A 144,179-nucleotide genomic window follows, 5' to 3' on the forward strand; every position below is an offset into this window, starting at 1 on the left:
CGACCCGTGGAATAATGCCTGACTTGGGCTTGCAGACTCCAACAGTCTTTCTGGAAGCCGGTCTTTCACTACTGCCTCCATTCTCCTTTTCTTTTCTCGTTTCCTGTTGATTCCCTTCCTGATCCTGATCTCCGCTTCTTCCAGATGTCCCCTGACTTCGGGCTTCTGAGATTTTGTCCAGTGGTTTTTTGAAATGCTTCTTTCCCGCGTCCTGACTTCCTCTTGTGACTGCTTGGCTGTAGGAGGGAGCAGCACTCCCCCCTGCGCTCCCCGCCATGGTACCCTGAATCCAAAACCCTGTCTTCAACTCCAACCCTAGCTTCTCCGGTCCTCACTCCTTACCGTCATATAATGTTAACATTTTGACTAGGTAAAAATAAAATTATTCCAAAAAAAAGGTGAGCGGGCTTGGCCCAGGCAAGTCACTCCTCGCGACTAGTGAACGCCCTCGCTTAGGTTTGAGCACAAGACCTCACCGTCTTAACGAGTCTGACTTTACCAACCAGCTGCCTTCGCCGACCTTAGCCAATATCAGGATTCTCAAATGAGGTTTTCACATGAGATTTTATTTTATTTTCTCTTCCTTTTTTTTTATCCTACTTTACTTGAAAAAAAACAAAATCTCTTTCAAGTATAAGAATACTTCCAGTGGAGCCATGTGCACATCAAGGTGACAAATAAACTGATGTGGAGGCTTGAAATATATGCTTTGACATGTACTTGAATTTCAAAGACCAAATGCTTTGACTTTGACATTATTAAGCATAGTTGAAGAAGAGAGTGATGTTCCAGCTTGTTGATTTTCTGGAACCAACCCTCAGTATAGCTTTGATGCCCTTGGTTCGCTTGCTCATCTGGATCATTCTTCATGTCTTCTTCTACCATGACATTCAAATCTTCCTCATTTTGCAGATTATTCTCTTGAACACATGGAGGATCTGATGGTAAACATGAGGGAACTTTCTCAATCTCTGATTTTGATGTCTTCTCTTCATCAAGTGCAACCCATGATTCTTTGGTCTTCTCATTTGAATCTTCTTTTTCTGAATGTTGTCCTTCAATGACATCAAAAAAATCTCTTTTTTGCAATAGTCTTCATGAGCTAAGATGAATACCATTGAGATCAAGAGAGGATGTTAGGAAGTGTTGTACCTCAGCGTTGTAAGTGGGTTGAGCTACAGGTAGTTGAGTGGGAGTGGATCTTTGAAGTGGATGGCAGGGATAACATGGAATTGGGTATGGAGGATATTGTGGATTTCTCCCATAAGGTTCTTGCCAAACTTGTTGACAAGATTGGTCTTGGGGTTGAGATGGCTAAGGTTGCCAAGGAAATGGTGTCTTCCAATTACTTTGAGATGGATGTGTATAACCTTGAATTTTGAATTAGGTTCTTGCATCATACTAGGTTGACTAGGCTGCCATGGTCCTCTTGGAGCTACATAACATAATTGCTTTGGTGATTGACTTTCTCCATTGTCCTCTCTATAAACTTCCTTCAACCTTGGTAATGATGGGCAATATTTAACAACATGTGATTTTGCATGGACAACACAAATATCAACATCTTAATATCCCTCATTTTGCATTCTTAACATTTATACTTGTTTGCTTAGATTGCTAAGAATTTCTGTTTTAAAGTCATCAAACAAATTTCCAATTTTAGCTTGACTTATTGATCTTGATGTTGATTTACTTACTCTTGCCCTTCCTCTTGATATGTGTTTGCATGTTTAATAAATTTCTTCAAATGATAAGTGTTATACATCACCTCTACTCATGAGATCAAGGAGATCAATCCAGTCATCCCTAATGGTTCTAAGTAAGAGGGTTTTTAGTGTGTCAGATCACAAATGATGTAATTTTTCCATCTTAACATTATACATGAACCTCTCTATTAGATCCTCAAGACTTTCATCTTTTTTTATTCATTCTAAAGATTTCTTCTTTAAGATCATGATTTTTATATTTTTTCTAGAAATATCTTTTGCATATCATTCCATGATCTTATTGAATTAATCCCTAAACTCATGAACCATTTAAGAGATCTATTCTTCAATGTTGTTAAAAACACTCTCAACTTTTGAGTGTTTAGTAAGTAACCATAAGATCTACAAAGGATTTCAAATTCAAAAAGAAAGGTTTCCGAATCCTCTGACCTTAGACCATGAAAGTTTGGAAGAAGAGATGGAGGGATGTTCTTCATGTGCACACTAACATCAGTATCTTGAATGGGAAATCCAAGAGGATCTTCCTCATTGTCATCATCTCCATCCATTTATCCTACCTTCTCTATCACCTCTTCTTCTTCTACTTGCAAAAATGAATGGTGATGTGGCTCTTATTGCACCACGTGATCAAATGGGGGGGTTGGTGTTGGAGATTTTTTTTTAATAAGAATGCTAATGCAATGCAATTTTTTGTTCTTGAAATGAAAGATGCCTAATGCAATTTTTTGTTTTTGCATAAAGTAAAAAGAAATGAATCAACTAGGGAAGAAAACAATGCATACTTTGACACCTCCCCAACAACGACGCCAAAAAGTGATGAGCCTTAGTATTGCAACAAGAATGTTGCAACTCCCAAGGCTACCAACTTTAATTATCAACCCAAGGTTCGTACAAACTTAAGAGGTATCGACACTATATGTGCAACATACAATGTGTCATTCTTTTGTTGATTTGATGTAATGGAGTGAATGTCATGAAATCAAAGCAAAAATGGAATTGTTACTCTATTTGCAAGAAATGGAAATGCTACTTGCTCAACTTGTAAATGCTAACTAATCAATTCATGAAAGGACAAAGGTTAATCTACTTGCAGAAAGAAAGTTATTTTATCTTGCATAATTCATCAAACTACCAATCAGAATTGCATGTACCATCTACCTAGTTCACACTTGCTTGTAAATTAGTAACCTACTTGCATCATACTTGTGATAAAGAAACTAAGTCTACTATGTGTTTTGCAGTGAATAAAAGGAAGGGTTGGAGTGGCTTAGGAGCTTCCCCTGATCATAAATCATAGTTGGGGGTCATTATTCATCTAGACTAAGTCATAGTTGTAGTGGGGATAAAAAATGATGAAGGAAAGTGGTGTTACATATTTGCTACAGGAAGGGACAAATTTGCTACAAGAGGAGACATAATTGCTACAGGAAGCGATAATTCACCGAATGACCAAGTAAATCAAATGAAAATGGGATGGGACGATTTTTTTTATTGAGTAGGATGTCTTAGGTCTCCATTCCAAGTGGAATCACTCCAAAATACCCTTGTTCACATGTGCCAAAAAATAACAGAAAATTAATAGTCTAAAATCTGGAAATTTGAGAACTAGTGAGCTAATTAACCTATCAAATGGCTAACTTAATCAAATGCAAATGCAATGGGGTAAATTTTGTTATTAACTTGAATGCTTTAATGATCTAATCCAAGTGGAATCAACTCAAATGAAGCTCATTAACACGTTCTAAAAAACAACAGAAAATTGCTACCATTTGCTACAAGGGATTCTAGAAATTTTAGATTTGTGAATAAGTAAACTAATCCAAGTAGCTCAATGATGACTATGACCTTTCAAAGTTGTTCTAATGATGAAATCATGCTTGTGACTTTGTAAATAACTTGTAGAGGAACTCAGTTCAACCATTTAACCCAATCATACAACAAAAAATCATCAATACTAAATGCAGAAACAGGAAAAACAAGAACAAGAGATGCATGTGAATAAGAAGTGAAAAAAAGAAAAGTAAATTATATAAAAGGGCTCTGAGGCTCTTGGGATGGCCATGCCGAATGATACTTAGAGTTTTATGAAGGAGAACAAGCTTTGGAAGTTAAAAATGACACCAAACTTTATTATTTGAATCAATCCAAGTACATCCTCGCTAGAAATGAAATTGGAGCACTAAAAATACAAGTTTTCTCCACAAGAAGATTAAAAAATACATGCCTCTAGAGGCAAATTAGAATTTGTACTTATACAAAATGATGAGGAAACATTCTCCTTACAATGAAGAAGTTTTCCCCTCCAAAATCCCTCAAATAGTGGATCTGAGTCCCAACACTAGAAATCTGCATTAAATGATAGGGAACACATTCCTAGATTTTCTCAATCATTGGAGCTCTAGAATTTGTGCAATAATTTCATAATATCCTGTTGATTGGACAATAAATCATCTAACAATGTGCTGAAGGATGGTTAGATGAGCCTTAATTTATGTCTAATTTGGAAGTCTATCAATAAGCATCCCATCGTAGATGGATTGGTCTTCTTCCAACCAATATGCAAGTTGGCCCTAGCCTAGGCTCAACCTAGATACAAAAAAAAAAGATAAATGAAAAAAAGTAATGATAAATGTATGAATGTATGAATTTAGAGAGGTAAAGAAGTTAGTGTTCAAAATTTCATCCATTGATGTAGACGAGAAGACAATAATACGTTGACATATTTATTTCTAAACTATTAGATTAGGGTTTATGATTAGAAGATGAATTGATCCACTACCTTTCAACGTAGGTAATATCTATTGGTGTAAAAATGCACTATGTTTCTTTCAATGTAATAACAATAAATAAAAGTTCATTACAACCAATTTTATATCTTAACCTAATAACAACTTTAACAATCTACATTTTTATTTAATAAAACATTTGAACAAGTCTATATACTCCAGGTTTCCTCTATATAATCTCATGATGAACATACAAGAACATAATCGCATGAAACAAAATATGGCCATAAAATAAGTTGTTGATGGTACATAATGGGGTGGCTTCCACTCGGCCTAAATGTCTATAGTTCTTTTCCTTAAATCCAAACAATATGAGTTATGGCCATAGAATAAGTTGTTGATGGTCCATACGGGGGTGACTTCCACTCTGGTTGGATGTCTTTAGTTCTTTGACTGTTAACATGTTTTTCTAAATCCAAAAAATATGAGCTCTTAACCAATAAGACATAATTTTAAGCCATATTCTAAAACCAAAAGATCATTTTAACCGAAATAGTACTTGGAAGTAAACAACATATCTCAATCCATGAGGCATAGGCTAATTAGATTATGCGGGTTTTAGTTGCTAACATATCATAGGTTCATATTTTATGAGGAGGGGTTGAGAGTGAGAGCTAATTGTGGGGGATAAAAGCTATCTAAAGGGTATCCATGCTCAACACAATCTCACACATTTTTGATAATACTATCTCAAAGCTGTGCAAATTGACAATTGATCTACATCCACTCTTAAATAGTGGGAAAATCTATTGGAACTCAATTGTCACACCAATAGTAAAAACAACCATCACTAATTGCTATTCGTTAATACAAGTTGACTCATCACTATCATTCAAGAAAATTGATCTACATCCACTATATAAACTAGCTCTCACCTAAATTCAATTTTTAGAAAAAAATATAAAAAATAAAATAGAAGTAATATCACATGGATCATCATTATGCATTAAATATCATTAATGCTACCATAACGAATCATATGTTACAACATATTAACCCTTTTGGAATCGAACGTCCCGATACATTTAAAAGTCTGCAAGTACAATGCAAGTTCGATAATGTTTTGATTTCACACAAAAGGATCAACTCGTATCGTAGCGCATCAAGTTCCAGCGTCTTATCTGATCAAGGACAAGGCAGAGTGACGGTCAATACTGAAGGTAACTGCAATCTCATCCTTTGTCCAAGTTTTACAATTTTTGTTCCAACAATATGCATCAACAGAACATATACCATAGGATATGGGTTTAAAAGAGATCCCAGAAACGACATAGATCATACCCTACAGCAAAACAAGATTAAACCTGAAATATATGGAGGTCGATATAAATCCTCATTTTCAGTTTAGGATTCGGCAGCCCAGTTTTTCAAACATATAATTGGGATTACGAAGGGATGTTTCTGATCGAAGAGAAAATGAGCTTACAGTAAACAGGAAGAAAGCTTAGGACACTTTCCAGGAGGCTTTCAAGCTGCATTCCCCCCAGGGTTTTCGGCGGTGCTAGGCCCATGTCCCATGTGCAACCATCTGAAAAACACAAGTTCGCTCATTATTGGCACATGTGAAAGGAAAATGGAACCATTATTTAGGAAGTTTACTTTTCTGGGAGCATAATTACGAGGTTTAGCAGGTGCAGGAGTATGAGAAGTTGGGTTCGCCAGTTCATGAGTATAGGACTATATCATGAAAATAGAAATCCATAGATGATTAAAATAGAAGGAAAAGATGTAAATTTCCATCCTAAACAAATTCGGTTAGTTCTTCAGTTGAGGATGATTCTTAGGTTTCTCTTACGTTCCTCTCGGGTTATCCCCGAGTTCGTAACAGATACAATTCAGGGGCAAACTCTTCGATCTTGTGGTATATAGATGTCAAAACAATGTTGGTGATTTTATTTACAGACCTTGCCAATCTAGCTAGCTATTGCAATCAACATCCCAGTTTGGTACCTCACTGTTTTAACAGTCAGAAAGATGATATGGTTTATAGCTAGAAAATTCTGGCAGCCTTTTGTTAGATTTTGCACAATCCAACAGCGGGTATCTCATTCCAAGCAATAAATTACTAAATAAACACACAAGTGAGTTCCTAACAAAAATATTTAGCCGAAACAATTAACTATCTGAATCACAAACAAATTCTGCCCAACAAATCAATTCATCATTAATAAAATTCAGAATTTACTTGGGCTCTTGTCTTGGGATATCGACCCAACTGAGAAAATACATATTAAAATATTCTGGATCTAATCCGACAAATGTGCTGTCTTTTGCAGATCCAAATTTTCAGCCTCTCTGCACTCTCTCAAACCCAGCACGTACTTACTGAGACACTGCTCTCAATCTTGTGCTGCCGCTTTGTGTCTTCTCCCTTTTCCTAGCCTTGCTTTTATAACTTTATGTGGAGCCAAAACTCTAACCGTAACCTTAATCTCAAAGTGATTGACAGCCAAGATTAGATCTCGCCTCACATGATGAGATCAATGGCTGAGATAAAAACTTACTAAAGTAAATTACTTTACTTTTCGTAAGTTTCCATTAGCTCAATAAGCCAACTTATTAATATGTGTTTTTTTCTAAGTTAAACTTAGGCTAAGTTACATTAGCAACTTGCTCAACTTAGGGCAAGTGTTCTAAGGAGATGTGGGTGACTTCTGCATCCTTAGACATTGGGCTTGTGCAAAAGTACCTTCCTGAGTTACAAAAAATCAAAACTCCCTCTTACTAAGGGAGGTACTTCTGCAAGAACCTCCTCCATTTGGATCTGTTTTCAGTACCACCACGTCATCTGTAGCTGTAGCTGCTCCCTCTGAACTGGAAGTCTTCCTTGATACCTGCTTCAGAATCTGATTTGAAGACTTGTTCCTTCCAACCATGCTCCTAGGAGGATGCTCCTGAGCATTCGTCAATGTTATCTCATACCGACTGGTTTTGATAGATATGGAAGAGGCCTTCTGCCCATCTTCCAGATTAGAACACTGAGTCCCTAGGATCAACTTAATCTTCAGAGCTTCCTGCTTAATCTCTATCACTAACATTGATCCTTGATCCAAGAGCCCCTTGGATTTGCTTACAGGTTGGCCCTGCAAGCTGTACAACTTACCCTTCCTAAACCAAGGCTGACTGCTGTGTCCTGGACAATTCTGTCTGAATGTATGAATACTTGTCCCTTCTAGAACTCAACATCATACCATGCGTCCTCCAAAGCTGAGACTGAGAGCAAGTTTGTCTTCAGATCTAAGACGTATAACACCTTTGCCACCTCCAGAGATCCTTCTGATTCTAGCTGGAATAACACTGTTCCAACCCTTTTCATTACATGTATGGTACTCATACCAACTCTCACCTGCATGTCTAAATCCGTCTCTGAAACACTAAGGAACACTTCCCTCATTCCTATCATATGGCGAGATGCTCCACTATCTACGAACCATGCATCACTATCCACAAACCAAACAATTTTAACACTAGTGCCAGAAAGATGAGCAACCACTAATGGGAACTCCTCAAACTTTGTTGAAAAATCATTAATCTCAGCTGATGCTGCTGTTGATTTTTGGGTAGCTATGGGAGGTATTCCCGAACTACACAAGTCGACCTTTGAAAGAGAAACAAAATTAATTTTAAATTATAAATTTTGGAGCACATGTAGGCCCCAAATGACAGGTCTGGCCCACAAGTGAAATGGTGTGACTTTTGGTCAAGGTCACCCCACTTTATCTAATATAAATACAAGTGTGACTCCTCCACTTTCATTCATTCATTCAACACAACAAATAATCTATTCTTCTATTCACATGTGCAAAGGAGAGAAAGAAGAAGATTGAAGTTTGACCAACATTGACCAACATTGATTGAGGCTTTTTGAGCCCTGTTTGACTTGTGTCGATTAAGATTCTTTTGGGCAGAAATGATCGAATTATGGGCGGTGTTAATCGAGATTTTTCTTGGCAGAGTTGGCCTCTATGTGGAGTTGACCGAGTTTCTGGGTCGTTGTAGGAGGCCGAATTTCAACCTATTTGACTCAGTTTGTTGAACTTTTTGGGCAGTCGCAGGAGATCGAATTTTAGCTTGTTTGACCAGGTTGACTTATGCTGAATTGTTGGTTTGGGTTGACCAAGTTTGACTTGAGAATATTAGATTGTACTTTTGTTGAATCGACAATTTCTCCTAGAAAAGACTGCTGGGTTTTCTCTCGAGTTTGGGTTTCCCACAGCAAAAGTTTTGGTGTCTACTGCACATGGCTTTTCTACTGTGATCTTTACTGTCCTATTGCATTTACAATTGAATTTTCTGAAGTGTAATTGTTTAATGATAGTCTGGAATGTGCTAAAGTAATATCATATATCCTTGGAAGTAATTATCAGTTGCATAAAATTGTGCTTGTCTAAATTAGCACTAGAAAATCAACAACTGCAAGCTGTGCTTTCCCTTTGTCTTTCTTTTTGTTTGGATACTGGCTCGCATAATGTCTTGTCTTATGACATGCAAAGCACTTGATTTTGCTCATGTCCTTCTTCTTTCTCTCCTGAGAGGATCCTCCCTCTGTTCGTTTTGGCAGCTCCCTTGCCCTTTCTTGCATGACTCGAAAGAACAACGTTCTCCTCATCTCTTTCACCTTTTACCTGGCTGCCATGAAGGCCCCCCTCACGAGTCTTCTCCTGGGTGAAGTCATTCCACAACCTATCCTAGGTTGGGAGATTCTTCCATGCCATAACTCCTTTAACAAAGGTACCCCACTACTTTGTGAACCCATTCAGAGTTGTCCTTACCAGTTTTGGGTTTGACACTTCCTTCCCTACTGCAACAAGCTCATCTCGTACATGAGATATTCTTGTGAGATAAGAAGAAATGGTTTCTTTCTTTCAACATCTTGGTGCCACTGAATTTCTCTGTCATCACCATCTTTTGGTTTTGGTCGTCGCTTTGTTATAACTTGGCTTTCACGTCCTTATTATGGGTGGCCAGAAGTGTTGCATTGGTAGGAGGGATCTGAGTTTGTGCTACAAACTCCTAGATCTCGTTCTCTTCTAACACCAATGCAATCCTTTCCATCTAGATGTTGTAGTTGGATGACCCATCCAAGCAATCTTAAAACCTCAGATCGTTCAATATCCTATCAAACTGATTAAATCCTGCAAAAAACAATTTGATGAAGAGGATCCTTTCACCCTTGTTCACTGCACCTGATGGCAGCCTGGTGCAGTCCTTTCTTTATCGCCAACACAGTTTGTTCATTGCGCTTAAACTTGTCTTCTTGTGCCTGCTCAACACTGTCCCGACAACACCCGTGCTATTTGGCTACAACTTGCGTTGATTGATCTTGTCAGCCTGTGACTGATCCTTGCCGACAATGTTCTATTGTTCTTTGCTGTCGATCCATGTTCTAGCTGCTGATTTTCTGTGGTGGCTCTGTTTGCTTTGTTTGCCCCCTTGGCGACCTCACTTGTGACACATTGAGTGCGCTACGGACTGAACACGGCCAACTTTGCTGCCATTGCCACTACGTTAGGTATGTGTGGTGTTGTTGGCCAAGCAGCCCTGGCGGCTACCAACACTCTGCAAGCTCTAACACCTGATTGATCTATCCTACGCTTACCCTGTCATGGCTGTCGAAGGTTGCACCTATACGCCTTTGTTGGTTGTCTCTGGCTTTCGTATGTTGCAAGATTCTCTCGGCCCGGGGCTTCTCATGGCTTTGTCAACTTGTTCCTCAACAACGACAATTATTGATTCTCTTTAACTTGCTTTGTTACTAGTCACTCGACTTGATGGCCCTGTTTCTTAGCTCGGTGGCATTGTGGCCCAATCCCACGACTACGTTATTGGCTAGACACCCTGCAGTCTGCCTTTGCGGCCATTTCTCTGTAGTGATTGGCATCTCTTCGACCCCACAACCTTAGCCCAACCTTGGTGTTTCCTCCATAGTTGATCGACCCCATAACCTTTCCTCTACCAAGTTTCCTCCGCCTGTGCCCTCATGCCCAACTATACCACCACCCTGCAACTTGTTAGTTGTATTTGTGGCTGTTGTGCTGTGTCGACTGACAAGTTGGTCCTCGTGGTTGCCGACTGTGCCGATTGTTGAGTGCTGTCAGGCCTGTCAGCCACGACCCCCACTATCCCCTTTTTATTATTATTTTATAATCATGCTAAAAATTTTTCAGCCTAGAAAAAAGAAATAATTACTCTCGGTCGATCGATTTATTTTGGCCCTTAAAAAATTCCCATTCATATGTTTGAACCTGACTTCGACGATCTGATATGTACCCGACACCTATGGTTCAGAGATCGATTCAGAGTTTTGGCTCTGATACCATGTTAGATTTTCAACAACCTAGCGCTTGATATCTGATTCCAGGCAATAAATTACTGACTAAACACACAACTAGGTTCCTAACAAAAATACTTAACGAAAACAATTAATGATCTTAATTAAACAATGTTATTGAAACTGAATTGGTGATTGAATTGGAAAACCCTCTGAGCCGATAAAAAAACCAGACCAAAAACACATAAAATATTCAAATTTTAAAGAAAAACATATATATTCATGTGCATCCATATGAATCCAAACCATTTATATACAAATAAGCAAAAATTCTCATTTATATAGCATGTAAGGGTGCACATAACCAAAATAACATCGAGTGCAATCCATCTCTGAACCAAAAATACATCAAAAAATAGGCTCTAGATGGCCTCTAGCATCCAAAAAAAATCATGCTACAACAAATACCTACATATCATCAAAATCATTGCCTATATTGGGATCTTAGTTATCAATATCACCCTTTAAGCATTAAAATAAGATTGAAAAACCTAGATTGTCAAGTTAAGATTTTGTTTGAGTGATTGCAAGGCCCCCTATTGATTAATTGCCCACGGAAGGACGAAGTAGCCTATCCAACCCGTAGGCTATAGTCATTGATAAGGGGAAAACCCAATTATCGAATGTTTGGGGCAACATTGGTTAAATTTTGGGGTAGTTGGGGTTAAATGCCCAAATTGGGGTTTGCATGTTAAGTTATGGTATGTTCTATGCTTATAACAGTTTACTTCTTTTTCTTATTATATTCCACCGATTAGCAATCACATGTACATAAAGTAAAGTGCAGATAGAACATTAAACGATCGACAGAAAACAAGCCAAGACAAGAGACACAAGATGTGGTGGCTAGCCAGGGACAAACCCCACAATGTGTGGGGAAACCCTTTGATCAAATCTTCTTTTATCTTCAATAATTCAGCAGAGAGAAATAGTACAATAAATCTTATTCATATCAGCGGTAGCAAACCCTAGATCAGTAGCATCAGCATTAGCAGCTTCATTATCAAACTAGGGCAGACCATATCTCACAAACCGACAGTCGGATTGACTTCATTCCACCACCAAAATTTTCGGCTTCTAGAGGAGGTTCAGATGAACCTACATCACAGTTCAGATGAGGAGATCTTCTAGGCCACGCAAGTCAATCTTTACTTCTGCAGTTGCAGCTTCAGTTTCAGCAGTTTCCGGCTTCAAACTAGGGCAGTCGATATCTTGCAAACCGTTCGTCGGATTGACTTCATTCCACCACCAAAAGTTGCGGCTTTCAAAGGAGGTTCAAATGAACCTACAACGTAGTTCCAAAGAGGAGATCTTCTAGGCCACGCAAGTCAATCTTTACTTCTGCAGTTGCAATTTCAAATTCAGCAGTTTCTGGCTTCAAACTAGGGCAGTCGATATCTTGCAAACCGTTCGTCGGATTGACTTCATTCCACCACCAAAAGGTGCGGCTTTCAAAGGAGGTTCAGATGAACCTACAACGCAGTTCCAAAGAGGAGATCTTCTAGGCCACGCAAGTCAATCTTTACTTCTGCAGTTGCAGCTTCAAATTCAACAGTTTCCGGCTTCACATGTGTGAGAGAGAGAGACCCATTTCAGCGCAGTAGAGAAGAGACTCATATCTGCGCAGTAGAGGGAGAGAGATGTGATGAGATGAGTCCAAATGAGGAAAAGTCCTCTTATATTTATACACAATGTTGGTGGGTGAGTAGATGCGACTGTTGGGCTTCTGAGCCTACATGAGTTGTAGGTCGGCTTGATAATAATTCCATAATCAAAATAAATTCATATCTCCATGAATACTTATCGGAATTGGATGATCTTTATATCAATCCTACACCTCTCGACGAGAGGAATCTAGTAAAAATATTATTAGCCATGAATAAGATGACCCACATGAAGTTTTGCCCTGGTTGCCAATTTTAACACTCCCTCTCAACCATGGAGAACTTCATCTGCAATCTGTCTATCGGTCGTTACTATTCATCATCAAATGCACTGCCTTGTACAGCCTGACCCTTGCCTTGCTCTGCTCTATTTTGCTTGTTCTGCTTTGACTTGTTCTGCCCTGCATTGATCTGTACTGTTTCGTTCTGTTCTGTTCTGCTCTTGCATTGTTCTATTCTACTATGCTTTTGTCCGAATTATGAAGAAGAAGAAATGATCGAGGATATATCATACTGACTCAAAGTCAGTCTTAGAGTATGTACCACTGGTCCCAGACCAGTCTCAACCAACCCAAAGTCAGCGTCATAGTGAGTACAACTCCAATGGTCCCATACCAATATCATCCTCCACTGACTCAAAGTCAGTCTCAGAGTATGTACCACTGATCCCAGACCAGTCTCAACCGACCCGAAGTCAGCGTCATAGTATGGTACAACTCCTACCACTGGTCCCAGACCAGTATCATTGATCCCAGATCAATGGAGGTCATCCTAGCGTAGGGAGTACGGTAGTTACAACGATGCGTCCATCGGTACTACTATGGTCCCTAACTTCATTTCCCTGCTCATTGATCAGATGAGAGGTACTTCCCATGAGTCCCAGACTGCATGGGTAGGATGCCTCGACAGGAGAACTAATCAATCCTGTCCTCACAGGAGAACACATCAATCCTGCTACAATTGCCATGGAGAACACATCAATCCAGGCCTCACAGGAGAACTAATCATCCTGCTACACAGGAGAGCGAATCATCCTGTTCCACAAGAGAGCGAATCATCTTGTCCCACAAGAGAGCGAATCATCTTGTTCCAGTGTGCACCACCAGGGGAGGGTGAGTCACCCTGTGGTCATATGTTGCTCTAGTAGGAACCGCAAGACCTCAGAGCTCCCAGAGCTCAATGTATGCAACATGCAGGACCCTTGCCGACTCCAAGTCGTTTGGGAAAATCACAGATTAGATCTTTCCTCGGGGCTTTGACAAGGTGTATCAACCTGTACATCATCTTAATGTGATGGAGCTTCCTTGCTCATCGACTTACCATATCCCAGATGATGTCTATTTGCTGGAGCAATTGACGAATACGGGATTCCTCAATAATCGAATCCCACCTCTGGTTGTTACAGAGAATCACAATGGTATCCAATGTAAATTCAAACAGCTCACTGAAGAGCTTTCGCAACCAGACTACCTCACACGAGGTTATGCTAGCAACAATATATCCTGCTTCGGCGGTGCTCAAAGCCACCGACTTCTGCTTCCTGCTCATCCAGGATATCGAAGCAGATCCCAAGGTGAAATAGTACCTGGAAGTGCTCTTACAGTCCACCACACTGCCTGCCCAATCAACATCAGTATATCCAAGTAGTCTCACATCTCCGGCAGTGTATCTTAATCCATGAGAGATTGTGTCCTGAAGACATCTCAGAAGATTCCTGGCATCAATCCAGTGAGGCTCAACCAAATATGAGCTCACAATGCTAACTGCAAAACATATGTTCGGGCGGAGGTTCACCAAGAACATCAATGCGAATGAGTTTTTGAAACTCAGAGGCATTTCCCAAGTCTGGTCCGACATCACTACCATATAACTTCTAAAAGTTAAGATCCTCGAGGTAGTCACTGGTTTGCAGTCCATCATACTGAATCTTTCCAATATATTTACCACATATTTTCCTTGAGATAGGAAAATTTCCCTTGGCTTCTACCACACTTCAAGTCCTTGGTCCTTCATTTCAAATTCAGAAGCCATCTCCCTCTTACATTTGTGAATGAGAGGGTTTGCACCTGTTAGAAAGAGGTCATCCACATACAACACCAGTATGAGAGGCTTGTCATCTTCAACCTTAAAGTAAAGGTTAAGATCAGCTTCACTCCTAGTGAATCCCAGCTTCATCAAGTAGCTATCGATCCTCTCATACCATGCTCGAGGTGCTTGCTTCAGCCCATAGAGAGCCTTCTTCAACCTGCATACATGAGATTTTCAATCATAAATCTCAAATCCTTCAAGTTGCTCCACATAGACCTCTTCTTTGATAGAACCATGCAAGAACGCGGTCTTGACATCCATTTGATGTAGGTTCCATCCTTGTGAAGCCACAAGGGCTATGATCAAGCGGATGGTCGTATATCTGGCAACAGGTGCAAATATCTCATCATAGTCTATACCTTCCTTTTGGGAGAAACCTCGAGCAACAAAATGAGCCTTACACTTTTCCGTACTTCCATCTGCTGCATGCTTTATCTTGTAAAGCCATTTGGAAGTAACAACTGTCCTGTCCTTGGGTCTGGGAACTACTTCCCAAACATCATTCTTCATGATAGACTCATATTCTTCGGTCATAGCATCCTTCCATACTTGATGCTTGACGGCATCTGAGAATGACGAAGGCTCATTTGTATGATCGTGCTCATGATGGTCAGGTATCCCTGATACCTGTTAAGTTTCTTACTTTGATGGAAGGTTTCTCAGGGTACAACATGTCCTTCAACATCATCAAGTATCCCCCTAAGCCATGAAGGCCTCTTCCTAGAAGAGGAAGGCTCATGTGGATGAGGATCAATCGAATCCATGGGTTCTTCTACATCATGCATTGATTCATCATCCTTTTCTTTCGGTTCCCTGGTGTCGGCTATTTGAGAGCTACTCAAAGTCAGCAGATTGTCCACCTTGCTAAGAGCCATATCTTTGTTAAAGGTGACATCATGACTAATCACGACTTCCCTTTGACCGGTGGTGAACATTTCTTCAGGAGTTTAGGAACCCAATGCTTGATGAGGGCATCGATTTTGTACATATACGGTGGTGATTGTAGTTTCAGCCCATAGAAACTTCAGAAGTCTTTGATCATGTAGCATGGCCCAGACAGCTTCCATCATCGTGCGGTTCTTCCTTCCCACCACACCATTTTTCTCAGGAGTATGTGATGTAGTAGTCTCCCTCTTAATGCCAACCTCAGGTATGCCTGAGTGAACCAATTGTAATATATCAGAGGTCTTGCTTTGGCTTGAGGGGAATGGTCCCCTTTTGAGCTTTCCTTTGGCATATTCCGGACATACACCTTCTTTCTCTACTTGGAATTCGGGCATCCCTGTTACCATCTGTCTTACATCGGGTAGAGCTTTGTAATGAAGGTGGGCAAACCTCTGATGCCAAAGTTCGGACTAAAGAGTTGTGTCACAAGACATGACACCTAGCGGACTTCCATCGACCTGATATAATGAATCAACACTAAACCCAAGAGTAAAGGCATCTTTAACAATATTTTTCCATATACATACCTTGCCATTGCTGAAGGTTACCTTGTAGCCTCTGTCTTCCATTGCCAAGATGGACACTAGGTTCCTTTTGAGGTCAGGTGCATTTAATACATCCTAGAATTTATAGCCTTCTTGAATGCTTGTCCTCTTCCTTGATTCCCAACTCTCCTTTTAACTTTGCTGTTGAATTTGTCATTCCTTTGATTGCCATTAGAGGGATTTCGAGATGCACCACTGCATACTGTACCATGCTTCTCTAATCATGATTATCATCATGCTGCCCATGTCCATGATTTTATCCATCATAATGCTGCTCAAACTAGTGTGCATCATCATCATGCTATCCTATATGTCCATGATCTCATGTTGCCCTTTATGTCCATGATCTCATTCATCATGATGCTCATGATCTCATACATAGTGACTTGCTTTATCGCAAATGTAACATCGTCGTTTTCTTCTAGTCTTAGGTCCAGCCTTTCCTTTTGATTTAGTCCCGGAATTATTTCTTTTCTTTGCATGAGAAGAAAAAGCAGCAAGAGGACCTTTAGGCATGGGCATTTCTTGCACTTCTTCCCTTGTTTCTTCTTGAATGCATCTAGCCATTAATTCCTCGAAACTAGGAATTACATTATTGTTCAGAAGAGTAGTCCTGAACACATACCATTCAGATGGTAATCCTCCGAGAGTTGTGAGTGCCAGTTCTCTGTCAGAAATGGTTTCCCCAATAGATAGGAGATCGTTCTTGATCTCGGTGATTCTTAAGAAGTATGCTTGCATACTTTCATCTTTACCCTTCTTGATTTCCCTCAAATTATTTCTAAGAAACAAAACTTGATTTGCATCATTAACTTTAAATAAACTCACCAGTCTGTCGTAGATTTCCTTGGAGGTGTCCAGTTCAGAGATGTAGGCCACCAAGCGCTTTTCAATAGAGTCCCGAATGATCTTCTTTGTTTTGACTTCTCCATTTTTCCATTTGTTCCAGGCAGCAGCAGATGCATTTGATGAAGGCTCAACAATATTGCCTCTTACATGGTCCAGCACTCCTTGATCTTCAAGGGTTAGATCGATAGACATCTTCCATCCGTGATAGTCAGCTTTCTCAAGGAGCTTGTCTTCAGCACGAAAGAGTGTTGAGGACCCCATAGTTCTTTTAGGATAGCCTTGCTAATATTCTCTTCAAAGATTGCTCTAGCTCTTGCTCGGGCTTTGTCTTCACCTCAGCTCTGATACCATGTTAAGTTATGGTATGTTCTATGCTTATAACAGTTTACTTCTTTTTCTTATTATATTCCACCGATTAGCAATCACATGTACATAAAGTAAAGTGCAGATAGAACATTAAACGATCGACAGAAAACAAGCCAAGACAAGAGACACAAGATGTGGCGGCTAGCCAGGGACAAACCCCACAATGTGTGGGGAAACCCTTTGATCAAATCTTCTTTTATCTTCAATAATTCAGCAGAGAGAAATAGTACAATAAATCTTATTCATATCAACAGTAGCAAACCCTAGATCAGTAGCATCAGCATTAGCGACTTCATTATCAAACTAGGGCAGACCATATCTCACAAACCGACAGTCGGATTGACTTCATTCCACCACCAAAAGTTTCGGCTTCTAGAGGAGGTTCAGACGAACCTACAACGCAGTTCAGATGAGGAAATCTTCTAGGCCACGCAAGTCAATCTTTACTTCTGCAGTTGCAGCTTCAGTTTCAACAGTTTCCGGCTTCAAACTAGGGCAGTCGATATCTTGCAAACCGTTCGTCAGATTGACTTCATTCCACCACCAAAAGTTGCGGCTTTCAAAGGAGGTTCAAATGAACCTACAACACAGTTCCAAAGAGGAGATATTCTAGGCCACACAAGTCAATCTTTACTTCTGCAGTTGCAGCTTCAAATTCAGCAGTTTCCGGCTTCAAACTAGGGCAGTCGATATTTTGCAAACCGTTCGTCGGATTGACTTCATTCCACCACCAAAAGTTGCGGCTTTCAAAGGAGATTCAAATGAACCTACATCGCAGTTCCAAAGAGGAGATCTTCTAGGCCACGCAAATCAATCTTTACTTCTGCAGTTGCAGCTTCAAATTCAACAGCTTCCGGCTTCACATGTGTGAGAGAGAGAGACCCATTTCAGCGCAGTAGAGAAGAGACTCATATCTGCGCAGTAGAGAGAGAGAGATGTGATGAGATGAGTGAGTCCAAATGAGGAAAAGTCCTCTTATATTTATACACAACGTTGGTGGGTGAATAGATGCGACTGTTGGGCTTCTGAGCCTACATGAGTTGTAGGTCGGCTTGATAATAATTCCATAATCAAAATAAATTCATATCTCCATGAATACTTATCGGAATTGGATGATCTTTATATCAATCCTACACCTCTCGACGAGAGGAATCTAATAAAAATATTATTAGCCATGAATAAGATGACCCACATGAAGTTTTGCCCTGGTTGCCAATTTTAACATTGCACTTGCAACCCCTCGTATTTGAGAAAACCCCATGAAGAAACCTATAAGTAAAGGAGAGTTGGAATCACTTTTCATCATTGATTTGGATTGGATATCTCTGTTTTCTTGAGCTAAGGCTTTGAGGGTTTTAAGACCCCTTCTTCTTGATTAGTTTCGGTGGAGGTAATCCCACCCTAGCTAATCCTTTGTCTGGTTTCAGTGGAGCTGATCCCCCTACCTAGACACTTTTTTCTTTTCTTGTTCTAGCACATCGAATCTTCTTGGAAACCACTCAAGTATGTTTGGCTAAGCAAGGTTGAAGTTCTGTGGGTATTTTTTAGATCAACTAACACTGTTTTAAGGCTAGCCGAGGTTCTTCCTTGAGGGACTCCTCCTGAATTGTCTCTTCAAATTGATGTCAAGGTATTCTATAACAACGGTGGTAGTACAAAACTCAATTTGAGTGCAAGTTAAGGTCGACAACCTCTTAGGGTACCCATAGACCAGACTCGTTTGGAGTTCGTTGAGGACGGTTGAAGCACAACAAGGAACCACAGAGTAATGCAAACAGGCTGAAGGCTCGTCTTGAGGACAACGACTTAGGGAATAACCTTTCTGAGGTTGTGACCAGCCACAGGAAGATAATTTGGACCCTTCTGCAACATAGAAGAAGTTCAAGGTCCAAACTGCATGTGGTCAACCCTACCCTAAGACGTGTGTGGCAATGGATTAAATATATCAGCATATTACGAATCGTTGAAGATTAAGGGAATCAGACCTTTGTAGGGGTGAACGTAGTAGACACCTAGTCAGTTAGGGCTTCCTTAGCTTAATGATAGGCTATCCTACTCAAGACTATGCAATGATAAAGGAGTCTGTCAAAGAACTTGGGACAACGGTGCAGTTCTAGTAGACTTGGTAGTACATACAATTGTTTAGTGGCAAAATTAGTGGTCTATTTGTTAGTATTACATAATTGATTATGTGGGACATAGTAACTTGTTGATATATCTAATTTTCACTGGTGGATTATGGGTGCAGTGGGTAGTCAACCCTAAATTTAGTGTGATTTGTGACATTGCAAACAATATTGGTGGAATTCTTGATTGGATACGAATCATGACTCTATTTATTGGGCAATCAACCCTAAATTAATGTGATTCCATTGAAAAATTATATTGCTGTTCAATCTTTATATTTGTATACTAAAGGGAAGCTGCTGTTTATCAATGTGTACTACTGTTAATGATTTATTGAAGAAACCCCTAGCCAAAATAGAAACCCTAAGGGCAAAAATTACCCTAGGACATTACAGTGGTATCAAAGCTGTGCATCTTGCCAGGTTGTGAGTACATGAGCCTTGTATGCTTCTAGAAGATGCCAACAACGTTACAGTAAGAAGAAAGAGGATCACCCATAATCCAGCTATGGGGGATAGGGGAGATCAAGAAGAACTAGATCCTTGAGATCTCTTGCAGGTGATGATTCAAGCATAGTAGCAAATAGCGAATTTGCTAGCCCAAGGATAACAACAGATGATGCAACTCATTACCTAAGCTTTGGGAAATCTAAACCACATATGCAACAATACTGCTAATGTAGGTTACAGGACTAGTCCCGAGGGGAACAACAACTACAATCCTAGATTTTTTTCACAATCCAACACAAGAACCAATGGAAGTAATCATAGACCCTTGCTTCCTAAATTTTTGGACAATCAAGCGACAACCAACCAAGGAACAACAAAACAAAACGACTTTACAGAGTATTTTTTAGAATATGTAGCTTTGGGAGAAGATGTTTGAGCGTACATGACGTTCAACGAATATAACAACATTAAGTACAGGAGCAAGCCCAAGGCACAATAAAATCATGAATTAATGCGCAAGGTGGGGAAGTTGTCCATTCCCTCCTTTGATGGATCAACCAAAAGTTCAGCTAGGGCTTATGTACAAAAGTTAGACACCTACTTCTGACTAAATCCCATGCAAGAAGCAAACACTATCCAATTTGCCACACTACATTTGGAAGGGGAGGCACATGAATGGTGTTACCATGGATTGGTCACCTTGGGGCACTCCAACATAACATCTTATGTGTACTTCACCCAAAGATTGATAAAACATTTTGATCAGAAGGATCCTAAGATACATTTTAGAGAGTTGGCACAACTCAAATAGACTAGATGTAGAAAATCCACGAAAGCCTGATCTGCTAATATGAACAATCTAAAATATACTTTCTTTTCATATAGACACAAAATTTATCTACTAAAATTTGCAACGAAATAAGAACAAAAATAAACACACCATCACGATAATCAAGGCACAACATTTTCTCGGGAACCCAATTGGGAAAACCCTCTTGACTTTGCCCCGGCCACCACCCGTGAGAGCCAAGACTCCCAACGCTCTTAAAATGCCTTGGAAGGCCACCCATCGCGCCCCAGCCACCGCCTTGTCACCAGATGGGAACCCTAGCACGAGCTCGAGTAGCAGGAGAAGGAGAAGGCGGGGAGAACATGCTCTAGACCGATGCTGCCCAAGAAGCTCTGCACAACCCACACCAGGATGCTGACCCTGTGTATTCCACAAGGATGACTCTACTGTCACCGCCACTCACCAAACCACCAGTCACACTAATTTCCAGGCCAGGCTTCAGAAATGGGGAATTCCACCCAGGGACACTGCCACTCCCAGCTCCGAGCTCCTCTCTCAACCCAGCCACTTAAACATGCTAAAAACCATAGAAAACCGAAATAACAATTTCCCTCGTTTACCAGCGTCCACACAATGCAGGCGCAGTAAAGCCTGAGATATCTTGGGAAAAAAACTCTACTGAATTCACCATACCAAAAGTCATAGAAGAATATTGAATACCACCCTTCGGCGCTGAAGGTACTCCGTTGGTGCTTACGCTTACGCGTAGGATACCACCCAGGATCCCAACACCAGACCAAGACACAAATGCAAATGCCAACCTTCCTCGCCATCCTACCCGTTAACCTTACACCACCCTCGTTCTCCGAGACGAAACAAAGTCTTGCACGATTGAAATAAACTCTGCCAGCACACCTCCTGTTGCGCCGGTTGAGATGAGGGGACCGGGAAGCCAGTCGTCTGCCGGCGAGCCATCTGTTGTCATTCATGGGACTCGGTTGCCACGTGCTGTGAGGTTCTCACCCCCATCGGGGAAGGTCAACAATATTAATTAAATTACTATAATAAAATAAATAAAAATAACTAAAAATTTAGGGTCAAGTGAAAAAAATAAAGTCTTTTTAACGTTATTATTAAATATCTATAATATCTCCCCGATGGGGGTGTTAGACAATGGGAACCATGCGTCACGTGACGAATGACACTTGGCATAAGGTTTAAGCGGAGGAGGGCAGGCATACAACCCCTCCATCACACCATGTTAATTTCTGTGCATTCAAATGTGTGAAACATCCTCCTTCATCTCTGTGTTACAGATTTGTACTGTCACAAGGATCAATGGCGCCGACGCTAAACTAGTTAAGTAGTTTGGTGCATGAAGTTGTTTGGTTAATTTTTGGCTCATCGAGGGTTGTGAATTTTACCAGTGCTCTCATCTCTAAAGGTCGTATGGATATGGTGGTGGTCCTCTGTTTATCACTCCTCCTGCGGGCTCAATATGGTAACAACTCTTTCCCTATTGTTTTGGGTGAAACTTTTCCTCTCACTCCCAAGTTGGAGGGTACGTTGTTTGAGGATCTGGTCGGTTCTAGGCGTTGATGTTTTGGGCCTGCATGGTTTATTGCCTTGACATTTTGGGTGGTGATTCTTTGTTTGTGTGTGCAAGGTGTTTATTGCTTTTATAAGTGGTGCCCAGACTTCTGGTGGTGGCGACTTTGTTCGGGTGGCAGTTTGGGCATTGACGTTATCTTGGCTTTCTGGAGTAGGCATTGCCTAGCTTTTCCTTCCAGGGGCCACTGATAAAAGAATTCCATTCGGCGAAACCCAGTGGCTCTGGCGTCGGTCAGGCTTCTGGAACTCTAAATTTCTAATTATTCCTGCGCAGCTGGGAGGTCTCCTTCTAGCCTTTCTAGGCGTGGGATTGTCTGCATGTACTAGCCTAGATTGGTGTTTGTTTAGTAGCGAATTTAGGATGAGGTGACCTGCGACGTTGGGTTACCTTTCCTTCTCTGTCTGTTGTGTGGAATGTTGGGTTCCTGGTGGAGGGTGGCTGATTGGTAGTGTGCGTCGTTTCTGGGTGTGCGGTGTTGGGCTTATTTTGGTGGTCCTTGGTGTGGATTGGGGATAACCTTGAGGGTCTGGGCTTCATCTCAGCCATCAACATGAAGCCAAGTCTGCGTTCCTCACGTTCCCCTGTTCAGGCTAAGGCGGAAGCGTCTCACCTCGGGGAAGGGTCAATTGTGTAGGATGGCGTTTGGGGTGGCGGTGTGAACGTAGGTGGTGTTAGCAACAGCTGAGGTGTTGGAATTGTATGTGGTGTTGGGCATGGGGGTCGTGGAGTACGTGGTGGGCGGAAGTCTTCGGTTGGTTCTATGGTTGGTAGGGCCAACAGGGTTCTAGTTCAGAGCAGACGTGGAGCAAGCGACGGGCATAGGCCAACGAGACGTGGCCAAGTCCCGAGCTCACGGGGCAGAGCAACAATCCAAGTGGTGCGGGGTCAGTTGGACCCTCATCTGCTAGGAGTGATGAGAGTTCCAAGTCGCTCCAGGCAATGGTTCAATCTATCATAGACTTGTTGGAATCTCATGATAGGGTTCTAAGGGAGGAGAACGAGGAAGTTATGTCCAAGTAGGAGCAAATCCACTATTTTCATTGCCAGGTTTGCGAAAGAGTTGTGGTTGTCTGGCGCGGGCAAAATATGTTCACTGAGAAAGTCGAAAAGCTGAAAGCTTTGCTTGCCCACTTTGAGCAACATGTCAATTGCCTATACCGTCCTCCTACTCCTCGAGGAACGGGGCCAAATAATCTTGCTTCAATCACTTCAGATGACTGATTATGGTAACCAGTGTTTTTCTAGTTCTTTTTGTTTTTTGGTATGTAAGGCTTATAAGGATGTGGATCTCTCCGTTGCGCATTTTGCTTTTTTTATGTAGCATGGTAATAACATTAGTCAACAAACCTGGTCGGGTTCAGACCACATGCATTTTGACATCTTTGTAGATGCCAGTGTTGGGGGGGAGCCCACTCCCCCCTCGATCCCTCTCCCAATCTGCGCTCCTGGCGGGAGCAACTTGGGAGCGTGCTCCCAAAATCACTCCCAAAAAGGGAGCGATTTCGGGAGCGCTTGGGAGCGTGCTCCCAAAATCACTCCCAAAAAGGGAGCGACTTGGGAGCGCGCTCCTGAAATCGCTCCCGAATAGGGAGCGACTCGCGCGCTCCCTAAAATTTTTTTCACTCCCTGCCTTTTCGGGAGCGTTTTGCCTTTTTTGCAATTTTTTTTGTAGTAATGTTCGAAATGCAATTTTTTTTGAAAGAAACAAATAATTTTTTAGTGGGGCAACTTAATGATCAAGTCTATGTCCCTAGTATTGATATGCTATTCATGGTAATGTTAAATTCTTAAAGTAAAAGTTAAATTTTTAACATTACCATGAAATGACTCAGGATGTTTGAGAGTGGTTCCGGCTCATTGGATTTCATATGGAGAAAGTAGAATTTTAGATTTGATTCAAAATCCAGCAGACTTATCAGTTTTTTAGGATTTCAGGATTGGGGGATTGCAATGTTTCCATTGAATTTTGTCATGTATTAGGGCATGGAACTCGTATTTAAGCAAGAGCACCAATCCCTCTATGTACTTTGATGTTAGTGACATTGGTTTTCGAACTCCTCTATCATGACCCTCCTAAAAATGTACGCATCACTCAAACAAAATCTTGACTTGACATGCTATGCTTTTTCTATCTTATGTTAATGCTTTGAGGGTGATATTAATGACAAAGATCCCTATACAGATACAGAGGTAATGACAAAGATACCTTTGGATATTAATGCTTAGAGGGTGATATTAATGACAAAGATCCTGATTTTCCAACAAGACTAAAAAATTAGACATTTCTCGTGGTGGCAAGAGGCCCAAGCATAAGAAATAGATAATAGGTTTATTTCTCTTTTCTAGTAGTTTTTATAACTATTGACTCTTTCATATTTATTATGATATTTTTTAAAACAATATATGACAATTTAAGTTTGAAGTTGGCAATTTTAACTCATTAGTAATGAATTATGAATATGATCCTTCATGAAAGTTGAAAGTTGTTTCATTTCATTTCGTTTTATAACATTTCATTTCATGTTAGATATTATTTGTTGTAATGGTTACACTTAGCTTACAAGTACAACTTTGGTGGTCAATGATGATAAATGTTATATATTGAATTTTGAAAGCTTGAAACTTTAAGATTGATGAATCATGAGACTCGATATGTTGTATGTTACTATGTTACTAACTGGTGGACATGGTTGATGAAGATTATAACTTCTAGTCTCTAGATGATTGTTGTTATATGGTTCAATCTATGTTTTTTATATCTAATTCATTATTCTACATGTTTTTGTTGACATATATGTATCAAAATATAAAAATATATATATATTATATAGAAAACGCTCCGGGATTCGCTCCCAAACCGGGAGCTTCTGAAAATGTTGCTCCCGCTCCCGTTTTCGCTCCCGCTCCCCGCTTTCGCTCCCGGTCCCAAGTAACACTGGTGGAACCCTTCATTGGATGAGCTAGGGTTTTGAGGTGTTCTTAGATACTCCTTAGTTCCTTCCTTCAAGATGATGAGTGGGTTAGTCCTTCTTGATGATTTCCTTGTGCTCGACCCTTATGTATCCTTCTTCAATAATGATCTTCAAGCTGCCTTTTCTTCTTGTCGTGGTCACCTTAGCTCTGATACCATGTTGAGAAATCTAGGGTAGCTAGATTAAAATATTTCTCTTACTTTGATAACTGCTTGTGATGTCTTTTTACTTAACTTGATTAGCTTCTTCTTTAACTTGATTATTATTATGTTTTCTATCATCAAACAACTACCAAACAATGAAGATCAAAGAGACAAGAGGACACAAAATGTAGGCTGCTAGCCAAGGCCAAAACCTCTCCTTTTGAGAGGAAAACCCACAAGAATTCTTCTCTTCTTATAGAATCTTAAAATGACGAATTCCAAGACCTATGACCCTTGACCAAGAGCCCTCCAAGACCAAGTCAATACCCCTCCTTGAAGAACTTTCCTTACACAACTTACAGCAACAAACTTTGACCTTCTAGCTATAGCTTCGACCCCAACAACTTTGACCCCAATAACTTTTCCAGCAACTTCGACTTGCCTAATAACTTCCAAGTTCCAACAAATTCGACTTGCCCAACAACTTCCAGCAACTTCGACTTGCCCAACAACTTCCAGCAACTTCGACTTGCCCAACAACTTCAAAAACCCTAACACAAGAGAGAGAGAGAGAGAGAGGCCCAAAAACTTTGATCTTTCTTTTCTTCTTCTTATCCTTGATTTTCGTCCTTTTCCAACTTCTTTCTTGAGGAGATCGAACTTGCTTGTTGTGTGTCCAAATGAGGTTGAGTTCCTTCTTATATATAGGCTTTCCAGGTGTACGAATTGCTTCCTTGAGGCCTACTTGATCTTTCATGTAGGTTGACTTGCTTGAGGCTCCATGACAATGTCTTGGAGGGTCTTTGACTCTAGTTTGACTCAAATAATTTTTCTTTACAATATGTAACATGCCCAAAAGGGTCTTCCATACATGACAATGAATCTTATGACCTGTTGACTCAAAGACAAGCCCTAGAAGCACTCAATGGGTGCTTCTACTATGTACCTGCAATCCTTACAGGAGGCCAGGGAAGAACAATTACAACCAAGCAAAGAATTCAAAGACAAGAGACTAACACAGTAAAATAACACCGATAAGGATAATAAAATAAGAGAGATATCAAATACTTATCTTTTGAGAAGAATGTCAGCTCCCTCTTAATCTTTTGACTTCTTGCATCCATTTGCAATTTTATCAGCTTATCCATGTCATCATCCTGATACCATTCCATTCTTGCAAATGCTAGGGTTTCTTCTTTCAGCGGAAATGATCAACCCTAGGGTTTTGTACACAAACCCTAGGGTTTTATTATTTGAACCCTTGCTATGGTTTACAAACCCTAGATATTCCAATATCGAAAACCCTAGAATCTGTCCAAGACTACCAGTCTTCCAAACCCTAGATTTCCTTTCAAGTCCAACAAAAAGTTGCCATCAAGCCTCAATTCCTTAGTCGGATATTAGATTATGTTGAGATCAAATTGTCTTCATCAAACATTTTGCTCAACATGATCTGATCAAGTTGTGTACTTCAGTCTTTAGTCTTTGAAGAGGAGCTCGTCTTTTAGTCTTGTCTACCTAATTCAATACTCCCTTGACATAGCATAAGGTCTATGTAGCAACTGGTGTTGATGATTTGCAATCTTTGTAACCTCAACTTCCATTCTTTTGTAGATGCACATCAATACATTAGAACTAGATTCAGTTAGCATGTCTTTATGACCTTGACCTGCTGTAGATGAGACATAGTAGTATAAGGTCTACAAAATGTCTTGACCTTATCTAGAGTTCTGGATCCTACTGCTATTCCTTTCATTCAATCTTCATGTTATCATGGATTCTTCCCAGCTCCTCAAAGGTGAAACAAGGGACAACCCTATAATGATGCTTATTAGCTTCAATGCTCCTTTTATCAGTCTCATAGCATGTTTTCATGTCACTTTCAGACTTCATTGCAACTTGGATATCTAGTTTTCAAGTCCTCATCATTGTAATGAAATTATTTAGTTTAGGCAATATAACAGATCTATGAGGACCGTAAAGACACATACTAGATCAAACCTTTTTTCAGTATAGTTCTAAGAAGAGGGATCACTTTGCTTTCTTGACAACAAAGATCTCTTCAAATTTCTTTGGTCTGCGTTCTTCAAAGGGACACTAGGTTGGCTTCTTTGCAATCCATCTCTTCTAGATCACAGGTCGCATAACCTTCTTTTATGCATAGAACAAAGATTCTGAAATTAGATTGACTTAAGGATTCAACTTCTTTAGAGGTATAGAGAAGACTTACTTTCACCTCTGAGACTAAGACTTCAAGGTTTGTTTCAGTAACATGTAGTCTGTGAAAATTCGCACTTTTTTGAAGTTACTCGACTTCTATCCTTGTAGCTCTCTGAGATAAATTTTGAACTTCGTATTGGTTTATCTTTAAATAAAGATGCTCTCAAATTCTTTTGGACTGAATCTTTTGCAGTAACACACCAGCTTGGCTTTGCACGGTATCCAAAGAACACTTTAACCTTGAATCGTAGTAGCTAAAATTTATTGTTGCCCCTAAATTTTTGATGCTTTCCAAAACAGTAGAAAAATTCGACATACAATACAAGCTCGGATCCTTAAGGGACTTGATCTTTAGAATCATGATAATACCCTTTGACAACATAACTTTTGCCTTTAATGATTTGAGATAACTTGGTTGATATACTCTCAGACCTCTGAAATTCTTTGAGGTGACTTCAGTTAAGAGTTCCTTTTGCAAAGTATTAGCTGAGGATTTTCTGAGAAGACATTTGGCCGTTGTCATATTTATGAGATTTTCGGTCTTAGCCACAGAGGCTTGGACTTTCATCACAAGATAATATCCTCAAAATAAGCTTTAATAATTAAAACCATGTCCTAGTAGTATAACAAGGATGAGTTACAAACCCAAAAACAAATGGTTGGCAGGCTCTTCCATAAATTTTAAATATGGTCTGAAGTTCTTTGAGGCTCCTCGATCATTGAGGAGGTAATGAGGGTCCTTGGATCATTAAAACGATGTCCTATTTCTCAACAAGGACAAACTTCCTGAGATTCTGCCCGAGGAACCATTACAGAGATAAGACTTCGACCTCCATGAGATGTTCGGACCATTTATAACTACACTCCTGAGATTTTCGAATCTCCCGTAACTCACTTTTGAGATTTGAGATAATTATTGGTCCGATGTTGTTAAGCTTTCCAATAGAGGATTAGGATCTCACCGTTAAGAAAGAATCACGATTCCCTTTCAACAATGAATAAGATGCAATTTTGACCTTAAACAAAGGTTCAGATAAGGACTTCTAGAGGTTGGGATGAGAGCTTCTTTTTCCTCAAAGAAGGCAGGGTTATTAGGGCTGTTCTTTCACCAAACTAAATATCTGTAGCATGTTGAAATTTACATAGGTCTTCTGAATCTATACTGATAATTACTTTTACTGAATTACTTCTTTTTACAATCTTACCTATCTTTTCATTATTAAACAATTACACAAAAGACATCAACCATTTAACATCTATAACAGAAAGATCATGAATAGACAACCACATAAAGGACTCAATAGATTACCTTGGGAAAACCACATGGGGTAAAAACCTAACAACCTTTTCAATAAAGAAATCTTCAATTCAACAGAGATACATCCTAGTCAATAACTATGTCAAACCTCGTCCATGGTCCAACCTCCTAGTCAAGTCAATCAACCCTCATAATAGCCTTTTGCTCTTCTCAGAATTTCGGTCCCTTGCTGCCCTTCTTCACCACAAGAATTCAACCTTCTTGCCTTAGCCCTCGTTGCCTCAGATGATGATCCTTAGCTACCTCAGAAGATAACACTTCGCTGCCTTAGAGTAGGACTTTCGTTGGCCTTAGAATAGAAATTTCGCTGGCCTTAGATTAGACTTTCCTTGCCACCTCAAAATAGGCTGAATCACAGAATATAAGATGTCCGAATTGCTTGCATGAAGAGGGATGAAATTATGCCTTTATATAGGTTTTCTTGAGGCCGAATAGGTGCGACTTTATAGGAGCCGACTTAAACTTTTTATGGGGCCAACTTGACTAGGTGGAGGCTCACTTCTTCCTTTTGGAGCGAAAAATTAACTTTTGAAAATTCAAATTTTCTCTTTTATAACTGACATGAAAAGCATGTCTTTTTAATATTTTCTTTTTGACTCAAGCATGATAAACATGCTTACAAATACATTAATGACTCAAATACACATTGTGAAGACTGACCATGGTTACAAATTTCAATAGTTACAAGGCTTTAACTTGTGGGCTTGGGCTTATAGTGATGTCAAAATGTTGCAATAGATATGTAGGTACCCCTCTAGTATAATGGGTAACATGCCAAAACCCTTTTCTTCTGGAATTTGTCCCGTGGATATGGTCCACTTGCCATTTTGGGTTTTTGATTACTACATTTTTTGTGGAGCGCTTCATCTACTTAACATCTTGCACATTCATTTGTGGAGTTGGTTTCCTTGGGATTCACACAAGTGGATTCGTTGCATGCATCTTGTGGACCTCTTGCTATTTTTTGTAGGAGGTTGTTGTGGAGCATTCTCCTAGGAGGAATGTTTTATTTTATCTCTCCTTCCTCCCCCCAGGATCGTGCAACCAGATTCCATTATATCTCCAGAGGACTCAGATGGTGATACAGTGCCCTAGTTGCCCCCCTCGCCGTCGGTTATCAAACTTGGGCATTGTTGACGTCATGGACCTCATGTTCAACTCTCTCTCCCTATGGGCTTTTCACCGGGTTGCTGATATGGTTTTATACATGTTCTTGCTTATGAGAATGTCCTAATATTCGTATTTTTTTTCATTACTTTTTTAACATACATATTTTGTTGTATTAGATTTAGCTTTTCTAGGAGTGGCATTTGTACTCCCACATTGTACTCTCGTTGGATGTACCTCTAGTCCCACTGACGTACTTTTGTGGTCATTCGTTGGACATTAATAAAATAATCTTATCTTATCTCATGCACCTTTGAGGGTGCACTTTTGTGAGATCTTCTAGGTGGACCCTTGAGCACGTCCCCCTAGTTTTAACATTATATTATTATATTTTGCATGCATCCATCTTGGAGGGTGAATATCATGTGGGCATCTTGCATGAAGAACTTTCTTTGAGACCTTTCATGTTATCTCTTTCTTATTTTTGGGAGGAGGATGAGTTTTCTGGGAGAGGATTTGGTCCACATGTTGTAACATGGTCAACCATGGATTGAGGAGGGATCTAACTACTCAATCTCAATAATATATCTTTGACTTGTCATGGAGTTAATTACTAACTGGCAAATAATGATTTTTTATTGTATGTGAGAAGGGACTCTTCTATAAATAGGAGCTCTCTCTCCATTGCAATGGTCGTTATGATTTTGGGGTGATGTTCTCTCCCCTTGGGCTACATTGTACATCATTTTGGCAAGCTTAGTGGAAGATGGGAGGTACCATTTCTATCATATGTGAGGCTTAAGTTTTGCATGCTTTTAATTTTGTTGGATAATTGTAGGCATCTCTTGTAAATAATGTTTTATGAAGGCTTTGTAATGGAATATTTGCAATTTGGATAGAAGTAACGTGATGAGGTTCTCCTTCTTATTTCCTTTTGCTGTTATATTTCTTCATATGTTAATCCTTCACCTATCAAACAAGTGGTTGTTGTAATTTATATATGATTATAGGGCAGCACCTTCATGAACTTCTTCAAGAATGGCATCAATAGGGCTCTCCAAGGGTTATTTATGTAGTTATTTCCAGCACTATTAAGGCTGATTATGGCATGCTATTTTTGCATCCCTTTTCCTTCTTAATTATTCACAAAACAACCCTTTTTAGAGTGATGTTCCTTGACTCCATTTAGCCCAGATATGGATTGGCATTTGGTCATGGGGTTCATACTACTTTATCGCATAATTCATTCTCCATTTTACTACTACCATACATTTCATATCATATGGGGGTGCTAGATTTTGTTGTAACTAGACCCAATTGTTGTTGTATATAACATGCTTTCAACAATGGAATGGGAGTTGTGTGCGCTATGGTGGTAGATAGCGGAACACATAAGAGATATTGCATATGCTCAAGTGCGAACCCTTGCTGGCTATTGTGTGCACATAACCAGCTGACTATCTTTACTTTCTTAATAGAAATTAACCAGCTAACTTATATAAGATCTGTGCTCTAGAACAAACAACAAAGAACAAACAACTACCAAGTTAATTCTAGCTAATGTGATAAACTTGAGAAATTGCACATGAATAGAAATATTTCTCTCTGTAGAAAAGCCAATAAAATCATTTAAGTACTTTTGAACAAGAATAGACACAAGAGCTGTCACTTGGTCTTATAGAATGGCACTTCAATGGTATCTATAGTTTTCTATGTTGTAAACTTCGCTACTTGGGTCCACAAGTTGGTAACCAAGTATGCTTGCTTTTACCAAAACATCCACTATTTTACGGTATTGTCGTACGAGTCAACATGTGAAAGTGTGATATAGGTGAAGAAGCAAGCAATGTTAAAATTTGGGTACCAGAGGACAAGTGGTTCCCTAAGGCTTTGATCTTTGGCCTAGGGAAAAGTGTCCAAATTTATTTTTTACTTTTCTCCTAAAGTGACTTTATAAGTGGTAAAGCCAATTTAATTTAAAAGTGGTAAAGTTACATTCTAATTAAAAATTGACTTTATAAGTGGTAAAGTTACATTTTAATTTAAATGTGACTTTATTAAAGTCAATGAAGAATTAGAAAGTGAAAAAGTGACTATTGAAATAAAAGGCTAAGTGGGTGAGTTAAAAAATAGAAAGTGAGAATTAAATGCACATTTATTCTCATCTTTAGATCTAAATGAATCTCAACCATTAGATTTTAGGGTAACCCAAAAGGTCATTTAGAGAATAAAATGAGAACTTAGAAGAGAAGAGGAAAAGATCAGTGCCTTTTTTCATGAGCATTTGAGAGAAAGAGAAGAGAGAGCAAGGAGAAAATTTCTGAGCAGTGAGGAAGTGAAGGAGAGCACCAAAAAGACATTTAAGCAAATATGGGCAGCAACATTTATTGGCACGCATCCCAAGGCAAAACTGTACAATATGGCAAAGGCACAGATATCGAAGAAGAGGGACAACACAAAAATCAAGGAAGAGGGACAGCAGCAAGGGCATGAATTTCAAGGCAGATTTGGGCACGAATTTCGAGGCAGCTGTACTGCTGAAATCCGTACGATTCGTATAACAAGTTTTGGGCACGTTTTTCGAGGCTGGCCGTACAACATTTAATGCTGTTTTATTGCTGGAAAATTTCTGTTTTGGCTGTTTGCTGATTGGCACGATTTTTGAGGCGGAGTTCAAGCACAAAAATCGAGATAAGTTGTAATTTGTGGTTGTTGGAATTTTTACTGTGTATTTCAGTTTCTCTGTAAAAGCATTTTCAGAAATAAAGAAGAGCTCTCAAACTGGTTTTCCCCAAGAGTTGTAGGGGGGTTTTACAGGGTCACATTGATAAAAAATCACTGTGTTATTTTCAGTGTATGGCTGTCATAATTTTGCTGTATTTTATTTCTGCATTTTCAGCAGTTGTGAAATCTCTAAATAAGTGTTTTCAGAAAATTATTGTCATTTCCAGATTTTAGAATTTTTATCATGCTTGGATTTAAAAGCTAAATGCATGGAGTGATAAGGAAATCTGATAACCGGAGTGGGGGTTGAAATTTCTTCAAGCGAGTTTGGTGCAATACAATTAATTACAATACACAAAATCAGGGTGTGTGGGGCTTTCATCCAAATCCACTCTAACCTGGCTCAACACTAATTGACCCCACCCCGTGTTAGTACATTATGTTAATGTTTGTTAAAGTTCATACTGATCTAACTTTATTATTAATGTTATTGGCTATAAAATTTTTGTAGGCCAACATATCCATAAAATGCCAGATTTGGTTACGAGAATAGAGGACTCCTCCTAGATAGTGAAATTCAACAAACTTATCAATTGGAAAGTTTTCTTACTAGAGGGAGCAGATCATGACAAATCCAGGAGTCACGCTGCATTACTTCCATGCAGGCTTTGGCATCCATAGAGGTGAACATAAAGACACTCTTTAGTCAAATTATGAATGCCTTTGACATGGTAGCTGAAAGGTTCTCGTGGTTCTCTAACCCAGGATTTGATCATGGTTTTAGATGAGATCCTACCTACAAAGTAACCCACCATGGCATGCAGGAAATATTCAGAAGAAGCTGATTTATACTCATATAAATTTTTAATAGGACATTGAAACTTTTGGAATTACCTCATGGTGAACTTTGTGCACAATATTCCTCATTTTTTTGGAGGTGCTTTTCTCCCTAGTGGCTTTGGTAGAATGAGCATCACCCTGAGGTTGAGCCATACTTAGGATCCCGTTCCACTGTTGGGAAAGATCAAATGACATGACTGCTAACTAGCGGTAGAATAGGTTTAAAGCACATGACATGAAGGGCGATGAAAGGAAAATAATGATGACAGGACTACATTCACAACTCAGAGCTACTGCAAGCTCATGGCCTTTCTACCAATCCATAAGCATTCAGGAAAGTACATCCAGGTAGGAACACTTAGGGTCATAGAGGTCAAATAAGATGGTAGAAGGAATCGGAAATCCTGCTCTATAAATCGGGTTGCAAAATACATGGCTGTAGAAATCAAAGCTTTGTAATCTGTACTCCATATTGTGTGAATACACATTTTGAGTTTTCTTTGTTTTTCTGCATCAGTTCTCTGTCAAACTCTGTTGTTGAAGTGAGTGACAGGCATGTCAATATTGGAATGCATATACATCTCCCAAATGAAGAACTGATTCATCTCCCAACTAGTGGGATTAAAAATTTGATTTTTCTATTTCTATATTGCTTTGCCTTCTTATGTATAATTTAGAAATAACATTTATTTTGATTTGACATGTTGTTGTTTCCTTATTTTTTTTTGATAATATCTGTTTCAGACAATATATATATGTTTTAAACTCCTTTGCTGACCTGCCATGATAACTTAGAACTTGACTATTGTTGTACCTAGATCTACACTAGAAGTTACCCATTGATATAGTGTTCCAAAGGGATGTGTCCCACAGGGTTGGAGGTGCCTCTCCCTTGCTCCCCATGCCCCCAGGATAAGGGGGTGCTTAGTGAAATGTTTCACTATGCTTCCCTTTTTGCGAAAGTCCCCGAAATGCACCCTGAAACGTTTCATTGAATTGTGGGATACATTTCACAAAAAGGGAGACTTGTGGGCAACCCCCTAACCTTTTTTTTTTAATACCAAAATGTATAAAAACTTAAAAAAGCATAAAAAGGTTTTAAAAAACAGTAAAACTTAGCAAACAACTAAACTTAAATTCACCTTTAACCTATACATCTCTCTCTTTTGGCATTTACAAGTCATTTAGAATTTGACTTTCAGATGAGAGTGAGCCACGATTTACCTTCGTTACTCATAAGAGTGTCTCTGATTCATAGAGTGACACTCCCATTTACGGTTCTAATGCTTTCATACAACAGATGGATGTAGAGGACCAATCAATGGCAGTGACTCCTTAATGCTAATTTGATGTTGATTTCTTTTAGCTAAGTTTAGTTTTCATTGTTCATTGTTAACATTCAGTTGAAACTTTTGACTTTAGATATTGATGACTGAGCCTTTGACTTTTCATTCTTTACTATTCTTGTTGAATTTTAATTTTCAGACTTCATGGTATCTACTATTAAATCTTTACTTAACACTATTTGGAATTTGAATCAATGGAGTTCATTTTATTATAATTTCTAAATATGAATTTTTGATGTGCATGTATTATTGTTTCACTGTGAAATATGATATAACAATGGTGATTGATGAATCGTGCTTCTGTCGTTTACATATTTGAATTTAGTATTTACATTGCACAATGATGAATTTACATGGGATGAATTGTTATTGTTGGTATTTTCTTTATTTTATCATTATTTTAGAGATGACCCTCCCATGCTAGGGAGCCTGACACCCACCTGCCCCCATGAATTTCCTTAAAATTTTGGGGTGTCTTCACATGTCCCCATTGTGCATTTCCCCACTCCTGCCTTCCAGAAACATGGGGGAACATTGCTGATATATGACCAAGTAATTTTTTTACCTGTTTATGTGACTGCTTGCATTTGTAAATTGATATAACTTATTTTCAATTTAGCACAGTGCACATGGAATTTTTCATAATGACTTGTTCATGTTTGCGGCATACTTAATTCCTAAATGGGATCACTTTAGTCTAGTTTTCAATCAATGCAGTTTAAATATTTATTCGTCTTCAATTTTAAATACCCTCTAGGAGAAAAGTGACTGAATAACAACACCAAAGAGACAGTCAATATTTGGAAATGTCGGTTTTGTTCTGCAGTAGAGGGACTTTTATTAGAGAAAGGGGTAGCCTGGTAAGGGTTAGGATCACATGCATCTACCCATCAGGTTATGGTCTATGTTGCATTGTTTGTGGATGTTACATGGCCATAGAAATGAAATTCATAGACACAGATTGGACAGTATCAACTCCTGAACACTATATCAATCCTGCTTGCTCCATGAACTTGGTAAAGGTTAATTGTGTTGCACATATCTTGCTCTATTAATTTCCTTTTACACCCCATGAATAAATAAAATAAAATGTTAGCCCCCCTTTGTTGAATGGTGTTGTAATTGATGCCAACATCAGTCTTTGAATGCTCTTAATATTTGTCTAGTTTGCATCAATTGGAAGCTCCAAAGGACAAGAAGCCCTGGAAATCTCTAGAAACCTTGCACCTGTTGAAGATTTTGAGGATACAGATCAATTAATTTGTGTTGGAGACCATCATCATTGGATAAACCTCGTCATTCCGATTCTAACGGTATATAGTACGTCATGAGATTCGTCACGGTTTGAGAGATATGCCCAATAAAAAATGATGCCCCCATTTTGTGGTCAAAATCCCCAAAAGGAGATGATGTGGCAACATGCTATTGGCCAAACTATGGCATAAGGATGCTTCTTTGAAATTAAAATTTAATTTTTGAAGACAAGAAATTTTATTTATTCAAGTTTACCTTGGTCCAAATCTTGGAGGGAAAAGTTAAATTCAAATTTAATGTGGTCCAAAATGAGAGGGAAAATTTGGCTTCAATGTTCAAATTTTAAATTAAAATTGTTCCCTCCTTGTTGGTGAAGTTGGCCCTCTAAGAGGCCTATCCTCCACTATATAGGTGTGATTAATCCTCTTCAAGATCACCAAGGAAACTCGTATTTCTCTATGAGATTATTCGATCCTGTGGAGCAAGGCTACATCTCAAGGAGGTCTGAAACCATTTGGCATCTGAACAAATCTTCATTGCTGGTGGGTTTATTCTCTGGAAATGATCTCTGTATAAGGGTTTCTTGGTTGGGATGCATGAGTGTTACATTATTTCTTGACAGGACTATTGAAAAGGCCTATCTTTGGCATAACTGAAGTGATTTATTTTTGTATTTTTCAATTTTTTGGAACAACATATCGTCTCAAGGAGGTTCGAATTACTGAGGGTTACAAACCTTGTTACATTTGTGATCAAACCAAGGCTGGTCAGAACTGTTTGGTGATCAATTTTGGTGCCAAACCCGAGCTAAAGTCTGGTGAAGCAAAGCCGCATCTTGTTTATCTTCCTTTCAAAGAGTGTGATTGTGTCCAATTCTGAAGCAGTTTTTAAGGGTAACGATCAACCCCATCCAAGCCCTATATTGGTCTACTTTTGTTGAAGCCGAGAACTTCTAGGGCTTGTAATCTGTGCATTGGTAAAAAATCTTGAAGGCCCCTTTTGCATAAGAATTGGAGAAAGGACTGTTCATTGATCTACAATTTGTCATTGTTTTAGGCTAAGGGATCTGCTGAGTTTTTATGTCATATCCTATGAAGAGCAATTCATGACACTGTGACCAACAAAGAAGAAGGTGAATCGGTTTGGTTGTGAAGAACTATTCTGGATTAATCATCAAGATATTCTAAGCAAAAGTCGAGGTATGGAAGGTTATCCTTGAAGTTTATTGTGCTCAAGTAGTTTCGGCCCTGTGTTAGGGCATATTAGAGGTGCTTCTGTAGTACAGTATGTTTCTCACTGCTTCATGCTGAAGTTGGAGATAGTTGTGGTGGTTCTGTAAGCCAATCTGAAACCTATTCACACTTGGACTATGACATACCCATCAAATTGAAATCAGACCATGGCCTTCTCAACAGTTTTGTGGCACGATAGAATATGGCACTATAACATCTTCTTCCAACCTAATTTTATGACAAGTTTTGAGTTATGTTTGTGGCATTTGAAGGATAGAAGTTACATAATATCTGTGGCAAGGGTTTGATAGTTTCTCTGTGATAGATTTGAGAAGATCTTGAGTCATTTCAAACAATTGAGATCTCAAATGCTGCATGAAGTATCTGGTAAGTTCACTAGTGTGGAAATATCTTAGCTATATATGGTCTGATCAGATGGTCATGACATATTTTTGAGGCATATTATGAATGATTTCTGAGGATCATTTTTAGTTTCTTGTTCGTTGGTTCATTTTCACGGTTTTCTATGGCTGATCCATGCCCTAACCAATGCACTGATATTGGATATTGATTCTTTCTATCAATTTGATGTGTTATGGCACATATGAGAGTCTTTTCTAGTTCTGTGACATTGATCCTTTATTAAGCATCATCATTAGGTGCAAAAACATTTCTATGGTGCAGCAAATCAAAATCTATAATCCTAGACACCTCACTCTTAAGGCAGAACTGTGAAGCAACTTTGTGACCTGATTATTGAGACTGATAATGTGTTTTGAGGTAGCAGACCCGTGACTACTTGCAAAGGATGACAGTGGCATTAAGCATCAACAGTATAACAACTTCTTGAAGAGTAACATTAGCAACAGTGGCATCAGATAGAGTTGGCAAGCATCAAACAGAGGTCAAGAAAAGAAGGCGTACTCGAGCAATCAGTAAGTGATTGAAGACTCCAATTAAAATGGTATGTTTATTTATCAATGGCAGCAGTTTTTTTAGTTGAAATTTCTGTATCCTCCAATAGTTTGTATTTGAAGAGTTTGGTTAGTTTGAAGTTGGGCATCATTATGCAGTTTGATTTTTGTTAAGGTTAAGTTGCCGTGAAGTTGGGTTTTTAATATCTTGTAAGCAGACCATTGTCTTTTGTATGGGAGCCTACATATATACATGTCAGATCTTGTTGCAAGTGGCAGAGACTGTAGAACGGTAACAGTACATTGACAAAAGGTTTTAGTATCATTAACAAGAATTACAGACTGTAAGATATTTGCAGAGATTGGACAGTAAGCAGAGTGCAATAATCAAGAATAGTGATTAGGGTTTGCTTTTGATGTACAACTTGAGCAGAAGCTAATTGGGAAGAGATTGCATTATTGGTCACTTTTGTATTGATATTGAGCACATGTGGATCCAGCCTGAAAATTGTGAAATGTGGTCTGCCGACTGATTAGGGTGGTGCTAGGGCAAATTGGAGTTTGCACAAGGCGTAGGAGCGTCCTTCCAGTTGGAGTTGGTAAACAGCGTGTTGGAGCATCCTTAAGGTGAGCTTGTAAAGCAGGGCATTGGCCCGTCCTTCCAGTTAGAGCTGGTAAACCAAGGGGTTAGAGTCTCCTTTAGTTGAAGCTTTTGACCTAGAAACAAATAAACAAAGCATGAAACCCATGCCTAATAATAATTTTTCTTTCATAAACAGTTTTTCTTTTTCTTTCTTTTGACAAATACGTTACATCATGACTCAAACACAATTATGAAGACCGACACTAGTTACATTCTCCAACACTCAAACCTGGGTTTTCTAACCTGGGTTCCGCAGATCCGAAGTGGAGAGATAAGGGTTTCATTATTAATTTTTTTCTGCAGGTGTCTTGGCCCATCAATTCTGAAAGAAAATTGATTTTAGAGGGTCAAGGTTAAATTCCATCCACCAGGGCAGCCGCTAGCCATCTTCTGCCTTCCTCTCAAGGCCTCAAGGGCTAGAAGCAGTTATTAGGCTTCTTGAAGCCTTGATCTCCTCACATCTTCCCCATAAGCTTGAACAATCTCCGTACTTGAGGCAGCCGCGGGCTTATAGACAAAATCTTTGGGCCAGGGTTTGATTTCAATATCTATTTGGCTGGCCGTAAGGATTATTGATCATTTTTGGGAGGACGCAGGCCCTAAAAAGGCTAATCACATTCCAAATCAGGGTTATTAAGGGTTTTAGCCCATAGAAAATTTTGCAAAAATTTATTTCATCACTTTTTGGCATCAAATCTAACTTCAGTTTGTATTGCAAGCTCATTGAAGGATTTCTGAATGCCAAAAGTCTGATTACTAGCCTCTTTGGGTAGCCTCAATGGTCATTGAGCCTTTTTGGGCGGGGCCAATAAAATTCGTTGCATTTGATCTCATGCTAATCTAAACTTGTTGCAGGCCTAAGTAAATTTTTTGCAAGGGTTTGACTTGAAAAATTGTCTCATCAAAGTTGTTTATAGACTAACCTTGGCTGATTGCAGGCCTGACATCCACATTGGCTAGCGTCTTTTGGCATCTTTGGGGGTTGGAAGATTGTTATTGAAAGTCTGATCCATCAATCCTCCTTCTAGTCCTGGCCACAAGCATCTCAAGATCTATTTCTTGTCATATATAATCTAGGGCTAACAAATTCTTTGATTGCAGGGGCAGCATTGCATTTTTCAAGGGTTATACACTTATACTACTAATTTGGGGCTTGGACTTGCTCATTTATGATTTGCAATTGATATACCAGTCATTGGAAGGAGGCCGCAGGGCTTAGAAGCCTTGCTCCCTCTAGCTGTGAGCCATTTGGCGACCTTAACATCAAACAGGTCTGAGACATAATATCTGGAGGTTTGTCACAGAACAAGGGTAATAAGAGGCTTGAAACAACCAATATTGGTCACACATTAAAACACAGAAATTTAATTGTTGTTTTTCTATCCTTCATCTTGTTTTGTAGTGACTGATCTAGCTAAGCTGTGAAGTACTGCATGAATGTCAAAAATATCAGATCCGAAACGATTGTTTGCAGACCCCAATCACATAATAATACACATAATAATAAGCCCTAAAGCACTAAGGAATCAACACATAATAATCATAACAAAGTTAACAAGTGTTTGGTTTTTGTTCTTACATCATTGGTGACTGATTTGATATGACTGTCTCATAATTTGAGGACTGATCTTGAGCTACAGCAAACTGATCTCTTCCTAACTGTGGCTACAACAGTCTAATTTCTTGTTGGCAGTGGTATATTTGAGGTCTGGTGTATCCTTTCTATCTCTGAAGACTGACCATTGTGCATTTGAATAGCTTGGAGAGGTGGTTGTGCTACTGGTTTCTTATTTGTTCTGTCATCTCTTCAAAGTCTTGGGAATAGCCTTGTCTCTAGTTAGTTCATCTTGTTTGGATACTAACCTTTTCTTGTTCTCATTGATTAGACAGGACTGCATTTGTTAGATCTAGTTTCTTTGAGTTGTTCTAACTTCTATCTCTTTCATAAAATCACTGTTAGCAATCTCATTTAGTTACTTGTGTTGATATCATTTCAAATTCACTTGAATTGCTACATCATATAAGTGAGGTGCATCCTGATAAACACCACAACTAAAGGCATTGGATATTATTGTTTCGTTGAGAAATTTTAAACTTGCTTCGCTACTGGAATCTTGCATCCTTGTGTTCTAAAGTAATATTTCATAAATCTTTGGATACAAGTTCACATCGAAGTATCTTAGCATAATTGTGTCTCATTGAAGCAAATCTGATTTTGTTAATATCTGCATCACACCTAGTTTAGTCTGTCTAACTTTTTCCTCTTCCCGCAACATTGTTATTATTTTGACTTGAGACATCTATTTGCAAGTTTCTTATTAAACATTGTTTAAGGCACTGGTCTATTACATTTACATCTTGTATCTACCTCATAATCTTAATTAAATCCATCTTATCATATATTGCTCATATATTCACACTTGCTTCAATTAATAATCAAGTTGCATTTATAGCAGTTGCCTTGCCCGTAGATCTCCTGGACTTGTTGCTTCAACAAGTTCCCTCCATTAATCATTCTTAGGGATCAGAGTGACAACACATACTTAGAGCATTGCGCCTCAAAGTTAACAGCTTGCGGGGTTGGAAACTTTTCCCGTACTTAGGTGTACAACTTGGGTGGCAACAAATCTCAAGGTTGAAAGAGGAAATGTCAATACACCGGAAGTTGAGCTAAAAGAATTGGAGGTACATGTCAAAAGCCTCAATAAGAAGACTGAAGAATAAGAAATATCATCATCAATCTTAAGGTATAGTTGGAAGAAGCTAGAAAAATTGAAGATTTGCTCAAAAGAGAACTGGAAGAAAGCAACAAGGCAAGGGGAGGTCTAGAAGCAAAGATAGTCTCTCTACGAAAGGAAGTACAAAAAAGGAATGTCCAGTGGAACTTTGTGAAGAGTTCCAAAGTATTGGATGAGATAATTAGCAATCAAAGACCATGTGACGATAAATTTGTATTAGGTTACAAACCGTCTCATGTTGAGAATGGCTCAAGCTCCATGACAACAGAAAAGAAGTAGAGCAGAAAAGTTGTGCAAGTGTCATCAAGGGTTCCATTGTAAAAGAAGATCACACACTCTCAAAAGAGAATAAGAGGAAATAAAATCACTAACCTGTAGTAGAAAGGACTCAAGATGAATTTCACAAAAGAGCTACACCATTGAGAAGATTTCCCCCATCCAGGCACTCTACCATATTTCTTGGTTATTACTATTCATGTAGTAACTTTGGGCACATGGCTAGGGATTACAGAGGTTATGACAGGAATGACTATCAAAGTCATTATCAATACCCGAGAAGCACGTTTGCAAGAACATGAGGCAGATACCTAGTTGCATCATCATTTAGGTATCATGTGGAATGCTTCAAATGCCACAACTATGGACATATGGGTTGTGACTGCAATAGCATGATGAAGTCTTCACTGAGAGAAAACATCAATTTCAGGAACAAGGATGATTGGAAAAGAAAACCAGAACGAGAAGAACAATTAAATAAAGGAATCCCTAAGACCACACTTTCAGAAGTTGAAAAGACACAAGACCATGATGAATTTGCAAGTGAAGAAATCGAGATTTAGGATAATGATCTTGAAGCAACACAATTTCATGTATTATTCTAAATGATTGAGCTTGACGACTCCCTGTCCTATGAATTTTGAAGAGGGAGTCTATGCAACAATGGTTTCACTTTTGAAGATCTATCCTTTTACAGTTGACGGATGAGAGATACGAAGAAGTCAGAGCAATATTCAACATTATGGGTAGATTTGTGAAGAAGCAGGATTGTAAAAGGTCAACTGTGACAAGCCATGAGAAGCTTGGGGGAGAAGCAGTCAGAGAAAGAAAGATATATTGTAGGAAGACAAAGGAAGGGATTTCGTTAGGGAGAGTAACCCTTTGTCATTGATTTCAAAGGGGGAGAGAAATAAGGAGAAGAAGATTAAGGCATGGACTTAGGGGGAGTAGTGATCATAGGGGTGTATGTGTTGCCATCAATCACAAAGGGGGAGATTGTTGAATGGTGTTGCCATTGATGCCAATATTGGTCTTTGAATGCTCTTAATATTCGTCTAGTTTGCATCAATTGGAAGCTCCAAAGGACAAGAAGCCCTGGAAAGCTTTAGAAGCCCTGCTCCTATTGAAAATTTTGAGGATACATATCAATGAATTTACGTTAGAGACCATCATCATTGGATAAACCTTGGCATGCCGATTCTAACTGTATATAGCACCTCATGGGATTCCTCATGGTCTGAGAGATATGCATAATAAAAAATGATGCCCCCATTTTGTGGTCAAAATCCCTAAAAGGAGATGATGTAGCCACATGCTAGACTATGGCATAAGGACGCTTTTTTGAAATTAAAATTCAATTTTTGACAAAATAAATTCTATTTATTCAAATTTACCTTGGTCTTGTTGAAGAGTCTAGGGTAGTTTGCATTAGATAGATTCTTCTATACTTGATAACAATTTTTGAAATGCTTTTAATATTTATCTTATCTTGATCTTCTTATTATTATGAGTGTGTGTGTTTACTTCATCAAACTGCTACCAAAACAAAGAGACAAGAACACAAGAAGTTGGCATTCTGCCAAGGCCAAAACCTCTCCCTCTTGGAGAGGAAAACCCACACATAATTCTTCTTATAGAGATTCTAATTGACGAACACCAAGACCATTATACTTGACCCTCTATGCCACTCCAAGACCAAGACACCAATCCTCTTCCTTTGTTACCACTGAGATCATCATCATAGCTACTTCAGGATTGCTCCTTTATCGAAATCTTCAACGAGGTTTCGACATATATGACTGATGTCTATCCTTAACTTCACTGAGATCATGACTGTCTCATGGTTGCACTCTTAACTGAGATTATAGTCTTATGACTGAGTCTTCATTGAGATCATATTACTACACTCTTGAGACAGAGTATCTACCCATCATGTTTATGCCGAGACTATTTATGCCACTGTGGTTTACTTCAACAAAATCTACTCCTTCACCGAGACTGTGCCATCAAGGAGGAGGCTCTGTCATCATTTCCAAGATCCTGTGAGATATCTCAGACAAGTCTGAGATACTGTCTTCACTGAGCTATCCGAGATTTTCTGTCTTACTGTGCCATCCGAAGTCCTGAACTATACCTCTGAAAACTTCAGAGATATCCGAGATTTTTTCCTGTGTTTTTGCGGATACCTCAGCTGGGTATATATAGGAGTTATGACTCCATTTGAGCCGACTTATCCAGGTGAACCGACATGTCATCTTTTAATTATTTAATTTATTTTTATGCAGGCCGACATGATGTTCTTTTCATCGCTTTGCTTGCAGACTTCTTCTTTGAAGGATGGTGCTTGTCTTGGAGGGCTACTAGACACTAGGTTGACCCATTTTCATTACATAGATGCTCAAGTAGAGCTCTTCAATATAATTTTGACTCTTTGACTTTCCTAGACCTATGGAATGAGCAAGAAACTCATTCATATTATTTATAAAAATAATAATTCTTTTTCTTGACAAGTACAAAGATCAAAATTACATTGACAAATACCGAACCTAGTTACACTTTTCTTCAACAGGTCCAAATCTTGGAGGGAAAAGTCAAATTCAAATTTGATGTGATCCAAAATGAGAGGGAAAATTTGGCTCCAATATCCAAATTTTAAATTAAAATTGTTCCCTCCTTGATGAAGTTGGCCCTCTAAGAGGCCTATCCTGCACTATATAGGTGTGATTAATCCTCTTCAAGATCACCAAAGAAACAAGGAAACTCTTTTTTCTCTCTGAGATTATTCAACCCTGTAGAGCAAGGCTACATCTCAAGGAGGTCTGAAACCATTTGGCATATGAACAAATCTTCTTCTCTGGTGGGTTTATTCTCTGGAAATGATCTCTGTCGAGGGTTTCGTTATTGCTTGACAGGGCTATTGAAAAGGCCTATCTTTGGCATAACTGAAGTGTTTTATCTCTGTATTTCTTTGCCCTGTGGAACAACATATCATCTCAAGGAGGCTCAAATTACTGAGGGTTACAAATCTTGTTACGTCTGTGATCAAACCAAGGCTGGTCAAGACTGTTTGGTGATCAATTTTGGTGCTAGATCCGAGCTAAAGTTTGTTGAAGCAAATCCACATCTTGTTTATCTTCCTTTCAAGGAGTGTGATTGTGTCCAATTCTGAAGCAGTTTTTAAGTGTAATGATTAGCCCCATCCGAGTCCTATATCAATCTACTTTTGTTGAACCGAGAACTTCTAGGGCTTGTAATCTATGGAATGGTGACAAATCTTGAAGGCCCCTTTTGCATAAGAATTGGAGCAAGGACTGTTCATTGATCTACAACTTTTCATTGATTTAGGCTACAGGATTTGCTGAGTTTTGATGTCATCTCCTATGAATTCATGACACTGTGACCAACGAAGGAGAAGGTGACTCAATTTGGTTGTGAACAAATTTTCTGGATTAATCATCAAGATATTCTAAGCAGAAGTTGAGGTATGGAAGGTCATCCTTGAAGTTTCTTGTGCACAAGTAGTTTCGGCCCTGTGGTAGGGCATACTCAGAGGTGCTTCTGTAGTACAATTTGTTTCTCATTGCTTCGTGTCGAAGTTGGAGATAGTTGTGGTGGTTCTGTAAGCCAAGCTGAAACCTATGCACACCTGAACTATGACATACCCGTCAAATTGAAATTAGACAGTGGCCTTCTCAACAGTTCTGTGGCACGATAGAACATAGCATTGTAACATCTTCTGACCTAATTTTATGACAAGTTCTGAGTTATGTCCGTGGCATTTGAAGGATAGAAGTTACATAATATTTGTGGCAAGGGTTTGATAGTTTTCTCTGTGATAGATTTGAGAAGATCTTGAGTCAGTTCAAACAATTGAGATCTCAAATGCTGCTTGAAGTGTCTGGTAAGTTCACTACTATGGGAATATCTTAGCTCTATATGGTCTGATCAGATAGTCATGACATATTTTTGAGGCACATTATGAATGATTTTTGATGACGATTTGTAGTTTCTTGTTCGGTGGTTCATTTTCAAGGTTTTCTAAGGCTGATCCATACCCTAACCAATGCATTGATCTTGGATATTGAAGCTTTCTATCAATTTGATGTGCTATGACACATATGAGAGTTTGTTCTAGTTTTGTGGAATCGATCCTTCATTAAGCATCATCATTAGGTGCAAAAACAATTCTATAGTGTAGCAGATCAAAATCTATAATCCTAGACACCTCACTCTTAAGGCAAACCTGTGACTACTTGCAAAGGATGACAATGGCATCAAGCATCAATGATATAACAACTTCTTGAAGAGTAACCTTAGCAACAATGGCATCAGATAGAGTTGGCAAGCATCAAATAGAGGTTAAGAAAAGAAGGCATACTCAAGCAACCAGTGAGGGATTGAAGACTCCATTTAAAATGATATGTTTATTTATTAGTGGCAACATTTTTTTAGTTGAAGTTTTTGTATCCTCCAACAGTTTGTATGTAAAAATTTCTGTTTTCCCACCCCGGTTTTCAGTTTCTCCTTATTTCTTCCATGTAGTTAAATGCCCATTCCCATAACCATACATTTAATAGACTGAAAAAAATAAATATTGCTGAAAACACAAATTCTGAAAATTTTTCAGAATGATGGAAATTGCAGAATTAAAAATCAGCAATTAAAAACAGCCATTAAAACACATTAAAACATTGATATTTTTGGTCAACTTGACCCTGGAAAAACCCCCTACAACTCTTGGGGAAAACCAGTTTGAGAGCTCTTCTTTATTTCTGAAAATTGTCTTTTTACAGTGAGAATTATTCAGCAAAAAATCAGCAAGCAAATTTACAACTTATCTCCTTTCCCGTGCCTCACAGCAATCTGGAAATTACAGCAAACAGGACAGCAATAAATGCTGTATGACCTCCGTTTTGTGTGCAGAAAAATCAGCAAACTGCTCCTCGATTTTTGTGCAAAAATCTGCCTTTCACTATGTGCTGAATCAGCTGTACAAATCTGCTCAACTGCTGCCTTGGAATGTATGCCAAGCTGCTGTCTCCTTCTCCTCCCTGCTCAGAAATCTCTCTTGCTCTCTTGCTCTCCTTCTCCCAATCTGCTCATGAAAGAATGAATGACCTTTTCCTCCTTTTCCTCCTTTAATATAACTCCAAGTGACTTTTGGGTGATCCAAGTGACTTTTGGGTGATCTCTAAATCCAATGGCTGAAATAGATTTAGATCAATGGTTGAGATTAAATGCTCATTTAAATCTCACTTTCTATTTTTTAATTCACCCCACTTTAATAAAGACCCACTTAGTCATTTATTTCCAAAGTCACTTTTCCTTTCTAATTTTTCATTGACTTTATAAAAGTCACTTTAAAATTAGACTTAATAACTTTATCACTTAAAGTCACTTTTAAATTAGATTTAACTTTATAAAATTATAAAGTCACTTTAGGAGAAACATTAAATTCTTTTGGACACTTTTCCCTAGGCCAAAGATCAAAGCCTAAGGGAACCACCTGTCCTCCGGTACCAAATTTCAACACTCCCTCTTACCGAGGAAGGTGTTCCTCACCACACCCATCTTGTCTCTGAAGTAGACATGCTTGCCCCGTGGTAAGGCTTTGGTAAGGATATCTGCAACCTGCTCATCAGTGGAAATATACTCAAGCTTCACAGCTCCCTTCTGAACATAGTCTCTGATGAAATGATATCTGATCCCGATATGCTTTGACCTGTCATGAAATACTGGATTCTCCGTGAGTTTAATGCAACTCTGATTATCACAGTAAATCACTGAAGGTCTCAACGGCTGACCAAATAAGGCAAACAACATCTTGCGAAGCCAGATGGCCTCACAACTAGCTAGACTGGCTGCCATATACTCTGCTTCCGCTGAACTCAGTGCTACTGACTGCTGCTTCCGGCTGAACCATGACACTACTGCTGAACCCAACCCAAAACAACACCCTGAAGTGCTCTTCCTATCAGAAGCACAACCTGCCCAATCAGAATCAGTGTATCTTGCCAATCTCACTCCATCTCCCTGCCTGTAGTCCAGACCATAATCCACTGTCCCCTGCAAGTACCGCAAAATGTGTTTTGCAGCCACCCAGTGAACCTTCCTAGGCTCACACATAAACTGACTCATCGTGTTGACTGCAAAACAGATATCTGGTCTAGTGTTGACCAAATACATCAAGGAACCAATCAGCTGCCTGTACAATGTGGGATCCACCAACTCGGAATCCGAAGCATGAAGCTTCTTCCAGTTGGTGATCATCGGTGTCGACATGGGTCTACAATCCTCCATGTGGAATCTCCTAAGGATGTCCACAATATACTTCCCCTGCCCCAGGAAGAAATGCCCCTCCTCCTGCCACACCTCCAAACCCAAAAAGTAATGCATCAAGCCGATGTCCTTCATCTCAAACTCCGCCGCAAGATCTCTCTTGCAGTGCTCTATGAGTCTCTCTGCACCTGTAATGATCAAGTCATCCACATACAACACCAGAATGAGAGGCTCCTCACCAATCACAATAAAGTAAAGGTTCGGATCTGCCTCACTCTTTGTGAAACCCATCCCCTGCAAGTATGCATCTATCCTGGAGTACCAAGCTCTGGGAGCTTGCTTCAAGCCATAAAGGGCCTTCTTCAATCTGCACACATGGGACTCCTTCCCATGCACCTCAAAGCCCTGTGGCTGCTCAATGTACACCTCCTCCTGTATGAAGCCATTGAGAAATGCGGTCTTCACATCCATCTGGTGGATCTTCCAACCCATCTCTGCTGCTATCGATATAATGGAGCGGATCGAAGTATATCGAGCCACGGGAGCGAAGGTCTCCTCATAATCAACTCCCTCTACCTGGGAGAACCCTCTAGCCACAAACCTCGCTTTGAATTTCTCAATGCTGCCATCTGCAGCATGCTTTTCCTTGTAAAGCCATCTGGAAGTAACCACGGATTTGCCCTCAGGCCTCGGCACCACCTCCCAAACATCATTCTTCATGATAGAAGAATACTCCTCCTGCATGGCCTCTCTCCAGACCTGCTGGCTAGCTGCCTCCTCATAGCTAGAAGGCTCAGAGTCAAGGATGCTGGTAACCATCGCCATATAACTACAAAACCTCTCAGGTGGTCTACTCTCTCTGACCGGCCTCTTCGGCTCAGCAACAAATGTGGCATCTCTCAAGGTGTCCTGAAGCCACTTGGGCTTCCTCTTCCCTGAGCATGCTTCTCCCATAGGAGAATGAAACTCCTCCTCCTCATCACCATCAGTAGCCTGAACTCCTGACTGTCTGTCTGCTGTCCTCCTGCCTGCACCTGAACCTGTAGAAGCTGAGGTACCGTGTGAACTGTCCATCAATGGACTCCCTAGTGAACTGCTCTGCATGCTGCCCGGAGCACCACCCCTCTGGCTCGGCGAGCCACTTCTCACTGATGGACCTGACATCCTCATAGATGTACCTCCGGATCCTCCTGATCCCTGCCCACTGGATCCTTGCGACTGACTCAACTGCTGCTGAGGGTCTGGCTGATCCAGATACTCTAACTCCCGTGACCTCCTAAAGGCCCTGTCCTCCTCGAACTTCACATCCCGTCTGACAACAACTCTCCTCTGTGCAGGAATGTAAATCCGAAAGGCCTTTGAGGTCTCACTGTAGCCCACAAAGATACCCTTCTCTGCCGTGGGCTCTAGTTTGGTCCTCTTCTCTTTGGGTATATAGGAGTATGTAATGCATCCAAAGATATGAAGATGACCAATATCAGGCTTCTTCCCAGAGAAAGCCTCCTCCGGAGTCATGTGCCCCAAAGCACGATGCAGACTCCTGTTCTGCAAGTAAACAGCTGTGTTGCAGGCCTCTGCCCACAAGAACAATGGCAACCCCTGATCATGTATCATGGCTTTGGCAGCCTCTATGATGGATCTGTTCTTCCTCTCCGCAACCCCGTTCTGCTGGGGGTTGTAAGGAACAGTGAACTCCCTCCTAATGCCTGCCTCCGCACAATAGTCAACAAACTCTCCAAGGGTGTACTCTCCTCCATTGTCCGACCTCAAGGACTTGATCTTTCGACCTGTCTGAGTCTCCACAAGAGCTCTGAACTCCTGAAACTGCTTGAAGACCTCACTCTTGGTCTTCAAAAAATAAATCCAGGTCCTCCTGGAGTGATCATCAATGAATAAAACATAGTACTCATATCCACTCAAGGAAACATGAGACATCCGACCGCTCACATCGGAATGAATCAAATCAAGTATCCCCGTCGCTCTGCTGTCACTGCTGGGAAAAGGGGATTTGGCAAACTTGCCCATCGCACAACCTCTGCAAGTATCAAAGTGATCAGTACTGAAATCTGGCACACCTGTAGTGATCTCCCGCAATGTCCTCAAGGCTCCATGATACATATGTCCCATCCTGCGGTGCCAAATCTCACACAGCTCAGAACTGCTAGCTCTGCTGTCGGTACTACTGCTCAATGCCAAAAGGGGTTGGAATGCAAACTTGTACACCTTTGCATGGCGTACACCTATCACTCTAGCTGAATCAGCTGGAGTGCCCCTGGGATACATCAACACCTGTCCTCCCCTGAACAGTACCTCATATCCTCTGTCCTCCAAAGCTGAGACGGATATGAGGTTCTTCCTCATCCCTGGCACATAAAGAACCTCTGACACCTTCAAGGGAGGTTTGGACTCCCTCTGAAATGTCACTGTCCCCACCCCGACTGCTCTAACAACTCTGTCATCACCAAGTACTACCTCAATATCAGTGCCACTCTCTGAAAGCTCTGAGAAGTACTCACGGACTCCTGTCATATGACGTGAAGCCCCACTGTCCACATACCAGATACCTGAAGATGCTCCGCTAATCGAGGGAAAAGCATGCTCCCTCTGAACCTGTGTGGCAGGTGATCCTGCACTAGAGGACTCACACATAGTGAACGCAAACTCCCGGTCAAAACGACCTGCAAAGTCCTCAATCTCTGCTGAAGCTGCCACGTCCTGGTTCTTCCCCTTCTTCTTCTTCTTCTCCGGACACACAACTGCATAGTGTCCCATCTTTTGACAATTCCAACACTTCACCTTGGAATAGTCCTTCTGTGTGTTCCCCTGTTTACCTTTACCTTTGCCTTTGCCCCCACCACCGCTTGTGGAAGCCTGCTTCTTCCCTTTGCCTTTCTTGCCTCCTGCCACCAGTGCTACGTCCTCATCCTGCTCAACTGGCTTGGCTGCCCCAAGCTGTCCTTTCCTGATCTCTCTCTGAATACAATCATCCCAAAACCTCTCCCATGTGGGAAGGGTCTCACGTGCACAAACCCCATCAGCAAAGTTCAACCATGAACGGGGGAGGCCATTCACTGCAATCCGCACCAACTCAGTGGATGGAATGGCCTCTCCAATCGCTGCCAACTCATCTCTCACATTGGTAATCTTTGTGAGATATCCAGCTGCACTATCATTCCCCATCTTAATGTTCTTCAGCTTCTCCTTCAGGACCATCTTCCGGTTCTCATTGGTACTCTGGTAGAGATTGGACAATGCTGTCCACATCTCATGGGCATTGCTCTTTCCTCTCACATGAGGAATGCAATGGTCTTTGATTCCGTCTAGAATCAGCCTCTTACCCTTATTGTTCTTCTTTTTATACTCAGCCAACTGAGTAACATCAGTGGGCACAACAACAGGGTTCTGTGCGGTATGCACCATGATATCCCAGACTTCTGCCTCCTCAAAGATACTCTGCATTCTCTCCTTCCAAACGCTGTAATTTATATGCCCATCCAGCCTATCCTCCACCCTCAATCCCAATGACATCCTGCTGTCCTAAAACTGAAAAATAACACTGCTGTAGTAAAGATAAAACTGCTGTTTATGAAAAAATCAGTTTGCTGGAATTTTCTGAGTGAAAATCAGCAACTGTAATTTTTCCTTTTTGCTGTCCCAAACTGCCCTTCAGCACTCAAGCTCTGATACCATGTAAAAATTTCTGTTTTCCCACCCCGGTTTTCAGTTTCTCCTTATTTCTCCCATGTAGTTAAATGCCCATTCCCATAACCATACATTTAACAGACTGAAAAAAATAAATATTGCTGAAAACACAAATTCTGGAAATTTTTCAGAATGCTGGAAATTGCAGAATTAAAAATCAGCAATTAAAAACAGCCATTAAAACACATTAAAACACTGATATTTTTGGTCAACTTGACCCTGGAAAAACCCCCTACAACTCTTGGGGAAAACCAGTTTGAGAGCTCTTTTTTATTTCTGAAAATTGTCTTTTTACAGTGAGAATTATTCAGCAAAAAATCAGCAAGCAAATTTACAACTTATCTCCTTTCCCGTGCCTCACAGCAATCTGGAAATTACAGCAAACAGGACAGCAATAAATGCTGTATGACCTCCGTTTTGTGTGCAGAAAAATCAGCAAACTGCTCCTCGATTTTTGTGCAAAAATCTGCCTTTCACTATGTGCTGAATCAGCTGTACAAATCTACTCAACTGCTGCCTTGGAATGTGTGCCAAGCTGCTGTCTCCTTCTCCTCCCTGCTCAGAAATCTCTCTTGCTCTCCTTTTCCCAATCTGCTCATGAAAGAATGAATGACCTTTTCGTCCTTTAATATAACTCCAAGTGACTTTTGGGTGATCCAAGTGACTTTTGGGTGATCTCTAAATCCAATGGCTGAAATAGATTTAGATCAATGGTTGAGATTAAATGCTCATTTAAATCTCACTTTCTATTTTTTAATTCAGCCCACTTTAATAAAGACCCACTTAGTCATTTATTTCCAAAGTCACTTTTCCTTTCTAATTTTTCATTGACTTTATAAAAGTCACTTTAAAATTAGACTTAATAACTTTATCACTTAAAGTCACTTTTAAATTAGATTTAACTTTATAAAATTATAAAGTCACTTTAGGAGAAAAATTAAATTCTTTTGGACACTTTTCCCTAGGCCAAAGATCAAAGCCTAAGGGAACCACCTGTCCTCCGGTACCAAATTTCAACATTGTATTTGAAGAGTTTAGTTAGTTTGAAGTTAGGCATCATTATGCAATTTGAGTTTTGCTAAGGTTAAGTTGCTGTGAAGTTGGGTTTCTAATATCTTGTAAGTAGGCCATTGTCTTTGGTATGGGAGCCTACATATATAGATGTCAAATCTTGTTGCAAGGGGCAAATATTCTAGAACGATAACAATATAGTGACAAAAGGTTGTAGTATCATTAACAAGAGTTACAAACTATAAGATATTTGTAGTGATTGGATAGTAAGGTAAGTGCAGTAATCAAGAACAATGATTAGGGTTTGTTTTGATGTGCAGTTTAAGCATACACTGATCGGGAAGAGATTGCATTATTGGTCACTTTTGTATTGATATTGAGCACAGGTGGATCTAGTCTGAAAATTGTGAAATGTGGTCTGCCGACTGATTAGGGTGGCAGGTTGGTGCTAGGGTAGGTTGGAGCCTGCATAAGGCGTAGGAGTGTCCTTCCAGTTGGAGCTGGTAATTAGTGTGTTGGAGCATCCTTTTGATTGGAGCTTGTAAACTAGGGGGTTGGAGCATCCTTTTAGTTGGAGCTGGTAATCTAGGGGGTTGGAGTTTGCTTGAGTTGGAGCTGAAAATTTTGGAAGTTGGAGCTTCCTAATTGATGTAAATTATTGAAGACAAATATTAAGAAGCATTTGGTGGTTTTTCTTCTGAAAGGGTTTCCACCTAAAAATCTGTTGTCTATTGTCTTGATGTTTGTGCATTGTTAGAGGGTGTTGTTTACTGATGTGATGACCGTTTGTGTTTATCTGATGATAATGATAGCTAATGCTCTGTGAAGTTAAAAATTAACTAATTGAAGGAAATACTGGTTCACCCCCATCTCAGTATTTCCAACACCCACTAAGTAGCTCACTTGGCAAGCCTGTGAAAATGTAAGGTAAATGTGAGTACAAGGTCCCATGTTCAAATTCGTAGTTGTTTACCCTTGGTCATGTGCTTGGGGGCAACGCGGTTCACCTAGGGGTTATAGTGTTAATGGTCGGAATTGACCCCATGTCATGCAAGTACGAGACCAATCCAGTTGCCGATTTGTCTAGACTGTAGACAGTAAAAGAAAAAAAAGAGAAAAAAGAAGAATTTTTTTTGTCCAACTAGTTTCGTCTTCATGGCTACAACATCAAATTTCAATAACAACAGGAACAAATTCATCTATAGAACTTAGTGCCTAAGGGGTTATTATGGGGCATGCTGGTAATAGGCTTTGATCTACCTACTAATTGATAGTGTTTTTTTTTTCAAAAATATTCCAAAGTTGAGCACTGTTTGCAATGCCATTTGTTTATTTCCCAAAGTAATGGTCTAGAGCCTTGGTGAAGCCCTGTGACGTAGTTAACAGGGGGTTTGAAGGGCACCCGTAACCCTATGTTAGGTTGGGCAGACCCACCTATGGTTTTGTGCATGATTTTCGCACATGTTTTTTTTGGACGCGATGGTTTTTCAGTCCATGGTATTGGACGCGATGGTTTTCGGTCCATGGTATTGGATGCTTCGGCATGTATAAATATGTATTTTAACATTAAAAGGAACATAATGAAAAATCAAGCTGGTAGTCCCGGTTTTGGGATCCAGGGGAAAATCTCTGTGTATATGTGTTGTGCTCTCGCATTATTTATTTTTTGTGTTTTAGAATTCGTATGCAGGTAATTTCTGTACGGGGTTAAAACCTACATTTGGTATCAGAGCAGATTTGGCTTCAAGGGGACGCCTTTGTTGCTGAGGGGTTTTGCTCGGGCCTGTGGTAGACTCTGTTCAGTGGGAGATTTGCGAAATCGATTCTGGTTGTGAAAGAAGATGGCAAGCAGTGGAAAGATAGAGATCGAGAAATTTAATGGTCAGAGTTTTGAGTTGTGGAAACTCAAGATGGATGATCTGCTGGTGGATAAAGATCAGTGGATCGCGGTAGATCCGAGTACTAAACCAACGGGAGTGTCCGATGAAGAATGGAAGAAGTTGGATCGGAAGGCAAAGAGCACAATACGATTGTGTGTCTCAGATTCAGTATTGCTGAATGTATCAGGGGAAGCTACGACGAAGGCTTTGTGGGACAAGTTAGGGACTTTGTACCAATCTAAGTCTATGGTGAATAAACTGTTCCTGCGGAAAAAGCTGTATAACCTGAGGATGAAAGATGGAGACTCGGTGACAGAGCATCTGAATGCATTTAATACTGTGGTAAGTCAGTTAGCATTTGTTGATATTAAAATTTCAGATGAAGATAATTGCATCAGTTTGTTGTGTTCTCTACCAGATTTGTGGGATAGTCTGGTTATTGCAATAGGTAGCAATGCAACTGCCTTGTAGTTTGATGAAATAGTCTCAGCCTTGTTGACGGAGGAGATGAGACGGAAAAATATGGAGAGCCAAAATGGTGATGCCTTGTCTGTACGAGGACGGTCCCAGAACAGAAACAAAAATAAGTCATCGAGTGGGAGATCTAAATCTAGAGGGAGATCTAAATCTCTAGGAAAACCTGTAAAGGTGGTGTGCTGGAAATGCGGAAAAAAAGGCCACTTCAAAAGGGACTGTAAATCTAAAGCTCCTGATAAAGGAAAGGGATCTGATGAGGCTCCTTCTGCAGAGGCGAAAACCACCTCAGATGAAGGTGGGGATGTGTACTTGGCTTCTTCAAGTACACATGTAGATCATGAGGCATGGTTGATTGACTCAGGTGCATCCTTTCACTTCACTCCCCATAGAGAGTGGTTCTGTGAGTATGAGAAATATGATGGTGGTGATGTCTTCTTGGGGGATGACAAGAAGGCTAGAATCATTGGTCGTGGAAAAGTAAAGTTGAAGTTGCAAGTTGGAAGGGTTAGAACACTTCCGGGTGTTCTACATATTCCTACATTAGCCAGAAATTTGATTTCTGTTAGTAAGCTGGATGATGCGGGTGTAAAAACAGTGTTCGAGAAGGATACCTGCAAGATGGTTCGAGGAGCACTGGTATTGATGCAGGGAGTTCAAATTGGAACTCTGTACAAGCTGCAAGGTAGCACTGTTGTTGATGGGTGCAACAGTTCCGTGGTTCCTGAAAATGGAGCAGAAAATCTAGTGGTCTCTGGAGAAAAGACCATGCTGTGGCATCAAAGGCTTGGACATATTGGAGAGAAGGGCCTTTGAATACTTCATGGTAAAGGTATGGTAGAAGGTATGAGTAATAGCTCTCTGGATTTTGATTTCTGTGAAAATTGTGTATACGGGAAGCAGAATCGGGTGAGTTTCCCCTCTGGTGGTAAGAGGGCAAAACATATATTAGAGCTTGTGCACAGTGATGTGTTTGGACCTGTGAAGGTTCCATCACTGGGTAAGTCTGTGTACTATGTATCATTTATAGATGACTTCTTAAGGAATACATGGATATATTTCCTTAAGAAGAAATCTGAAGTCTTTGATAGGTTTAAAGAATTTAAGGCTCTAGTGGAAAACCAGACAGAGAAGAATATAAAGGTGCTGAGGACAGATAATGGTGGAGAGTTTTGCAGCAAGGAATTTGAAGAATTCTGTAAGAAGTGTGGTATAGCACGGCAGAAGACTACTCCATATACACCTTAGCAAAGTGGAGTTGCAGAAAGAATGAACAAGACGTTGATGGAAAGGGCAAGAAGCATGCTCAGTGGTGCCGGGTTAGGACAGGAATTCTGGGCAGAGGCGGTGGATACTGCATGTTACCTGGTCAATAGGTCACCTTCATCAGCGTTGGAGGATAAGACTCCACAAGAGGGATGGACTGGTAAGAAACCCTCTCTTTTACATCTAGGGTATTTGGATGTGATGCATATGTACATGTTCCAAAGGAGAAACGAACCAAGTTGGATAGTAAATCTGAAAAGTGCATCTTTATTGGGTATAAGGATGGTTTAAAGGGTTATAAGCTTTGGAACCCAGTAACAAGGAAGGTTGTGTACAACCGAGATGTGGTGTTCAGAGAGGTGAAAGATGTTATTAAACATGAAGTCCAACTAAAGGAACCTGAGAAGATAGAGTTTGAGCTAAAGGAGGAAGAATCACACTCTACTCACACTCTACAGCAAAGGAGGAACCAGAAGATGAAGAGCCACAAACTCCGGCTGTGAGAAGATCAGTTCGAGAAAGAAGGCAGCCAGAAAGGTATAGTCCATCTGCTTTTTGTTCAAATTTTGCTTTGTCTGTTACTGATGATGATCCTAGAACTGTGAAGGAAGCAATGGATTCAGAGGATGGAAAACTCTGGAAAGAGGCCATGGTTGATGAAATGGCATCTTTGCACAAAAATGAGGCTTGGGATCTGGTGGAGTTGCCGGCTGGAAGGAAACCCATTGGCAACAAATGGGTGTTCAAAAAGAAGATAAATGCAGAAGGAAAAGTGGAGAAATACAAAGCTCGGTTGGTAGCAAAAGGTTATTCTTAGGTGCCGGGAATTGATTTTGGTGATATTTTTTCTCTTGTTGCCAAGGTAACTTCTATTAGATTACTTTTATTTGTTGCTGTTGCTTTTGATTTTGAGGTAGAACAGATGGATGTGAAGACAACATTTCTTCACGGGGATTTGGAAGAGGAGATCTACATGAAACAACCTGAAGGCTTTGCGGTGAAGGGTAAGAAAGAACTAGTATGCAAGTTAAAGAAGTCTCTGTATGGGTTAAAACAATCACCAAGGATGTGGTATCAGAAATTTGATACGTTTATACGGGGACTTGGCTTCACCAGAAGCAAAGCAGATCATTGTGTGTATTTTAAATTAATTGGTGACTGTGTTATTTATCTGGTCTTGTATGTGGATGATATGTTGCTGGTTGGAAATGACAAAGAAGTTATCTAGGATTTGAAGACCCAATTGTCCTCCCAATTCGACATGAAAGATCTTGGTGCTGCAAACTATATTTTGGGCATGGAAATTAAAAGAGATCGTGTAAAGAGGAAGCTCTGGTTAAACCAGAGGAAGTATGTCGAGATAATATTGCAGAGGTTTAATATGTAGGATAGTAAATCGGTGAAGGTTCCTATTCCTGTAGGTGTGAGGTTATCTGCTGAACAGTGTCCCAAGACACAAGAAGAGGAAGAGGACATGTCCCGTGTTCCATATGCAAGTGCAGTCGGTAGCCTGATGTATGCAATGGTCTGTACTAGACCAGACATTGCACATGCAGTGGGAGTATTGAACAGGTTTATGTCAAAACCAGGGAAGGAGCACTGGACAGCAGTGAAGCGGGTTTTCAAGTATTTGCGTGGCACTACTGATTATGGTTTGTGCTACCAATGAAGACCAGGATTGGACAGAGTGTTGGATATTCATGGCTTTGTTAATGCAAACTGGGCTGGAGATTTGGATCAGAGAAGATCTACAAGTGGGTATGTGTTTAACCTATTTGGAGGTGCAGTGAGTTGGATGAGTAAGAAACAATCTGTAGTGGCACTATCAACTACAGAGGCAGAATACATGGCAACCACTCATGCAAGCAAGGAAGCAGTTTGGTTGCAGAGATTGTGTTCAGGTATGGGGTTAGTACAAGAAGCTATAAGGATAGACTGTGACAGCCAAAGTGTAATTTTCTTGGCAAAGGACCCTGCATATCATTCAAAGACAAAGCACATTGATGTTCAGTATCACTTTGTGAGGGATATGATAGAAGACAAAAAGGTGTTGCTGGTAAAGGTGGACACTTTGAAGAATACTGCAGATGCATTGACAAAATCTGTGAGCTCTGAGAAGTTCTCCTGGTGTAGAGAAACAATGGGCGTTTCTGGGATGGAAAAATGACTAAGCTCTCTTGTGGCCCCTTGTGGAAAGAAAACAACAAGTGGGAGAATGTTGGGTTGTGTTATATTCTTTCCACGTAGTTAACAGGGGGTTTGAAGGGCACCCGTAACCCCACTTTATGGGGTCTGGGGCAGCGCCCCGGAAAATTTTGGTTTTGAACCCTATGTGAGGTTGGGCGGACCCACCTATGGTTTTGTGCATGATTTTCGCACATGTTTTTTTGGACACGATGGTTTTTCGGTCCATGGTATTGGATGCAATGGTTTTCGGCTATGTTACCGGATCCGCTGGGGGCATGCGGTGATACCTCGGATCCCCGAATCCGAAATGGGTACGGGTACAGATACGGTGGGATCCGTACGGTCACTTAACAAAATGTTCATCACGCAGTTCAGTTGGGTTTCAATTCTCAGTTTGGTTTCTGTATAAATCTGTGTGTAGGTATCGCTATCGTTATTGTTTATTTCAGCTTTCAAAACGGAATCCACGGCCATGCGTTTCACAATCTCTATTCCCTTCCTCGAATTTATACTTTTTAATTAATACTTTATATGAATTTACGTTATCCCGGATTACCTGTCTTTAATGATTTTATCGTGGTAATTGCTAGCTCCATGCAAAATATAAATTTATTAAATTAATTGAACTTTAAATCACTAATTAATCATTACGCAGGAGAATACGTCTATGTATTAATTTATTAATTTATGATATGTATTAATACCATTTCCACGGGTGCTCAAAAAACATAATCACTAAAGTGTGGGTTAAATATTAATTTTTTTTTTTATAAATAAAAATTAAATATGGTAGGCCCGTGGGCCGTAAACCATATAGTATATTAATATAATTTGTAAGTTATAAATAAAAATTAAAAAATATTTTATGTTTATAATTTTATTTTAATAATTACAATTTATATCAATTATTTAATACGTGTATTGTTTTTTTTTATTAATATTTAAATTTTACATGTTTATTAGTTTTAAAATTTAAAATTATGTATATATATAATATTAATAATTTAATTAGTTATTTATTTAAATTTAAATTTTAAAATTATTTATTATAAAATAATAATTTAGAATTTTATATTTTTTTTTAATTAAAAAATATTTTATGTTTATAACTTTATGTTTATAATTTTATTTTAATAATTACAATTTATATCAATTATTTAATATGTGTATTGTTTTTTTTTATTAATATTTAAATTTTATATGTTAATTAGTTTTTAAAATTTTAAATTATGTATATATATAATATTAATAATTTAATTAGTTATTTATTTAAATTGAAATTTTAAAATTATTTATTATAAAATAATAATTTAGAATTTTATATTTTTTTTTAATTTTATTTCGCCCTGTACCACTTTAGAATTTTGTTTTGAGAATGACATTTTTATTAATTTATATTTGGTTATCAACGCAGGTGTGATAAACATGGAACCATTACAACATGAATCTAGTGAAGGAATAAATGTCAATAAAGATCCAAGATTCATGAATGGTTTTGATTTTAAACATCAAATGTATTTTTAAATTTTTTTAAAAATATTATTATATATTTTTGTACTCGCCGTATCCTCGCCATATCTGGATCCTGGCTTTTCAAAAATCCAACGGATCCGTATCCGTATCCGGATCCGGATCCGTATCCGTATTCTGGTAACTTAGGTTTTCGGTCCATGGTATTGGATGCTTTGGCATGTATAAATATGTATTATAACATTGAAAGGAACATAATGAAAAATCAAGCTGGTAGTCCCGGTTTTGGGATCCAGGGGAAAATCTCTGTGTATATGTGTTTTATGTATTCTGCTCTCGCATTATTTATTTTCTGTGTTTTAGAATTCGTATGCAGGTAATTTAAGTACGATGTTAAAACCTACACTCTGGTCCTTTCTTTTTGTAGATAAGGGATCCATATCAAATCTACACAAAGAATGTGGAAGACTTGTACTGGCCACAAATTTGAAGACTGTTAAGTGTATGGTATGAAAGGAAGTACTCTTTTTGATTACTTCACTAAATCCTAGGACTACAGTATTGGAAGCTGCAAGATTGAGTGCAATATTTAGATTTTGCCCTGATGTCCACATAAGCAGTTCCGCCAACAAATACTTTATTCTGCCCTGATATCCACTAAAGCAGTTCCACCAACAAACACTTTTGTAAAATATGTAATAAACATCTTTGGAAAAACAATACGCAATTGGCCAAAGGGCTGAACACAGTTGCTCAAAAGAAGAGCATATATCAAAAATTAAAATCCTGTCCTAGAAATCAATTCACTAATGAAATGAGCCAACCAAAAGCTAGAGATTATTTCCCTAACCATATATTATCCCTAGGATAATTAAGAATCTTTCCCGGTGTATAATCAGATAGTAAGAGTTAAGATTTTACTATGAAGTGGACTGCCATATAGCAGAGAACTCAATTACTAATAGCTGAGCATGATAGTTCCATCCCTTTCAGTCCTATAATAAGGATGAAAGACTCTCAAATACTCACTGAATACAATGAATTTCAGATACAAGGCATCTGCTACCTTTGCTCTCGTAGAGATCTGTCAACCTTGATTCACCCATTCCAGGCCACACTTCATTGATTAATACACAGCTTTTTGAAAAATGAAGTATCCATGGCACTTGGAGTATTTCCTTTTCTTAATTTTTGTGGTATGCTATTCTCGATGTATGTTGGACTTAAATTGTGCCTATAATTATTTTGGTCATGTTTAGTCCTTTTCATTTTCGTTTGTTCTTAGAACTCCCAGAGAATTTTATGAGCTGTGTGAAATGCATTTTAATGTTTATATGAAACATGCTTTAACATATGAATTATATGGTTAGTTCAAATAATCATTATTCAACCCTTTTATTTGTGTTTTGGTTTGCAGGTAATCTGTGGAGGAATTTAGTATAATAATTATTTGTAAAGGAAAATGTCTTCTTTGGGCCCTTCCAAGGCAATCCTTGAGGTATTTAAGTTTGGGATTTATGTTGGTGTTCCAATTTTCCTCATGTATGCAGTAGCAAACAACACCGATAATATGCAGAAATTAATGGGCCATGTAAGTTTTTGTTCTGCCTTTTCTTATATCTGTTGAATTCTAAATTACTGCAAACATTCTACGGTTCCCACTGGTCCATTTCCAGGGGGAATGTATCCAAAATGAGAATGCCTGAAAAAGCAGGGGAAATGCTCGAAGGTGTTTACTGGAATGCTGCCAGGACATTTCCCAGAAAAACAATTTCTCAGGCCTTTTCCAGGCTGGAAAGCAGCCATTTTGCAGAGGGTCATGTGGGGCAGTGGGTCTCACAATGGCCCAAAAGACTTTATTAGAAAGAAGAAAGCAACAGCAAGAAAAAAATAGAAAGCATTAAGGAAATAAAAAATGTTGAAATCACATATGGATGGAACCTTTTTGGAAAAACATCTAAACACTCCCATTCAATTTTTCATACAGTACTGCAGGTAGTGAACGATTAGTTAATCCATGTCTGAGATGAATAACACAAATGGTTGAGATGTTTAGAATCTAGATGTTCTATGTGGGTTATGAATGCTTATGCAAGTTAAATTCAGCTTAGGAAATGACAAATCCCATCAAATACTTGAAAAACATTCATCAATATTTTGTTGGAGACTAAACATTTTTTGCCACATCAGCAAATGAAAATGAAATATAACCTTCTACCATGTAGAATTCAAATAAGTTGGTAGGTTTGTAATGAAGAACATATATCTTAAATTTATTACAAATTTGACGCTCAATCATCATGCACGTCAATCCACAGATTATGGATTGTAATATTGCTATCACAACAGATTGAAGTGTATGTGAATATAGCCCATATATAATATCAATTTGAACAATTGTGTTTTTTCATCAATTTTTTTTTTAAGTATACCTTGCAAATTAGTGTTATTCATTAAATATCATATGCCATGTTGCATCTGACACAACCAAAACTAAATATCATGTTTATTCATTCACTAAATTGCCTAATATATCATTTTCCACGTAAGTGTATTTAAAAGATTATGTACTAAACCCGTGTGCTGAAGAAATTGCAGAAATATGTGCCAAGAATGGAATAAATTATGCACCAACATTTTAAAACAAAACCATCTTTAGTGCCATGAACAAGTATTATCATGTGCAACCCAAAATTATTTTTAGAGAGAGTTCTTATTTTAATAAAATCAAAGAATACTGTGATGTCCCAAAAAATTTGTGTGTCCTTTGTCAGATATCTCATGAAGTATTTTAGCTTGGGTTAGGCTATAATTCAAAAAGAAATAAATTAATCTTGTCGAAAATTTAGCGAGCAAGGTCTTCTAGCTTGTGCCTTGGGTTAGGCTATAATTCAAAAAGAAATAAATTAATCTTGTTGAAAATTTAGCGAGCAAGGTCTTCTAGCTTGTGCCTTAGCCAGTGAAGACCTCGATTTGTCTTCATGAGTTAGACTTGAGTTAGGATGAGTTATTTTCAGTTTACTGGAATAATCATCGAGTTTGCATGCAATTAAGTGGAGTCTTCATCAATTTGACTATAGAACGAGGTGGCAGTTACAAGTTACGGTAGAGCGAGTTAGTTTCTAGTGTTGATTGGAGAGAGAACGAGTTAAGAGCTCCAGTATTGATTGGAGAAAGGACAAGAAGAACTCTCAGTTAACTCATCAATTAGAATTCAAGCTCTAAATTTGAACTAGGCCTCCTTGCATGCTCAAATTGGGCCTATAAAGAGGAGGATGAAGGCACAAAGAAATTCGTAAGTTTTGTGCACAATGTTGTGTGACAAGACAACTCATGAGTTTGTGAGAAGATCTTTGATTGTGGAGAGTGCAGGAATTGTGTCCTAAGAAATAGGAGGAACAAGTCCACAAGGATTTAGGAGGTGATTGTGCACAGTGTTGAGGAATTGGGTTCCTAAAGAATAGGATGCAGGAAGTGTGCAAGGAAACATGGATTTTCCCTATAAAATAGGCACTGATCTGTGCTAGAGAATAGGGGCTCATGTGTGCTAGGAAATAGGGATCTAGTGTGCAAGGATTAAGGAGCCTCTAGTGTGCAAAGATCAAGCAGAAGTGAGCAGGTTTTGCAAAGCAAATCAGGGAGGCACCAAAGGAACAATTGTGTGCTAAAAGGTTGAGATCAGGCAAGATCAAGGCCAACCAAGATCAATTGTATCGACTAAGATTTGTGAGAGAAGAAAAACGCTTTCTCAAATAGACAGATTGATTTGTAATAGATCCAAGTGCTCAAGAACAATCAATAAAAGAGGCACATCAAGGAAGTGGGTTTTTTCAAAAAACAATTGTGTCAATTTGTGCATATGTTTTTATCTCTGTGTTTTTATTCCGCTGCTTATGAATTGTTAAGAGACTTTGTATCTTGGTGAAAGTAAACTAGATTTTAGCTTTCATTTTTCATGTAAGTAGTTACAGCAGAGTTGCGGGGGAGCGCCCCCCCCCCCCTCGAACTCACTCCCAATCCGCGCTCCGGGTGGGAGTGGGTCAGGAGCACGCTCTCGATAAAAAAATTTCCGCTCCCTGCCAAAATCGGGATCGATTTCGCTCCCGTCGCTCCTGGAGCGAAAATAAAAGCTTGGGAGCGATCGCTCCCGAGCTTTTAATTTTCGCTTCGGGAGCGATGTGCGCGACACCAGGAGCGAATTGCGCGAAAAAAAATCCGCGGACGCCAAAAAAAATTTAATTTAAAAAAAATGTTTTAAAAGGGCTTGGGGGGAAAAATATTTCATTGTGACTTGAATGAGTTGAGGAGAGCAAAGGAGATTGAGCAAAGGAGCGAGGAGAAGCGAGCGCTGAGGAGCAAGGAGCAAGCCTGCAAGGAGGTTAGTAACTTAGTAATTTAGTAGTTTAAACTTTAGTTACTTAGTAGTTTAGTAATTTAGTTTAGTTTAGTTTATTTAGTAAATAAATCATGAATCTAAATAAATTAAATTAATTAATCTAAATAAATTAAATTAATTTTCTCATTCCTATTCCCATTCCCATTCCCATTCCCATTAAATTTTGCAGATTCAAAAGCCTACAAATATCAAACATCATGGACCTGGCTATATTTCTTGGCATTTTCCTCTTCTTGGTCCCTTTTCTGGTTATTATGGTGTTGGAGAGTAGGAAATGGAGGGGCCAAAATGAAGAGGGGGATGAAGAAGCTGGAGAAAGTGGATTTGATGAAAACCCCGGTGAGGAGGAGCTGGAGGAGGGTGAACATGACTCTCAAAAAACTAAACAAGACCAAACCCCATTGTGGAAATATGTTAACAGGCCTGAAGCAGGGAAAGGGGGTGGAACCACTAAATTTCATTGCCCCCATTGCAACAATAATTACACAGGTTCATACACCCGTGCCAGAAAACACCTCTGCGGGAAAAGGCCATGGGATGGAGATAAACAAATAGGAATCAAAACTTGTGCAGCTGTGTCAGCAGCAGATAGAGCCAAATACATAAGGGAAGAGGAGGAAGCCCAATACAAATCTAAGCTCACAATCACAAGCACAAAGAACTCCTTCAGTATCCTCCCAAGGCAGTGGATATGGAGGCACAGGGTCAACAACTTTAAGGCGTGGAACCATATTAGATTTTCTTGATGAGGGGTGTAGGAATGATGTGGATTCAAAAGTTTACAGGTTTATCTATGCATGTGGGATACCATTCAATGTTCTTCGCTCACCTTATTGGCACGAAATGGTTTCTGCCATAAATGATGCCCCTAAAGGATACAAGAGCCTTGGGTATGACAAGGCAAGAACCGTTGGACTTGATCATGAAAAAGCAAAAATATCACATTCTTTGAATAGAATGACAAGTTCTTGGACCGACCATGGGGTGTCCCTTGTATCTGATGGATGGACAAATATAAAAGGCAAGCCATTGATAAGTGTTCTTGCTGTGTCCGTTAGTGGTGCCATCTTTATAAATGCATATGATTACTTAGACAAGTTCAAGACCACCATCAACATTGCAGAAGCATTACTTGAACAATTGACCGTATTGGGCCATATAATGTCATCCAAGTCATCACTGATAATGCTCCTAATTGTAAGGTAGTGGGAGCAATTATTGAGGATAAATACCCCAACATATTTTGGTTTGGGTGTTTGGTTCACACATTGAACCTTCTGATGCATGATGTTGTCAAGAACAAAAATGCACAATAGAAATGGATTGGTGATTACAAATCATAGCAATACCCATGGCCTTTTCCGCTGTCACTCAATATTGGAGTTGTTGAAGATTGCAAAGACTAGATTTGGTAGCTATTACCTCACCTTCAGGTGCCTTTTGAAGGTAAGCGAGTCATTGGCTAGCATGGTATCAAGTCCACACTGGCAGGTATTAAAGGAAAGGGCTACAAATGCAGCTGACAGGCGAGGTTTTGAACTGGTGGAGGAGGCCGCTCTTGATGGTATGTTTTGGTCAAGTGTGACGCAAGTATTGGATTTCACCAAGCCCATTTATCACATGATTCGGTTTGCAGATACAGATAAACTAATGATTGGCGAGGTGTATGAGCAAATGGATACCATGTTGGGGCAAATAAAAGATACTGTTCATAACAGAGATCCCAACTTGTACAAACTGATTCACGATTGTGTGTGTGTACGGTGGAATAAACTTAATCTTCTACTACATTGCTTGGCGTATATTCTTACGCCAAAATACTACTCTACATCTTGGTTGGGCCAACCTGCACTAGGGGGTGGGATTAGGACCAAACCCCATTTAGATGCAGAGGTAACTAGAGGATATTTGGAAGCATTAGAAAAGTTGGTACCTGACAGGGAGGAATGTGCAGCGGTGCGCTTTGAAATAGGCAGATACTTCAGTGGCACTGGTTTGTTTGGTACCTTCCATGCAATGGAAGACAGAGATAGATTTGATTCTCTCACATGGTGGGAAACATATGGCGGCGAGGGACTTTTGCCAAAATTGGCAAAAAAAGTTCTATCACAGATTGTAAATACTTCTTCTGCAGAGAGGTGTTGGAGCACCTACAGCTTCATACATAATGTGAAAAGAAACAGACTCAATGAAAACTGGGCAGAAAGCTTGGTTTATGTGCACTACAACTTGAGGTTGTTGAGTCATTACTGTGATCGGGCTTATGAGGATCCCACATATAAAATTTGGGACAACCACCCAGAGGATGACAATTTGGAGGATATTTGGGACAACCACCCAGAGGATGACAATTTGGAGGATGGCACTATACATCTTGAAGAACTGGAAAAGGAACTTATAAGGGATGAAGATGAAGCAGTTGCAGCAGCCATGCCACCTCCACCATCCAATAGCAGTGCTCGAGTTCCGAGTCTTGTTCCTTTGCTGTCGCCACCTCCATCTACACCCTCACGTGGAGGGCATGTGCCTTCTAGTTCTGGTCGTCGGTCTGTGCGGGAGACTCCTAGAAGACCACCACGACTTGCTTATACAGGAGACTCTCGTGGCAAGGGCCACATGTAGATTTACAGTTTACTTGTCTTTTCTAGTTTCTATTAGTTTTCATAACTGTTGAGTCTTGAGTCCTTGACTCTTGACTCTTGACTCTTTCATATCATAATGATATTTTTTGTAAACAATATATGACTGTGACAATGAAAGTTTGAAGTTTGAAGTTGCCAAGTTGGCAATTATAACTCATTGGTAATGATTGTGAATTATGAATATGATGCTTCGTGAAAGACTAAAGTTGTTTCATTTCATTTCATTATTCATATTTCATTTTATAACATTTCATTTCATGTTAACAGTTAGAAGTTAGAACTTAGAAATATCTAAGATATTATTTCTTGTAATGGTTAAACTTAGCTTACAAGTACAACTTTGGTGATCAATGATGATAAATGTTATATATTGATTTTTCAATTTTGAAAGCTTGAAGTTGAAACTTTAAGATTGAATTTGATGAATCATAATTCACGAGACTCAATATGTTGCAGTGGTAATATGTATGTTACTAACTTGTGGACATGGTTGATGAAGATTATAACTTCTAGATGATTGATGTGATATGGTTCAATGATCAATCTATGTTTTTTTATATTTTTTATATCTAATTCATCATTCTACATGTTTTTGTTGACATATATGTATCAAAAATTAAAAAATATAAAATATATATATATATTTTTAAAAAATCGCTCCGGGATTCACTCCCAAACCGGGAGCTTCTGAAAATGTCGCTCTTGCTCCCGTTTTCGCTCCCGCTCCTCGCTTTCGCTCCCGCTCCCAAGTAACATTAGTCATTACTGTGATCGGGCTTATGAGGATCCCACATATAAAATTTGGGACAACCACCCAGAGGATGACAATTTGGAGGATGGCACTATACATCTTGAAGAGCTGGAAGAGGAACTTATAAGGGATGAAGATGAAGCAGCTGCAGTAGCCATGCCACCTCCACCATCCAGTAGCAGTGCTCGAGTTCCGAGTCTTGTTCCTTTGCTGTAGCCACCTCCATCTACACCCTCACGTGGAGGGCATGTACCTTCTAGTTCTGGTCGTCGGTCTGTGTGGGAGACTCCTAGAAGACCACCATGATCTGCTTATACAGGAGACTTTCGTGGCAAGGGTCACATGTAGATTTACAGTTTACTTGTCTTTTCTAGTTTCTATTAGTTTTCATAACTGTTGAGTCTTGAGTCCTTGACTCTTGACTTTGACTCTTTCATATCATAATGATATTTTTTATAAACAATATATGACTATGACAATGAAAGTTTGAAGTTTGAAGTTGCCAAGTTGGCAATTATAACTCATTGGTAATGATTGTGAATTATGAATATGATGCTTCATGAAAGACTAAAGTTGTTTCATTTCATTTCATTATTCATATTTCATTTTATAACATTTCATTTCATGTTAACAGTTAGAAGTTAGAACGTAGAAATATCTAAGATATTATTTCTTGTAATGGTTAAACTTAGCTTACAAGTACAACTTTGGTGATCAATGATGATAAATGCTATATATTGAATTTTCAATTTTGAAAGCTTGAAGTTGAAACTTTAAGATTGAATTTGATGAATCATGATTCACGAGATTCAATATGTTGCAGTTGTAATATGTATGTTACTAACTTGTGGACATGGTTGATGAAGATTATAACTTCTAGATGATTGATGTGATATGGTTCAATGATCAATCTATGTTTTTTTATGTTTTTTATATATAATTCATCATTCTACATGTTTTTGTTGACATATATGTATCAAAAATTAAAAAATATATATATTTTTAAAAAATCGCTCAGGGATTTGCTCCCAAACCGGGAGCTTCTGAAAATTTCACTCTCGCTCCCCGCTTTTGCTCCCGCTCCCAAGTAACATTGACTTAGAGCAAGATAGCTCTCCCAAGGTCAACGAGGTCTAGACAAGGGTTTTCCCTCTTTCAGCTACAGATTTTGCACTTCGTTCTTCTACAAGTCGGACTTGCAATTTTGGCCTGTTTTTGCAATCCAGAAACCCTAGAATTTCACATGTGTGAGAGAGATAGAGCCCAAAAACCAAGAAATTGTGTCCTTTTTCCTTGACTTTCACTCTCCTTCTTGTAACTCCCCAGCTATAGATTGAACTCTTTCTTGTAGATCGAATTTGTTAGTTAGTGCGTCTCAAAATGAAGTCAAACTGCTCCTTTTTATAGGCTTCTCAAGGGGTCGAATTCCCTCCTTTAGGACGACTTGATGATCCTAGAGCTGACTTGTACTCTTGGAGATTCCATGACTTTCTAGACCAAAAATAATTATTTTTACAATTACAAATTTCCTGAAAGGGTCTTATAAACATGATGTTAACTCCATTGGCTCATGACAATAAATCCTAAGAACTAACATGTTGAAATATGTAACTAGGTTCAATCTCCAAAATGACATGTGTAATCATGATTTTATGTATTTGATGTAATGAGAAAAATAAATTTATTACTGTTGTTCTTGAGGCATGGGTTTCATGCTCAAGGAAATTTATTTTTATAGGTCAAGCTCCCATTGAGAGCTTCTAGGGTTTATGAGTCATTGTCATGTATGAAAGACCCATTTGGGTATGTTACATATTGTAAAAAGAATTTATTTGAGTCAAAGTCAAGTCAAAGAACCCTCCAAGACCAAGTCATGATGTTATTTACAAGTCGGCCTACACTCATGATCAAGTCAGCCTAAAGAAGAGCAATTCGACCCAAAGAAAGGTCCTATATAAAGGAGACCTTGACCTCACTTGGAGGACACACTCACACACACTCAAGTTTGATCACAAGGAAGAGAAGAAGTGCAAAAAAGAAGAAGACGAAGGAAGAAGAAGAAGTCGAAGTTTTGAGATTGGCTGGGCTACTTCTCTCCACATGTACGAAGGAATTAGGGTTTATGTTGTTGCAGTAACGCTGAATTGTAGAAGTGAAGTTAGGTCATCAAAATGAACTATTTTGAAAGCCGAATTCTCTAGGAGAGAGAGTCTACCCAAGCGAAGAAGAGAGGAGCAAGATTTCACCATTGTTTCTCACACATGCAAGGGTCAGGGTTTCTGTAGAAGAAGCTGCTAGGAAGGTCGAAGTTGTAGAAGAAGCTGCTGGGTAGGTCAAAGTTGCAAAAGGAGCTTCTGGGCAGGTCGAAGTTGCAGAAGAAATTGTTGGGAAGGTCGAAGTTGCAGAAGAAGCTGCTAGGCAAGTCGAAGTTGCAGAAGAAGCTGTTGGGAAGGTCGAAGTTGCCAGAAGCAAAGTTTGAGTTGTTCTTGGAGGTTCTTGGTCAAGGGTCAAAGGTCTTGAAATTTGTCAATTGAAGGTCTATAAGAAGGGAAAGAATTCTAGTGGGTTTTTCTCTCAAGTTGGAGAGGTTTTGGCCCTAGCTGATGGCCTACATCTGGTGTCCCATTGTCTTATTATTCTTTATGGTTTGGTAGCTGTTTGATGAAAATAATACTAATAATAATCAAGTGAAAGAAGAAGCTAATCAAGAAAAGTAAAAATACATCACAAACAGTTATCATAGAAGATAAATCACCTACACTTGCTGCCCCTAGATTTCTCAACATGGTATCAGAGCTAAGGTAACAAGTTAAGGAAAGGGTAGCTTCAAGAAGGACACTCAAGGATCGAAGCACTAGAAGATTGTTAAGAGCATCAATCATCAAGAAGGACCAGTCATATCAAAGGCACTACAAGGACAAGTATTGCATCATCATCTTGAAGGAAGTAAAAAAAGAAGACCTCAAAACCCTAGTTCATTCAAAGAAGGATTCTACACTTGAAGCACTCTTGGGAACCTTGCACAATCATCACCTTGAGAAGAAGGAGACCTCAAAGATCCTACTCAAAGCAAGAAGGACTACAAATTGGAGTATCTTGAAGCCCCTACATCAAAGAGAAATCAATGAAAAGGCATTTTCTTCATCATCAAGGAAACGAGGTGATCTCCCTCTCTTTGAAGGATCACTTTTGAAGGAATACATCTTCATCTAGAAGACATCTTCTATCATTATCATCATCATCAAAATCAAGAAGGCAACAAATTGAAGATATTGTCATCAAGAAGTATCTTCACAAGTAAGTATCTTTATGTCCACATCTGAATCTATCAAAATGTCTTTCTGCAAGGAAAGCAACGAGTTGGTTGGGGCATCAAACTTTCTTGAATGGAAGAAGAGGACAGATTTCATCCTCATAGAAAATGAGGTTGTGGACCATGTTAAGGGCTCAATCACTAAACTTCCAAAGGAAGAAGCTCAAGCACTTGTAAGGTACATGAAAGGGGAAGCAAGTGTTTATTTGAGGTAGCATCGAATGTGCTCTAACCATGAAGATTGGTGGAGAGGCTAAAGCACATGAGATCTCCAAGACCCAGAAATGGTTTGGGCATATTTTAACCGGTTTGGGAGATATTAAAATAATTAATATTTTTAATGGAGTTCCTAAGTCTAAATTTCAGAAAAATAAAATATTAATGGATATTAATATAAAACTGGGTTAGAAGGTTCCATAAGTCATGGATTGAGCCAAATATAATCTTAGTCGTTGATTAGAGATTTAACTCGACCGTTGATGGACCAACGAGAAAAGTATAAGAAGAGGCTTGAGGGTCAGTTGGAGAACACACCAGAGTGATCAGTCATTCATTTTGCTAGAGCGGGGTTGCTAAGCAAAAGTGAATCAGTGATCAACAGCGAGGGGCAGTGAGTACGAGGCAAAGAGGCAGGGACAATAGTGGGAGACCAACACAGAAGCAGAGAGAGCTAGAGCAGCAGTCAGTCCAGGCTATGCAGAGCCCAACAAAGGCAGCGCAGAGCTTAGAGAGACAACGTCATCCACGCAGAGGGCAGAAGGAGTGACGCAGAGGCTCCCAGAGGCTGCGCAGTGCCTCAGAGGGCTGACACAGAGAGTCCTGGGGCTGACGCAGGTCACATGAGGCTGACGCAGAGGCTTGAAGGGCCATCACTAAGCTTCAGTTGTGCCGGAGAGGGTTTTGTGGGACATGTTTTCTGAATACCTGTTTCGGGATATAGAGGTATTGCTGATGTATATTTTTCTTTGTCAGGTGAGCCAGTTTAGGCACCCAGTTGTACTTAGATAAACTGCATAATAATATAACCCTTTGAATAGCTGCACCAGTTTTCCCGCATTGGGCTTTTTCGGGGACATTGGTCCAAAAATAACGGTGTCACTTGTGTGCTTGTTTTCTTTCAGTTGACGATCTGTAGATATTGATACTGTACTTGTGTTTATTTTCAGTATTTACATGGTAAATAACTTGTTAAATAATTAAACAAGTAGGATAAATAAACCAGATAGTACATGAAGAATTTCTAACGGGTTAGACTTAGAAATTTCAACATGGTATCAGAGCGTGGTTGCAGATCACAGGAAAACTGAAGGCATCAGTCGAGCAGAGCATTTGCAGCAGATTCAGCTGTCCTGAGTGACAGAGTTGATCCTTGCAGAAGGAAACAGAGGAAGGAGTGATGTAGAGGGACTGTGTCATCATTCTGGGCCGGAGAAAGGCAACATAGAGGCTAAGGGAGGCAGAATCAGGCTTACGCAGAGCCATGTACAGGCTAGGAGGTCTGACGCAGTTGGCTGGGGGAGCTGATTTGCCGGTGCTAGGATTGTGCAGAGCCAAGTGGCTCAATCCTTCAGTTGCTGGGGTATAGGAGGCTGTGGGTAATTTGCGGAGCGAAGCTGGTGGGGTACTGTGGTCAGAACAATACCTAATAGGGCAAGACCAAGGTGGAGGGAGTTGCTGTCGAGGCAGATTTCTAGCCAAGGAATCTGGATTAGTGGTGCAGTTGCACAGGCGTTCGGAGTGGGGCAACTTGATGTTGGCAGAGGGATTTCTAGAAGGGTAATCGAGACTTAGAGGGAGTCGAACCGAGAACTTCCAGACGGGGAGTTGAGAGACTCAGCAGGGGTCAAACAGAGGACTTCCAGGAGGGAAGTAGAGAGACTCGGAGGAGTCGAAAGAAGAACAACGAGATCGCTGTGAATGGGCTGAGAGATCGTGATAGGTTGGAAGGAGCGTCCAACTTTGTGGTTTGGAAGGCCAGGATCTTGTCCATTCTAGACAGACATCGCCTCAAGGGCTTCATCACGAGAGTGATAACTGTCCCAATTGACCCGGTAGCTAATGAAAGGCACGAGGAGGCAATGGCTAAGGCTAAGTGCATCATCCTTGATGGTGTTAAGGGTCATGTGGTACCACATATTGCCGAGAAGGAAACGACAAAGGAAATGTGGGATGCCTTAAAGACATTGTATCAACATACTTCCGTGCAGAGGAAGATGCTCCTGGAGAATCAGCTAAGGGCATACCAGATGCAGAAGGGAGAGCAGATAGATGTCTTCCTCGGTCGCTTGAAGGAGATCCGTGACCAACTAACTTCCATAGGGGCCACGCCAGATGAGGAATTGATGGTGAGGACTGCACTGAATGCAGTTTTCGAGGATTGGGAGGTATTTGTCCAGAGCATACTGGGAAGGCGAGTCTTCCATATTGGGAAGAACTGTGGGCGGTTGTTCGTCAAGAAGGGATTAGACGACTGACCAAGGCGCGGAGTAGCAGAAAAGGGGTTAGGATCAAGAAGGAGGAATAAGAGGATGCGGCTCTAGCATCTGCAGGAAAGCAGGAGAAAAGGAAGAAGAAGGACCTCTCCAAGGTCAAGTGCTTCCATTGTGGGGAACTAGGTCATTTTGCGAACCATTGTCCTAGGAAGAAGAGCAAGGGAGAGGCTTTGGACTTGAAGGCAACGCCTGCAAAGGCAGAGAAAGAAGTCGAGGAGGAGGACGATTGTGCCATGAGTGCTCATGTGCCACTTGAGAAGAAGTGGGGAGACATTGAGCTGTAGTCAGGAGGACTATAGGCGATGAGGGGCAGGATCCTTGAGGTACCCAACCTCTTGGATTATACCTTGCTATGGGAGCTTCGAAGAGGAGTAGCAGGATTGGCGGATGTCAATAGAAACAAATGCGAATGGAGCGACAGAGAGTGCTACAGTGCAGGAGTCCCTGGACAATGTGAGGCTAACATGCTGCAACAGTGCAAGAGGCAACTGAGTGTTGCACCAGTGCAGGAGGACACAGAGAGGTGTGCAACAGTGCGAGATGCAGGGAGTTGTTGTAGCAACGCGGAGGTCAGTAGAGGGAGCACTTGTTAGCGGCATAGGGAGCTTCAACATCGGGAGTGTTTCTAACCTGATAGGGATGTTAGAGTTGGGTGGATCAGATACTTACTTCTCAGTAATTGAGTTGTAGTGCAGTAGCTCGATGTAGCATGATGAGAGGGGGATGCAGTGCAGATGCAGTGTTGGGAGGTTGGACCAGCAGCAACACGGATGCAGAGGGAGTTGCTGTATGGATGCAGTCGTTGCAGTGGCAGGGCCATGGGCAGCAGTACAAGATGCAATAGTGCAGAGGATGTTGGGCGGAGAGGCCTAGCATGAGCACAGGGACTGATGCTAGATAATTAGGGTGATGCTCAGTGTAGAGTATTACTAGAGCACAGTCCTCGCTAAGAGGGAGTGTTGATTTGAGGTAGCATTGGATATGATCTAGCCATGAAAATTGGTGGAGAGGCTAAAGCACATGAGATCTCCAAGACCCATAAATGGTTTGGGTAGATTCTAACTAGTTTGGGAGATATTAAAATAATTAATATTTTTAATGGAGTTCCTGAGTCTAAACTTAGGAAAAATAAAATATTAATGGGTATTAATATAAAACTGGGTTAGAAGGTTCCAAAAGTCATGGATCAAGCCAAATTTAATCTTAGCTATTGATTAGAGATTTAATCTTGACTATTGATGGACCAACGAGAAAAGTATAAGAGAGGCTTGAGGGTCAGTTGGAGAACACACTAGAGTGATCAATCATTCATTTTGCTAGAGCAGGGTTGCTAAGCAAAAGTGAATCAGTGATTAGCAGCGAGGGGCAGTGAGTACGAGGCAAAGAGACAGGGACAATAGTGGGAGACCAACACAGAAGCAAAGAGAGCCAAAGCAATAGTCAGTCTAGGCTACGTAGAGCCCAACAAAGGCAGCGTAGAGCCTAGAGAGACAACGTCATCCATGCAGAGGGCAGGAGTGACGTAGAGGCTACGTAGTACCTCAGAGGGCTGACGCAGAGAGTCCTGGGGCTGATGTAGAGGCCAGAAGGGCCAACGCTGAGCTTTAGTTGTGCCGGAGAGGGTTTCGTGGGACAGGTTTTTTGAATACCTGTTTATAGATATAGAGGTATTGTTGCCGTATATTTTTCTCTTTCGGGTGAGCCGATTTAGGCACCCAGTTGTACTTAGATAAACTGCATAATAATATAACCCTTTGAATCGCTGCACTGATTTTCCCGCATTGGGTTTTTCCGGGGACATTGGTCCAAAAATAACGGTGTCACTTTTGTGCTTGTTTTCTTTCAGTTGATGATCTATAGATGTTGATATTGTACTTGTGTTTATTTTTAGTATTTACATGGTAAATAACTTGCTAAGTAATTAAACAAGTAGGAGAAATAAACCAGATAGCACAGGAAGAATTTCTAACGGGTTAGACTTAGAAATTTCAACAGTAAGGGCACAAAGGATTCTCATAGAATCCATCAAAGATCCCCTCATTCCCTATGTATCGAAGTTACAAACATCAAAGGAAATATATGACAAACTTGTAGAATTGTTCTCCGCAGCATTACAAGAGAAGTGAGCTCATTAAGACAAGAACTCTACAAGTTGAAGATATCAAAAGAAGAAGGAATAGCCTCATACTTTATGAGGGTGTTAGAAACAGAGACCAACTACAAAAGCTGGAAGAAATAATGTCTGATAAGGAAATGACAACTATAGTGCTCAATGCACTACCTGAGGAATTGGGCAACTTTAAATCAAGCATATATGGAAAGAAGGAAGCTACCCCATTCCATGAACTTTGGTTAGTATGCAAAATTGAAGAAACTAGGCTGAAGGCAAAAAGTGATGTGGGATCAAACGAGCAAACATAAGCATTTGCTGCCATGGCTAAGAGAAAAGGGAAGTTTGGAAAGTTTGGTCCTCAAAAAAGGAAGAAGAAGATGGCCAAGGTCCAATGCTATGGCTGTCAAGAATATGGGCAGTACAAGAGGGATTGTCCCAAACTCACAAAGGACAACAACAAAAGAGGAAGGGAAGAATCCCATATCACTGAAGAAGTAGAAGAAGCTGAAAAGAAAAAATCAAAGGAGAGAGTAAAAGATCTCTACTATGATTGAGATAATCTTCTCCATCTAGCTCTTTTCAAGTTTTGTAAAGTATACCTTTCATAGTAAAAAGCATTAGAAGCATGGTAGGATGCATCATTTTAGGAGATGACATCATAAGCATACGATGGAAGCAAGAGCTCATGACATCAAAAGAAGCTTGAAAGATCGTTGAAGTAGAAGACTGTGGTAGTCATCATTAGAAGGAAGTAGCTCTTGGTAACCTCACTAGAAGCATAAGTAGTACTTATGGGTAGAAGGAAGTCATCTAGTATAAATATCATCATACATCATTGGAAAGGAGCATTTGCAGGATAAGGATAATCAAGATCCTCCATTGGAATTTGCATTAGAAGGTTCATCTCTTGGAAGAAGCAAGTGTCTCGCAGAGAATTCACTATTTGGAAGAATGATGGTATGAAGACAAAGGAATGTAGCATGTCGAGATGATTGAAATACTCTCAATCAAGGAAAGAAAGTTGCTGAAGGAAGTCTAGATGACCAAAAGAAGAAAAGAGGTATGTATGCATATGTTTGATAAGTTAGAACATGTCATTGTAGATAACTGGGATAGATACTCTACCTCATGAGTATGATCAAAAGAAATGGTTCTCTTCTGTTGGAAAGATGCATTGAAGGCATGGTTCACATATCGACTAGATGAAATCAACATAATATGTCCTCATATGAGATATGAGGTGGTTAACAAAAAAAAATGAAGGAACTATGATTGGAAGTTCCTGAGAAGCAATATGTGAATAAAGAAAAGAAGAGATCATGAAAGATGCAACTATGGTCACCTAGTAAAGGCAATCAACATCTGATGATTAGAAGAATTGACCATGATATCTCCATAGGAAGGATATAAAGATCTTGGAAAAGTCTGGAAAGATAAAGGATCCTTGACAATTGAATATCTTGGAGATGTGTCAATACATTTACAAGATGTTGATGTTGCAACAAGCAGATGTCATGATGAAGGGCCATCACAAAAGGTAATTTTTGATGTAATGTTCATTTTTGATTTTGAACAATATCTGGATGGGCTAATACAGGGCTACCAAAAGGGAGTTGTGGATGTCACCTACAACTAGTACTCATGTGGAGGATGAAAGATCCTAAAGGAAACATGATAGGGAAGAGGTAACAGTGTAAAAAAACGCCAGATATGGTCTAGTAGATCACTTTCCGATGACAAGAAGGATGACATGACTGGCATGGTTTGAGAAGGAAAGTGATAGATGGCCGATGCCCTACAAAGAAATCCCAAAAAATGAAGGCTCCATAATGTTAAAATGAAATTCATGACATTGTATGGAGGAGCTCTACAAGTAGCTGAAGGTCTCAAGATCTCCACCAAAGAAGAGATATCTGCTGTTGGAAATAGGTCCATAGGTAAGAGGGAGTCTGGAAGCAAGTTTTTAGTTATCATGGAACTTGGAAGAAAGTCCCTAGTTAAGAGGGAGCTTGGACAAGTCCCTGATTGAGAGGGAGCTTGGGTACATTCCTTTTATAGGAATGGGTACATTATTTCATAGGAATGGGTATATCCTCCCAAGTTGAGAGGGAGAGATAGGCACATCATTCTTGTCTTCACTCGGGAAGAAAGAATGGAGGATTGGGTAAGCATCTAGCATTCGATATGCTTTGAGATGTGGTAGGGCATCCAACGTAAGAGTAGTCGTAGAGGATCAATATTCTTTGAGGACTGGGAATCCAAGATAAGAATAGTCCTGGAAGGACATGCCCTATGAACACTCAGGCGGGGTATGTTCCTTGAGGGACAATGATGAAGGTGTCTATAAATCATTGATCTTGCCAGCATTGTGCTCTGATCTTGTGGAGAGATAGAGCTATTAGTCAAGGCCTTGCTATGTGACAATGCTGGTTGATATGATGCTAAACAGATGGGTTACCAATCCTACTCTTCTTATGAGAATTGTTCAGATTGAAAATGTCAAAGTACCTTGTATGGATTTATGAATACCTCCCTAGTTAAGAGGGAGTGTTGAAATGTGTAACTAGGTTAGGTCTTCATAATGACATGTGTAATCATGATTTTATGTATTTGATGTAATGAGAAATATAAACTTATTATTGTTGTTCTTGAGGCATGGGTTTCATGCTCAAGGAAAATTATTTTTATAGGTCATGCTCCCATTGAGAGCTTCTAGGGCTTATGAGTCATTGTCATGTATGAAAGACCCATTTGGGTATGTTACATATTGTAAAAAGAATTTATTTGAGTCAAATTCAAGTCAAAGAACCCCCCAAGACCAAGTCATGATGCTATTTACAAGTTGGCCTACACTCATGATCAAGTCGACCTAAAAAAGAGCAATTTGACCCAAAGAAAGAGGCCTATATAAAGGAGACCTTGACCTCACTTGGAGGACACACTCACACACACTCACACACACTCAAGTTCGATCGTAAGGAAGAGAAGAAGGGCGAAAAAGAAGAAGACGAAGGAAGAAGAAGAAGTCGAAGTTTTGAGATTGGTTTTGGGCTACTTCTCTCCACACGTGTGAAGGAATTAAGGTTTATGCTGTTGCAGTAAAGATGAATTACAGAAGTGAAGTTAGGTAATCAAAAGGAACTATTTTGAAAGCTGAATTCTCTAGGAGAGAGAATCTACCCAAGTGAAGAAGAGAGGCGCAGGAATTCACTATTATTTCTTACACATGCAAGGGTTAGGGTTTCTATAGAAGAACCTGTTAGGAAGGTCGAAGTTGCAAAAGAAATTGTTGGGCAGGTCGAAGTTGTAGAAGAAGCTGTTGGGTAGGTTTGAAGTTGTATAAGAAGCTGCTGGGAAGGTCGAAGCTGCAGAAGAAGCTACTAGGTAGGCTGAAGTTGTAGAAGATGCTGCTAGGAAGGTCGCAGTTGCAGAAGGTGTTGCTAGGAAGGTCAAAGTTGCTATAAGAAAAGTTTGAATTGGTCTTGGAGGTTCTTGGTCAAGTGTCAAAGGTCTTGGAATTTGTCAATTGAAGGTATATAAGAAGAGAAGGAATTCTGGTGGGTTTTCCTCTCAAGTTGGAGATGTTTTGGCCCTGACTGATAACCTACATTTGGTGCCCCGTTGTCTTATTTTTTTATTTTTATGGTTTGGTAGTTGTTTGATGAAAATAGTACTAATAATAGTCAAGTGAAAGAAGAAGCTAATCAAGAAAAGTAACAATACATCACAAACAATTATCATAGAAGAGAAATCACCTACACTTGCTGCCCCTAGATTTCTCAACATAACAAACCCTAGAAGCACGAAGAACATGCTTTTACCTAGAAGACCATAAATAATGAGCATGAAACCCATGATTTAATAATAATAATTTTATTTCTTCTTTTCTTGTTTGTTACATAGGATACATATTGAAATGAGTACAACAATTATGAAGACTAAAACTAGTTACATTTCTCAACACTCCCTCTTAACTAGAGAGGTATTCATAATTGTACAATCAATACAACATCATATCTCAAACTGAATAGTTCTCACAAGAAAAGTCAGATTGATAAGCCATACTATAAGCATCATCATCATGACCAACACTATCTTTGAGGCCTAATTAGACAAGCTCTTCTTTAATCAAGAGCATTATGTTGGGAGGCTTTACATGGGATACTACACTACCTCTACGAGGTACGTACCCCATTCGGATGTTCACAAGGTATGCCCTTTTAGGACTATTCTTATCTTGGATCTCCATACCCGAGTCCTCAAAGAATATCGATCCTCTTCGACCACTCTTCTTGTGAATGCCTATCCCATTCTCAAAGAGTGTCGGTACCTGCCCTTTCTTGGATGCTTTATCCTCAAGGAAACCACAAATTCTTATCCAATCCTCCGCCATTCTCTCTCCATTACCTAAAGAAGAGAATGCACATGTGATGTCCAACATCACACCCTCTCAACCACATAGGAAACCCCTATTCTCCTTTAATCTTGAGAGTAGAACCTTGCTGCTATTTAAAGAGACTCCTTTGCTCCCTCTTAAATCTAGAGGAGATTTTTGACTTCCTTTCTATTTGGGAAGTCCCCACCACAAGCCTCATAGCATGTCTTCTTCAGAGTATCAACTACCCGTTCTCCATAGTTGCTTGGCTCCCTCTTTCCTTTGCATCTCTTGCATTGAGCTTGCTTCTTTCCGAGGTCTCATGGAGTCACCTTCTCTCTTTGATCTAGTGACAGGTTCCAAGCCAATATTTTTTCTCACCACTTTCTTCTTTGATTTGAAGGTATTATAATGAACCTTCCCAAACTTCATGCTGATCATAGCTTTTTCTTGAAAGTGATCTTCCTTTGACCTCTAGGTTATCTTCTCGCACTGCTACCTTTTAATCCTAAGATGTCCATATCTTGACTTCACAGTTGCCAGGTACCAGATATCGAGCTTCCTTCAATACCCTTAATCCATATAGTTGAACTTTGCCTCAAATGCCATCATATATTCCTACATCATTCTTCTAGGTAGCAATAACATGTTAACCAGATAACCAAAAATAATCCAAATTAGACTTACCTCATCATGATGCCCTTCTCACCAACATCCTCATCAACCATCTCCACTTGAAACTTCCTTCATGCATCAGAGTACTCAAGGATCGAACTTGATTACCAAGTTACAACTTTTCTTTCGGAGATTATACTAGATGTTAATCATTATTTTACATATTCTAGAGAAAGTCTTAAATCTTTTATACATCCTTAAGTCAAATCCTAAGCACCATATATCCATATACCTAAGCATATTTTATGACCGACTTTCTTTCATGAGATTCTTTACACATGAATCTTATCCAAAGTTTTTATATCCAACATGTATTCCTATGCTTTCATCCGATCATCTAGCTATTCATATATCTCACAAAGAGCCTACATCCCGACCCATTGCATTATTTCATCCCTTTATCAGTATTGATTCCACATTACATGGAATACTAAGCTTTTCCATAGTGCTTCTTCCAAGAACCTTTCATAATTATGGTTCTTCTAGGATCATGATGATCTACCTAAGCAAGATGACTTCTTCTAACATAATGTTAGATAATGCCTGGATGATCAATATGCAAAATGGTCTATCTATCCATCTATCTGGATGATCTCTACAAAGAAACTTAATCATATAAATTCTAGACATGCTACTAACATATGCTTCTTTCTATGATGCTATGCAAAAACATACTTTCCTAAAGAAAGATTAAACTTCTCAGAGACCCTGACAGTCAGTGAACTTTCTTTAGTAGTAGAGATCCTTCACTTCTTCCTTCTTTGCCTTCTCAGGTTCTCCCACTGCTTCGACTACATGAGCTTCACTCCTTTCCTTTCTCTTATTGTTTTGCTTGTTTTGACAATCCCTTTTAAAGTGTACAAATTCATTGCATCCAAAACATTGGACTTTGGACATGTCTTTCTTCTTGGACTTGCCATACTTTCCCTTCTTCAGCTTCTTGACTCAAGTTATAAAGGCTTGAGATCGCTCATCAAATCCAATATCACCCTTGACCTTGATCCTTGATTCTTCCAATATGCACTGCACCCACAACTATTCAAAGGGAGTTGAATCCTTCTTGGAGTAGATGCTTGTTGCAAAGCTGCTCCATTCTGGTGGCAATGCATTCAATACACAGATGGTTACTTCTGAATCATTAATAGGTTCCCCAAGTCCTTGTAGATGGTCTCTTAGTTGAGATACTCTCATGAGGAAGGATGCCACATCCTCATCCTTTGATTTCTTCATTTTGTACAACTTGTTTCTTAACGACATCTTTTGACTTGTTGTATTTACCAAATACAAATTCACTAGTTTGTCATACATGGCCTTGGAAGTCTTTAGATTTGCAATAAATGGAACAAGAGAATCCTTAATTGATTTAACTATGATCCTTTGAGCTCTTACTTCCCCTTTCTTGTACTTTGCTAGTTCTTGTGTCTTATCTTTCTCAGTTCAATAACTTCTCCAATAACATATCCCATTACTTCTTGTTTTGTGAGTATCAAGTCAATCCTTTTCTTCCATGTTAGATAGTTTGATGCCCCAATGAGATTGTTGCTCTCTTTGTAGAAAGAACCCATTTGACTTGAAGATTCAGGCATGATTTAATAATATGTTACGTACTTGATGATCAAGATTTTCTTTGATGATGTCTCTGAGCTTCTTGATTCTTTTCAAGACCTTTGAAGAGTTCTTGATGATGTCCTTGAAAGATGTTCCCTAGGATTCTTCCACCAACAACTTCCAAGATTGATGTCTTGCCAATAGGCTTCTTTTTTGCCAGATCAAGACCCTTCTTGCGAGATTTATGTTGTCTTGATCTTCTTCAATGTAGAAACCCTAGATTATAAGGGTCTTCTATCGATGAGCCTATAATCAAATCCCTTCAAGAGACAATTTTCCTTGTAGTCTTCTTCTTTCAGGCTTTGAAAGCTTCCTATCCTTGATCAAAAATTCTTTTTGGTGTCCTTCCAGTTGCCTTCCTTATTCACCTTAGCTCTGATACCATGTTAGAAAATGTAAAACAACAACTATTGATCTTGTTTTCGTTAGCCTTGATACTTGCTTGTGAATCTTAATTATCTTCATCAAGTTCTTTAGTTAGATCTTATCATCAAACAATATCAAGAAGACTAAATGCAACAACAAAGGACACATATATAGGCTCTCAGCTAGGGCAAAACCTCTCGAAGGGGAAATCCCATAAACTCTTCTTAGAATTTGCTTCAAATGAGATACAAAGACCCAATCCCTAGACCAAGTCCTTCTCCCAGTACCAAGTAGGCCCATTTTCAAGTCCTTTTGATCTGCACCAAACTTCTACACGCAACAACTTCGACTTGCCAGCGACAACACTAATACTTGACCTGCAACTTCAACCCAGCGACTTCGTCCTCACAACTACTTGGAAACGCTAATACAACCTCTTCTTGAGACCTACTTAGAGCAAGATATCTCTCCCAAGGTCAATGAGGTCTAGACAAGGGTTTTCCCTCTTCCAACTACAAATTCTGCACTTTGTCCTTCTGCAACTCGGACCTGCAATTTCAACTTGTTTTTGCAATCTAGAAACCCTAGAATTTCGCATGTGTGAGAGAGATAGAACCCAAAAACCAAGAAATTTCGTCCTATCTCCTTGACTTCCGCTCTCCTTCTTGCAGCTCCCCAACTATAGATCGAACTCTTTCCTGTAGATTAAACTTGTGAGTGAGTGTGTCTCAAATGAAGTCGAACTGCTCCTTTATATAACCTTCTCAAGGGGTCAAATTCCCTCTTTTAAGCCGACTTGATGATCCCAGGGCTGACTTGTACTCTTGGAGATTCTAGGACTTTCTAGTCTAAAAAATAATTCTTTTTACTGTTGATCTAGATTGTCATTGATGTCAATATGGAAATATTTTGGGATACAAAATGATGATGTGAAGCCAAGGAGAAGCAGTGAAGCAACATGAGCAAGAAGCCAAGGAGAAGCAGTGAAGCAACATGAGCAAGAAGCCAAGGAGGAGAGCTATCAAGTAAGTCAAAGAGTAAGAGGAAGAAGTTCATCAGAAGGAGCAAAGAGGAACATGCAGCGGAAAGGGAAAGAACTAAGAAACAAAGAGGAACATGTAGCGGAGGAGCATAAACAGTGTTAATGGAGGAGTTAACAGTAATATCGAAGAAATAAGTGGACGAAGTATTAAACCATGGAAACCCATTAAAATCTCCAACACATGTAATTAAACACATCGATGGCTTTATATCGGCGACTTTACTAGCGGTTTATTATGTGCCACTATCCAAAACCTCCGATGTGCGATATGAGGTATGGACCCGATATGACTATCAAAACAGGCTTAATGTAATACTGCGTCCGCCACTATCGAAAGTTACGTATCACAAGTCATAAATGTCACCACCCAAACCCTGCGATTGCGATACCATTGCGGACCTGCTGCACCATTGTAATACAACTCAATAAGAATATCGCATCCATCACATAATCGCAAACTATAAAGTTTATTATGGATCACCGCCCCAAATCCGCCGATTGCGATGTGTATTGCAGACCCGCCGGACCATTACAATACTCCTTAAAGAAATATCGCATCCGTCGCATCGAAAGTTTCATACCACAAGTCTTAAAGGGTTGTCACCGCATAAAACCTTGATTACGATATAAGGTGTAAACCCGATCGCTCCATTATAACATGCTCTAAAGAAACATCGCATCCATCATATCAGAACTTTCATATCACAAGACTTCAAGGGATGTAATGTTAAAACGCCGATTGCGATATAATATGCATACCCGACAGCTCCATTAGAATACACCTTTATGTAGTATCGCGCTCGGGTATCGAAAGTTATGCAAATCTTAAAGGAATGTCACCTCGGACCGCCGATTTCGATAAACCCCCAAACCGTCGATTGCGATAGAAGCTGTGGATCTGACGAATCTATTGACAACTGTTTAATGTTATATCGCATCTGCCTCATCGACAATATGAGTATCGGCTATGTTACATCGGTAATGTTAAAGGTTGCGATTACGGGACCTCCGAAAGTTTCGATTGCGATTGATGACGTGGATGTGGGACCTCATGTGGGTATGATCTCTCCTATGAAAATTTCCGTAAATAAAACAAGTTTATGAGTAATTGGATGAATATCCATAAGTCGACCTCTCCTTCCAAATGAACATGTCTTTTGGGTATTGGGGAAACCCATATAAATACAAGTTATAATACCTCACCTTAAGCATCGATCTGGCATCGGGCACAAAGAAGAATTAAAAAGTTCACAACTTGTGAACTTGAAAAGGCAGAGGAAGCCAAAGGTCGAGAAGACGAAGGTGCAACAGAAGCCGAAAGCTGAGCAAAGAAGGAAGCAGAAGACAGAGCGGGAGGACAATATTTTGACTTGATTCATCTTGGAAGGTTCGGACTCGAAGTGAAGCCATAGCGCAGATAGCGACCTGTTGCAAAGACTACAAGGACAGGTTTTGGTAAAGAAGTCCTTGGAAGCAGTGTAATACAATCAAACATTTCTTGACAGAGTAAATCTATAGGGTCGGAGCAACCCTAGAAGCATGAAGAACATGCTTTTACCTAGAAGACCATCAATAATGACCATGAAACCCATGCTTTAATAATAATAATTTTCTTTCTTCTTTTCTTGTTTTTAACAGAGGATAGATATTGAAATGAGTACAACAATTATGAAGACCGAAACTACATTTCTCAACACTTTATGTTTTGGCAATTGCTTGATGAAGAAGATATAATAAAATAATAAAAGCTAACAAACACTCGCAAGTAATTATCAAGTAAGAGGAATCAACTCTAATCTATAAGCTTATTGATTTCTCAACACTTCAGAGCACGAACCCTCAACACGGATTTGTTAAGTCTAATAGCTATCAAGATTTGAGGTTGAGATCATATGTGACATTAGTCCTTGATAATTTCTTCAAGGATTTTTATAATTAGATTGAGCAGATCAAGATTTGACCAAGCATGTGGTTATTTCCTCAAATTGAGATCAAAATGAAAGTAAACTCTTTGACTTCAAGATTTCAGTGAGTCATACCTGTCATGCATCTTTGCTTTGTGATTGAACCTTTTATTCCACAAGTTATTGGTATCAATCCTTCCTTTGTCACCAATCCATTCCTTTCTTATGATTACTTGCAAGCATCTTCGACTTAGTGAGAATCACTTCAACTAGACAACAAGGTCATATACATACTGACCAACATGATAACAAGATTATAGTTCAACAAGTACCAAGTCAACCCTCCACAAGGTGTCCACAAATTGTCTTTTAATTGTCCACAATGAACTCAGTCAAAGTCTTGACTTAGGTCTGTACTAAGGGCAAATTTAGGCCTTCTTTACTGTCCCTGTCAATCACTCAAGTTGCACTTGAAAGTTTGTCAAAGACTCCATGATCAAAGCACAATTGCAACTTTCCTCATCATCCGATCATGTTAGAATGCCAGAATTCCAAAGTTCATTTGTTTTGTATTCCAGATTCTGCAGCCTCGCAGGGATATTGTAAAAATGATTTTAGTATGATGAAAAAGAGTCATGTAAAAAGGCCTGGGTAGCTTAGAACTATACTAGCAAGTGATTTCACTCTAGGGAGTTTTTTTTCCCCAACTCATTATTTGTATTTTTCAACACTTATAATCAATTGAGTTTTCTCCCAAATATACCCCATAGCTAGAGTGCGGCTTGATGGTAGAGTCTTAGGTGAATCCTAGTGTCTAGAATTAATGTATATTACCATACTAGATCATCTCTAAAATTTCACAAAATTTGGATGAGTCTATGTGTCACTTTTTAATTATTAAAAATTTTCCCACTGGTCGAGATTTTTAATAATTATTTGATGTAAGATGTAATAAGTGTTGTCTATAGAAGTTGTAGGGGGTATGAATAATAAAAATTAGACCTGTACACCTCAACTTTCTATTTAGACACACTTTGAGGGTGGAAAAATATGTATTTACCCCTCAAAAGCCATTTTTTCATTTTTTGGCAAAAAATGGCAAATAATTAGCCAAAAATTAGCTAGAAAATAAAATGAGAGAAAAATAAAAATTCTCTCCAAGTGGAAAATGATAAAAAATTGAAGTGGACTTTCCCAAGAAAAGAGTCAAGTCAAAAAGTGATGGAATCTCCACAGATCAAGCAAGAAAAATACCAAGGAAAATTTAATGGTCCAAAAGAATAGCTATTGTTCTAGCAAATCGATTTTTTTTAAAGGATATGGTCCAAGATGGTTAAATTGAATGAGATTTTTTTGAGAAAAAAGGATGGAAAATATTTTTAAGTGGTCTAAGTGACTCTGGGATCAATTTTTTTTTTCACTCCAACCATTCCTCTTGTCAAAATGACTTCTCCTCCTCAAGATCTACGTAGGAAATCAAGGGCTACAAATTTTTTGAGCTTGGATCTAGCCATTAGCACTTGGGATCAAGACGTTTTCCACTTGGAGGGAATCTCGTCTCATATTTTCTATAAATTGAGGTTCTCACTCCTCACTTAAAAAAATGAATTGTAATTGAGCTACTTGGCTATCGAAGCTCTGCTACACTTTTGTACTGGAATTTTCTGAATAATAGAGAAAGTCTTTGGGGTTAACATTTTGTGGTATTATTCTCCTACATCTATGGTAATATTTTTTCAGAGTTATTTGTTCTTAATGCTCTACTGGTGCTAATTGATTTTGTCAAGTTCACTTGACAGGTTGTGGATTTATTATTTGTAAGCTATTACATTAATATTTGAGATAAGAGAAACACTCTAGATCTAGAAGCGTTAGTGGGTTTTGGGCTGGACCCCTAGTCTTTTTTTTCATTGTGCTATCTATCTCCTTCTGGATCTAACAAATTTATTTCAAGTGTGTAGATATCTATAGTTTTTCTGAAACAAGTCTTGAGCATTGGGTAAGCTTTTGGTTGGACGAACCAACTCTCAAGCATATAGGAGTAGAGGAACCCACATTGATCTCTCTCAAAGGCTTATCATACAATTTATTTCAAAAGGGAGTTTCCTTGCCATAGCTTGTGAATATTATCATTAAATCTTCAGATCCATTTATTTATGTGCTTTATTGGTCAAATCTAGCTATTTTAGAGCTTGTTTCTTGCTACCCAAGAGCGAAGGTGTCCTCACACTCTTTGGGCTAGTTGATTTGTAAATTTTTGTATATATTCTAACCCATTTTGTACATATGTTTCTCTTGTATATATTTGGATTTCCCCTATTTTTGCGCAGATCTGAAGGAAGATCAAGGATTTGGCTTGGAAAATTTTCATAAAATTTTTCTTGCACGAGGAAGCTTGAGGATCAAAGAGACATAAATTTTTTGAAGCTAGAAGGTACACTTGTTTGTTGATCAAGCCATCATCCTCTCCTCTCTCCATTGCTTGCACAAATCCTAGACGACTATGGCTTTGAGGATAATTTCAAGTTCGATTTTGAAGAAACCATCATTTGAAAGCTTGTAAATTTAGATCAAATTTTTTTGGGAAGCCGCCTTCATTTTGGAGCCTTTTCTCTTGGCCGCAAGCCTAGGAGGGGCTCTCCTTTCCTCTTGTGCGAAAATTCTTTCCCTGCTTGGACGTCTAGCTTCTGGAATGAAATTTTTGGAGGGGAAAGCAAAATTATTTTTGGAGCATAATCAAATTCCTTGGAGGATTTCCTTTGTAATTTATATCACAAATTTTGTAAATAATTTTCTCCTAATTTTCTTGGCTCTTTGAGGAAGGGTATTAGCTCATTGAAGCTTATATCTTGTAAACCCTCCTCTTGTAATTACAATAAAATAATTTTTTCTTGAGGGAGCTTGGGGTTTCTTCCCCTTGGTATCTCTATCTCCTCATTTGGTAGGAGGACCTCTTGGATTGATCCAGATTTAAACATGAACGCAACAAATTACAGAGATAACCATATACACAAAGATGCAGCGGAAATAATACTTCATTTCACTAATGGAAAATACTGAAATATGCTTACAACCAGAAATGGAAATAAACCAGCTAGGGCGATGGTAGCTTATCTCTGAGGAGAGATGTGATGGCTACATGCCTCTGAACTGTGTTACAATGAGGCTCGAAGGCCTATTTATTGTTGAGAAACAATGGAAAACCCTTAACATTCCAAAACCTAACCCTAGGAGATGAAACGCCAAACTGTGGGCCCCGTTTGGGGTAAATTGGTACATCAACTTCCCGGGGTCGTAACTTTGGCATATGATCTCCGTTTGACGCGTACAATAGCTCATTAGAAAGATCTATCCGAGCACTATCATTGTTGGAACGGGCAACATCGGTCCATGGACATTCCATCGACCCATGTTGCCCCCGGATTCCCCAAAAAACGTCGTTTAGGGCCTCAAAACGGCTCCAGAAGTTCAGGACCCGAAAAACTGCTAAAAATAGTAAGTTGTGCTATAATTAAGGAAACTGAAAATGCTGAGAAAGACAATGGTGGGGGTCCTGGTGGACTTGGCAGGTGGCCACCAATATCCACCTGGATCATTCCTCCCCCCTTAGGAAGCAATGGTCCCCATTGCGTCGAGCTCCTCCATGAGATGAGGAAACTTCTGCTGAACTTGTTCCCTGGTGAGCCACTTGCCTTGCTGAAGGAGTTGGCCTGCTTTGACAACTCGATACAGTTGGATATTCTGTTGGCGAGTGTTCTTGATCTGTGTTTCCATGATCCGATCAGTTGCAGCTTGTTCCATGCAATCTGGATTTAATTCTGTGGGTTTGAGCTGTTCTGCAATGTCGGATGTGTCTAGCAATGGTGGAAAGTATGGCCGAAGGCGGTCCACATTGAACACTGGGTGCAGACCAAGGAATGGGGGAATGCTGAGCTCAAATGCATTGTCTCCCATAGCCTTAGTAATGGTGTAAGGACCATATCAGAGTGGTCTCAATTTCCGATAGGCTCCAGTAAGGCGTTCCTTTTGCAAATGCAACCAAACTTTGTCGCCCACTTGAAACTTGTGTGGCACCCGATGTTGATCATGTCGCTGCTTGTACTTGGCATTTGATTTCTCAAGAATGTCATGGACCTGCTGGCGAATATGTTGGATGCGCTCAATGAAGCTGGTGGCCTTATCTGTTTTGGACTGGACATGAGCTGAATTCATGTGAGTAGCTGCAAGTGGCATGGCCACATCAATGGGGCATAGTGGCTGGAATCCCAAACCCACCTGAAAAGGGCTATGGCCAGTGGAGCTGTGAAGAGCTCGGTTGTAGCTGTGCTGAACATAGGGGAGGCTCTCGTCCCATGTGCGTGGATGCTTTGAGTTATACATGCGCAGAATGTGCACAATCATCCTTGTTGACAACCTCTGTCTGGCCATCAGTTTGAGGATGGAAGGCTGTGGACTTCGTGAGTTTGGTGTCCAGCATTGACCAGAGACTGGACCAAAATGTGCTGAGAAACCGACTGTCCCGATCTGAGATGATAGACTGTGGGATCCCAAAGTGCACCCACACTCGTTCAAAGAAGAGTTTAGCAGTGGCTTCTGCTGTGATATTCTTCTTGCAGGCCACCATAATGGCCATCTTCGAGAACCTGTCGACGACCACAAAAACACAGTCATTTCCATGCTTAGTGGAAGAAAGGCCTGACATGTAATCCATGGAGATGGATTCCCAAGGTCGACTAGGGGTAGGCAACGGGGTATAGAGGTCGTGCTTCTTAATGGTCGGTTTGGCAATGGCACAGGCAGTACATGATCGGATGTACTTCCCAACATCCTGTCGAAGATTCGGCCAATAGAAATAATTTTGCAGTACTGCCACTGTTTTCTCGACCCCGAAATGCCCAGCAGCCCGACTGTAGTGTGCTTCCCAAATCATCTTGGCACGCTCGCTTGAAGGAACACAAAGGTGACCGAGGTGGCATAATAGGGCATCCTGGAGGTGAAAATCTGCAACATGCCGACCCTCCAAGAGTGTCTGGTATGTGTGGCCGAATTCTGGGTCGCTTTTGTAGAGAAGTGGCCAATCAGAAGTCTCGTGCCCACAAGAGTTGAGCACGGTGGTTAGCGCCATGATCGGTGGTCGACTGAGGCAATCTGCAACATTATTGGTGCTGCCCTTTTTATACTTGATATTCAAGTGAAACTGTTGCAGGTATGTAGACCACTTTTGATGGCGATCATTCTGCAATTTCCCTTGGGTCTGTATGAACTGCAGGGGTCGGTGGTCTGTGTGGATGACCGTTTCCTTCCCCAAAATGTAATGCTTCCATTGTCGGCAAGCCTGTACAATGGAATACATCTCTTTATCATAAGTGGGGTACTTCCGGACTGTGTCTGAAAGTGTTTCACTGTGATATGCCACTGGATGTCCATGTTGAGTAAGGACTGCCCCAATAGCATAGTCAGAGGCATCTGTCTCGACCTCAAATGGTTGTTGTAAATCTGGTAACGCGAGCACTGGTGCCGTGCAGAGGCGATCCTTCAACTCCCTGAATGCCTTCTGTTGAGATTCAGACCAAAAGAATTTTGCTTTCGCCCCTCCCTTGGTGACTTGACTCAAGGGCAAAGAAATATGAGAAAACCCCAACACAAACCTGCGGTAGAAGTTGGAAAGACCTAGAAAGCTGCGGAGCTCTGTTAGAGTGGTTGGAGAGGGCCAATCCCGAATGACTTGGATCTTGGCTGGATCGACATGCACCCCCTGTTCATCAATGATGTATCCCAGATACTGAACCTGGGTCATGCCAAAAGTGCATTTCTCCAAATTGGCGCATAGCTTGTGTTGCCGCAGTGTTTGGAGAACCTGTCGGATGTGGTGGAGGTGCTCTTCCCAACTCTGGCTGAAGATCAGAATGTCATCCAAGTATACTACTACAAAAGAGTTGGTGAATGGCTGCAAGATGTCATCCATGAGCCTCATAAAGGTTGCAGGAGCATTCGTCAATCCGAAAGGCATGACCAACCATTCGAAGAGGCCCTCCTTGGATTTGAAGGCAGTCTTCCACACATCGGAGGGTTCGATTGGTACCTGGTGATATCCTGACTTCAGATCGATCTTGCTGAAATATTTCGCCCCCTTTAGTTGGTCTAGGAGGTCATCAATCCGCGGGATCGGGTACCTATTACGGACAGTGATCTTGTTCAGCGCCCGATAGTCAATACAGAGTCTCCACGTCCCATCCTTCTTCTGTACCAACACGATCGGGCTCCCACAGGGCGATGAACTCGGACGGATGTGACCTTTCTGCAGGAGCTCCTGAATCTGCCTCTTGATTTCATTGTTCTCCAGAACGGAGCGCCGATAAATTGGTCCATTGGGTAGCGGCGCACCTGGGGTCAGATCGATGGAGTGCTTGACTTGACAGTGCAGAGGAACCCCTGCCGGGGAGGTGAAGATGTCCTCGTACTCCTCCACAATCTTGTCCATCTGTAGTTGTCGTGCAGAGGGACCCCGTTTGGAGGCCGCGGCCACTGTCTTCTTCTTTCCTTGAGGGCGTATCATCAAGAAAACAAATTTCCTGGTTTTGGAAATGATCTTACTGCACTGTTTTGCAGTAATCAAAGAGATGGCGGCAGGTGGTGCTACCTCTGGTATCCTGAACAACTTATTTCCCAATGTAATAATAACAGCACGAGGCCTTGATTCATACACAGCATGTCGCTTCCACAAGTATGATTGTCCTAGTAATACATCACAAACTTCAAGGGGAGCAATGTCACACAATACCTCATCCGTGAAGGGCTTGATGTTGTATGGAAGGCGACACTGCTGGCTCACGTGAAGATCTCGTCCTTGGTGAAGCCACCCAATGGTGTATGGTTGTGGATGTGCTGTGGTCGGTAAGCCCAATCGCTTCACGACCTTTGCCGAAATGAGGTTCTTCTGACTCCCGCTATCAACAATGAACTGTATCGGGGGGCCCTTTACCCACATCTGGGAGTGGAAGAGACGCTCCTCCTCCTCTGGATCTTCGGGTTCATTTTTCTGGATCTTTGCGGTAGCAACAGTGGCGCTGGGATCCGCATCAATGATCTGCTTCCCTTTTTCATACCCCTTATCGGGTTCTGACTCAGAGTCGGAACATGCATCTGATTCTGAAACCTTTAGCTCAGCCACCAGTGACTGCTTGGCCCGACACTCACTTGTGTTGTGAGTGGAGCTCTTATGGAACTCGCACCATTTTCCAGTGTCCTTTCTCGGCTTCGCGGCGCTGTTCTTTGCTTGCAGCTTCGGCTGGTTGTCTTGGGCTGTCCCGCCTTGGCTTTGTCCTTTGTTCTGTGGTTTAGGGGCACCTTTCCCCTGCTTTGGATTCACAGATCCAAAGTCTCGCTTCTTTTGTTTAAACTTCTGCTCGACCTTGACGGCATATCGGTATGCTGCGCCGAGCGAGGGGATGTTTAGGAATTGTATCTCTTCCTGGATGTACTTGTGCAGGCAGCCACGGTATTTGAGTATCAAATGTTGCTTCGAATCCTTGATACCCAACTTTGTGCAAAGGGTATGGAAAAGATTGGTGAACTTCGGCTCGTCTTGGTCCCTTCCCTGTCGCAGCGTGGTCCACTTTATGTATTCATCCTCATAGCTTCCGACAGGGTAGTACTGCTCCTTGATGGCATCCCGGAACAAATCCCAGGTGGGTGCGGCTGAAAATAGTGAGCCAATACTTTCATCCTTCTGCTCGCAGTAGGTTTCCCACCAGTCCTTGACGTGGGGGGCTGCTTTGAGAAGAGCAAAAACAATCTTTTCCCGACTTGAAAATTCATGAACAGAAAAATAACCCTCTAGCAGATTTAACCATTTATCTACGGCATCTGCGTCTATCTGACCTTCGAATATGGGGATTTCAAAATTAACTTGTACCTTAAAGGGTGTGGCGTTTCCATAGTAGCTGCTGGAAGCCGATGCGTCGCTTTTGGGTAGCCGCTGAAGGATCTGGGCAAAGCTGTCCTACATCGCGTTCCGTTGTCGCTCGAGGGCTTCTTCGAGCAAGATTTTGATGGGATCTCCTGCCCCCTCGTCTTTCTTCTCGTCCGCCATGGGAGGCCGTCGGGATTTGCGAGGCTGGTCTTGCAAAGGTTCAACCAGTCAAGCCCTAATTCCTTATATCCCGACCTTGTTGGGGACATGCAAAGAAAAACAGAGAAAAAGCAGACCGCTCTGATACCACTGATCCGGATTTAAACAGGAACGCAACAAATTACAGAGATAACCATCTACACAAAGATGCAGCGGAAATAATACTTCATTTCATTAATGGAAAATACTGAAATATGCTTACAACCAGAAATGGAAATAAACCAGCTAGGGCGATGGTAGCTTATCTCTGAGGAGAGATGTGATGGCTACATGCCTCTGCACTGTGTTACAATGAGGCTCGAAGGCCTATTTATTGTTGAGAAACAATGGAAAACCCTTAACATTTCAAAACCTAACCATAGGAGATGAAACGCCAAACTGTGGGCTCCGTTTGGGGTAAATTGGTACATCAACTTCCCGGGGTCGTAACTTTGGCATATGATCTCCGTTTGACGCGTACAATAGCTCATTAGAAAGATCTATCCGAGCACTATCATTGTTGGAACGGGCAACATCGGTCCATCCCATGGACCCATGTTGCCCCCGGATTCCCCAAAAAACGTCGTTTAGGGCCTCAAAACGGCTCCGGAAGTTCAGGACCCGAAAAACTGCTAAAAATAGTAAGTTGTGCTACAATTAAGGAAACTGAAAATGCTGAGAAAGACAATGGTGGGGGTCCAGGTGGACTTGGCAGGTGGCCACCAATATCCACCTGGATCATGGATAGATAGTCTCTAACTAGTTACATTTCTTTTGCTAGCTTAGTCATTAGATCTAATCTCTAACTTTTGTTCATTTTGCATTTTTAGTTTAGTTTAGATTAGTTTTCTTGCTCATTTTATTATCTAGTTGCATTAGCATTTCTAGATCTAATTTCATTTTGCAAGTAGTTTGTTCACTCATCATTAGCTTGAAATAGTTTGCTTTGGGTTTCATTGAAGAGTCTATTTAACTACTTGTCTCTTGATCATATTGGCATCTCCATTGAAGTTGCTCTATCTCATCGTCATTGATCTAATTCGCTTTGTTTCATTGAGTAATTTTCGCTTGCTTCATTGATCATTGGCATAAGCTAATCCCATATTAATATCATAATTTGTGCTCAAAGTGCTAATTCCTAATTTGATCATATAAGTGGAATGGTATTTTGCTATTGATAAATCTTAAGATATTTCACCTTTGAAGCATTTCATTCTAATTGTATCTCACTTGAAGCAATTAACTAATTTAGATCTAGTTTGCATATTGCATTCTCTAAAATTTACCTCCAAGCATAAGCTTGGTTGATAGAAATTTAGGACAAACTTCCCTAATTGTCATTCAATTTCCTAAATTTGAGTTTGGATCAAAGGTTAAAATGTGTGACTTCACATTTCTCTCATGGTCGAGTCCCTTGTAGGAACGAAGGCACATAGGTTGTATTGAAGTCCTAAGGGGGTATCATTAATGAGGCCTTAGCTTTCTCACTTAACGTTCTTGCAACTACCCGCTAGTCCTTACCAAGTTGAAGGAGTTGAGGGGAAATCACACCTTAGATTGGGTATATAATAAAATTTACCAAGACCACTTTGCCTCACACACTTCACATACACTTGTTTGCATCTTTCACACAATTGTCTATTGTACAAGTTATGTTGTGAGCATTTCACCAAATTTGCAAGCATTTCACCAAATTTGCAAGCATTTCATTTATATTCTTGTACTTGTTCACTCACATGCTCTTGCCAATTGTCCTTTAATGTTATTTCATCATAATTGAGCCCATATCTCTTTAAAAGTACAAACCCTATTTCCTTGCAAGTTCTAAATCCATTTATTGCTCATATCTTAAAGTTATATATAATCTCTTGTGTGATTCACTAACCTCTTGCCTTGAAACTTCTCTAATTGTGTAACTTGTTCATCTTCTCGATATATCATATTTGCAAGTATTGTGGATTTATTTGGGAACATATATGTCTTGCAAATATATTTAGCATTTGTTTAATTACACTTGTCTTGTAGGATATCTTGTTGAATATAACTGATTTTTATCCATTGTTGATTGTTATGTGCTTTTAATTATTCACACTTGCTAATCAATCTCATTTCAAGATGTAATTCAAGTTGTTAAATTGGTGAAGCCTTAACTAATCTAATTAACATCATAATCTCTTAGAGCTTGTTATCCCTAGCAAGTTTTCCTTTTTGAATCATCTTTAGGGACCATCCCCCTTGGTTTAGCTAGGAGAGAACCTAAACGGAGAGAGTTGGGAATAGGTGACATCTTTTCTCTGAGTGTTTCGCCTTTAAGGCCACACCTTGTGGGATTAAGGACTTTTCCCACATTAATCTAGGCGTGCATCTTAGGCGACAACAGTCCCAAAAAGATCGGTCTTCACCACAAAGTAGACTTGGATTTCACCTCTGAATGTGCTCAAATATTATCACAGACAAGGCTTCAGACTTCACTTCAGATCCTTATACTCTTCCACAAAGATTCAGACCTCAAACTTCACCATAGAATTTGGTCCCGTGCTCAAAATACTCGAACTGTACTCAACATATTATAGTCATTTGAGAGAGGGAAGGAGGAGTGTCTTCTTATCTTCATTTAAGCCTCCTTGTCTTCTTGTCAACCTTCACTTGAGCGAACATAACTGAACTTCTAGTGTGCTTCAAACTTTGATCTTTGACCCTTCTACAAAGATTTAGGTCTTCTTGTATCTCAGATGAGGGCCTCTTTTTCTTCATTTTATCTTATACCTTCAATATTGCTTTTCAACCATAGCTCTGATACCATGTTGATTTTCTAGTTGCAAGGAGACCAGAATTTTTTTTCTTCCAAATGATACATTCTTAATTTTTTAGAGTATTCAAATCATCAAGCAATTATAATTAGAAAATTTCAACCATTATCTTCAATAGAGCAGTAGAGATCACAATGAAAACAATGAGACAAGAGACACCAAAATTCTCTTGGGACAAACCCCACAAGGGAGAAAACTCGATAATCTTTCCTTAAGAGAGTGTCCAATTCAACCAATTTGTACATGTAGCGACAAAACTGTAGCTTGTTGTGCTTTAAATATAAAATACACAATGTGTTGTAACTTGTAAGTAATATTTTTATTAATAAGATGAATGCACAAGGATGAATGAATGTTTTTTTGTTTTCTAGAATCTAGGATAATCGGTAACTGGTGAGAGTTATCCTGAACAGACCCAGGATCAAATCTAACTGGCTGCCACTATAAACCTAGGCTACGTGCAACAGCCTGCAAGCCGCACAATAGGAGGAAACTTATGCCTCAACAAGAGCTGAGACGTTCGCTATGGGGTCGCCTACTCTTCTAGCCAAGACACAAAAGGTCATATATATACTCAATGAGATTTGAATCCTCATCTCGTGGGTTTCACCCAACGAAACTTACCGTTAAACCCCATATCACTGTATAAGGATGAATGAATGTTACAATGAGGGCTCACTTATATACCTAGGTAGGTGCCCCTTCAATGAATGGTCATGTCCCTTAGAACACGCCTCTTCATTAATTAATCAATTAATTAACTATAATTATGTTTACTATATATTCATTTATATTTATTTTATTTTATATAATTTATATTCATAACATTGCCCCTCTCTTCAAAAAGCTTTGTCCTCAAAGCTTAATCGCATGACAATTTCTTCGCTCAATGACAATTTCCCCTTTTTTTGCCACATCATTTCAACATCTGTAAGCAATATTACTGCACTTTTACCCCTTTCCTTTTGAATTTTGAATTTTTTATTTTTATTTTTAAATTTTTGTTATTATTAATATTTTTTTATGTTATTATATAAATATCAATTATTATATATATATATAAGTAACTTTATAAAAATATATTATTGTAACTTTTTTGTTTAAAAGTTACTTTATAAAAATATATTATTGTAACTCTTTTTTTAAAAGTTACTTTATAATGTTTTATAAAGTCACCTAAATATAATTTCTTAAAGTTATTTTTTATATATTTATATATGTTTTATATATATGTCTAATGGTTGCCATAGGGATTTGTATTGTCGCGCCCGTTGTGAAAGATGTGTTCTGCCTACCCTATGGTTATGATAGATGCCTTCGGTGTAGCTCAACTGCAGTTTCAGGATGAAAGATGAGTTCCCATGTAACACTTGGGGTTGACCATTCAAATATGTCGCTGACACATATACCCTATGCCTTTGTTCTAGCATAAAGCCCAACGCATGGACAAAGACGGGTGGCTTGTGAACAATACAACTACACCAACCCACGATATGTTTGGTGTCAAAACCATCGGTGCCAAGTGACAACGATGGATCCTTCAATATATTGATGAGAGGGCCATACATGGAATGAATGTGAGTGCTCAAAAACCGATGTTGCGCACATTGGTCGTAAATGACATTCAGAATTTGTAGAGAAATGTGGAGGTGGGTGTCGGGTAATTTGTCGGGGAATTCGACTTTGAGTTGCACTAGTCTGTGTATGGCCATGGCGATGTTGATTTTTCTGTCGAGGAATGACATGCGGGCTTCTTCTTCGTGCGAGACAAGGTTGGAGAGTATGTGGAGTGTCATGTCGAGGTAGGCGGGGGTGGGGTCTGGGGTTCGATTCCTGTAGGCTTCGATTTCTGGGTTTGTCGCAGAGAGCCAGGAGGGGCACTCTTCGATTCTTTTTTGGAGCTTGCGCATTAAGAGGTTTCCGTATAAGACCGACATTGTCGAGCACGTCGAGGGGTGGGCCGATAAGTGGACGAGGTTGGGGAGCGTGTGTTTTAGGGATTCATCACCATTGAAGTTCTTGATGATGTACGACATTGCCCATTTTAACATTTTCTTGATTTTGGGGTCGGATTCGAAGTCCTAGTCGCAGATCACGAGGTAGAGGAGGTGGTAAGAATCGAACCTGAGACCTTGGGGCAGGGATTGTTGTTCCCCGTCCTTTGTGAACAACACAACTGTCTTCACACCCAAATACACCTGATCTGCCTGAAGCATATGCTTAATTCATTCACTATTTATAAATCGATCTGCAAGGTCCATAGACTGGGCTTCATTTACCAATGTTGCAGCTGCCACTAGATCTCCTGCATGTTTAAGTATTTTACCCTTCACCATGTAAATATCAATGACAGTTGGGGTATGTGCTATAGCCTCATCAATCTTGGAAATTACAGAGTTGGGAGAAAATCCATGAAGTCTAGCAAAATGCTTCATTTCTTTTCTCAATTCTTTTTGCAGAATGACACTTTTAATGTCAAATCATTGTCTAGTAAGTAGGTTTTGAGCATGGTATTTAGTTCATTGTCTAGTAAGTAGGTTTCGAGCATGGTATTTAGTTTCCCAATCGCTGCTTTCCTTGCCAAATATACCTCTAGTCTTTGACCCAACACAAAGTATACGAAAAATTGTTTCTTTAGGTCCAATTTTCAAACGAGATGATGGGTTCTTAGACATCTGTATTACATTAATTTCACCAAATGTACCAACAATTTTCTTCAAATCTTCTTTATCAGCTTCTTTATCAAGACCACCTATAAGAATTTTAGATTGCTTTTGTTTCTTCCTATCCCTTAATGGGGCAAGCATGCCATTAAATTCATGTTTATCATCTTTGTTAGCTATTATAATTGTAGATTCATCATTATTTTGTTCTTCATTTTCAATTGTCATATATCCACTTTGATTATCATGGTGGTACAACCTCATCCCCTTTACATGTGTCTTTAAAGTAGGATAGAAGGTTTCTCCCTAAGTATTTTGGTTAAGGATAGATAAGGATGATATAGTTTGTGGAAATGGATTAGGAAAAAAATATGAAATAACTTTTAAAGTCATGAAGTAAAGTATTAACTTTGTTTTTTGTTCAACTAGTCTTTCTTCAACTAGGAATCTTCATATAATTTATTGCAAACCTTTGGAAGGAATTTTTTTTATTTGACATTTTACTATTTTAGTACCATTTGCTTCCCCTCTCTTATTTTTTTCATTAATTTTTTAGTTCTTTTTTCATTTGATAAGCATTTAGCTCTAAGACTTTAGAGGTGGGGCTTTAATTGAAGTATTACACATTTTTTCTTTTCTCTTTTCCCGTCAATATATTATTTGGGGTTGACTTGATTGAGGTTTGCATGATTTTCTTTTTATTCATTCAAACTTTTATGATGACATTTGACAAGATTTTTATAAGTTGGAGAATATAAGTGTATATGGATGAATTGGAAATATAAAGGGAATTACGGAAAGTGTTAAGGTTGGAGGTGGTATGATTACACTCCCTACCTTGATACCTAATAGTACCTAGTGGCCTAGGCCAATACACACTTGTCTAAAAGTAATTATGCTTTCCCATAGTTAGACAAAACAATAAAGTAATATTGCAACACACTTTACAAACAAGTCAGAATCATCAAACACCATTCCAAGCTAGGAAACGACAAATGGAATCATAATAATTGGAAGAAATGATTATGGAATAATGTTTGTTAGCACATAAGAAATGAATATATGGGGGACAAGAACCTTGTACATGCAAAAACATTGCACTTGGTAGAGTGTGTTTAAGGTAGATACTCGAAAGGGGAAACATCTTAGAGACACATATTTCCTCTAAGATGGTGCCCTTTGAGGATAACTAACTTAGAGACACTCTATCAAGTGCGATGTTGTCGCATGTAAGAGGTCTCTATTTCAGCTCTTCAGATCGAGGCCTACTTGTCTCCTACAACCCATCATACACCTATGTTTCAAATTCATTATGTACTAGTATATCAATTCTTTCTTTGGCGATAAAGAGAAAAAAGAAAAAAAGGAGAAAAGGAGGATCCAAAGGTTTTATATGTGATCCAAACACAAATGCTATTATTTAAATATTAATTATGGGGATCCAAACACCAAAGTAACTCATGACCTAGTTTATTGTTTATGTATGGTTCGTTTCTATGCTCCAAATTATTTTTCGTGTGTGCAAAGGTTTCAACCAACAATATACGTATTGTCTGTTTGTGTCAAATCCAATAGGGCCCTGAGCTCAAGGAGATGAAACCAAGGGCTTCATTTGAGCATTACCATGGGCTTGACCTGCATGGAAGGTTTGAATAGCCACCATTTTCCTTCTTAATCTAGAACCATGTGTTAACTTATTAGGATTTTGTGTAGTAAAATTAATCCTAGTGAACTCAATATGAACCTCTTCCCATTTGGCATAGGTCTCGGGCGCTAACGAGTGCCCGAGCATCAGTACATTATTGTGTGCTTCCAAAATTCAATGTATGCTTGCAAACTGTAGTAGTTCTCATTCATCACCTTTACATGGCATGAATTCCAAATATAAATTAGTGTTTAGGAAGGTTTCTCATATATAAGTAATTTCAAAACTAAACTTGAAATACCCCAAATTCCAAGCATTTCTTGTCCTAAACTTCTTGGGATATGCCACGTGGGTTCTTCAAACACATTTATGTGAAAATTCGCTTGAAATGCAACAAATGGAATTAATTCTTCTAACTGATAAATTATGCAGTTTATTTACTACGATAAATAACGAATTAATCACACTACAATTACTTCACAACAATAACGGCACGGAAAATAAAATGTTGGAACTAAGAAATATGTTACCACACACACATAAAAATGACATAAATATTTTTGGACAATTGTCCCTGGAAAAACCCAATGTGGGAAAATCAGTGCAACAACTGAGGGTTTTATTATTATGCAATAGTGAAATTCTTAGTACAATAAAAATGATGCCAAATTGGCATTTATGTCTGAGAGAAATACTGGTAAAATCAACTTAAGGAATTTACCCTCCTCTCCAAGCAATCCCACAACAAACTGAGCCTCAGAAACTGGCTCTCCAAAACCTTGCACAAACCCTTCTGCGTTGCCTTTGCGCATGCCTACTCACACTAGCTAGAAACTGCCTTTGAAGATGACGTCTAGCTTGTTGCTGCCTCTGGAAGTGATTCTCTTGGCCTCCTGGAAATTTTTCCAGCCACTGGAAGCTGAATCAACCTCTCTCTTCACTGAATCGAACTGCCTTTCTTGAGGCTCTGCGCATCCTCTTAGAGAAGTAAATCGGCCTCCTCTCTTGACTCTCCGGAAATAGAATCCTCCTCCAAAATCACTGCTTCTGCCCCTCTACGTCCCTTCTGTCTTGAACTCTCTTCCTCTACTCGACCTCTGAAGCTGGATAGCTCGACTTGCCAAGGAACTCGCACTACTGGCTCTCACTCTGTGTCTTTCTCCATCTATCCATCTATCTCTTCTTATAATCTCCAGTTGAAACTTCAATGACCATGATTAAAACTTAATCAATGGTTGAGATCATCTCCAAGTAAATCCGTGTGAGTTTTTAGAGAATTCTCACCTTTCTCAATTAATTACTTATAATTAACCTGTTTTCCTAAGTTAGACTTGGAAAATTTAAATGGCGGTCAATTAATTTAATTGAGCTGTCTCTAGGTGGAATTTCCAGGAACGGTTTATGGGTTTTGGAGATCTACTGTGTTTTAGCCTCTCCACAAAGTTTGAGACTGGAACACCATCCGATGCTACAAAAACTAACACTCACTCTTAGCGAGGACGCTGTTCTCTAGCGCTGCATTGCTACAACACCCTATATTTGCATCATCCTCCATACACGCTGCTGATGTCTGACAACTGTAGATGTCTGCCACTGTCCACTAACCACTGCGCTAACTTTGATTCATCTGCTATCAACTATAGTTGAACCATGCCTGCATCTGTGCTACTGCTGACACTGCACTGTACAATGTATACTATTGCCAACTCTGCATTTGGACTGCAATCCAACTAACACTTCCTCTCGTTGTTGCAACTACTACTGCAACTACTGCAATTGAGAAGCATCCAAAATACTGAATCAACTATGTCTCTGTACTGCAACTGTCTCCTGAGTCTCTGACTGCTACTAGCGTCTGCACTGTCTACTAGGAAATCTATGTTGCTCTTGATTCTGCACTGTGCCTCTTGCACTGCTATCAACACTTCTTTGCGCTCCTCAGGAGTCGGTATCTGATTGTAACTAGTCTGCACCAACTGACATTGATCTTCCTGCTACTGAATACTGTGGGCCCTTGTAGCAAGGGTAATGATCCATGTGAGGAGTAAAATGCAACTGCTGCTCCTCTATTGACCCTGCGAAGCTCTGCGCAACTCTGGAGTCTAGAACTCAATGTCTCCCCACCTCTTTCCTGGAAGTATGGATGCATACAAAGCGAATTGGTCCTCAAATTTGAAAGACAACTGATCTATCTCTGCGGATGCTACTGCCTGATCCTACTTCTCCTTCTTGTCCTTCTTCCTCTGAGGACACTGAGTAATATAGTGGCCAAACTCGCCACACATGAAGCACTTGATCTTGGATATATCCTTCTTCTTCTTCTTCTCTCCCTGCGAGCCTTGTCCCTGATTGGGACCTTTTGCTTTCCCTTTTGATGCAAGGGCCACATTTTCTTCCTCTTTCACACCCTATGATCCTCTATTGTTGTTGTTGCTGCTTATGGAGCTCTTTATTAGAGTTTGCCTCATCTCCTCTTGCATTAGATCTTCCCACACTCGATCCCACCTAGGTAACTAAACTCGTCCTAGAATACCCTGGACGAAAGTTTCCCACTCCTTGGTGACATTGTTGAGGGCTAAACGCACAAGATATGTAGCTTGAGGTGCTTCTCCTACAACTGCAAGCTCATCCCAGATATGCTGAATTTTGGTGAGGAAGGGGTCAATGCCTTCACCCTTCTGCATAAGAATATTCCTCAACTTTTCCTTCAGGAACATCTTCCGCTGCTCGGAAGGATTCTGATATAGTGAGGCAATAACATCCCACATTTCTTTGGTCGTATTCTTGGCCGCAACGTGTGAGACTATATGATCTCAAACTCCATCAAGAATCAATTGCTTTGCCCTGGCCATCTCCTTATTGTAATTAGCTAGCTGGTCCGCATTTGTAGGTACTGCGACACCTCTTTCTGCATATGTCTTCAGAGCCTACTCGTCCAACAGGAAGGACATCTTGGCATTCCAGACACAATAGTTCGATGCACCGTCTAATCTGTCCTGATCTCAAAGTTTTGCTGAAGTCATCACTCAAAAACTCGACATGGAACGGAAATCTCCCTCTTTCACCTACTAGGCTACTAGCTCTTCTATTCACACTCCTTTCTAGAGTGAGAAAATTTGCCCGCTGCAACTGGAAATTTGGATTTATGAAACTATAAGCCCTCTGAGAGAAACTCCATAGGTGTGTGCAATTTCTCTTCCACCCGATGCTAATTCTGCTATTGCAAACTGTTGCAAAACCCTTTTGCGGCCAGACAAAAAATTTGTTTTGCGAAAACACTGAGTTGTTGCTCCCTGTGCCTGTTGGAATCACTTCCCCTGACAAATCGAACTTTCCTTCCTTCTGCGATTGGAAAATTGAACCTTGTTCAACAATTCACACTCCTTGGGTAGGTACTGCATAGCCTCTGAAAAATTCGTCCCGCTGCTCCCTCTAAACAACAAAATTTTTCCTCTTTGACTCTAAGCCTCTTGTCTATCAACTGCGCTCTAATACCATGTGAAAATTCGCTTAAAATGCAGGAACTAGAATTAATTCTTCTAACTGATAAATTATGCAATTTATTTACTATGGAAAATAACAAATTAATCACATTGCAATTTCTTCACAATAAAAACTTTGCGGAAAATAAAATGCTGGAACTGAGAAATATGCTAGCACACATAAAAATGACAATTATTTTTGGACAGTTTTCCTTGAAAAAACCCAATGTGGGAAAATCAGTGTAACATCTGAGGGTTTTATTATTATGCAACTGTGAAATTCCGAGTACAATAAAAATGATGCCAAACTGACATTTATATCTGAGATAAATACTACCAAAATCAACTGAGGGAATCTACCCTCCTCTCCAAGCAATCTTGTAACAAATTGAACCTCAGAAACTAGCTCTCCAAACCCTTGCGCAGACCCTTCTATGCTACCTCTGCACAAACCTACTCACACTAGTGGAAATTGCCTACTCACACTAGCGGAAATTGCCTCTGAAGATGACGTTTAGCCTGTTGCTGCCTCTGGAAGTGACTCTCCTTGCCTCCTGGAAATTTTCCTGGCCACTAGAAGCTGAATCAACCTATCTCATGACTGAATCGAACTGGCTTTCTTAAGGCTTTGCGCAACCTCCTGGAGAAATAACTCGGCCTCCCTGACTCTCCAGAATTGGAATCCTCCTTTGAAATCACTGTCTCTGCCCCTCTGCGTCCCTTCTAGCTCGAACTCTCTTCCTTTGCTCGACCTCTGAAGCTGGATAGCTCGACCTACCGAGGAACTCGCACTACTGGCTCTCACTCTGTGTCTTTATCCATCTAACCATTGGCCTCTTCTTATAATCTCCAGTTGAGACTTCAACAACCATGAGTAAAACTTAATCGACAGTTGAGATCATGTCCAAGTTGATCCATGTGAGTGTCTAGAGAATTCTTACCTTTCTCAAGTAATTACTATTAATTAACTAGTTTTGCTAAGTTAGACGTAGGAAAAATTTAAATGATGGTCAACTAATATAATTGAGCTATCTCGAGGTGGAATTTCCAGAAACGAATTCTGAGTTTTGGAGATCCCCTGTGTTTTAGCCTCTCCACAAAGTTTGAGACTAGAACACCATTCGATGCTACAAAAACTAACAATATAATCTAAATTTAGTTTGCAGGGTCTTGAAATCGGTGTTATACATTTTTGAGTGACCAAGGAATCCATGATTTGGTTATCAAACAATTCTTATTACCATACACTAGTCAGTGTTTACATCTACAAAATTGATTGGTTGCAATAAAAAATTATTTCATAATTACATCAATTAACCCTTGACTAATCCACACACAACATTAAAACAAATATGTGGACTCTATGGTAACCAATGTTATCAGAACTGGACCGGTCATTGAACCGGTATACTCCAGATTGGAAATTGGTCAGAACTAGACTGGAACATGGAAAAAATCTGAACTGAAAAAACTGGTCAACCAAAAACAAAAAAAATATTTAAATTTGAAAGAAAACCACATATATTCATGTGCATCCATATGAATCCAATCATTTATACACAAATAAGCAAAAGTTCTCATTTATAGAGCATGTAAGGGTGCACATAACCAAAATAACACTGAGTGCAATCTATCTTTGAGCTGAAAATACATCAAAAAACAAGACCTAGATGTCCTTTAGAATCCAAAAAAAATCATGCTACAACAATTACCTACATATCATCAAAGTATTTTCCTATATTGGGATGTTTGTCATCAATATCACCCTTTAAGCATTCAAATTAGATAGCAAATGCTTAGCATGTCAATTCAAGTTTTTATTTGAGTTATGGGTACATTTTTAGTAAGATCGTAATAGAGGAGTCCAACAATCAATGCCACTAACATCAAGGTACATAGAGGGATTGGTTCTCTTGATTAAATGCTAGTTCAATATCCTCATATCATATCGTACAGATAGGTATAACCGACTAGAGAAATCGACAGGGTTTTACAAGGACAGGCGATTCCTATGGAGACACAAAACTTACATGAAAACTATGGATATGTCTAGAATGTGGACATAGAGGTTGAAGGAAAAACTTTGGTTATAAAGTGTATCTTGGAAGACGAATCCGATATTTCTGAAGTAGTGACGTGGATACAATTGGATACAGCTCAGAGGAGGCAGAAGACCAGGAATGACAAGAGAAGAGACCGAAGAGACCTGTCCTAGATAGAGGAGCAAGACCAAGAGATTATAGAGATGTACAATGATGGATGTTAATACGTCAAAGAATATAATGAAAAGGCTAAGGTGAGACAAAACAAACTAACAAAATGGAACGTGAGCATCGAACACATCATGCAAACAACAAGGTAGAACCACCATAAATGAGACAAGAAGAGGAGGTACAATAAAGAAAATAATGGAGGATAGAACTATGGCAAGGCAAAGCAAGGCAACAGGATGACCAAAGAATATGCAATCAATTGCAAGGAACCTTGACAATGGAGAAGATGATGATGATGACCCTCACAAAGGGAAAAAACTAAGAGGTCATGCAGACTATAAGGAGACAAGAAAAAGAAGTAAGTCGAAAACATCAGATAGAAGGGACATGGTAAAGAGGGACTAATCGACCTAATTGTAGTTATAATAGGTTACTGATCAAGAAAGAAGGTTAAATTAACCAAGAAAGGGAATGCAACTGAACATAACCGTACAAGTAAAAACTCAGGATTTACGTGGTAAAAACCCTGACAGGGTGTCAAGGAAACATCCATGGGGCAAGGGATTGGAATCTCTATTCAATCAATAAATGATTCTCCTTACAATAGTTCGGGCATTCATCAATTTTATATATGAGCCTCCTCAGTTACATAACTACTGATTCGGTATGAAACTAACTTGTCAATAACTAATACAATTTACCCAAATTTACATTAATTAGTTGTCAATTACCAACAAACTCCACCTTGACAACAATTTTCCTAATCCCTTGCCCATGCCCATTCATCATCTCTTCTGCAAGCCAAGAGAAACTAAACACCATCGCAACTTCTACTGTAATTGGCTTTGTGAATATGTCTGCACAATTCTCCCGTGTATGGACCTTTTGAAGAGCTACTTTTCCACCATCGATCACATGTCTTAGAAAATGATACCTTACATCAATGTGCTTGGTTCTGCTGTGATAAGCAGGATTTGTAGCCAAGTGAATAGCACTCTGACTGTCACAAAGTACATTCACTTTCCCCTTCGTCCTTCCAATCTCATCAAGTAGACCCTTTAACCAGATTGCTTCTTTACTAGCATCTGAAGTAGCTGTATATTTTTCTTTGGTAGTGGACAACGCAACTGTTTCTTGAAGCTTTGACATCCAACTAATTGCTCCCCCTGCAAGAGTAAAGACATAACCTGTAGTAGATCTTCTTTTGTCCAAATCCCCTGCATAATCAACATCTACATATCCGCAGACTGCTCCTTCACTACCATTAAAGATGATGCAATGGTCACTTGTGCCTCTTAGATATCGAAGCACCCATTTCACTGCTTGCCAATGTTCTTCACCTAGATTTGCCATGAACCTGCTGACAACTCCAACTGCATGTGAAATGTCAGTTCTTGTAGATACCATCACATACATTAAGTTGCCCACAACATTTGCATATGGTACATGAGACATATATTGCTTTTCTTCATCAATTCTAGGACTCAAAAGCGAAGAAACCTTAAAATGGGAAGCTAAAGGAACATTAAGAGGTTTCACATTGTTCATACAGAGCTTTTCAAGTACTTTCTCCACATACTTCTGCTGTGATAACCAAAGCTTACCATTTTTCCTGTCTCTGTGTATCTCCATGCCCAAGATATGTTTTGCTGCTCCAAGATCCTTCATATCAAACGTCCTAGAGAGTTGAGCCTTTAACCTGTTGATCTCTTCCATGCTTTTGCTTGCAATAAGCATATCGTCAACATACAAAGCTAAGATAATGAATATGCCATTGAAACTCTTGAAGTATACACAATGATCATACTCACTTCTAATAAAGTTCTGGCTCACCATGAAGGAGTCAAACTTCTTGTACCATTGTCTGGGAGACTGCCTCAGACCATACAATGATTTCCTGAGCTTGCAAACTAATCTTCTGCTGCGACCTTGTACAAAACCTTCTAGTTGTTCCATATATAACTCTTCATTCAAATCACCATGTAGAAAAGCTGTTTTAACATCTAACTGTTCTAACTCAAGGTTAAGTAATGCAGTTAGTGCCAACACAGTACAAATAGAAACAAGTTTTACAACTGGTGAAAAAATCTCATGAAATTCGATACCTTCAACCTGAGAATACCCTTTTGCTACCAGTCTCGCCTTATACCTTTCGATACTTCCATCAACTTTCTGTTTCAGTTTGAAGACCCATTTGCATCCAACAACACTTCTCCCTTCAGGAAGTTCTACAAGATCCCAGGTATTGTTCTTGGCTAAGGAATCCATTTCTTCTTCCATAGTCGTTTTCCATTTTTCGCTATCCGTATCATCTACTGCTTCCTAATAACAAGAAGGTTCCCCATCTTCAGTAATCAAAGCAAAAGATGAAGCAAAATCTTCATACCTTTTGGGAGTTTTTCTTTCCCTTGTAGACCTTCTTAGAGTGACTGGTTGCTGAATTGGTTCAGAAACTTCAATAGCTTCCTTTGTATCTTCAACACCTTTTTCTCCAGAAGTCTCTTCTTCCTTTTGACTGTCACCGAAAGGTCTAGCCTCCAACTGAATTTTTTGATTTGGCGATACCTGTTCCTATTCAATTCTTTCATCATTTGATTTTAAAAAAGAAGATTCATCAGATGTTACATCTCTACTAATGACTATCTTCCGCGATGTAGGATCCCACAACCTGTATCCTTTCACTGCATAGTCATACCCAACAAAGACATAACATTTTGATTTTGGATCTAATTTTGAACGCTGATTTTTAGGAATAAGAGCATAAGCATCACCGCCAAATATCCTTAAATGTGAATAATCACAAGACCGACCTGACCAAACCTCTTCAGGAATTTTATAATTAATTGCTACTGAAGGTGATCTGTTAACTAAATAACAAGCAGTGGATACTGCTTCTGCCCACAACTCCTTTTGCAAGTTAACATTGTTGATCATGCTTCTGGCTCTTTCCATAAGAGTCTGATTCATACGTTCAGCAACACCATTTTGCTGAGGAGTATAAACAACAGTTTTGTGTCTAACAATTCCTTCATCCTTACAGTATTGTTCAAATTCTATTGAAGTAAATTCACCACCATTGTTAGTTCTTAAACATTTAATTGATTTGCCTGTTCTTTTCTCTACCATTGCTTTAAATTGTTTAAAGATATTGAATACATCAACTTTCTTTTTCAGCATAAAGACCCAAAATTTACGGGAGAAATCATCAATAAACGTTAAAAAATATAGAGCACCTCCATATGATACAATAGGAGATGGTCCCCACAGATCAGAATGAATATAGTCTAAAATATCTTTACTATTATGATTTCCAGTTTTAAATCTCTGTTTACACTGTTTTCCATACACACAATGTTTACAAAAATCCAACTTCAAAGATTTTAGATCAGGAAGTGATTTACGTTTCATTAGTACCTGAAGACCTTTCTCGCTCATGTGACCCAATCGCTGATGCCACAGGCGAATACCCTTTTTTTATTATTATTTGTTTCTGATACAATCGCTGCTTCACTGACCTGAGTACTTCCTTTAAGTCTGTAAAGATTTTCGACCTTTTCTGCTTTCATAACAATTAGGGTGCCTTTAGAGATTTTCAACACTCCATTCTGACATGTAAACTTATAACCATCCGAATCCAACACTCCAAAAGAAATCACATTTTTCTTCAATTCAGGTATATGTCTAACACTAGTTAATGTTCTAACTGTGTTATCATACATTTTAATCCTGATATTTCCATCCCAACAGTTTGACATGATACATTATTACCCATAAACACAGAACTACCATTTACATCTTTATTTGAAGTGAACCAATTTTTGTGTGGACACATGTGATGAGAAGCACCAGAGTCTAATAACTAGCTTTCAAAACCCTGAGAGACATTACATACAGGTGAAGTTTCATTTATCATACATAATTCTTCAGCAGATAAAACTTCGTCTATCATACCTGAATCAACCTGATTTGCTTCCTTCTTTGGGTTATCAGACTCTTTTCGTTTCCAACAGTCTTTCTTCAGGTGTCCAATTTTATTGCAGTGCCAACATTTTGCCTTACACTTCTTTCCCTTTGATTTAGATCTGGAAGACCCCCTTGTTTTTTCTCCTCTTTCCTTTGACCGTCCTCTAGCTATCATGGCTTTTGATGCAACTATTTCAGTACTGGATTTCCTTCGTACTTCTTCAGACAAGAGAACTCCCACAATTGATTGAAACTGATTGAAGTTACGAAGTGGTCCCATGACTCGGGCAGAGAACACAACAAGGTTATAGCTTTGTCTTCTTCCTGAATTTTAACTTCCATATCTGATAATTGGCATATAAGTGTATTAAAAACATTCAAATGTTCTGCAACTTTTGAACCCTCCTTCATTCGAACACTGTACAGTTGTCTTTTGAAATAAATTCTATTGGTTAATGACTTTTTCATATCAGTGTTGCACGAAGCGCCCCCCCCCGGATCGAAGCTCCGAAGCGCGCCCTGTACGGAAGCGCCGTACGAAGCGCGCTTCGGAATTTTGGAAGCGCGATTCGGAATTTTTTTTGCGCTTCCTGGAATTTCCGAAGCGCCGGCTTTGAAGCGCGCTTCGTACGGCGCTTCGGGCCGCTGAAGCGTGGCGCTTCGGAGCAGGAAGCGTGCGCTTCACGCACGCTTCCGTACGCTTCGGCGGAAAGGGGCGCGCCCAAGGGAGAAAAACAATTTTTTTTTTAATTTTTTTTTTTAAGTTATGTTCACTCAACTTAAGGGGGTGGGTTAGGGTGAGGTTAGAGTGACGTTAAGGTGAGGAATGAAAAGAATAAAGCCCCCATTCTTTCCTCATTTTCTCACTTTGAGTTTATGAGAGTTGGAGAAGAGAAGAGAGGAGAGGAGAAGAGAAGAGAGGAAAGGAGAGGAGAAGAGAGGAGAGCTTGGAGGAGTGAAGAAGGAGGAGCTAGGAGAAGGAGGAGGAGCTTGGAGCAAGAGCTTGGAGGACTTCATCTACAAGAGCTAAAGAGGTAAGTTCAAACCCCAAACTCCCTTGTTTTTTTGAATTTTTTTTTGTATTTTTCTCCTCCCTCTCCTACTCTTTCCCATTGTTTCTACTTGCTCCTTTATTTACAGGTTGCCGTTGTCCACCACCTATATCCATATTCCAAGATGGTGTTCTTTTGGCTTCTATGTATCATTCCACTCTTGGTTTTAATGATGGCAAGGGTGAGGAATAGAAGGGAAGAAACAGAAGAGGACATTGGTGATGGTCCTAATAGTAGTGACCCAATGTATGATGAGGAGGAAGGGTTTGAAGAGGAAGGGGATGAACTTGAAGGGGACACTGAAACACAAGATGGGAAAGCTACATCAACACCCTTGTGGAACTATGTGACCAAACTTGATGGGGGAAAGGGTGGTGGATCTTACAAATTTGTGTGCCCTCATGGTTGTCATGGAGGAAAACCATATTGTGGTTCATATACCCGTCTGAGGAGGCATCTTTGTGGGGTGCTGGACAGTGATGAAAAAAAGGGTTCTGTGGGGGTACAAATTTGCCCAAACATTTCAACTGAAGAAAGAAGAAAATACATCCAAATAGAGATGGCTGCACAACAAAAAAACAAGAAACAAGAAACTCATTCTGAATCAAGTGCAACCTCTAAATTTGGTAGTTGCTCATCTCCTCATGGTACTTCTGCAAGCTCTGGAGGTAGAAGAACAATAGGGGATTTCCTTAATGTTGCTGGGAGGGATGATGTGGATGGAAAGATAGTCCGTTTTCTTTGTGCTTGCGGTGTACCATTCAATGTGCTTCGCTCTCCCTATTGGCATGAAATGGTAAAGGCCATCAATGAAGCCCCAAAAGGATACAAGGCCCCCAACTATGAGAAAGCTAGAACAGTGTTATTAGAAAGAGAAAAAGCTAAGGTTCAAAGAGCTTTGACACGTTTTACAAATGAGTGGGTAGATTCTGGGGTATCCATTGTATCAGATGGGTGGACAAATATTAGAAACCAACATTTGATAAATGTTCTTGGTGTTTCTTCTAGTGGTGCAGTATTTATTGCATGTCATGACTCCTCCTCCATCACTGCATCTGCACAAAACATTGCAGATCTCCTATTGAAATCAATCAAAGATGTTGGTCCGAATAATGTGGTTCAAGTGATCACAGATAATGCAGCAAATTGTAAGGCAGTAGGAAAAATTATTGAGCGTACTCATCCACACATCTTTTGGTCTGGGTGCCTGGTTCACACATTGAACCTTTTGATGCATGATATTGTGAAACACAAAGAATGTGGGTGGATTGCTGAGGTTTACAGGAGAGGGAAGCAGCTCATTAAATTCATCACAGGGCATACAAGGGTAAACTACTTCTATGGCACTTACTCCAAGTTGCAATTGCTTAAAATTGCAAAGACAAGATTTGCTAGTTATTACCTCACCTTTAGGCGGCTAGTGAAGGTGAGACAAGCTTTAACTAATCTGGTGTGTGCTGAAACATGGGATGAAATTAACACTGACATAGATGGTGCTAATGCAGTCAAGGACACTGTTCTTGACATTTACTTTTGGGGACAGGTTAAATATGTTTTGCAATTCACCAAACCAATTTATTACATGATCAAGTTTGCAGATTCAGATCGACCAGTAATTGGGGAGGTGTATGAGCAAATGGATAGCATGTTGGGGCAGATTAAAGACATTGTTGAGCCTAGAGATATCACCTTGTACAATTATATTCGTGTAGAGGTGCAAAACCGATGGGAAATGCTTAATATTCCATTGCATGCATTAGCATATGTTTTGACACCTAAATACTATCATCCATCATGGCTTTCAACACCAGCACCTGGGGGGGGAAGCAGGAGAAAACCACACCAAGATCAAGAGGTTCACCAAAAATATATGGCTGCATTGAGTAAATTAATCCCTGATGAGGAGGAGGCTGCATTGGTACAGAGACAGGTGAGCAACTATACGCTCAACACTGGTCCATTTGGGAGCATGCATGCAATTAAAGATCGAGAGACTTTTTCTGCTCTTGAGTGGTGGAACATGCATGGAGGGGGTACTCCACTTCTACAGAGTTTGGCATTGCGGGTGCTATCACAGGTGGTAAACACTTCTTCTGCAGAGAGGTGTTGGAGCTCTTATTCTTTCATCCACAGTGTTAAAAGGAACAGGTTGAGTTTAGACCGGGCAGAGAGCTTGGTTTATGTTCATTACAACTTGCGATTGTTGTCCCATTACTGTGAAGATGCAAAGTCTAATAAAGACTTGTTGATTTGGGACAAGAATCCAGAGGAGCCCAATTTGGAGGATGGAGTGTTGCGACTAGAGCAATTAGAGGATGCTCTTATCCAGGTATGTCCATTGTGGTATGAATTTTCCAATTTTCCCTTATAAAGCATTTCTCTAATTCATGTTTTTTAATTTTTTTGTTAACTAGTGTTTTTTTTTTGCATGATTTTTTTGAGCGATTCTAGGATGATGATGACCGTGTTGATATGCCACCACCCCCACCCCCATCTGGTCCCTTGGTTCCTAGGTTCCATGGTTCAACACCAACAGCAGGGGGTTCTTCTTCATCAGTTTCAGTGCCACGACTTCCACAGGCACCATCTTCTTCATTGCCACCACGTGGAGGCCCGCCACCACGTTCTATTCGTGGTGGAAGGAGGAGAGATTAGTAGATATATTCACAATCTACTACTTTTTGTCATAGATTACTCATTAGACTTGTAGACTTGTGAATTTGAATTTTGAACCTTTTTGGCTTGGCGGTGACCAAGTGACATTTTGTAAACATTATTATTTGAATTTTGGACATGACAAATGTTGACAGTTGCTCACTTGCTAGATAAATCATAATATGCTCTATGTTTTATGTTTTATAATATGCTTAAATGTTTTATGTTTTATAATATGCTTAAAAATTTGATGTATGTTTGTAATAGCTAGAATATAGATGATTGTTGTACATACTAGTAACTACAATGGAATCATGGATGCCATATCTATCTTGATTTATGCAAAAATATGCATGTTTTCATGTCTTCTACAATTAATTTGGTATTTGGGATGTTTGTTTTGAGTATAAATGCAAAAAAATATAAATATATATATATATATATATATAGCAGACGCTTCCGCGGACGCTTCGCTTCCTAGATTTTTGGAAAATGACGCTTCGGCGTCCCCGCTTCCAAAAAACGCTTCCGCTTCGCTCCCGCTTCGTGCAACATTGTGTCATATATAGTTTTTCCAGTTTTTCCCATAAACCTGAAGCTGTACTCTTTTCAACAATGTTGAAGAGAACTTCATCCGCCAGGCATAACTTGATGGTACTGAGAGCTCGGACATCCAAGTCCTCCCAGTCCGAATCTTTCATGCTTGCAGGTTTCTTATTTGCCCCGTCCAAAGCTTTGTGCAACCCTTGTTGCACCAGCAAATCCCTAACTTTTAGTTTCCATAGAGCAAAGTTGCTCTTGCCGATGAATTTCTCCACCTCGAACTTTGCATTCGACATCTTGGCCATTTCTTTCCTCCTAGGGTTTCCTTTTTTTCAACTAGGGTTTATTTTTGGTTTCCCTTAAAAAAAAACCAAATTCCTTTCTACAATTCTGAGCCTTTGTTTTTTTTTAGTCTGTTTATTTAAAAAAAACAAATTTCTGAACCTCCCCAAGAAAAAAATAAATCCTTATTTCAGTTTTTTTTCTTGATTCTGTTAGAGAAACCCTTCAACAGATTTTACTAAAAAATAAAACTTGTTCTCCTTTCCTTAATGAAACCCTGCTCTTCTCTCATCAATTTTAACAATTTTCTAAAAAAAATTTCCCACTGGCTTTTGAGCCCAAATATTTTGGGGGGCAAAAATTGTTTTCAAAAAATTATTTTTAAAATTACCTGGATCTTCCATAGCGAATTGATGAAAACAAACCCTCTTCCCAGACTTGCAACAATGGCCAAACGCGATTTCACCTCTGCATTCGCCTCCAAAAAATATCATGCAGAGGGTCTTTACTCTCACGCACCCACAAAAAATTTGCTACGCAGAGCAAAGAATGGCCTGGCCATACGCAGGGGTTTCGTGCTCCTCTGGAGTCTTCACGCACTGGCCTTTGGCAGCTCCTCGCACACACAGAGAGCAGAGACACAGGTTCGGTGGTCTGGCACAGTCCATGCAGAGACTCAGGTTCACATGTAGACAATGGCAGCGGCTTGGCAGCGTAGAGGGTTGGCGGTGTTCACAGCAGCACTAATCCGCTCCGGTTCTGGACAGGGCCTCCTCGCCAGTCCATGCAGAGACACAAGCTCTGGCTTCACGCACCCCCCGTTTACAGCACTCCACGACGGGTCTTGAACCCTCCTTGACGTTGCCTTGTTGCCACATGCACACAGCCTCAGATGGGCACGGACAACACCCCTGGTTCATATGCACTCCAGACTCAACTCAAAACCCCGCTCTGATACCAATTGTAGTTATAATAGGTTACTAATCAAGAAAGAAGGTTAAATTAACCAAGAAAGGGAATGCAATTGAACATAACCATACAAGTAAAAACTCAGGATTTACATGGTAAAAACCCTGACAGGTTGTCAAGGAAACATCCACGGGGCAAGGGATTGGAATCTCTATTAATCAATAAATGATTCTCCTTACAATACTTCGGGCATTCATTTGTTTTATATATGAGTCTCTTCAATTACATAACCACTGATTCGGTATGAAACTAACTTGTCAATAACTAATACAATTTACCCAAATTTACATTAATTAGTTGTCAATTACCAACACTAACCTTAGAGAAGAGGACGATGAGGCCAAAGGTTTGTTGAGTGGAAAATACACAGTGAATCCTCTTTCAAAAAGGACCAAAAAAAATAACCCACGCATACAAAGTCTAGAAGATGAAAAGATAAAGAAAGAGAAACAAGCCCAAATGAAAATGAATGGAGATAGATGAGAAAGTATGATTGGGACAGAGCAACTAAAAAGAAAGCGGAGAGGCAACAAAGAGAGGATTTGGGAAAAGGGAAATGGGAAGAAGTGAAAATAGGAAAAAGCAAACCTGGAGTTGAAAGGATGAGGCAGGAAAGAGGAGACACAAAAAGAAAAACACAAGAAAAAAAGGTAAGACACCACAGTAGGGAAGACAAAGGAAATAAAGAGAAATAAAGAGAAAGGAAGGGGATAAGTCGGAAGAGCATGATGGAGACAAACTCGATGATGAGGACAAGGGCAAAGGGATAATTCATAACAGTGGGGAGGATGACTAAGAGTCCAGGGCATGGAGTAGGTGGTTTGGGCCTACAGGACACTGCATTAGAAATGATGCAGCAAATCTTAGGTACCATACACGTGGGATGGAACATCTTTGGCAAGAGGGCCAAGCAGCAAGCCAACAATGGCGGAGAAGGCAATGCAGTGCAATGTGTTTGTAGAGGATGTCGTAGAAGACAAAGGATGTGGGACAAAACAGGAATTTCACTATCATAAGACAAAGTAAAAAAGAAAATTATTGCCCAGGCAACGCCTCCCAAAATACATGACAAACTGAAGGCACTGATGACCACATATGGCTACTATTTCAATCGAGTTAAGATAGAACCCTCAAAAACGGGCCTCCTGGAACTTTCAAAGGTGACACAAAGTGTCATGAAAACTTACGAGGAGATGCAACAAGAGGACAAAATAGAGAGAGAGACTCCCGGAAGGACCAAATTGAAAATTTGTGGGTCATTGCTAGGAGTGTCATCCAGTTATCCCTTGTTTGATAGGGTATGTTTGTGTTTAGGGAAATAGATGATCTGAATGGATCATTGAAGACCTGATACGACAGAGGTTAACTCTCGTTATTTTGTGCTGAAGAACAATTGTGAATTTCCATGCTTAAAGCCTGTTATTCATGCCTGGAGAGAAGATCATTTATGCATTGGAAAGAAATGTCCAAGTCAAAGGAGGAGGAGTTTATTTGATTTTATGTTATTTTATACAGGAGAATCAGTAAACCTGCTGCCTTGTCACTGAGCTAATCAGGTTAGTAAGACTGCCACTATACTACTAAGTCTAGCTAGCGCCTTGTTACTGAGGCAATCAGGTTAGTAAGACTGCCACTATACTCCGCCTTGTTACTGAGGTAATCAGGTTAGTAAGACTGCCACTATACTCCCAAGTCTAGCGCAACCGCCCTCAGGTCGATAAGTTTGAATCTGAATGAAGCCCCTATATTAGTTGGCAAACACCTTCTAGTGGTTATCCTCCGTGCTATACAGCAGGCCAAGGATTAAGGCTAAAGCTAACACACCCTGGCAAACACCTTCTAGTGCTTGAATCTTGTTTTGTTTTTGACAGTGGAAATGGATTCAACACCATTAAAAATTCTTTGGGCCACCCAAAACCTTGAAGCTTGACCGCTGTATCCCAGATTTCCAAAAATTTCTGCCGGATTTTATCAAAAATTGTGTTGGAATTTCCATTGTTTTCTGGGCAAATTTGAAAACTCATTAAACTATGCGATTTTGAATATCTCTATTATGCAGGATGAAAAGGGAAGACAATTAATGCTGCACCAAAACGTTAACTTGACAAATTTACTCGCACTAATTTTTCTTTCTGGCAGTGGACCTTCCTAGTTTCGGTGAAATGAATATACGTTTATTTTCTTGTGATGTCTTGTTATCAAATCCATGCATGTATTTATAAAGCCACATGGTATGTTTAAACAGCAAGTTATTTGAATGGTTCTCAAGTTCTTGTAATACATTGTTCTCACAGCAATTTACTTGAACTGTTCTCAAGCTCTTGTAGTTGTTCTTTATCATGCCTGAATAAACGACTAATTTGGATTTTTGAATAGAAATTTAGAACAAAATTTAGTTAAAATCACTGTTTCTGAAGCTTTTGTTCTGATAGCATTTGCTGTTTGGTGCTTTCTTGGAGCAGCGTTCCTATGTGGTGTATCCACCAGTGGGTCCTAACCCTCCCTCTCCGGAAGAAATACGAGAATTGGCGCGAAAGAACAAGTTCCGTTGAAGATCTTATTCTGGAATATCATGTTGCGTTTCTAAAAAACTAAATTTTCGATTGTTTAAATGACAATGTGATGATGCCATTGTCGAGGCTTTTGCTTTTATGTGGCATAGACCAAAGTTAATTGTAAAATATGTCTATATATTTTATTTTAGGTCGACTTGTATTACGCAACTAAAATTTATTATTTTAAGAAATTTTTGTTGGAAAAAATTAGACTAGATTATTTAATTTCGTGTGGGATTGCAAGTAAGTTTTAGATGAATTAAAAACTATTCAATTAGAGAGATATAACAGTGTGATTCAATATTTCAAATAATTCTATCGTTATCTCATATTTTTTTCAATATTTTATCAAATTAGAATAAGGATTTTACAGGACTTTGTCCATGGATAGTTTTTGGATCAAAATAGAGTAATTTGGACTTTATATAACTAATAACTTTTGGATTAGTTGTGAAGTAAGTAATTGATAATGTTTTAATGAATGAATGAATGGATGGTATTGTAACGTTTATATGACAAAAAATAGTCTATGGGATTATTAACTTTTCTAAATTTTGCTTTTTGCAATTCAATATTTTTCTTACTCAAATTGATGATAAGTTGACCCAATCTTCTAATAGTATTTTCACTGAAAAGACAATGCCAATGAATTGTTGCTAACATACTACCATAACTGTTGTGATGTCTCTTAAAGCATCACATGAAGACATCGCATTCCAAAATGAAATGCTTTTCCGATTCCACTGCCCCAAAAGTGCAAAAAGTACACAATCGTTCTTCCCAAGCTTCTTTACGTCTCTTCCACCATCTCTTTCATGATTTGATTTCTTTTGAATAATTTTTGACATCGCTTAAATTAATAATGAAATTCAAATTTAAAAATGTATAATTTTTTGAGTTTCAACAATTATTTTAATAAAAAATTTAACTTGAAATTTGTAAATTTATTTTACAATTTTTTTATTATATGTTATTGAATATAGTATTTTTTAATTTCAACTGTTATTTCAACAAAACATCTAACTTAAATTTTGAGTAGTTTAAAAAATTTGTATATCTTTGATTTGGATTTAAACAGGAACACAACAAGATAACCATAAACACAGAGATACAACGGAAATAATACTTCATTTTATTAATGTAAAACACTGAAATATGCTTACAAACAGAATTGGAAATAAACTAGCTAGGGCGATGGTAGCTTATCTCTGAGAAGAGATGTGGCGGCTACATGCCTCTGAACTGTGTTACAATGAAGCTCGAAGGCCTATTTATTGTTGAGAAACAATGGAAAACCATTAACATTCCAAAACCTAACCCTAGAAGATGAAACGCCAAACTGTGGGCTCCGTTTGGTTAAATTAGTACATCAACTTCCCCGGGTCGTAACTTTGGCATACGATCTCCGTTTGACGCGCACAGTATCTCGTTAGAATGATCTATCCGAGAATTACAACTTTGGGAAGAGCAACATGTTGCTTTCAGTTTTCCCAAAAAACGTCGTTTAAGACTTCAAAACGGCTCCGGAAGTTGAGGACCCAAAAAATTGCTAAAAATAGTAAACTGGCCTACAATTAAGGAAACTGAAAAGCTGAAAGAAACAATGGTGGGGGTCCAAGTGGATTTGGCAGGTGGCCACCAATTTCTGCCTGGATCATTCCTCCCCCCTTAGGAAGTGATGGTCCCCATTGCGTTGAGTTCCTCCATGAGATGATGAAACTTCTGTTGAACTTGGTCCCTGGTGAGCCACTTGCCCTAGTGAAGGAGTTGGCTTGCTTTGACAACTCGATACAATTGGATATTTTGCTGGCGAGTGTGCTTGATCTGTGTGTCCATGATTCGATCAACTGCAGCTTGTTCCATGCAATCTGGGTTTAACTCTATGGGTGTGAGTTGTTCTGCAATGTCAGATGTGTCTAGTAATGGTGGAAAGTATGGCCGAAGGTGGTCCACATTGAACATTGGGTGCAGGCCAAGGAATGAGAGAATGCTGAGCTCAAATGCATTGTCTTCCACAACCTTGGTAATGGTGTAAGGACCATATCGGAGTAGTCTGAGTTTCCGATCGGCTCCGGTAAGGCGTTCCTTTTGCAAATGCAACCAGACTTTGTCGCCCACCTGAAACTTGTGTGGCACCCGATGTTGATCATGTCGCTGCTTTTACTTGGCATTTGATTTCTCCAGAATGTCATGGACCTGCTGGCGAATATGTTGGATGTGCTCAATGAAGATGTTTGCTTTATTTGTTTTAGATTGGACATGAGTTGAATCTGCGTGAGTAGCTGCAAATGGCATGGCCACATCAATGGGACATAGTGGCTAGAATCCCAAGCCCACCTGAAAAGGGCTGTGGTTAGTTGAGCTGTGGAGAGCCCGGTTGTAGTTGTGTTGATCATAGGGGAGGCTTTCGTCCCATGTGTGTGGATGCTATGAGTTGTACATGCGCAGAATGTGTACGATCATCCTGTTGACAACCTCTGTCTGGCCATTAGTTTGAGGATGGAAGGCTGTGGATTTAATGAGTTTGGTGTCGAGCATCGACCAGAGATTGGACCAAAATGTACTGAGGAACCTGCTGTCCCGATCTGAGATGATAGACTGTGGGATCCCAAAGTGTACCCACACTCGTTCAAAGAAGAGTTTATCAGTGGCTTCTATTGTGATATTCTTCTTGCAGGCAACCATAATGGCCATCTTCGAGAACTTGTCGATGACCACAAAAACACAGTCGTTTCCATGCTTAGTGGAAGGAAGGCCTGACATGTAATCCATGGAGATGGATTCTCAAGGTCGACTAGGGGTAGGCAGCGGGGTATAGAGGCCTTGCTTCTTGATGGTTGGTTTGGCAATGGCGCAGGTAGTGCATGATCTGATGTACTTCCCGACATCCTGTCGAAGATTTGGCCAATAGAAATACTTCTGCAGTACTGCCACTGTTTTCTTGACCCCGAAATGTCTAGTAGCCTGACTGTAGTGTGCTTCCCAAATCATCTTGGCACATTTGCTTGAAGGAACACAAAGATGACCCAGGTGGCATAACAGGGCATCTTGGAGGTGAAAATATGGAACATGCTGACCCTCCAAGAGTGTCTGGTATGTGTGGCCGAATTCTGGGTCGCTTTTGTAGAGAAGTGGCCAATCAGAAGTCTCGTGCCCACAAGAGTTGAGCACAGTGGTTAACGCCATGATCAGTGGTCGATTGAGGCAATTTGCAACATTATTGGTGCTACCTTTCTTATACTTGATATTCAAATGGAACTGTTGCAGGTATGTGGACCACTTCTGATGCGATCATTCTGCAATTTCTCTTGGGTCTGTATGAACTGCAGGGGTCGGTGGTCTGTGTGGATGACCATTTCTTTCCCCAAAATGTAATGCTTCCATTGTCGGTAGGCCTGCACAACGGAATACATCTCTTTGTCATAAGTGGGATACTTCTGGACCGTGTCTGAAAGTGTCTCACTGTGATATGCCACTGGATGCCCGTGTTGAGTGAGGACTGCCCCAATAGCATAGTCAGATCTGTCTCGACCTCAAATGGTTGTTGCAAGTCTGGTAATACGAGCACTGGTGCCGTGCAGAGGTGATCTTTCAACTCTGTGAATGCTTTCAGTTGAGATTCAGACCAAAAGAATTTCGCTTTCGGTTCTCCCTTGGTGACTTGACTCAAGGGCCAAGTGATATGAGAAAATCCCAACGCGAACCTGCGGTAGAAGTTGGCAAGATCTAGAAAGCTGCGGTGCTCTGTCAGAGTGGTTGGAGATGGCCAATCTCGAATGACTTGGATCTTGGATGGATCCACATGTACCCCCTGTTCATCAATAATGTATCCCAGATACTGAACCTGGGTCATGCCAAAAGTGCATTTCTCCAAATTGGCACATAACTTGTGTTGCCACAGTGTTTGGAGAACCTGTCGGATGTGGTGGAGGTGCTCTTCCCAACTCTGGTTGAAGATCAGGATGCCATCCAAGTATACCACTACAAATGAGTTGGTGAATGGCCGCAAGATGTCATCCATTAGCCTCATGAAGGTTGCAGGAGCATTCGTCAATTCGAAAGGCATAACCAACCATTCGAAAAGGCCCTACTTGGCTTTGAAGGCAGTCTTCCACACATCGGAGGGTTCGATTGGTACCTGGTGATATCCTGACTTCAAATCGATCTTGCTGAAATATTTTGCCCCCTTTAGTTGGTCCAAGAGGTCATCAATCTGTGGATCGGGTACCTATTACAGACAGTGATCTTGTTCAGCGCCCGATAGTCAATACAGAGTCTCCAAGTCCCATCCATCTTCTGTACCAACACAATCGGGCTCCCACAAGGCGATGAACTTGGACGGATGTGACCTTTCTGTAGCAGCTCCTGAATCTGCCTCTTGATTTCATCATTCTCCAAAATAGAGCGCTGATAGATTGGTCCATTGGGCAGCGACGCACCTGGGCTCAGATCGATGGAGTGCTTGACTTGACAGTGTAGAGGAACCCCTGCGGGGGAGGTGAAGATATCCTCGTACTCCTCCACGACCTTGTCCATCTGTAGTTGTCGTGCGGAGGGGCCTTGTCTGGAGGTCGTGGCCACCATCTTTTTCTTTCCTTGATGGTGTATCATCAGGAAAAAAAATTTCCCAGTTTTAAAAATGAGTTCACTGCATTGTTTTGCAGTAATCAAAGAGATGGCGGTAGGCGGTGCTACCTCTAGTATCTTGTACAATTTATTTCCCAAAGTAGCAATAACAGCACGGGGCCTTGATTCATACACAACATGTCGCTTCCACAAGTAAGGTTGTCCTAATAATACATCACAAACTTCAAGGGGAACAATGTCACACAATACCTCATTCGTGAAGGGCTTGATGTTTTATGGAAGGTGACACTGTTGGCTCACGCGAAGATCTCGTCTTTGGTGAAGCCACCCGATGGTGTACGGTTGTGGATGTACTATGGTTGGTAAGCCTAGTCGCTTCATGACCTCTGCTGAAATGAGGTTCTTTTCCCTCCCGTTGTCGATAATGAATTGTAGTGGGGAGACCTTTACCCACATCTGGGAGTGGAAGAGATGCTCCTCCTCCTCTGGATCTTCGGGTTCCTCCTTCTGGATCTTTGTGGTGACAACGGTGGCGTTGGGCTCCGCATTGATAATCAGCTTCCCTTTGTCATTCCCCTTGTCGAGTTCTGACTCAGAGTCAGAACATGCATCTGATTCTGAAACCTTTAGCTCGGCCACTAGTGACTGTTTGCCCCGACACTCACTTGTGTTGTGAGTGGAGCTCTTATGGAACTCACACCACTTTCCTGTGTCCTTTTTTGGCTTTACGGTGCTGTTCTTTGCTTGCAGCTTTGGCGGGCTGTCTTGGGCCGCCTCGCCTTGGCTTTGTCCTTTTTTCTGCAGTTTGGGGGCACCTTTCCCTTGCTTCAGATTTGCAGATCCAAAGTCTAGCTTCTTCTGTTTAAACTTTTGCTCGACCTTGACGACATATCGGTACGCTGTGCCGAGCGAGGTGATGTTCAGGAATTCTATTTCTTCCTGGATGTACTTGTGCAGGCAGCCGCGATATTTGAGTATCAAATGCTGCTCCGAATCCTTGATACCCAACTTTGTGCGAAGGGTATGGAAAATATGGGTAAACTCCGGCACGTCTTGGTCCCTTCCCTGCCGCAGTGTGGTCCACTTTATATATTGATCCTCATAGCTTCTGACAGGGTAGTACTGCCCCTTGATGGCATCTTGGAATGAATCCCAAGTGGGTGCGGCTGAAAACAGTGAGCTTGTACTTTCATCCTTTTGCTTGTAGTAGGTTTCCCACCAGTCCTTGACGTGGGGGGATGCTTTGAGAAGAGCGAAAATAATCTTTTCTCGACTGGAAAAATCATGAGCACAAAAATAACCCTCTAGCAGATTTAACCATTTATCGACGACATCTGCGTCTATCTGACCCTCAAATATGGGGATTTCAAAATTAACTTGTACCTTAAACGGAGTGGCATTTCCAGAGTAGCTGCTGGAAGCTAATGCGTCGCCCTTGGGTAGACGCTGAAGGATCTGGGCAAAGTTATCCATCATTGCGTTCCTTTGTCGCTCGAGAGCTTCTTCGAGCAAGATTTTGATAGGATCTCCTGACCCCTCGTCTTTCTTTTCATTTGCCATGGGAAGCCGTCGGGATTTGCGACACTGGTCATGCAAAGTTTCAAACAGTTCAAGCCCTAACTCCTTATATTTTGACCTCGTTGGGGACATGCAAAGAAAAACAGAGAAAAAGCAGACCGCTCTGATACCATTGATCCAGATTTAAACAGGAATGCAACAAATTACAGAGATAACCATAAACACAGAGATACAACGGAAATAATACTTCATTTCATTAATGTAAAACACTGAAATATGCTTACAAACAGAATTGGAAATAAACCAGCTAGGGCGATGGTAGCTTATCTCTGAGAAGAGATGTGGCGGCTACATGCCTCTAAACTATGTTACAATGAGGCTCGAAGGCCTATTTATTGTTGAGAAACAATGGAAAACCATTAACATTCCAAAACCTAACCCTAGAAGATGAAACGCCAAACTGTGGATCTTGTTTGGGTAAATTGGTACATCAACTTCCCGGGGTCGTAACTTTGGCATACGATCTCTGTTTGACGTGCACAGTATCTCGTTAGAAATATCTATCCGAGAACTACAACTTTGGGAAGAGCAACATGGGTTTCCTAGTTTTCCCTTCCAGTTTTCCTAAAAAACGTTGTTTAGGGCCTCAAAATGGCTCCGGAAGTTCAGGGCTCGAAAAATTGCTAAAAATAGTAAACTGGGTTAGAATTAAGGAAACTGAAAAGCTGAAAGAAACAATGGTGGGGGTCCAAGTGGATTTGGCAGGTGGCCACCAATATCCACCTGGATCAATCTTTGACAAAAGATTTTTATATAATATTGAATTCTCAGTGAAAGAATAGATTAAGGTGTTGTACAAATATATTTAATATAGTAGTTAATTTTGTTTCATATATATATTCATTTCCATTTTATAAATAATAGGTAGTATACAAATATTAATTTTCTTTTCATCTATATATTAAATTCCAATTAATAAATTCATTACTATTTATACAAATATAAATGTATATAACAATATATGTTTATTTATGTTAAAGAAACACTTTTTAATATGGGCATGTATTTATTACATTTTGAATGGATGAAACCCATATAACAAATATCCCTTCCCACATTTAAATATTTAACCATGTATCATGTGAATAGAGACTAAAATTACAATTTGTTTCTTCATAATAAACAACCTAATGAGAAATTTTAGGAACAGATAGACCATTCACTAAATTTCAGCCTAAGTGAAATTACTTTTGAAATGTTGAATTTAAGAAAATGGAAAATTGTTATGAAGATTAAATTTAACCCACTCTTGAAATTTACATTGAACTTAGAGACACTCTAAGCATTAATATCTAGGGTTTAGGGTTTTATTAGAATCTCCCTAGGCTATTTGATTATGAAGATTTGATATGTGTATTCACTTTGTGCCAAAATATAGTATGACTTAACAATTTGTGTGAAGCTCATGTATTTCATGCATGTCGAATTCCAAGTATATACTCACTAATGCCTAGAGTCTCATTTTTTCCTTGGAATATAATTGGTCTTACCTTCAAGTCTTTAAGTGAGAGATTATTGGTACTTTGACAACACTTATGAAAAATCAACTCAAGAAGAGTCCAATCAACAATTGACTCATGAAGAGTAAATGTCTCATAAGTGGGATTTGAACCCAAGTGGAGGGGATAACTATTTCTCCTTCTGGCCATCCATATTAGACCAAGTTGACAACTAGATTCACATGCTTCATGAAAGCATACTTCCATGATATCATTCTTGTGGGATGCTATAATGTACATCTTTACAAACATGCTTAATTGAATTTCCACTACTTCAAAACAAGGAAATTTTGAGTCAATGTTTAGGCTTTACAAGGGGAAGAGATGGGATTGTTTGGAGTAAGAGGGTTTCAAATTTATGTCATTGCAACAACTTATAACTTATGTTTGAATGCTTCTCTAAGAAAGCTTAAATTCTGAACAATGTCTTCATGCATTGCTTCTTAAATCTCTCTTTTAGCTAGATTAAAGTTTTATTGCAAGAGTAGTTTCACATTACATAGATAAATACTCATAGGGTTTTCACACTATCTTAGCTTAAACCATTGAATGCAATGTTTAAAATCAATTATAAACAAATTATTTTCATTTTAAAATAAAATTGCTTCTTTGATTGATTTGCATGAAGCAAGAGGGAAAGCAAACCTATAATGCTCATATGTTTCCTAGTCATTTGCAAATCAAAGGGAATAAATTCCTCATTTATGTATTTTTACATGTATTCTTCAACAATGTGGTAGTTGAAGAAACAAAACAAAGAAGATTTTTTCTTTCTCTCTCTTGGAAGGTTAGTTAGGCCCTATGGTAGGTGGAAAAAATGCACCATAGGTCAAAACATGATAGGTGAAGGAGTTGTAGTGGTGAAAAATGACAACAAATCTTGTATTTTATCTTTGTTAGGTATTTTAGTGAGTGACAAAATGCAACATTGGGATAGTGGAAGTAGTGAAGCAAGATGGTCAATGACGCAATTTTCCATTATGGGTTTGGCTGGACCCCATAACAAGTTAAAGAATTCATAAAAGAGTCAAAATGCACTAGTAGGGGAGTTGCAATGATGAACTTCAACAAGTGATATGTTTTCTATTGTGGGATTCTTTGGACCCCACAACAAACCAAAAATGTATCAAATACTAAAGAAAAAACATCGAGGAAACTACAACAACATTTAAAGGGGGAAATGCTACATTTTTCCCATTGGGCTCTATGGACCCCATAACAATTCAAAAACATAGAAAATGCTAAACACAACACTTTGGTAGTTACAAAAACAAATAAAACTAGTAGGTGGTGCATTTTATTTTAGAAAAGAATTGACAAGAGATATGTATGGAAAAAAATGCATTTAAGAGAAAAACACATCAATAGAGGAGCTACAATGATATATCAAATGAGCATGCATGTTACCTTTTGAGACAATTGGTGCAACATTTTCTTCTTGGATGAGCTTGGATGCCAAATTTTTTCCTATAGACATTAGCTTGTTGATGCTTAGGCTTAGACATGACTTGGCATGCTTAACACTATTCTTTCTTGCTATCACAATGTTTTGCATTTTATGCATTAATTTTTATTTATTGATTGTGTTTTATTGAGTGTCTTATGTATGAGAGTTATTCAAAGTTGATAAAAACCATTGGGTGATAAGAGGGTAGAATCTAAGCATGAAATATTATTCCTCATGCCCATTTACATGCAAATTGATTGATCACAAGGCATACTCAGCTACCATGTTTTAATTGAAATTGGCATGAATTCTAATTAAAATACATGTTTTTAAAGGGACATTAGGAAGATTCCAAAATCATTGGATAATGCTTGGAAATCAAAATTGAGTTTGAAACCACATTCTTCATCATCCTTTACCCTTATGTCCATTGATTATATTCCTTATGTTCCATAGTTTCCGTGTGTAGATTTTTACTATAGATTCAACAACTCATGTGATATACTAAAACACAAGACAAGAATCTACTCTACTCTTTACAGGGGAAACCAATAATGATCAAAGAAAACAATAATAAGAAAGATGAATAATATCAATCGCACATAACACAATATTTCTATGGGGAAAGCAACTACTCCAAACCCTGACTATCTATATTGCATTAACCAGAAGATCTGAGAAGAAAATACAATGCTTGTTCACACTAGAACAATCCCTACACAAGTATGATCTAACTCTCTGCTCACAAGCTAGCTCAAGCCAACACTTAGCCTATTATGCTGCCTTCCAAGCCCATACTTCCTTGTGCAATTCCTAGAGGAATTAGCCTCTATTTAATGTGGAAATTCCTCATCCATAACTGCGCAATCCAAACTTAGCTTTTCAACTGATTTATGCACCATATGTGCAACTCAGAAAATTATACAACTGATAGTACACTGTCTTTGCACTCTAATCTCAACTTCGTCTTCCTCTAAACTAACATGCATGAGTAATTTATGAGTGAATCTTCAGTTAATAGAGTGGCACTGGTGATGCATTGGTGCACTACTCCACTACTAGTTCCTCCAACATTTAGAACTAGTTTAACTGACTATAACTCAGTTAGACTGAGTTATCTAATTACAAATCAAAAGAACTCAACCCGGGCCCCTAAAATTTAGGGATCACTCTACATGACTCTAGATAGACTTCCAACTCGAATTTCCTAAGCTAACTAAGTCAACTTAACTTAGTTAACTATTACAACTTGCTGTGAGAATATAATTACAATTTAATTCTAAATTTAATTAAAGGACAAATTAAATTAGAATTTCTAGATGCTATTTTTAACATTTTTTGTTTCTATTTTCAACACTCTCTCTCAGCAAGAAAAGAATTCAAATCTATCCCAATCTTGATCTTGAACCTTTGGAATGTTCTACATGCGACACTTCCCTCTAGTGTTGTTGCTACAACAACTTCTGAAACTAAAAAAGAATCCAACCTAAATCAGTATGATGTATTTGTCACCAAAATTTGTGACTGCTACTAGCTTTGCCTCTGTCAACTGAAAACTCTGCGCTTCTATTGACTCTGCCTATCTGCATTGTTGTTAACTCTCCTTTGCTCTCTCCAGTGTCTGGCTGCTGCTAGCCTCTACCTCTGTCACTCTGATATCTGACTGCATCAATTGCCACTGATCCAACCTGCTATTGTGTACTGTGGGTTCTCGTAGCAAGGTATGATCCATAAGACAAAACCTCTCAATGGATCCTGCCCAATTTATGCCCTCTTGGGACTATCACTTCACATCGCCCCACCTCTCACTTGGAGGTATGGTTGCATGTGCTCCCTCTACCCCACTTGGAACAAAATTTTCCCCTACTGGAGGTGTCTGCTTGAGTGGAAGCCTCCACTCAGTCTCCTCTCTGCTTCTCTAATTGTGGTTTCTCCAGAACTTTCTGAGACTACTTCTTCTCTTCTTGAGTGGATCTCCCCACTTGGTCTCCTCTCTGCTTCTCCAATTGTGGCTGATCCACAATTGTGTGAGACTTCTTCTGAGGCTTCTTCTGGGGCTACACGTTGAGAGGTAATTCACTCTCCCTCTCAACCACCAAGTCTCTAACTTTTTCCTTACTCCTCAAGGCTTTGCATACATCTTGTACCTCAAGAGCATATGGGTTCTTGACTCATATACTGATCTGTTTCACTTGTCCCATGGTGATGTGTCTAAGGAAAACCTTTCCCTTACTAAAAATCACATCATAGCTACGTCTTCCAATACCGCGACAGAAACAAGATTCTTTTTTATTCCTGGAACATACATCACATCTGTGATTCTAAGAGGGGAGCTAGAATCCCTCTGAAAGGTAACTGTACCGATCCTGGTAGCGTTATACCTCACGTCATCTCCAAACTCTATGTTCTGCTTGAGGTCTTTCTCCTCAAAATCACTAAAGAGATCTCTATTCCCAGTCATATGGAACGAAGCATCGTTGTCAAGATACCATATGCCTCCCATTACAGTGTGAAATCAAGTTTGAATTGTGAAGCTAGAGCTTCACCTGCTGCAGCTATTGCAGGCTCCTTCTTGCTTGCTTTCTTATGTGGGAAATTCGTGGCATAGTGCCCGTGCTCGTGATAGTGAAAACACTTGAATTTCGACAAGTCCATCTTCTTTCCGCCTGCCTCGCCTTGGGACTTCTTTCCCTTGGATTTCTTTCCTTTGTTGACTAATGCAAAGTCATCTTCCACTTCTTTGGAAGAGGTCCCATCTCTGGTGTTCCGTCGAAACTCTTCTTGTACCAAATCCGACCACATCCGTTCCCAATTTGGTTGCTTCTCCCTCCCATTGACAGAGTCTTGATAATTGTGCCAACCCTTGAGAAGTCCTAGAAGAGCTAGGCTCATCATATTGTCCTCGAAAATAGTAATCTCGACACTTCCAAGCTCATCACGATAATGAGTGAACTTGGTCAAATAATTCAAAATTGAGTCACCCTTCTCCATCTTGATCTTTCTGAGTTTGTCCTTCAGTGTCAACTTCTTATAGTCACTGCTATTTTGAAACAGGTCCGTTAATGCCTTCCACATATTTTTGATATGGAGTTTCCTTGCCATGGAGATTCGAGACAACGTGGTCTCGAACTCCCTTTAGGATAATCTGCCTCGCCTTTGCCACGCACTTTCTCCATTTAGCCAGATCTTTAGCATCCGATGCTAGAGGTTTAGGAATGTCTTGATCAATGAATTCCTTGAGGCCATTGTCTTCCAGTGCTGCCTCCATCTCTCCTTCCAGGCTATGTAATTCGAGCTGCCATCCAAGACATACTCAAGTCTCAAACCATAGAAAGCCATTTGATGACTCTGAAGTATGAACTACAAATTCGAATTTCACCTGCACAACAAAATCGAAATCTCCTCTTCTATACTATCTTCAGCTCTGATACCATGTATATTTTTATTGTAGATTCAACAACCCATGTAATATACTAAAACACAAGCCAAGAAGCTACTCTACTCTTTACAACGGAAACCAATAATGATCGATGAAAACAATAATCAGAAAGATGAAGAATATCAATCACTCATAACACAATATTTCTTTGGGGAAAGCAACTGCTCAAAACGCCGACTATCTATATTGCATTAACCAGAAGACCTAGGAGGAAAATACAATGCTTGTTCACACTAGAACAATCCTTGCACAAGTATGATCTAACTCTCTGCTCACAAGCTAGCTCAAGCCAACACTTAGCCCATTCTACTGCCTTCCAAGCACCTACTTCCTTGCACAATTTCTATAGGCATTAGCCTCTATTTAATGTGGAAATTCCTCATCCATAACTACGCAATCCAAACTTAGGTCCTCAACTGATTGCATGCACCATCTGTACAACTCGGAAAATTATACAACTGGTAGTAAACTATCCCTGCACTCTAATCTCAATTGGGTCTTCCTCTGAACTGACATGCATGAGTTATTTACGAGTGAATATTCAGTTAACTAGTGTGGTACTAGTGATGCACTACTCCACTACTAGACCTCTACTAGTTCTTCCAACAATTAGAACTAGTTTAACTGACTATAACTCAGTTAGACTGAGTTATCTAATTACAACTCAAAAAAACTCAACCTGGGCCCCTAAAATTTAGGGATCACTCTACACGACTCTAGATAAATTTTCAACTCGAATTTCCTAAGCTAAATAAGTCAACTTAACTTAGTTAACTATTACAAGTTGCTATGAGAAAAGAATTATAATTTAATTCCCAATTTAATTCAAGGATAAATTAAATTAGAATTTCTAGATGTTATTTTTAATATTTCTTGTTGCTATTTTCAACACCTTCATTATTAGCTCCTAATGAGAATGATTAAAAATTAGCATTAATAATTGGCAGGAAATCATAATTGATGAATCACACATTGTTTCTCTTGCCACAAGTGAATGAATTTTTCTATCATGACATTGTGAATTTGTGGGAGGGAAACAAAGTGCATGTCTCTTTTATTTATTTAACTAATTATCAAGGCTACCAAGGTAATGGTCTTCCTTTATCTCATGAACGTTGTAGTTTGAGCATGGATTTATGATTATGAAGGCTATTATATATAGAAGGTTGAATTAAGAATGATTATTCACAAGCAGGGCTGACAAATAATTATTGTAGGATTGACGTGCCAATGTAGTTTCACATGAATGAGAGGGATTGGAGGGAAATCCAAACTAGAGCAAGAAAAGAGGGATGCAAAATATGTTTCTTGATACAAGAGAAGTTTCATTTTCCAAGCAATATCCACAATTGAAGAATAATTAATAAAAAAATATGGTAATCAACCTTTACAAATAAGCATTGAATGTAGATAAAACACGATTTCTAGCGAAATGTAGACCGAAGGCATTCTAAAAAATCAAAGTACTAGAAGTATGTAAACATGAAGGGGTAAGTGAAAATCTAATTGATGGGATTGTGTTGTAGCGGCTACAACCATCCTCCAAAATTTTGCCCTGCACCAATTTTGGAGCCTCCCTTGAAAAGTTTCACTTGATGACTGCACACACCCGGGTTCACTCCATGAGCTCGTGTGAGTCTTTACATTCGCCTTGCTTGTTTATTGCACTCAAGTCTCTGCATGTTGATGTCTAAGTCATGCTTGCGACCGTGTTCTGGTTATGCTCAAAGTCTTTGCTTCATATGTGTTTGTTGTGTTTGCCATGAAAGCATCTGTCGCACTCACACATGAAGTCACATTCACTGTCGCACAAGCGTCGTCTCGATCATGAACGATCAATCATGAGTGTCGCACTTGTCGCTTGCACCATCGGTTAGTCATGTTGAACATGTGTGTCTGGATGGTTCGGTCGTTTCGTCGTCAAGTCATGCGAGTGTGTGTTCGTATGATCACCTATGCATATTTCTACTGTTCACACACTTAGTCATTTTTGTTAAAGTTCTGACGACCAGACTCCTCATTGACATCCAGACCATCACCCTACTTTCGACTTGATCAACTATCAACCAGAACAACGCAGAAGCACCAAGCTAGTTCCTTCAAGCAGCACTGCCCGCAAGTAACTCAAGAAGCACTCATGCTGGCCACCCGGATAGTCGACTTGCTGTTCATCTCTGAAATTACGCAGTGCTCATGAGCAGGCCTCCCGCTGCCCATCAGTCAGCTCAGCTCAAAAATTTGCGCAGAGATGATCAGCAGGCCGACCTTCCAGCCTAAGTGCAATTTTCCCAGTCAGCAGCTCCTAGCAGCAGACTGCCTGTTCCCTCCAGGAATTGCTTAGTTTCTGCTTCCAGTGGCCTCAACAGCCAACTGGCAATTCCATGGGAATTGCGTAGTTCTAGCTACCAGTGGCCCAGAAGCCAACTGGCAGTTCCCTTTGGGAATTGCGCAGTTCTAGTTTTTAGTCTCTCGGGCAGTTCCCTAGAAAAACTGCGCAATCCCTGCCTGTTGACCCTTCATGCAGCCCGACCCATTCCTCTGGAAAATTGCACAAATTTGGCTGTCCAACCCTTGTTGACTGTTCATTTTGGAAAATGCACAGAGCATGCCTACCTTGCACTCCTGCAACTCAGAATGTCCCTCCCAAAATTAGTGCAATTTTGCCTCCCAGCTGAGACAGACCTTCTAGACAGTCAATGTTGACTCAAATTGTCTGTCTGCATCCCTTAGTGACTCTTGCGTAATTTTCATCAGCAGTTGCCCGAAGCCATCATCCCGCATCACAACCCTGCTGCCTCTCCCAGTCACCTGCATTTGAATGATCATGTGTCATGGTAGACTAGGAGGTTTTGGATTTTATGTCGTCTTGTCATGAGTGACTGCAGGTACAAGTACACCAACAAACATGTCAAGATGACGAATGAGATGAACGAAGGGAGCACATGCAGATGGACAGGTTCACCAACGGACGAACGAACGAAGCATGCGAAGCGGACGAACACGACGAACATGCACCTTCACAAACAAGTGAGCCTGTCAAGCCTTCCAACATGAAAGCAAAGAACAACATGCTAAGGCTTCATCAAGCGAACCAAGGGCCATTGAAGACTCTGCGCACTTCGCCATGTTGAGGTGAAGCTATGATACACCATGAAAACATCCATCACTCAGCAACACTCTAGCTTGACATGCACTCCAACAGCAACACGAATGTACCAACATTGTCATGTCAAGCCATGTCGAGTCAAGTCACGAGTCATGTTGCCCACATCTCCACTATGGGCTTGTTTTCAATCAATGTGATGTAACGTGGAAGTTCAAGAGACCCACTTATTGAACATAGAGTCATGTAAGTCGGAAAGTCATGGAAGTCGAACGATCATGAGGGTAGTCAAACAACCACAAGGTTCAGTTTCACCCTTGGTTATAAATACCCCCCTTATTTGTACATGAAAGGGATTTTCACCTCAACTCCTCCCACATAGCCAAGAGAGTCTGTAATCTTTTCTTTGAGGAGTAAGTAGTGGCTCCAACGCCCTGCTGATAGGGTTAGTGATGTATGGTGTAATGATGTGTCTTGGAACTTTCACTTAATTCAGAAGCCTGTCAACAGGGCGACACGTTTTCACACATGTATTGTATTTTTTGTAAGACTGATCTTTAGCACTTGTAATGCATGTTGCTTTAACCATGTGTTCTACATCTGAACTGATTCATTTGTCGTAATGCATAATAATGGAAATGTGTTGTATATGTTGTTAATGCTGTCCCGTCTGTGTCGACTGCTCTACCGGACCTCAAACGTACCTTTCGCATGAACCTTTCTATAACAACGATTGCACTCGTCTCAGACTGATTTGTGAGTGCTGTACATGTTATCTTACCTTGTATGTTGTGACTGCCGCATCTGAGTGGACTGCTCCGTCGGAAGTTGTGTATGTCCTTTGTGTTGTGTGTTCCTAGCTAAGTTGGGACTGATCCCTTTCAACCTGCAACTCACCTTCACCTTTTTCCCCTCACAGTGAAAGAACCATTGACACAAGTACACGTACACTCACCAGGAACACAAACCTCACTCTCAAAGACAAAGCGAACCACTCTCATGTGCTGACAAGCAAGAGTTGAGGAAAATCCTTAAGACAATGGCAATCGGGCCATCATACCGGATGGGATTCCCACACCAAACGGTGTGAGGTCTAGTTGGGACTTCATACTGGGGTGATCCCTTGAATGTTAGCGGGTCCAACACCGTCAACATTTCTGGTACTAGAAGGAGGGAAACCAGTTGTACATGGCTGAAATTCCCCTCACACTCATTCAAAAAACATCTGGTCAAGGCACTAAATCACACTCTCTCTCACCTACACGCGACTCAGCGGTTGGTTACTCCTCACCTCCTAGTGTTGAGCACGAGACTTCAGATCAACACCTTCACTCCATTCGTCCCATCACTCGCCAGTTCGTGAAAGTAGTCAGACTGATCCTAGATAGACAACATCTTCCATGCGCAACGAGGAAGCCAAAGGCCACTCCCCACGTGTTGTTGTATCATCAGTGGAAGAAGCAACCCTTACCACACTTGAAGGTCTAGGAGAAGCTATCAAAGACGAAAAGAAATTTCCCATCCTTTAGTAAAGTGAACAAGGCACTCTTGTGATCTCGGGATCAGAATTTGGTGTAGGAGGTGGAGGGGAAGGAGGTGGAGGCAGAGACGGACAACCAGACTCAGAGTCAGACACATCAGACTCCGAAGGAGAGGAAGAGTACGAAGAAGACGAAGAGGTGGCTGACCCAAATCTTGAATGGATGAATCATGGACCATTGGCTTTCCCGACTGTTCTGCACAAGATGCCGAAGCGAGTGGAGAGAATGAGCATCAAGTTTAACCCTGACAGTGCGATGAAGGCAGAAGACCACTTAGACAACTTCTACCTACATCGACAGACCCTTGAGGTACGTTATGACGATGTAGCATGTATATTGTTTCCATGTACCTTGGACGGTCGGGCAACTTCTTGGTATCACATCCTTCTACCTAACTCCATACAGAACTCGGGTTCTTTCAAACGTCTGTTCCTTGAGAACTTTGTTGATGACAAGACCCCAACCATGATACTCAAAGAGTTGGGAAGCCTCAAGATGAAGGGAAAATAAAAAGTGAAATATTTTAATTAGAGGTTTACGTGTATACTGAACAGGTTCCCAGCAGACACTAAGCCTCATGACTCCATTACCAGTGCACTGCCAACCAGCATTGTACAATTCGTCAAGCGAGCTACGAGACCAACACTATTGGAAAACTATGAAGAGGCTATCATTGTTGAGAAAGACCTGCGTGCAGTTGGAGTCATCAAGGATGATCAATCAATAAAGGACTCCAAGGATGTGAGCAGGCAGTCCCAAGAAACGGCAAGCAAGGGTAGAGACAAGGAAGCAACCGACATTGAGACCCTCACTCGTCTTGTCAAGAGCTTGTCCACTGAAATGTCTGAACTCAAACAATGTAGATCAGACACATTTGCAAGCAGTCACCCGCCTAGGTAGAGACAGGCAAGCAGCGCATCAAGCAGTAGCCAGTTCGTTCCAAAAACTGCACAAAATCCTGTGTTCCAGCTCGAACAATGTGTAGATCCGAAATTTTGTTCTTTCCACGAAGAACATCATCCTGAGAACTCTTGTCTGGGCTGGAAGCAAGTCACAAATACTTTTTACAGTCGTACACTCGAGGCGGGAAGAAATATGCAGGAGAAATAGGAATACATGTACAATGATGAAGAGGTTTCACCTGATGAGCCATCAAGCTCTGAGCATGCGGTGAACACGTATAAGTGCTCCCAAACAATGGCAAAGACGAACACCGAGAAGCAGCCCTAGAAGCAAACTGACCATTACAGTATTAGAATTAAAGGGGCTTCCCCCACACTTAGGGAGATGCAAGAAAAGGTCAAACTGCTGATAAGGAAGACCGATCCACCGACTCCCTCAAAGAAACAAACACAAAGCAAGTCCGGGAAGATAATGATGGATAAGAGTACATCCATGAGCAGCAAGTTGTGAAACACTCTGCTGAACAACACGAACATCCGTTCCACCCCAGACACCTCGGTGAGTCAACCAACTTTGGACTACAACATTGTTGATGACATGAAGAAAACTCGAGCGAACATCAGTTTGTTCGAGTTGGCTAAGATCCAGAGTCAGTGAGATATCTAGCTGCGCGCTTTGGGATAGGCAACAGCAGACAGTGCAACCTCTACCAGCTAAGAAGCAAACACACCTCCTGGATTACTTTCCACACTGCTTAATACGCTCCAGATGGAAGAAGAAAACTTAGGTTTCCCTCCATTCCTACTTTCATTTCAAGTTTTTAACTACATTGTTCACAACTGCTTGGTTGACTTTGGTGCGGTAGCCAACGTCATGCCGCTCTCCATTGCTAAGAAGATCAATGCACAATGGAGGGAGACATCTGTGCGAATCATCCAACTTGATCGAAGATCGATACCAGCCATTGGTGAACTATGAGACGTGAACATCTGACTATCCCATGACAGTCGAGTCCACCAATGCATCAACATAGTTGTTGTGGACATACCAGAAGCATATGGTCTATTACTCAGCAGAGAATGGTCTAGCAAGCTAGATGGATATTTCGCTATAGATTGGTCTCACATGTGGCTTCCGTACAAGGGAAAGTGCAACCAAATCCAGGTAGAATCCGAGAGGTACATGAAGCATAATGTCACTCCCATCAATGGTGAGAATGAACCGTTGGCTCTCATAGAACTCATGTTCGACAACTGCCTCCTTGAGACAAAATTGGAGTGTTATCTTGCACGGCTAGCTCCAACCCCACCAGACACACAGTTGGGACCCCTTCCTTGCCCAATTGATGGTAATGAAACTTGTACAACACATTGTACCAATAGTAGCGGTAGTAGCAATGACAATAGTAGCAACAATACTACCACATCAAGTGGTCCGCGTATAGATGGGTTGTGGACTTTGTACTTCGACGGATCAAAAACACAAGACGACTCAGGAGCCGTGGTGTGTTCTGATCGACCCTTGCAACAGGAAGCATCTGGTGTCAAGCCGCTTGGAGTTTGAGTGCACGAACAATGTAGCAGAATATGAAGCACTCGTGTTGGGCTTGCAGAAGGCCATCAACCTCAAAGTGGTCATGCTTAAAGTGGTAGGTGATTCAGAGATAGTGGTACGACAGGTACGTGACACCATTCACTGTTTATCACTACATCTAAAAAACTACCAAGAAGAGGTATGGCGACTAATCTCAAATTTCCAAGCATTTAATATCATTGTTGTGCCACATACGCGTAATGCAACTGCGAATGCACTAGCAAATGCAGCGTCAAGAATGTCACCGATTAGGGATAGATTCACTATTTAAATTTTGTACAAATCGTCTATCCTGGACAACATAAATAACTTATGCATGTTTAATGATGATCAATAGATACTCCATTTTATGGCCAACACTGACGTTTTCAAAGATGCAACAATAGACGACGACGAGCACGAGCGCTCTCTGCAAGCAGGAGCTGATGGCATGAAAGGCCACATTATCACAAAAGGTGTGGTATCACTGGAAAAGCTATATGACTTGCAAGAGCGGTTCCAAGGGCCAAGGAACAACAAGACCCATAGTTCCACCATGAGGCACGAACTAATAAACCTAGGAACAAAAAATGATCCAAAGTTTGTTAATCTTGGTACATGTTGTACACAGCAAGAACGAAAATCCTTCATCCGCTTGTTCAAACAGTACCGAGATGTGTTCGATTGGACGTATGATGACCTGAAAAATTATGACATGCAGATCATCCAACATATCATCCTAATCAAGGAAGGGGTCAAGCCATATCAACAAAAGCTGATAAAAGTACATCCGTCACTTGAACCCCTCATACAAAAAAAGCTTACTAAATTGTTGGATGCACGGATCATATATAAAGTTCGTCATTCCACTTGGGTCTCCAACCTTGTGCCTGTACGAAAGAAGTCCATGGAAATCCGCTTATGTGTCGATTTCCGGAACGTTAACCGCGCCTCAGACAAAGACAACTACCCTGTGCCATTCATGGACCATATTTTGCAAATAGTATCTGGGGCACATATGTTCTCTCTCCTTGACGGTTTTTCAGGATACAATTAGGTCCTGTTAGCAGAACCTGACAGACTCAAAACTACTTTCCGTACCAAGTGGGTTACGTTCGTGTATAGACGAATGCCATTTGGGCTTGTAAACACAGGCGCAACGTTTCAGCGCACCATGGACATCGCCTTTCGTTGACTCATTGGTAAGAGCGTGGTGGTATACGTTGATGATGTGACTATGTTCTCAAGGAGACGAGAAGACCACATACGCCATCTTAAGAAACTTTTCGAGTGATGCCGAAGATACGGGATTTCCCTGAATCCCAAGAAGATTTTATTCGCCATGTTAGAAGGGAACCTCCTCAGACACATTGTTACCAAGAGCGGGATCAAGGTGGATCCGGATCAGGGCCAAGATATCACGTGGATTCCTCACCTAGTCAACAAGAAAGTCATGCAGTCCTTCTTGGGCAAGATAAACTTCCTCCGGAAATTCATCTCGGATTATGCGAAAATAGTCAAGCCCATGTAGAACATGATTAAGAAAGATGTAGTGTACACATGGGGCAAGAAATAAAAGAATGCATTCACCTAGATTAAGCAATCCATTGCCAAAGCGCCCGCACTTTACAACCCAGATTTCAAGAAAGATTTCCTACTATACACCTTCGCTTCCGACAATTCACTAGCTGCGGTACTCACTTAGAAAGATGAAGCGATTGATGAATTTCCCATATCTTTCTTGAGTGCAACCATGCAGGGACCAAAGCTTAACTATACCGCCATTAACAAATAGGCTTATGCAGTTTACAAGGCGGTGAAACACTTCAGGCCCTATTTGCTGAAGAACCACTGCATAGTCTTTGTCCCCCACCCAGCAGTCGTACATTTCTAGTACAACAAGAGCTGGGAGAACGACGTGCGAACTGGATGAAATGTTTGCAAGAATATGATCTTGAAATCAAGCCAGTACACACAATCAAAGAACATGGACTCTGTAGACTTTCAGCTGAAGCAGTACACACTCTGGATAACGAAGAAGAGCTCACCGATTGGAACCAGGAGATTGAAATGTACGAAATAAGGTGAGCAAACCCCACGGAAAACGAAGCCTCTTGGTACGCAAATGTATGCCAGTACCTTGAGCATGGCACCATACCCTCTCACTTTTCTATCAGATAGAAGAGGGAATTGTGCCTGAAAGCCTTACAATATCATTCGATGCATAGTGCTTTACAAAAAGCACAGTAATGGAGTTTTTCTCAAGTGCCTGGAGGCACACGAACCAGAGAAGGTACTTCAAGATTTACAAGACGGACCCACTGGGGGTCACTTTGCAGGAAATACCACGACAAACAAGGCTATGCGAGCCGGTTTTTACTGGCCCACATTATGCAAGGATGTGCATGCCTATGCCTGCAAATTCTTGATCTGTCAGCGATGCGCCAACAGAACACGAAGATCAGCAGCCCCACTACACCGTGTTGCAGTGACTGAACCATTCCAACAGTGGGGCCTGGACATTATTAGGGAAATTTTCCCTCATTCGTCAAAGTAACACCGCTATATCCTAACAAAAACTGAATAATTTACGCAGTGGATAGAGGTAGTTCCGCTCAAACAAGTGAACGACCAAGAGGTCATTAACTTCCTCCAACAGAATATCATCTCACGCTTCAGCGTTTCGGTATCACTTGTTTTTGATAATGCAACTTATTTTTCATATTTGAAACTCTATGAATTTGCATTACAGAATGATATTGTGTTAAAGCATTCATCGAATTACTATCCGCAAGGAAACGATCTAGCAGAGTCTACAAATAAGAACCTCATCCGTATAATCAAGAAGACCATTTTCTCTGAGCAGCGTAACTGGCATACTGCCCTGACAAATGCACTATGGGCTGACCGTGTAACACCTAAGCCCTCTTTGAACACCTCACCGTACTTCCTGGTTTACGGTAAAGAAGCTATCCTCCTGCCAAATATCTACTTGCCTGCTCTTCAGCTTTCCCAGGAATCCCAAGGCAAGCCTTGCCAGCTAGTTCGGCATAGGATGGATGCTCTCCATAAGCTCCAGGAAGAAAGGATGAAAGAAAAAGAAAAATTCACACTCCACCAGACCGTATCAAGAGGTGGTTCGATAAGAATTTTGCAGGGAAAGCTAGCTTCGATGTGGATGACTTAGTTCTGAAATGGGATAAGCCCCATGAAGACAAAGGCAAACATACAAAGTTCCAGTCCCTGTGGATTGGCCCGTACACAGTTCACGAGAAGCTTGGCCCATACACGTATCGTTTGTGATCACTCGACGGGAGGATTGACAACCTTCCTGTCAATGACCAAGATCTCAAGCATTATTTTCAATAGGCCAGGAGTGCCCGTGCCATGTACATAGTCTACCTTTTACTTTTTGTTTTCATTTGGGTTGTTTTGCTTATTATCTTTGCTTTCACTTTGTTTTATTCTTCTTACTATTTTTGTTCACGTTCATTTCGTTGTTTGATATATTACTATTTTTGTTTCCAGAAATAAGTGCTACCAAATACTACGTTCTAGCTTTTGAATAGAGTATGTGGCTGAAATTTGAAGAGACTTGTGACACTGCAGCATTTGGCCAGTCTTGTGTCCATTTTCTCTGTGCTGGGTTACGATCTTCGGTCGATGAAGTCCCGAAGGAAAGTACGAACCGTCTGTAAGGGGAGCTTTGGTCCAACCGTGAACTTGTGTCCACACTGGGAAACTCCATGCCTGTACTCAGCCTTCTGCTCTGTGTGTTGAAGCTAATCCAATTAGTAGCAACAAAGAAGGGGAAAAATCTAAATGAGCAAACCTATGTCAGAGGTACATGCTTCTCTGAAGGAACAACCTCTTCTGCTCTCAATAATTTGGGATCCATATTCTGCCCCAAAAATAAATAAGTGCCTATGCACAGTTCTCTTTAAAAATACAAAGGAAAAAGAAGAGAAAGGCTTCCTGCGCAGAGAGGTGAAGCATGCAACTCCATCGGGGTACTGACCAGGCTCACTGGCAGTGGAGAAATGTGTGTGTTCCTGTGTGACTCCACCGGGGTATAGTCTAGGCCTGCTGGTAGCGAAGCAACACCAGAGATGAAAACTTATACCTTGAAAATATTCAACTCGTGAGCTAAACTACCCTTCCTGGATTCGAAACACTGAGATCTAAGCTGAACTTTTGATTATGTTTGACTGAGTTGGCAAAGGGTGAACCATGTATGTCCATGGGGTAAGTGGCGAAACTAAAGTAACTTGCACAACGATTCAATACTCACCGAAAGACTAAGGCCCTATTCTAGCATGAACCGAAACAGATAAGTTGGAGTTCTACCAGCGTGTCACCAAGTGTTGTAGCGGCTACAACCACCCTCCAAAATTTTGGCCTGCACCAATTTTGAAGCCTCCCTTGAAGAGTTTCACTTGATGGCTGCACACACCTGGGTTCACTCCGTGAACTCATGTGAGTCTTTACATTCACCTTGCTTGTTTATTACACTCAAGTCTCTCATGTTGATGTCTAAGTCATGCTTGCGATTGTGTTTTGGTTATGCTCAAAGTCTTTGCTTCATATGTGTTTGTTGTGTTTGCCATGAAAGCATATGTCGCACTCACACACGGAGTCACATTCATTTTCATGCAAGTGTTGTCTCGATCATGAACAATCAATCACGAGTGTCGTACTTGTCGCTTGCACCGTCGATCAGTCATGTTGAACATGTGTGTCTGGATGGTTTGGTCGTTTCGTCGTCAAGTCATGCGAGTGTATTTTCGTATGATCACCTATGCATCTTTCTACTGTTCACACACTTAGTCATTTTTGCTAAAGTTCTGATGACCAGAATCCTCACTGATAGCTGAACCATCACCCTGCTTTTGACTTGATCGACTGTCAACTAGAACAACACAGAAGCACCAAGCTAGTTCCTTCAAGTAGCGCTGCCCGCAAGCAACTCAAGAATCACTCATGCTGGCCACCCGGACAATTGACCTGCTGTTCGTCTTAGAAATTGCATAGTGCTCATGAGCAGGCCTCCTGCTTCCCATTAGTCAACTCAGCTCAGAAATTGGGCAGAGATGATCAGCAGGCCGACCTTCTGGCCTTAGTGCAGTTTTCCCAACCAACAACGCCCAGCAACATACTGCTTTTTCCCTCCAGGAATTGCGCATTTTCTACTGCCAGTGACCCCAGCAGCCAACTGGAAGTTCCCCATGGGAATGGCGTAGTTCTGGATGCTAGTGACCCCAACATCCAACTGGCAGATCCCTTTGGGAATTGCACAGTTCTGGCTGTCAGGCTCCCGGGCAGTTCCTTAGAAAAACTGTGCAATCCCTACCTGCTGACCCTTCATGCATCTCATTCCGTTCCTTTGGAAAATTGCACAAATCTGGTTGTCTAGCCCCCACTGACTGTTCATTCTGGAAAATGCATAGAGCATGCCTACCTTTCCTTCCTACAGCCTGGACTGTCCCCCACAAAATTTGCGCAATTTTTGCCTCCTAGCCGAGCCAGACCTTGCAGACAGTCACTGTCGACTCAAATTGTCTGTCTGCATCCCTCAGTGACTCTTGCACAGTTTTCATCAGCAGTTTCCCAAAGCCA

The 144,179-nt window shown here is 40.0% G+C and overlaps 2 protein-coding genes across 2 annotated transcripts; both read left to right on the forward strand.

The window, feature by feature from the left end:
• Positions 1 to 5,505: 5,505 nt before the first annotated feature.
• LOC149208090 (uncharacterized) lies at positions 5,506 to 119,046 on the forward strand. The gene is made up of 3 exons (XM_089395930.1): positions 5,506 to 5,673; positions 61,693 to 61,866; positions 118,802 to 119,046. Exons 2-3 carry the CDS (start codon positions 61,738 to 61,740, stop codon positions 118,889 to 118,891), a joined length of 219 nt encoding a protein of 72 aa, XP_089252056.1. The 5' UTR covers positions 5,506 to 5,673; positions 61,693 to 61,737; the 3' UTR covers positions 118,892 to 119,046.
• On the forward strand, positions 111,745 to 114,771 carry LOC149208091 (uncharacterized). Its single transcript, XM_089393999.1, has 2 exons — positions 111,745 to 114,219; positions 114,342 to 114,771. Exons 1-2 carry the CDS (start codon positions 112,015 to 112,017, stop codon positions 114,543 to 114,545), a joined length of 2,409 nt encoding a protein of 802 aa, XP_089250125.1. The 5' UTR covers positions 111,745 to 112,014; the 3' UTR covers positions 114,546 to 114,771.
• Positions 119,047 to 144,179: the final 25,133 nt, after the last annotated feature.

The sequence above is a fragment of the Pinus tabuliformis genome, chromosome 1_2, assembly GCF_031772625.1.
Source record: "Pinus tabuliformis cultivar Carrire ecotype Pingquan chromosome 1_2, CPIR1, whole genome shotgun sequence".
In the NCBI taxonomy this organism is placed as follows: Eukaryota; Viridiplantae; Streptophyta; class Pinopsida; order Pinales; family Pinaceae; genus Pinus; species Pinus tabuliformis.

Bases quoted from the DNA above. Each gene is read 5' to 3' on its own strand.
- LOC149208090 (XM_089395930.1), top strand. From the start codon at position 61,738: ATGTCTTCTTTGGGCCCTTCCAAGGCAATCCTTGAGGTATTTAAGTTT. The intron at 61,867-118,801 runs GTAAGTTTTTGT...TTCTTGGAGCAG, and splicing joins TGCAGAAATTAATGGGCCAT to CGTTCCTATGTGGTGTATCC.
- LOC149208091 (XM_089393999.1), top strand. From the start codon at position 112,015: ATGGTGTTCTTTTGGCTTCTATGTATCATTCCACTCTTGGTTTTAATG. The intron at 114,220-114,341 runs GTATGTCCATTG...GAGCGATTCTAG, and splicing joins TAGAGGATGCTCTTATCCAG to GATGATGATGACCGTGTTGA.